Source organism: Phoenix dactylifera, chromosome 11, assembly GCF_009389715.1.
Source record: "Phoenix dactylifera cultivar Barhee BC4 chromosome 11, palm_55x_up_171113_PBpolish2nd_filt_p, whole genome shotgun sequence".
Taxonomy (NCBI): Eukaryota; Viridiplantae; Streptophyta; class Magnoliopsida; order Arecales; family Arecaceae; genus Phoenix; species Phoenix dactylifera.
In genome coordinates this window covers 20641513-20765547 of record NC_052402.1, presented here as the reverse complement: position 1 = coordinate 20765547, position 124035 = coordinate 20641513, and the positions used below count along the sequence as shown (strand labels likewise).

Below are 124035 nucleotides of genomic sequence, written 5' to 3'. Positions count from 1 at the left end.
CAATAGGACCCCAAGGGGTTCTCTGTTCTGAGCATAAGTCTTATCTTCCTCATAGTAATTTTTGCTATTCTTTATTTATGATCGCGTTTCTCGTAATAGGAAGTTTCGTGATTTTTAGACAACCTAATATGCGATCCTGCTAGGATGCTATAATTAATGTCAGACGACGCTAGACGCCTCGGCCAGAAGTCCGAGATGCAGCTATCGATCTCCATCAGCTAATCGAGCTCGGCTCGATCTCCATCGACCATCGAGCTCGGCTCGATCTCCATCGACCATCGATCTCCATCGACCACCGAGCTCGGCTCGATCTCCATCGACCACCGAGCTCGGCTCGATCTCCATCGACCACCAAGCTCGGCTCGATCTCCATCAATCGTCGAGCTCGGTCTCCATCGTCTATCGAGCTCGGCTCGATCTCCATCAACCACCGAGCTCGGCTCGATCTCCATCAACCACCGAGCTCAGTTCGATCCTCATCGATTATCGAAGCTTGGTTCCGATGTCAGATACCTCGATCGAGATCTGGGCGTCTTGAAGCCTGCGACAGCTTCATGTATGAGCTCAAAGGGTTACGACCCCATGCTTCGGATTAAGCTTGAGGTCGTCCTCTACGACGAGCTGAGGTACCACTAAGAACAATTCGCGGCACGGGGCATATAACCCCGAGAAGGTACATTCTGATCGGCGTCTGCCTTATTCGATATGCACATTCCATTCATTCTTATGTTGGATATGTAAATAAAAATCCCGGCCAATATCGGGGTCCTCCGCCGAGCCGATTACGAGCTGAAATCTCATCGAACCCGCCCACACGAACCCTAGTTCGGTTTTCCTGCAGCTCGGCAAAATTTAATCCAGAGCTCGGGGGATTCCCCGCAGTTGGCGCCCCGCAGTTGGGGCTCCGAGCTTCTATGACCGCGAATCTGCGGCTCAAGCTTAAGAGCTTGGCAAGCTCGGGCATTTTTTCGATCTAGAGTGCCTTAGCAGCTCAGAAACCCGAGCAGCAGAGCCTCGGAGACGTTAGCTAAAAAGTGAACTATAAAAGAATTGAACAAAGCTGAAAAGGAGTATTTTCATTCAAAAGCCCGGAGGCCAAGTACAAAATTAAGGTTCGGCCGTGCAATAGATAAGAACCGACCACTTGTTACAAAAAAGAAAAGAGGAAATACAAAAAGCCTTAAGAGGCAGGTGCCGTGGCACCTTCAGCCGAAATCTCTCCGGGCTCAACTTCGACGACCTCGATGGCTTCAACCGTCGGATCTCCTTTGGTAGTGGCCCCGACCTCGCTGCCTTCGGTGCTTTCGGGAGTGACCTCGGGGATAGCCGTGACACCCTCAGGAGCGGTTCCCCGAGCAGCTTCTTCCGGGGCAGGCTCCGGAGCTGCCTCTCTGGCCGATTCGCCCGACCCTGCCCCGAGGCCTTCGACTCCAGCTCCGGGCTGAAGTAGATTGGGATCGAAATCGGGGCAGAGCTGGCGCAGTTGATTGCGGAAGTCGTTGAACCCTTGGATAAGGTCGTTCACGGCTTCCTCCTCGAGCAGCTCTTGAAACTCTTCCGATTCTCGGAAGAGCCAGACGACATCCTGAGCCCGTTCTTGAGCCTCTTTTTCCCGAGCTTCGAGCTGTTCGACCCTCCGCTCTACTTCTTTTACTCTCTGCTCACGGATTGCGAGCAGAGATTGCGCCTTCGCCAGGCGAGCCCTAGTGGACCGCAGCTCTGACCTGGTCAGGGCATGGGCGGCCTTCTCCTCATCGAGCGCCATGGATAGGAGCTTGACTTCGTCCTCGGTGGCCCCCACTCTAAGCAAAAGCTCCTTCTTGTGGAGCTCGAGCTCCACCAGCCTTCTGTCGGCCTCTTCTAGTGCCCGTGAACTCCGACAAGCTCGTTCTTTGTAATCTGCCCCGAGTGCGATCAGTGTCTCGATTTCGTGGAGGTGCTACAACCAAGACAGAAATTAGGCCGATGATAAAATTATGATATAAAACCTAAAAGCATAAGGAATAAATAAATAACGAAGACCTACCCGAATAGCAGAGAGGCGAGTTGACTCCAAAAAATTATTCAGGCTCATGGCCTGAATTATTGCCCTGTCGGCTGGAAGGAGCGCAACGCGGTAGATCTGCCGCGCCGTCTCAACATTCTCGAGGGCTGAGTCGCCCTCGCACACCGTCCATTCCGGAGCGTAGGGCTGCCTCTCTTGTTGGCCCTTGTCCTTCGGTGGGTCGGAGAGGCTGGGCCTTGTCGCCTTCGGCGAGGGCGGCCTCACAGCCCCTCGGCTGCTGCCCGGCTCGGATGCCGGGCATTCGAGTCGGACGGGCGGCCGAGGGGGGACTTGCGAGATTGGCGCCGGGCATGCAAGCGCCGTAGTGGCTCCAGCCGAGCTCCCGGGCTCGGAACTCGAGCCTCCCCTCCGAGCAGCTTCGGAGGACCCAATCCGGAGAGCGCTTCTCTCGGCGGCCCGTCAGCCAAGACCTTTGCCTTCTTCTTGGGCTCGAGCGGTTCTCCTCCGAGCTCGGCAGCACTCTTTCGGAACCGAGCGTACAAAGCTTCACTCTTGGTTACCATCTTCGTAATATCTGCAAGGACGAGCAAGATAACTTCGCAAAATGTTGAGAAAAAAAAAAGAAGGAAACCTTTCTATTACTGCCCTTACCCTGAGGACGCGCCGAGCTCAGACCGACATTGACTAGAGCGTCCTCACTCACGAGGCCGCTCAGAAGGATGCCATCCTCGAGGCCGCGAACGACGTTAAGAATTCCCTGCTCGCGCGAGGAAAGCCTGGGGAGTTTGTTGGCGGTTCTGAGCCGGCTCTGCCTCCACCTAGGGTCGAACCCCCACGTCCGCTCGGAACCCAAAAAGAAAAACTTTTTCTTCCAATCATGAATGGACGACGGAGCGCCCTGGAAGAGCGGCCGACCCGCCCGAAGGGCGATATAGAGCCACTCCCCATCTCCCGGATTGGACTTCAATATGAAGAGCCGCCGAAAGACGTTCACGGAAGACGGGATCTCGTATGCCATGCACAGGGACAAGAACCCGATAATCGTCCTCCATGCATTCGGAGCGACTTGCGCCGGGACAAGTTGGTACTCCCCGAGCAACTCATTCACGAACCCATGGAGGGAAAACCGTAGGCTGGCCCAGAGTGCCTCTAAGTACACTCCGATCCGGCCTACCGGGGGGTTCGTTACCCGATCCCCCAACCCAGCGGGTTCCAAACGGAACCCTCACCGAGGAAAAAACCACTCCTCGGCCATCTCAACCTCTAACTCACTCATCGTGGATCCGATTTCAGCCGGACCAAGACCCATTAGCAAAAAGAAAGAAGAAGAGGGGAGAAAAGAAGGGTTCCGAGCAATAAAAAGGGGGGACACCTGTGGGAGTTCGCCGGAAGTAATGGAAGATCGGCTGCTTCGGACTGGAAAGGAGATAGGAAGAGGATGAAGACAATGAGAGAAATCAGAGACGACCAAGAAGGGATTTATATATAGACCCCTCTGACGGCCCAGATCTGCGAAGCGGAGCGCTGCTCCCCGCACAGATCATGACATGTGTCAACCCCGAGAATTAATGCGCTGCATTCTATTCGGGCTGACGCTTCGAATATGGAAGCGCCTCGTCGGATCGTGTGGTCTCATCATGAGCCCACGATGCGAGGACGCTTTGGAAAACGAAAGGGTACTCCTCTGATGAAACGTTTCCGAAAAAGGAGACGCTGCCCATTAAAGGCGCCTTAAAACGCGCGATAATTCAAAATCCCCCTAATCCACATTAACGCAACCAAAACTACTTTCCGCACTCGAATCTGCGAGCAGCTCGAGCTCGGAAGTCGGTGGGTAGTGTTGGGGGAAAAACATGTCGCATGCTTGCCCGAGCAGACCCGCCGAGCAGGGGCTGGTCGAGCAGGTCCCCTCCGAGCGGAGGCCGACCAAGCAGACCCGCCGAGCAGGGGCCGGTCGAGCAGATCCCCTCCGAGCGGGGGCCGACCGAGCAGATCCCCTCCGACTGTAGACGGTCGAGCAGACCCCCTTCGACCTGGAAGCACCCGAACAGCTCTACCAACCCAAAAACGCCCAACTTGCCCGCTGAGGTCACATTCCCCCGCAGCGCGACCGAAAGACTACGTGTTGCTTTCGTCAATAATTAATGTGTATGGGTCTTGCAGGTATCCTGTTCACTCAACCATCAAAGCGCATGGCACTTGCAGGCCCTCAGCCTACTCAACAATTAAAGCGTATGGCTCCCGTTGCCTACGGACATCAAGCCTCTTATGGCAAACCTGCTTGATTATGAATGATGGCACGACTCCACGACGACTCAAGAGCTTTGGCCTAATCTCCAATAGTAACAACATTGATTCACACAATCGAGCATTAATTTCTACTGCATGCCCAATTGTACGACAGACCGTTTGCCCCGTCACATCACAGGTAACCCAGCCCCCTCTATAAAAGGGAAATTTCTCCATTTTAGGAGGGGGCGGGAGATTGAGATTCTGACTATTAATTTCTACCTCCGCTCATACACTTGCCCCCTCTGACTTAAGCATCGGAGGGCCGGCGCCGGAAAAGTCCGGCCACCGGCTTCTTGCAGGTCCCCCGGAGGATGCCGCACATCGCCGGATCGCCGTCGTTCGCCAAGCCCTTCCGGAGCTCCTCCTCCTCAGCCGACGGCCGCCCCCGGGTCCAATTTCCAGCAACAGGCATCAATCGAGAGCTCTTTCAAAGAGAGAGAGAGAGAGAGAGAGAGATCCGTGAGAAGCTTGGATTGTTCGCCGTCGGGCCGGCCGGAGGAGTTCGCCGGAGGTTAGGTAAGGTCCCCCTCCTCCTTCTCTTCGTCTTTAGGCCACTGTTTTTCTTGGGAATCCGGCCGGCAAGCCGCTGGATCGATGTGAACCGAACTCCCCTGTTTTGGTTTGCTTTTCCTCTTCTGTTCCGGCCGGCCGTCGCCGGCCGTGGCACACCGCCGGCACCGCCATGGACCGACGACCATGGGGTGTCGCCGGCTATGGCCACCTGCTGCCAAGCACTCTCCCCCTTCCCATTAGGAAGAAGGAAGGAAGAGAGGGAGAGAGAGAGAGAACCAACGCTCTCTCTTCCCTGTTATTTTATCCCCTCTTTCTAGTCTCTCTCTTATTGCTATGTTCCCTCTCTCTAAACTTAGATATGGAGAGGTCATTATTTTTTAGGACCTTAGGTAGTCCTAAGATGCTAGATTTTAGAGGATCCTTTAGAGGATCAAACAGGGGTCTTGGATTGTCATATATCTTGAGTAATTTTTTTTAATATTGACTTGGTTCTGTAGGGAAACAATTTATTGGACGAGAGGACACTGAGCAGAGTCCTGCGCATTCCGGTTCATAGATCGCCGGGAGGGTGGGTGAATAGTTTGTCTGAGTTTTTCAACAAAGGGTAAGAATCTTTATACGCCAATCCTACATGATATAAATATTTTTGCACTATATATGTTTGATATGCCATGATCCAGACAAAGCAAAATAGTTTTATATTTAATTATATTTTGATCGTGTTGGCTTATGATTGGTAGTATGATGGATGCATGTATGTGTATAACTTATACTTGCATAATTGAATTTATGGATGTGGTGGTATGGACTAACCATGTTATAGTGATTGCCCTGTCACAGGCCGGAAACGTGACCATGGTCAATCTAGGTCGGAAATAAAGTGGAAAAAAGGGATTGATGTGTGTTTGCGAATTAATTAAATGAACAGAAATTTTAGGCTTATCTCATTATTATTGATTGCCCCATCACGGCTGGAAATGTGATACTATCGATTGCCCCATCACAGGCTGGAAATGTGATACTAACGATTGCCCCATCACAGGCTGGAAATGTGATACTATCGATTGCCCCGTCACAGGCTGGAAATGTGATACTATCGATTGCCCCATCATGGGCCAGAAACGTAACTGGGATGTAGCCCAAAGTCGGAAAGATAATTGATCCGGATCAAGTTAATAGAGAATGGAAAGAAAAAGCATTGAAAACATTAATTGAAGATTTTGAGAATCGTATGACGTATCACACTTGAGTGGCTGGATTTTTGTTGACATTTGACTTGCATATTTATACTGATTATTCGAGCTTTTGATAGCCGGTATATGATTTTATGATATGTGCATTGATTTGTCGTGGTTTTCAAAATTCATATTATTATTGTGTTGGTATGGATGTGTAGGAATTCTTACTGGGCTGTAAGGCTCACCCCCTCTTCTTTTTTTTATCAGAGTTGCAGGATGCATAAACATGGATGGGTTGGGTGCGGAGCGCGAGTATCAAAGTCATTAGCTAGTTAATTAGTGTATCTTTCTTTAATGTTGATGAACATTCGAAGATCTTGTAATTGAACCAGATTGATTATTTGGACATGTTGGATTTCTCAATTTGAATTAATTAATTAGTTGTGGATTTATTGGATTTTTTTTGTTTATCTTAGGCCTTGCATGATCTTTAGGGCACTGCCCTAGGGCTCATGCGGCCGGTCACGTACCGGACCCGAATGCTGGGTTCGGGGCGTGATAGAGCCCACCATCCAAACAATTATTTGCTTCAACTGCTTGTATAAATCAATCAGTTGCTAAGTTTGATAGACCATGCTTAGAATAGAAAGTTCCAGATAACAAAATTTCATTACCAGGCACATCATCTAACCCCAAAAGTGTTTCATGCTCTTCATTGACACCTGCACCAGATTCACTTCCATCAGCCTGAATGGAAATTTTTTCCTGTTGATCTTGCCTGTTAACAAAAACTTCTGATATATATTATATAATAATATCACCATGCAAGAGAACAATCAAGAAAGATAGCTTCTTAAAACAAAATAACTTCTGGAACCTAAAGATTACATCAGACCGTCATTGAGGCAGATTCAACCAATAAATGAGGATAATAAAGAATAGGACCAACAGAATCAAAAAGAGAGTTGTTAATATGCATTGCAGGTTAAGGATACAATTACAAATAGCATAAGTTACATGATCACGCTTTTATAATGTAGCTAGTTACAATTTTTAATATGTTGAAGTCATATAATCTAAGACATTGTAAGCATGACGACCAGCTTCTTGATGGATATGTGATTTAGTCCATAAAAGATAGACCCACAACCAAGTTCTGGCCACAGCAGGCTTAGCCGAGCATATCTGGGTTTTGGGATAGCCGGATCGAATGTTCAGCCCAAAGTTTGCACAAAAAGAACAAAAAACAAAAAAGAGTAGACTTTAAGCTGGGCCAACTCACACTCCTAATGATATGAGGGACAGGAAAAAATGATATTCGTGCCATCAATTACTACTGAGAAATTGAAAGCCTTAAACAGCAATTCATGGATGCTGAAGTTATATATTGTGAAAAATTTACTGTTTGATACAAAACTAAAGCAGAAGTTAATAACATAATGCATCAATTGGCAGATACAAGAGGGAAATAAGATAATATTAGTTGATATCTCTGCCCTCAGTGTGAATCTTGCACTGACCAAACTCAACACTGTCTAATGTGTTTTGATTTATGGTTATGAGAATTTAGCAAGTACAATACATCTGTGGCAGAAAGGCCAGCGAAGAGACAACACTGGGTTTCGAGACATAACATAAACATATGACAAAAAGGTTACGGATCTAGATTTTAATTTTTATCATTAATTGTATGAAGCAATGAGGAATAAAAGAATAAATCATTTTTAGTATAAGTAATTTGGATAACTTGAGGGTTGAAGTACCATTACCAATACCTATATTGGTAAAGGTACCCACTTAAAAATGGTATGCCAAGTACCATTTCCAATACCTATCTATATTGGTAAAAATATGTACCTAAACATAGTATGCCGCTTGGCACGGACCCAGCAAAAATGAGATGATGTATCATATATCTGTACATCATCATGGAATGTATGGGTAGTGATCCCTTACAGGTACAATATGGTACAACTGATATTGACCAATAAGCACTAGTAATCAACGTATGTCGTCTCGACATAGGACCCATACCGATGCCATGCTATCACTATATCGGCACGGTACACCTCCCGTATCATAGACCGATATTGAACTAGCACGGTACGTTCTGTACCACCTGATATGGTATGGTACCGTACGGTACGGTTCAGACCGATACGGCGTACCATGCTCCAAAACAACAAACTTCAAGAAAAAGTGACAAACAAGCAGTGGTAGTAGCTGATAATCATCATCTTCTCTTTAACTAAACATCTCAAAAATTTTGAAAATGATGTTAAAAAAAAACATGAAACATTAATGTCGACAAATCTTCCTCCTTTTACAATAACAAATATGCAAGAAAATTTCTTAACATCCAAAAATAAAAAAGAAAACAGAAACCAAATGACACTAGACTAGTTGGGGGTGGCCTGCTTATGCATAGACAGGCCTGGGGGTGAGAGAAATCAATAAAATAGAGAGACGACAGTAGTGAAGAAACTAGAAAGGGAGTTGAGGGAGGGATGAGGAAAGAAACAACTTTCTTTTTTAACAACAAACTCACATACAATACATGATTGAAGGCTATCTTTTAGCTTACCTAAATTTCATATATATATATATATATATATATATATATATATATAGCCGACTTTGTTAACCAACTAATCAAATATATTTTAAGAAAACTTAGGGCTCAAGTAACTTGTAGGCAAAGTAACTTAGGGCTCAATTGGTGCTTGGTTCCGATGTTGACCCATAGACACATGTTAAGCTATGCGCAATACTTTTTTAACCTTTGTTAAACACTACACCGTGAAAGGAGGGTGCATTCATTCATAACTTACTCTTATCAAAGGATTTTATAAAAAACCCACGATGGAAGTTGTAACTGGAAGGCTAGAATGTGATTATGTGAGACTAAGTTTATGGGATACTATGCAAATAACACCTTGGACTCTAAAATATGGAAGTCTTACTTGATGAAATTATTATCCAGCTGGGAGCTTTTTGCAAATACCTTTACTGATAAGACAGGAAACTAAGGTGAAAACATGGATCAAATGTCTTAGGAGAACATGAGAATTTAGATTGTTATAGAATAGCTTTTTCGTCATAACAACAGTCATAATTCATTTGACTTCTTCATCCTGGCCAAATTGCAAAGCAAATAAATGCTGCAGACCTGTCAGCAAAACAGCACGCAATATGTCACACTGAGTGAGCATAAAACAGCTTGAACAAAGGACCTATGTACAAGCTCATCAGCGAAAAAAAAAAGAAGTCCAGATGATATACTATAATCTAAAAACTTGCAGGACAAGTTCCAGCAAGTTCTAATTAACATATCAAGTTGTCGGATATAGAATTCAAGGAATAGATCTTAGTCTAATTTATCTTCGTTGAAATTTCCGTATAAATGCCAATCTGTGTATGATTCCTAACATCTCCAAATTGACACATCAAGCTGGGGGGAATAGAAAGCACAGGGAAAATGTCAGGTCTAGATTGTCTTCGCAGAAACTTCTATGCAGGTGCACACTTGTATATGGCATCATTTTAGCCCCAGCAGCAAAGGTGTATGTGATACCTTAGATAAATGAATAAGATGGTTTGGTGGGGGCAACACAAACAGCAGATAAGGCACCCACATAGAAATATTCGTGGACCAGCTAAAATAGAGCTTTGCCTGCTCGGATAAGACACTGCCTAAACTGCATAAAATTAACATCACTAGGTTAATGGTATTTGTACTGCAGCATAAAGACAGTGAATGCATGTGCAATCCAGTACCTACCAAGGACTTAAAACAAAACAGCATGTATCACTGGGCCACTTCTTGGAGTCAAATTATAATGTCAAAGGACCTACAAAAGACTAGTCCAAGCAATGATCTGTCTACAATTTTTTCACTAACATAAAGGAAAACAGAAAGGTCCAACCACATTTACTTCTGTAATAGTAACTACCAATTCAAGCTGGAATTTATAAAGGGCCAAAAAGTTAATCATTTTTCCTTTTTATTCATAATAAGAACAATAGCAAAAAGAACTAACTTACACAGGAATGGTGAATAGTAACAAGATAAAATTTATGTAAATTGAAGATATTAAGCAAAATAACAAAACTAAACAATATATATCAATGCTCTCACAGTATTTGATGGGACTAAATCAATTTGCAAAAAAAGTGTTCAATTCCCAGTCAGTCAATCATCTCTATACATGCTCCCATCCTTCTACTTTCATTAATTGCTAAGCAACTCAAACAGAAAATCGAAAGCATGTTATAGGCTATAATGATGTTTCAATAGTCCTCCATTTTATAACCCAAAAAAGTAGTAACACGGGTGAATCAAATAGTTACAGTGAGATGCAAACTGCTAACAGCAGGCATTCACCATGTATGAATTCAGTTTTCCCCATGAATACATTTAATCCATCTCGCTGTGCTTATTTTTATCTTAACAACTAGTACACCATCTAAATCTCCATAACCTTTAATATATCCCGGTACAGTCACCTAATTTCCCTAAATTAGAATAATATGATGCATGATCATAGGCCCATCGATGCAATCTCCTAATGCCAATCGGGAAGCCTATATGGCCTTTACGGACCCGTTTGTTTCGCGGAAAAAAAATTTTCTCACTGGAATATTTTTTCTAGAAAGCTAATGCCTAGGTATATGATGCCTGAGAAAGTGGTTTTTGCATATTTGGTTGATTATTGAAAAGTGGAACATTCAAAATACAGTTCCAATACAATCAATTCAATGCACAATTTTCTTTGTTTATCACAAAATAAAGTGAAGCCTATTACATTGTGTATCATATTTACAGTCATATGACACACTGTATCCACACATGAACAAACTCATTTCTGCTTTCTTTGAACCAATATGCATTGAATTGTTCAATAGACAAAGAAATATTCAGATCTATACACGACACTAATCATTCAAGGAATCTATTCACAAGACATTAGAAGGAATAACATTATGTTCAGATCCATATATGGAAATGATAAAATTCACATTCACAAGACATTTAGATTATGTTCAGAACTTTCAGAACCTCTCAATCACAATCAGAACCATGTTCAGAACTCATTTGCATTCAAAAGATATTTAGAATCCCTAGCAATCTCTTAGACCATGTTCAGAACCCCTAGCAAACTCTCAACAGTAACAATCACTGTCTTCTTTCAGAACCATGTGCAGTGAAGTCTTGAGTTGGTACAGTGTTGTCTTGACTTGATAGGATGTCTGGGTGACCCCCTGGTGCTGACTTGGTGCAATACTATTTCTCATGTGACCGCCTCTTCCAACACTAAGCTTGGATCTCCTTTCTATCTCAAGTTCCTACAAAACAAAGTGAAAGCTTGTTTGTGATAGTTTAATAATTAACAAGCTGATACATAATGTTTAGGTCCCACCTGATACACAATGCCAAACCAACTACTATTTTCAACATACATGGGACCAGAATTGTTAGTACTTCCACCTATAACCTGCCACATGACACACTTGCATAAATAACAAATAAATAACAGGATACATAACAAATAAGCATCTTATAAATCACAAATAAAGAACATAACCTCTGACATACATCTACATCCCTGTCTTCTCTCTTCTTGCTCTTCCAATTTTTTAGGTCAAGTCTTCTTCGCTTCTTTTAGGTCTTATAGTTTTGCCTAGACTGCATACGGTTTGAGCACCTCATAGAATGATACCTCAGTCTAACCCCAGCCTATTTTTTAGGCTCTCTCGGACCTCTCTTTCTACCCTTTTTAGGCCTTCCAGGTTGCTTCTTTACTGCAGGACGATCAAGAGGTTCAAAATTTGTTTTCACCTATTATTCCTCACTACGAACAGGATATATCATAGGCTCATAAGCCTTTATATAGTCCTCCTTCCTATAATAATAGCTGATGTACATCTTAATTCTCAGGCTGCTGCTTTGATGCATATATTGCAGCAATTGCATGCTTACAACGGATTCCAGTGAGTTCCCACATGTAGCAACCACAAGACCAATAGTTTAAGTCGACGCAAAAAAAAAACCTATTGCCACAACTCACTTGGGACACCAAATTTTCAGTATATGTAGGCAAACATATAATTTAGGCTGTTTTCTCCTCTTCAAGCCTCTTCTGTGCACTTGGAGTGATTTTCCATTAAATGTTCTTACTCCCATCTCTTTTCATTTGAAACCTCTGCATGAGGACGTTTTTAATCTACTTTACCATTGTGAGGATTGGCTTTTCCCTTGCCTCCAATATACAAGAATTAAAATACTCTCATAGGTTGTTCACTAATAGATCTACTTTGCTCCTTAGGCTGAATGTGTATCTTGCTCAAGTCTCCTTGTGTCAGCCACATAATCATAAGCTGACTCAGATTTCATTTGCAGCTTCTCTATAACCTTGTTAAAATCAAATTCTATGTATGCGTATGCTGCCTCCTACAGGTCATCTTCTCTGTATTGAACCGGAGGCTCTTCATTGGCAGATCCCTCCTACAGGTCATCTTCTCTGTATAAGATATTTATTTTTGACTACTTCAGCTTGATGCCCGCCACATTGTCATGGATTTTTTTTAACATCCTATATAGACAACCTGTACGATTGATTAAACTAGTCACTTCCTTGCTTAATCTATTTTACTTCGGCTGAATGAGTGGATGACAATAAGAGGGAGAAAAAAAGTTGATTGGTCCTGTTGAACATTATCTGATGTCCTGTCTTTCTAAAATAGAGATTATTCTGTCATCGAAATAAACTACAAACAAGTAGGACAACAGGACCAAAAAAATGCACAAATCGTCAAAAGGGATCTACCCATTGTCAAACCTACCGGAAGCTCTCCACTAACTTCTCAATAATTGAGGCGAAGCACACCAGCCATCAACTTCCCAATAATTGAGGCCAAGCACACCAACCATCTCTCTCTCTCTCTCTCTCTCTCTCTCTCTCTCTCTCTCTCTCTCTCTCTCTCTTCTGTAGGAGGTGCTCTTGTCCACCGATCGATATGGAGGCACTGCGATCAGTTGGAGGATCCATCGCTTCCGCTGTACTGGACAACTTGGCCGGCCTGGTGATCTCCGATGCCATCCAGCAGTTCGGGCGGCACTCGGGGCTTCAGGATGACCTCGTGAGGCTGCAAGCTACCCTTTCACGGACACGCTGGATCCTTGGCATCGCGGAGAAGAAGTGCATCAAAGATAACAACCTTTCCCAAATCCTCCAAATACTCAAAGACGCTGCCTACGATGCCGAAGACTTACTGGACGAATTCGAATACCAAGTCCTGCAGCAAAAGGTTGAAAGCCAAGAAAATCAGAGAGGTACCTTCTTATTTCCTTCTCCTACACTTGCCAGAAATGTGTTCAATCGTGACGGTGATGCTGTGGCTAAAGTGAGGGAGGTTATGGGGAGGTTAGATAGCATTGCTGATGATATGGAAAAAGTCATCAGACTCCTGGATTTAGATGATGAAGGAAAAAAATATCATAGATCGGCGAGACGAGAGACAAGCTCATTCTTAACTGAACCCAAAGTGTTTGGGCGAGAAAAAGAAAAAGAAAAGGTGATAAAACTGCTGTTAAATTCGCCAGATGCAACTGAATCCGGTGATGATCCTATCCGTGTTTGTTCAAAGAGACAAAAGAAAGATAGTATTTCTATTGTGCCAGTGGCCGGTATCGGAGGGATCGGAAAAACTACTCTTGCCCAACACATTTACAATGATCCGAAGCTAAATGATTATTTTGATTTAAAGATTTGGGTTTGCGTGTTTGATAATTTTGATGTGAAAAGGCTAACTAAAGAGATAATAGAGTCTGTTACCCGGGGGAGACTCTCTGATCACCAAAATTTGAATTGTCTCCAAGAGATCCTTAAGGAGAAGATAATGTCAAAGAGATTCCTGCTCGTCCTTGATGACATCTGGAATGATGACCGCAACGAATGGGATCGTCTGTGTGCTCCATTAAGGTCCGGGCTGCAGGGAAGCAAGATCTTGGTAACAACTAGATCTCAAAAGGTAGCAAAGATGATGGGCACAATGGAGGCAGTCTTCTTAGAGGGTTTACCAAATGATGCCTATTGGGAATTTTTCAGTAGACTTGCATTTGGTTCTCAGAACCCCAAAGAACATCTTGAGTTGGAAGCTATTGGTAGGAAGATTGCTGACAGGCTGAAGGGATCTCCACTTGCAGCAAAGACGCTAGGAGGCCTATTGAATTTAGACTTGGATGAGAGGCACTGGAGAACCATCATGAACAGTGAAATATGGGAACTAAAACAATGTGAAGATGGCATTATGCCGGTCCTACAGTTGAGCTATCAGTACTTGCCTGGATATCTGAAGCAGTGTGTTGCATATTGTTCTATATTTCCTAAAGGTTATTTCTACAGAAAAGACGAGCTAGTCCAAGTCTGGATGGCACAAGGCTTTATTGTACCTCAAGGAAATGTGCGGATTGAAGAGGTAGGGAGTGAGTATTTCGATGATTTACTTGGCAGATCTTTCTTTCAGCATAAATGGAATGATGCATATGGGATACATGATTTGATACATGATCTGGTACAGTCTGTCTCAGTCGGCGAATATCTAAGAATAGAAGATGGCAAGTGGCAGAAAATCCCCAGCAGGCTTCGACACCTATCAATAAATACTCTGAATCTGGAGTTGAGTAACTTTGCCAATTGTAAGAATCTACGCACCCTTGTCTTCAAGAATTTGTATGATACAAACTTTTGGTCTGTGCTTGATTGCTTGTTCACAGCGTCAACAAAGATCCGTGTGTTGAAATTCAGGAATTGTCGGATCAAAGAGTTGCCTGAAAGTATTGGCAATTTAAAACATCTTCGATACCTTGATATCTCTTTCACCATAATTCGAAGGTTGCCTGAATCACTGTGTAACCTTTACAATCTTCAGGTGTTAAATATATCTGGCTGCCCAATTGAAAATTTTCCTACACGCATGGCCAACCTAGTTAAATTGAGGCAGCTTAAAATAGATGAGGAGACAAAATGCGAGTTGGCTGATATCAGGAAGTTAACGTCTCTCCAAGAGTTGTCAGTATTCGAAGTTGTAAAGCAGAGAGGGCACAAGATTGAAGAATTAAAGGACATGATACAGCTTCGTGGAAGAATTTGCATTAAAAATCTTGAGAGCATCGAAAGTGAGGAAGAGGCCAGTCAAGCTAAGCTGAATAATAAACAGTACCTTGATGAATTGGCCTTGATATGGAATATTGATAGAGGCACCAGCTTAGGGAACGCTGATGAGGTACTTGAAGGCCTCAAACCGCATTCCAATCTCCGAAGGTTGGAAATCAGAAACTATGGTGGTGTCCGATTTCCAAGTTGGCTGGAGCCACAATCGCTCAAATATTTGAAAGCTATTTGCCTAGAAAATATCCAAAGCTGCGGGCAACTTCCATCTCTTGGACAGCTGCCATCCCTCGAGATTCTGCGCATCAAAAATATGCATGCGGTGAAGCAAGTTGGTCATGAATTCTATGGCTCTCCAGAGGTCCAAGGATTCCTGTTGCTGAAAGAGCTGGAGATTTTAGACATGCTGGCATGGGAAGAATGGTTCAGCGCAGAAGGTATCCAAGTATTTCCTCGACTGCTTAAGCTCCATATCCGGAACTGTCCCAAGCTAAGGGGTTTACCATGCCACCCTCCCTCGCTCAAAGAATTGTCCCTAGAGAATGTGGGAATAAATATGCTCCCAGAATCATGGGACGCAGACCACGGTTTTAGTGATGGGAGCAGTATGACACAGTGCAGCAGCAGCAGCAGCAAGACCTCTTCAATTTCTCTCATGCTTATATACCAGTGTCCAAACCTGGTAAATCTGGAACAATGGCTGTTGTCACACCACCTGCCGGCTATTAGGGTCTTGAGTATTTTTGACTGTCAGAAGGTTGTGCGGTTGCCAATGGAAAGGTTTAAAGATTTTCTCTCCCTCGAGAATTTGAGAATCGAGGACTGTCCCTTGCTCCCGTCCCCAGTGCAACTGATCCTTCCCTCTTCTCTCAAACAACTTACATTGGATTCATGTGGTCATCTGGATGGGCCACTACCTGGCTGCCTGCACAACCTCACCTTTCTCACCTGGTTGGAGTTGGTCCGCTGCCCACACATAACTTCTCTTCCAGGAGAAGTGCTCGGTCACATGATTGCTCTCACAGTTTTGAATATTCGGGACTGCGGAGAACTGAGGTCCCTAGGGGACTTACGAGCTCTCAGATCTCTTAAATTTTTGGATATAGTAAGATGTCCTCGGCTCACGGTATTGGCAAATGAGGAAGAGCAGGGCGAGGGTCCGGCACGTCTTCGCTTCTTGCACATCGACAACACTGTCCTGGTCAAAGTGCTATTCTCCACAATCACCCAGCCCTCACTTGAAATGCTCGAAATCATTGACTCAACTGAACGCATATTGTTCGCTGGAGAGGAGCAAAAATTATGGTTGCAAGGACTCAAATCTCTTAGATACCTACGCCTTGTAAATTGCAACAATCTTGAGTCCCTGCCAACAGAGTTGCATAGCCTTTCCACCCTCCGACAATTGCAGATAAAAAATTGCCCTGAGATCCGCTCGCTGCCAGAAAAGGGCCTGCCTTCATCCCTACAAGTTTTAAATTTCCATCGTTGTCATCCGGTGTTGACAGAGCAATTGCGAAGGCACAGGGAAATGATGAAAAAGTCGCATAATGTGATTTCGTAGCCTACTGAGACAGGTACAGCCCATCACACCATCCTCTTTACCGACTTTCTGTTTCCTATTTTGTAGGAAAAACTGCATTATTTAGAGCAAAGAAGAATGTTTCTATTTACTGGATTTTTTTTTGAAAAAGTATTTACTGAAAAATGTTTCAGGGTCTCCGTCCATTGCTGCCGCACCAGCTCTCCATGTTACTCTTTTTGTGCAAACAGATGGCCGTTACTCTTTTGTACTTAGCCAGCAATAGCAAATGGATTGCTCCTTAAAAAGCAAAAAATGGATTGTTTGTATTTATGATAAATTGCAGTGCTTGTAAATATATGTAGACTGATGATTTACAGCGGAAAGTGCGAGAGAATAAGTACGCATTTTTCAAAAAGTATTTACTGGAAAATGTTTCCAGGTCTCCGTCCACTGCTGCCGCACCAACTCTCCACGTTACACCGATTCTGTCGCGACATGTGCCTGGAATATATTTTTGTGCAAACAAATAGCCGTTACTCTTTTGTACTTGGCCAGCGATAGCAAATGGATTGCTTCTTAAAAAGCAAAAAATGAATTGTTTGTATTTATGATAAACTACAGTGCTTGTAAATATATGTAGACTGATGATTTACAGCAGAAAGTGCGTGAGAATAAGTACGCATTTTTATTGATGAAAGTGAGCCCTTTTTGAAACTGAGACTTATCTTGTACTGTATCTATTATATGGTTTATATTAATAAACATAATGGCCACGGTAGGCTTAGCCCTGCTTTCTCCCAAAAACAACAACAATAACGGTTCGAGTAGCCCCCCTGGTTTAGCCTCTTGGTGGACATACCTGCAAACTGTTTAAATATTAATTTCATCAAGATTGGTCAGAGGTCAGGCTATGAAGGAGGACTGCCTCTATTTCATAAGCCAATCTTGCACACTGGCCTCATTTGCACACTATTATATGCAAACAAAAGGTGCAAGGAGGAGGAGGAGAAGAAGAAAAACAAAAGAAGCACCACTAGGACTTCTAGTGCCCAACATATGCTGTTTGGTCAAAGACAACATTTGCATCAACAACATAACCAGGCTCCAAATTTGTGATCAACCTCATAGGCAACGATGCCGCAAAAGGGGCAAACAAGTATCAGATAAAGTAGCTGGGAACAATTTTGGCAGTGGCCACATCAAGAACTGTGCAAACGAAATCATGCTCACATTCTTTCAGCAAATCTAGGCATCACAGGAGGCTGCTCACATTATTGCATCGCTCGGGAGCAAGAATTATACAGACCACAAATTGAAGACGGTCATAGGCCAGATTGAACAACTAAATTGGGAGATTTGTTCAGCATATTGCATGCAAATATTGGTGGAAAGTTGCACGGTGCTCTTTCAGAAACTACATTAAAAGAAAAGAGCAAAATATAAATATTGGTGGAAGGTTGTATGGTGCTCTTTCAGAAAGTAAATAAAAAAAGACAAAATATTGGGAGATACAGGTTTTGTTCGAACATATAAGCCTCAACTATGTATTATGCAAGAGCTTGGATGAGGTTGCACTACCTATAATTCTCCTATAAATACCTCATTCTAGTAAAAATTATCATAAATTATGAAAAAATTTGCATGATTACATTCATGCAAGGCCGACACTTTTTAAAGTATTATTTTTGTTTGCATCCATTGTACGTAATTTTGGAAACCTTTACCCCTCCAATAATTGGCCTGATTGGATCAAGACGAACTCATTTAATTTGTGGAAAGAAGTTCTCCTCACTGAAATATTTTTTCAATAAAACTAATGCTTAGTTATATGATACTTGAAAAAGTAGCTTTTGCATGTTTAGTTGACCAACAATAAAATGACATATTCTAGAGTGACTTATGTTTGGTTAAACATGTACTTTCTTGAGAAAGCTGTGCAAAGTACTTGTAGTTGTGTAAAATACTTGTTATACCTTTAATAATAATAATAATAAAAAACATACCCTATTCTTTCTAAAAAGCTTAAGGGTAGTTTTGCAAAAAAAAAAAAAATCCTAATTCTCAGCTGGTGGGAATTGGACTTTCCCGTAGCCCTCATAGTTTTTTCTTTCTAATAAAATGTGGAAATCTTATTCCCATGGGAGAAGCTATTTTCTCATCTCTTTTGTTTAAAAACTCCAACCAAACATAAAGTATTTCTCCATTTTTCTATTGACCATAGTTTTTCCCTCCTATCCTAGGAACTAAATGAGTCCAACATGGCCTCTCCTGTGGACTCCATAATTAAAGTGGTCGTGCATTTGATGTTCCTCTGATTTCCTCTTGGCAGGTCTATACATACCCCTCTTCCCCACCACAAAGCCTTCGTTTCCCACCCAATGATGGCCTCACCCAAATTAGCTCAATAATTAAGAATTCTTAACGTTGGTGGATGGTCAAAAATCCTGAAAGATGAATTGCTTTTCACCTCAAATGAAAACAAAGTGGATTCGTTATAACTTGTCCATGCTCCTTCACCTCGTCCATCATGACATATTTCGCAGCCCAACCTTCGGTGATAACCTTCTTCCCTCGAGGAGACGAGATATCGCTCGTTGTTCGCTCAGTTTCAACCCATGCACTGCATCACTATCACATTTCCTGCTTGGTTTCGACTCCTTTCTCCTACTCTCCACCCTGGCCTTACCCACCTCCACATAAAGAAGGGAGATATCGTTCATATCTTCTCCACCAACCCCAACTCTAGAGCCAATGTGAACGAAGAGGCCACGGACATCAGACACGACATAAAGGGCTTCGACACCTTGCTCAACTCATGGAGCTAAAATCAAGCGATTTATGAACCCCACGCAAGAGATATCATGCATCGATCCAGTTGAATGATAAAACACGATGTAAAAGCATCCAGAAACATGTACAAAAAACATGGAGAAAAATGGCACTCCAAAAATGGCATCTTGTACGAATTTTTCCATAATTTATTGCAAAAGTAATGTTAATCTCATTCTTCAATTTATGCATCAAGAGACAAAATAATAGACTATAGGTATCAACCGATACTTTGCAAATACAAAACAAGAAGGGGAGAAAATTCCACTCACTCATCTTCTATGTTGAAGAAATCAAGGAGATCTATAAATTACACCTTGGTCTATTATAAACACTAGAAGTTACAGAAAAAAGAAAAAAGTAAACATTTTATCTATCCACACTAGTAAATCATATAGATAATGAAATAAAATGCAAAAAAGAACTCACCTAGAAACAAACATCTGGCCTTGTCCAGAAGTTTTGTTTGCAGCTGAAAATGTTCATCTTAGACACTATCTCAAATGAGATTGAAACAGACAACTTTAACAAAAAAAAAAAAAAAAATAGATTTATTAAAAGGGCATTGCTGCTATTACATATAAACAAGGATGGACAACTGAAATATATTGATTAATGAATAACCATACAGGAATTACAGAAATTTTTAACATATATACCTGCCTAGTCCTAAGCCATAAATTAAAGTGTTGTCACCTACCTACTTGTTAGAGGGAACTGATATGCGAGTTACATGAGTATGGTACTGACATATGATTCCAGACCATTCAACAGCCATTTTACATCATCCTCAAATTAAAAAAGAAAAAGTTGATTTATGTCAACCAGAAGACTGCAAATCAAATGGATCTATAAACCAAGTAGACCTCCATCTTCTCTTGCCCTCAGGAGTACACCTGATAACACTGCCCTTCCCAAGCTTAGGAGAGAACCTGCCATAAAGGTGAGGTGGCTTCTGAGGTGGAAGAACTTGCTTTTATGCACCCTTTCCTCAAAGGGAAATCAACTCTTTTCCTTGTTGAACAGTTCCCCATTTCTTCTCTTCTGGCACGGCGAAGGAGCTTCACATAGAAGGGATTTGCAGCAGTGTGACACACAAACTCATCACTTGCTGGAGCTCTTTGTAGATCAACATTCCCATTGTTCACCTGAAATCAAGAGTTTGTGTTAAATACATAGAGTTTCTCAATTTTTGATCACAAGAACAAGTATGTCATATGAATTCACCTAATACGTTCACACTATAAACACCGAAGCCACCGCCACAAGTAGAAGTTTCCTTAACAATCCTTCATTTGATGCACAGATCATCATCTGCCTAACCAATTCCCGGCCAGAGGAAATTCAAGAGCTCCTTAATAGTTGATAAACCCTGCTGAAAGGCAACATAATACAAGGCAATCCATGTCATCCTCAAACCTGAGAACTGGCATCTAGAAGCCAGAGTTTAACTCATCTTCAATAAGCAATGGACTGATGTAGCTCCATCCATGGCCATTCCCACAAAGCACCATAACTTTATATCAGGAAAATTGGGTGAGAGACCCTTTTACCGTTGCAGTCATGCAGTGACATCATGGTTTGACTTTAACCTATTATCAAAGCTTAACGCCGAGTTCATTCATGCATAAGTTACCCTATAAAAATTAGATATGCAACAGTCTCTCGAAGAAAAGAAAAGACGCATAAAAGGTTCAAAGGATATGGATAAATGAAATGCATGCCAGATGGAGCAACATGCAAAAAATGCACAATAGAGGAGAGAGAAAGGAGAGGGAAGAAAACCATGGACGATGACCTGACTTATGAGGCTATGCACTCCTTTATTTCCTTGAATGGTGTCCTTCAGTTACCCATTATACCATGATTGGCCTGATTTGATAAGGTCCCAAGTAGTGGTTAAAGTGTAATCTACATAAATTATGGTAAAACCAACTAATAACAAATAAAGATTAATAGTCCCTCCAAGCTTTGAATAGCTTTCAACTGGTTCCCTTCATTCTGATTTCTTATGTGGGCACATCGATCAACTATGTTTTAGCAAATATAAGCCTGGAAGATTCGTTAACCATACAAATTGTGGGTTATCATCACAATATACCTTCCAAAGACCACTAATTGTTTTTGAGGAGACCAAGGACCATTAATTCAAAGCTTCATTTCTTTCATATGAGCCATCAACAATGTAACTTCAGAAGTTGCATGAACAATTGCTCCGTACTCAAACTTTCAGGTCATTAGGTCCTCCCTTTGAAGGCACAATAACCTCTAGTTGATATTCTATCTATTCAAGTTTTCTCTCGCGGTTTCCCGCACAGAGATCCTACATAAATCATCCATAAAAAAAGGCATTGTTCACATCTAAAATGGAGCCCATAGAAGGATGATAACTCTAACAAAGTAGAGCTTTTTCAGCAAAGAAAAGTAGTAAAAATACTTCATGCCATGTATTTACATAGAATCTTCTGCTTCTAGGCAAGTTTTCAGACTTCCCACAAAATTCTAAGATAAATCTAGCAATGCATATCCAAACCAACAGCTTGCTTTTCTTGTTTCATTGAAATGGAGGGTTTAATAACTCTTCTTGCATCATTGTCTTCTACCCTTCCAACGAAAAGGCATCAAGAAAAGATTTTGGGGTAAAAGAGTACAATGCAAGAACAAATTGACACCAGTTAGTTGATTTATGGAATGAAACAAATGAGGCATGCAAGTTTATTTGCCTTTATGCTGAGCATTAGGAACATAAAAATCTTTGGACCGATTGAACCAGATGTCAATTATGGAGTTAATTAGCAAGAAAATTTTCAATACCACAGAGTTTCCTTCCAAAACAATAAGGGAACATTTGTTTAATGATTTTTGGATATTAGAGAAACAGATGATCTACCAGCCATATGTCAACCCTTGAATCCACTATTCATATTGCATATGGGAATAAGGTCAGCCTGGTTGGAATAATCAATATATTCCAAGAAGATTAAGTAGGGGGAAGTCTTATTAAACTAGCTCAGATTGGACCAGTAGAGAACAAATCAAAGTTTGTTGAACCATGCCAAACCGCTTAGTTCGTGGCATATCAAACCGGACCGGTCAATTGCCGGCATGGTCATTACCTTGGTTCAAATCAGAGGGAGTGGAAGGGGAGAGAGAGAGAGAGAGAGAGAGAGAGAGAGAGGAGGACAAGAGATAGAAAGAAGGGGGGAGGGGTAGAGAGAGGTTGAGAGAGAGAAGGAAGCCCGCGAGAGGAAAAGACCAACGAGGGCTCCCCTGTTTCAAAACGAAATAAAGGAGCCCTTTGTTGATTTGCCAGTTTCGAAATGAAGTCGGCAACTGGTTGGAGCCGACAAACCAATTGCCGATTTTATTTCAAACCAGCAAATTAAAATGGGCCCCGTTGTTTTGTTTCAAAATAGGGGAGACCTCATCAGCCTCTCTCTGCACCTCCCTCTCTCTCTCTCTCTCCCTCCCTTCCTCCCTCTCCCTCCCTCTCTCTCTTCTCTATTTTCCTCTCTCTCCTTCTCCCTCCCCCCTTCCCTCTCTAGCTCTCCTTTGTTGGTACATCCTATAACAACACGATATGAACGCATACTGTACCGTGCCAATCGCTAACCAATACAGGTCCGGGTACCGTGCCAAATCATCTTATTCATCAACAAATGCAATCAATAAACGCATTTTGCAAATGCTTATTAGCAAGGTTTGCCATATTGATTGTACCAACGTGCCGATGGGCGTCGGTACCAGTATGATTCCGGTACAGTACCGAACCGATACTATACCGGCAAAGACCAAAAGAAAAAAAAATCCCGCGCAGATGCATGCGCATCCGTGTTAAATGCCACTCGGTGGCGTTGAATATCCCGCACAGGGCAGCTTGCCCATGCGGGGTGCCTGCGCTTGGGCCGGTGCGAACCGGCACCGGTACGGAAGAGGTTGGAACCGAAATCAAATGTCGTACCAGACCGGGGCCTGTCGGCACCGGTTCGGTACAGGCGGAACCGACCGGAACTTCAGCATACCATGGTTATTAGAATGTAAAGCTACAATAGCACTTGCTATCACATATATATTGTGATGCACCTTTAGAATCAATTATGGTCAAGAAATGAAGATTGGATGACATATTAGAAATTATAATGCAACTCATGTCCACGGTACAGCATGCACAAGCAGATAGAAAGATAGATAACTAGATAGATATTTTTGTCTTTTACTAAATGTGAGTGGCACAAATCTTCAAGGATTGCATGAGAATCTAGATCATCCTGTGATAGACCTTCAACACGATCAAATGTCACAGCATCATCATTTTGCTGCATATGATTATCACATACATCATATAAAGCATAAGCTTAATAATTGATAAAGCATCAAGCAGAAAGCGGAGCTGCTATATGCAAACCTTCCCATGGCAAAATTGTACTTCAGTGTCCATATTGCACATAGTATTTAGCAGATCATGTTCTGCTTGATCAGAATCGATAGGGTGATTTTCTCCTCCATTATCATCATTTTCATACTCAAAACCACCAAAGCTGTCATATGTTTCTTGTTCTCCAAAAGTAAGTGATCTTCTTAGCTGCAATATGAAACTCGATCATAACTTAATGAAGAGTGAAGATAGGAAAGGATCAGTTAAAATGAAAAATTTAAGAAACTTCCTGCAAAAACCTTTTCAAATAGGGGTGGTGACTGAGGCGCATGTAGCCTTTCCTGCAGACGAGATTTTACTTCAAATGCATCTGCAAACTCTCGGCTGATAACACCATCCAAGTTTACAATCGGAAACTGAGAAGTTAAAGTATTTCTCTTGACATTACGAATCACCTGCCTTCTAAAACCCTTAACTATTCAAGTCAGGAGAAAAGGAATATCATTATATAACAGAAAAATAAAAAGGAAAGATATCTTGGCGGGGAAAAAAAAGAAATGAACATACCTTTTCTGAATGGTTTTATTTTCTAGTTCCCAGGCTCATGAGGATTTAGAGGCTTCCATGGATCATTATTATCATCATCAGAATCATCCATTTCATTTGAACATCCCAAACTTGGCTCCTCTACAGGGCACACATCGCCATCAGGATGATCAGGGTCAACATGCAGTCCAGACCAATGATTATCATTGTTAACTTCAAATGCATAGTTGTTCGCTGTATTTTGATTTAGGTTGATGCCTTGGTTCTTCCCAATACTTGATCTATAAGCAGTTGCCCGAGAACTCCCCAATGGAGAAGTTAGAATACTGTGGCGAGATTTAGACCTGATCAAGCTGCCTCTATGGGGTGCAATGTTTTCTTTACCAGCAGCATTTGTTTTTAAAGAATCATAGACAGCTCCCGCATCACAGGGGTCCAGCAGAAGAAAATCTCCATAAAAATCACAGGTTGCTAACTATGGGAAAACATGATCAAACAACAGCATCAGAAAATAAGACAAAATTGTTCAAGTAATGGCTAACATAATATTACCAGATATGATTCTAATTCGCTAGCATCACAAGTGGTATCTAAACAATCTCCTTCTAGTACAAGCAAATTGGCAGGAGGCTTCAGAAAATACTTTGAACTGTCACCTCCGCGCAATTTGAACTACAAAGTCAAAAATTTCATACTTATTGAAATTATTTTCAATTATTGAACCCACCATCCAAACAATTATTTTCTTCAACTGCTTGTGTAAATCAATCAGTTGCTAAGTAAGTTTGATGGACCATACTTAGAAAAGAAAGTTCCAGATAACAAAATTTCATTACTAGGCACATCATCTAACCCCCAAAATATTTCATTCTCTTCATTGACACCTGCACCAGATTCACTTCCATCAGGCTGAATGGAAGCTTTTTCCTGTTCATCTAGCCTGTTAACAAAAACTTCTGATATAGATTATACAATAAAATCACTATGCAAGAGAACAATCAAGAAAGATAGCTTCTTAAAACAAAATAACTTCTGGAACCTAAAGATCACATCAGACTGTCATTGAGGCAGATTCAACCAATAAATGAGAATAATAAAGAATAGGACCAACAGAAGCAAAAAAGAGAGTAGTTAATATGCATTGCAGGTTAAGGATACAAATAGCAAAAGATACATGATCACGCTTTTATAATGTAGGTAATTACAATTTTTAATATGTTGAAGTCATATAACCTAAGACATTGTAAGCATGGCGACCAGCTACTTGATGGATATGTGATTTAGTCCATAAAAGATAGACCCACAACCAATTTTTGGCCACAGCAGTCTACAATTAGCCTAGCATATCTGGGTTTTGGGATAAGCCGGATCGAATGATCAGCCCAAAATTTGCACAAAAAAAACAAAAAACAAAAAAGAGTAGACTTTAAGCTGGACCGACTCACACTCCTAATGATATGAAGGACAGGAAAAAATGATATCCATGCCATCAATTGCTGCTGAGAAATTGAAAGCCTTAAACAGCAACTGATGGATGTTGAGGTTATGTATGTGAAAAATTTACTGTTTGATACAAAACTAAAGATGAAGTTAATAACATAATACATCAACTGGCAGATACAAGAGTGAAATCAGATAATATAAGTTGATATCTCTGCCCCTAGTGTGAATCTTGCACTGACCAAACTCAACACTGTCTAATGTGTTTTGATTTATGGTTATGAGAATTTAGAAAGTACAACACATCAGTGGCAGAAAGGCTAGTGGAGAGACAACACAGGTTTCGAGACATAACATAAACATATAACAAAAAGGTTACGGATCAAAATTTTAATTTTTATCATTAATTGTATGAAGTGGAAGAACCAGATATTTGCGCAATGAGAAATAAAAGAATATACCATTTTTAATATAAGTAATTTGGATAACTTGAGGGTTGAAGTACCATTACCAATACCTATATTGGTAAAAGTATGCACCTAAAAATGGTATGCCATGTACCATTACCAATACCTATCTATATTGGTAAAATTATGTACCTAAACATGGTATGCCGCTTGGCATGGACCCAGCAAAACTGAGATGATGTATCATATAAATGTACAGCATCATGGAATGTATGCGTGGTGATCCCTTACAAGTACAGTATGGTAATACAGCTGATATTGACCAATAAGCACTAGTAATCAAGATACGTCGTCTCGACACCGGGCTCTATACCAATGCCACATTATCACTATATCGGTATGGTACGCCCCCCATATCATATACCGATATTGAACTAGTACGGTACGCTCTGTACCGCTTGATATGGTACGGTACGGTACGGCGTACCATGCTAGTAATTAAATCCTTGAATAACTAGCATGATATCTTGGGCTAAAGGCATCTTTAAGTTTTTGCAGAAGGCATGATGAGTGTACCTACTAAATATTTTAACATTTCGAAACATTCAAAAAAGAGCATGCATAGGAAATAAAAAAGATATGTATTCTCCAAAACAAGGTTTGCGGTCTCGATACCAGACCCGTACCAGTGCCACACTAGCACAGTGTCGGTACGATATGATACAGAATTTTTTTTACGTGACGAGAGTCGATACGCCACTCATATCAGATACCAGTACCGAATTGGTACGGTACGGTACGCTCCGTACCGTCCGGTTCAGGCCAGTATGGCGTACTATGCTCCAAAACAACAATCTTCAAGAAAAAGTGACAAACTAGCAGTGGTGGTAGCAGATAATCATCGTCCTCTCTTTAACTAAACATCTCAAAAATTTGCAAATGAAGTTAAAAAAAACATGAAACATGAATGTTGACAACTCTTCCTCCTTTTACAATAACAAATATGCAAGAAAATTTCTTAAGATCCAAAAATAAAAAAGAAAATAGAAACCAAATGACACTAGATTAGTTGGGGGGATGGCCTGCTTATGCATAGACATGCCTAAAGGGTGAGAGAAATCAATAAAATAGAGAACAGAGAGTAGTGAAGAAACTAGGAAGGGAGTTGAAGGAGGGATAAGGAAAGAGACAACTTTCTTTTTTAACAACAAACTCACATATAATACGTGATTGAAGACTATCTTTAGCTTACCTATCTTTCATATATATATATATATATATATATATATATATATATATATAGCCAACTTTGTTAACCAACTAATCATATATATTTTACGAAAACTTAGGGCTCAAGTAACTTGTAGGTAAAGTGACTTCATGGCCAAGTCAATAAAGGTCCAAGTTCCTTAAGGACTAAGTAAATTATGGGACGCTAAAAAAAATACTAAATAAATTCACACCTAATACACAAACAAATTTGGACTATATGATAGTTTTGATGTTTTAGTATGCTCCATTAACACTCCAAGTAATTGAATGAGGACTTGAATCATCTGATAAAATTGTGCCACGTGACCCGAGCCCTTAACTTCACCACCAGATTATACATGTAGTTTTTGCTTCTCTTCTGTCCCTTCTCTGTCATTTTAGTTCCTCCAAACCCAAACATGACCAGCTGCAACAATATTAAACAGATTTTATTGGCATTTATTCTTTAAAAGAAATTCTGATCTGCAGATTGAACTTTAAATCCCAATACGATGCAATCCAAGTGATTATGGCTTGACTATTTTGAAATAAACAGATACCCAAATGCAACAGGTTCGATCAGTAATCAATTGGTGCTTGGTTCCAATGTTGATGCATAGACACATGTTAAGCTATACACAATATTTTTTTAACCTTTGTTAAACACTACACTGTGAAAGGAGGGTGCATTCATAATTTATTCTTATCAAAGGTTTTTGTATAAAACCTACGATGGATGTTGTAACTGAAAGGCTAGTATGTAAGACTAAGTTTTTTTTTTTGGGTACAATGGTCGCTCACATTAATCTGGCGTGAGTGCAACCGAGCCAAGAAGCATAACGTGGCATAAAGGTGGGGCTACAGTATCAGCCCATGTCCATGAGACCTCTCCTGAATGATAGACAGCAAAGGAGGCAACCCAATCTACCACCATGTTCGCCTTCCGATACACATAAGTAGCCTGAAAGAAGTCAGTCTCTCGCCATCTGCTAATATTCTTGAGATGATCTTCGTCACCATGTCGCTCATCATGGATACAATCGATCACCGTAGCAGAGTCTCCTTCCAAAGTGATATCACCAACCCCTAGAACACTCCTCGCATAAGTGATGCCCTCCCATGCCGCCTCAAGCTTCGCTCCTATGACTATCGCGTCACAAGTGTGCCGCCCACCTGCGGCAATCAATCTGAAGTTGTGATCACGGAGCACAAACCCCGTCCCTCCTCTGTCTCCTCCTGCTAGCACACAACCGTCGAATTTCATCTTGAGGTGACCAGAGGATGGGGGTTCCCAAGCAACAAAGGTGACTCTGGGCGCTGTGACAGCGGTGTGGGAACTCTAGATGTCCCTAGCCCTTCCAGGTGAAATCGTCCTAGTAGGATTGATGATCTCGGCCGCATGACGAATAGCTTTGTCCACCACAACTCTCGAGAATGCCCTCCTACCCTCAAAGGTACAAGCATTTTGTCTAACCAAATATGGTAATCCAAGTAGGCATAGGTGATGCCCCACTCCACCGTCCCTAGTCTCCTCATAAATACCCTCAGATGATGTAATAAGTCCTCCACCGACCCCCATCCTTGCGGCAAAGGAAGTGCTACACTCCACGCCTGCATCACCCGAGGGCAGCTAAGAAGAACATGGCTAATAGTCTCCTCCGTGTCAGGGCAGGAAACACCTTAGATACTAAAATCTGAAAGTCTTACTTAATAAAATTATTATCTAGCCGGGAGCTTTATGCAAAAACCTTCACTGAGAAGACAGGAAACTAAGGTGAAAACATGGATCAAATGTCTTAGGAGTACATGAGAATTTAGATTATTATAGAATAGCTTTTTCGTCATAACTACAGTCATAATTCATTTGACTTCTTCATCCTGGCCAAATTGAAAAGCAAATAAATGCTGCAGACCAGTCAGCAAAAGAGCACGTAATATGTCTCACTGAGGGAGCATAAAACAGATTGAACAAAGGATCTACAAGCTCATCATTCTAAAAACTTGCAGGACAACTTCCAGCAAGTTCTAATTAACATATCAAGTTGTCGGATATAGAATTCAAGGTATAAATCTTAGTCTAATTTATCTTCATTGAAGTTTCTATATAAATGCCAATCTTTGTATGATTCCTAACATCTCCAAATTGACACATCAAGCTGGGGGGTATAGAAAGCGCAGGGCAAATGTCAGGTCAAGATTGTCTTCACAGAAATTTCTATGCAGATGCACACTTATATATGGCATCATTTTAGCCCCAGCAGCAAAGGTGTATGTGATACCTTAGGTAAATGAATAAGATGGTTTGGTGGGGGCAACACAAACAGCAGATAGGGCACCCACATAGAAATATTCGTGGACCAGCTAAAATAGAGCTTTGCCTGCTCGGATAAGACACTGCCTAAAATGCATAAAAACATCATTAGGTTAATGGTATTTGTGCTGCAGCATAAAGACAGTGAATGCATGTGCAATCCAGTACCTACCAAGGACTTAAAACAAAACAGCATGTATCACTGGGCCACTTCTTGGAGGCAAATTATAATGTCAAAGGACCTACAAAAGACTAGTTCAAGCAATGATCTGTCTACAATTTTTTCACTAACATAAGGAAAACAGAAAGGTCCAACCACATTTACTCCTGTAATAGTAACTACCAATTCAAACTGGAATTTATAAAGGGCAAAAAAGTTAATCATTTTTCCTTTTTATTCATAATAAGAACAATAGCAAAAAAGAACTAACTTAGACAGGAATGGTGAATAGTAACAAGATAAAATTTATGTAAATTGAAGATATTAAGAAAAATAACAAAACTAAACAATATCAATGCTCTCACAGTATTTGATGGGACTAAATCAATTTGCAAAAAAAGTGTTCAATTCCCAGTCCTTAGTCAATCATCTCTCTACATGCTCCCATCCTTCTACTTTCATTAATTGCTAAGCAACTCAAACAGAGAATCAAAAGCATGCTACAGGCCATAATGATGTTTCAATAGTCCTCCATTGGGTTACAAAAAAGTAGTTAGGACACCATTAGGAGATTGTGTCGATAGGAAAATCAAAAAAGTAGTAACATGGGTGATTCAAATAGTTACAGTGAGATGCAAACTGCTAACAGCAGGCATTCACCATGCATGAATTCAGTTTTCCCCGTGAATCCATTTAAACCATCTCGCTGTGCTTATCTTTATCTTAACAACTAGTACACCATCTAAATCTCCATAACCTTTAATATATCCCAGTAGTCACTCAATTTCCCTAAATTAGATTAACATGATGCATGATCAAAGGCCCATCGACACAATCTCCTAATGCCAATCGGGAAGCCTATATGGCCTTTAAGGACCCGTTTGTTTCGTGGAAAAAAAATTTTTCTCACTAGAATGTTTTTTCTAGGAAGCTAATGCCTAGGTATATGATGCCTGAAAAAGTGGTTTTTGCATATTTGGTTGATTATGGAAAAGTGGAACATTCAGAAGTAGCTTATGTTTGGTTGAACATCTACTTTTCTGGCAAAATTGTGTAAAATACCTATAATGTCCTTAATAAAGGAAAAGACCTTACCCCATAAAAGCTTAAGAAAACTTTTAGAAAAAAATTCCCCCAATTCCCTGTGAGTGCCCGATCCTTTTGGCCTTTTGATCGGGCAGGACCAGGCTGTGGTCCCGTGGACCATCACGTGCTTTTTCCCCAGGTGTATATTGGTTGGGCAAACGAGGCCAGGCAGCATCGCAAAAAGAAGGAAAAAAAAAAAAGAAAGTGCGAGAGAAAGGAAGAAACGCTAAACAAATATTTTGGACGTGGAATGCCCGTGCGTACAGGATGGCAAGTGCTGAGTTGCCATCTTGGCTGCCCACCGTAATCCCCAAAATCTTGAGCACGTGCAAGAACCATGGTGGTTGTGCGTGATTACCGAAAACAACCAAATTTCTTTCCCTCCCTTGAGCTAAACCATCACCTATCAGGCTTCTCTTCTTCTCCTTCTCTCTCCCTCTCCTTGCCTTCACTGTCGCTGGCACCCGTGACCAGGCCTCACCAGCACCTATGATCGAGTCGCTAACCAAAGACCTTCCACCTCTTTTGTTTCAAAGGTGAGTCACCGGATTCCATCCCTTCTCCAACCTATTTTGTTCATATCTCACCAAATATAAGCTAAGATTCATTTTTAGAAAAAGCTACTCAATGAACTCTACTCTTCCAACATGATCTGATATGTCCTTTATTCTGAAACTGGAACACTTGTAGCCTCTCATTTCTATGATTTTTGGGGTTCAGATTTTGGGCAACATGAGGTTTAGTAGGCTCTTTTCATGGGGATCATTTTATTGCTGACCAAATGTTTGATAGAATGCCTCAACCGGATGTTGTCTCAAAATTCAATAATAGTTGTTTTGTTATTCAAAAAAATAAATAAATCCCATCCCTTTCTTGATTCCTTCTCTTTCTATCTCTTTAGGGATGTTGATCTGCCAACGTTGGTCGGATCCTATTTCTAGATCAGCAGCCCAAACCCATCAAATCCCCCTATTTCACCTTCTCTGATTTTTGGTCCATCATGATCTTGACCTGTTTCCTTGAACCACCAGAGTTCTGGTGGCATCACCACAACTGACCACCCAAGATAAACAGCCTTGACATTTTGATCTATGTTTATTTCTCTAATATGGACACTAGACTCATTTTTCAAAGTGTAGATCAATATTGGGTCACCTGATTATAATAGCTATACAAATATTTGCCTATTTGTCTAATTATAATCTAGTTTGTTTCATAAAGCTGATTTTTGCATGTTTAAGTATATGGCTCAGGTAATTGGCTTGTTTTTGCCTTCGATCATGTGATATCTTATAGTTACATTGAAAAGCCGTTGTCTCTCACTTTCCCTTTTGATCTTGCCTAGTCATTTTTGATTATGTTGGATTGCATGTTAGATTCAATTGATGCTAAACATCAAACTACTTTGATTGTTGTGGGTCTGTGACTTGCCTTTATTTGACTATCTCTTCGTTGCTTTTGGTGCATGTGTTTTCCTTGAGTTTGATAGCGATGACATTCTAAATTCGATATATGCAGTAAAGTCATCTGTAGCCAGTAGAAATAGATGTTTCTTTCTCTAGTCCATGTTGTATATCCCACACAACTCATTTAAGCATGTTCAAAAATTCATGGTTCTGTCAAGGCACATATGATCTTAGAAAGAATATGGCTACATAAGTATCATCATCTAGCCCCAACTGATCGAGATCAACAACAATGATCATGTTGTCTCTACCAAGATCTGATCAAATTTGGGATGCCGAGCACCACCACCTGGCCAATCCTTCCTTCCTCCCCCTTCCGGTTTGGATATGAAGCTCAATCAAGTCCATTTCGATCCTCAAGTTTCTTTTAAATTTTAAATAGTTGAATATGAATTAATTTATATTCTTAAATGGTTTCTAATAGGTGTTGTCGATTTGTTGAATCGAACATAGCAATCTTTGGGCACACCAAGGTAAGTGACCTGGCACAAACTTTACTAATTTTCAAATTATTGGTCAATTTTAATTTATATGGACTATGAAAATATAAATCATATTGATATGATTGGCTTTGCAATTTGAGATCAAGCATATGAATGTTTTACGATCCATGTTTTTATAGCATTATCTCATAGATATTTATGTACGAATGATTTCCAAAATTATGAAAAAGTGTATTTTCTATAAAGGGGATACACATAGGGTCTAATTATGAATTATGAACTTTTATGAGAAAAGTTGATTTACGAAAAATAATTTCTGATAGTTTTATCATTAAAGATTATTTATGGATCACGAACTCTATAAAGCCATTTAGTATCTTATTCATGTATATTTAAGAAAATATAAAATATCTTATGAGCTCTCAGATTGCTATGACCGTCCTAGAAATGGGGGCTAATCAACACCCTAGAGCTAGCATCCAACGAAAACGGCCCTCTGGCAACGGGTTAAAATTGGTAACGAACACGAACTATGATATCTTGTCAATTACAAAAATAACCCTATCACAGGTTATAGTAACTGTAGCGCAAAAAATCTGAAAGCAAAATTTTAATTGATAGTATGAATAAATGGCAAATATTTGACAATTATGAAAAATTTAAATTGCATTTTTAGCTTTACGAACTTGCATGATTTGTGCGTACATGATTGGATTGCTACGATATAGTTTGTTATTATGCATACAAAATGTTTTATTTTACAGTAAAAGTTTACTTTCCAAATGATGCATTGAAACATATAAAATTTAGGCTTGATCCGGTAAGGTAGTGCATGATTACTTACTGACCTATGAAGCCACTCTTCTCGTTTTTCTTCTTTTACAGCCTGCTGGGAGCACAAAGGGATAATTGAGGTTTGGAGGTTGAAATAAGAAGCTCGGAAATATTTTAGTAGAAATCAAGTTGGTTAATATTTTTGATGAATTATGAATTTATTTGATATTGAATTTAGAAGCTTTGTACCTATATCTTCGTTATTTAATGGAGAAATTTTTGGACCTCTCCTATTATGTACTTTTTGATTGTGAATTTTTATGCAAATCATCTTTTGGGCTTTGTGTTATTGTGAGTGTTACCCCGCGGTAGCACGGCCACATCATATTCCGGATTTGGGGCATGACATTCCTAGCTAGTGAGAATTGAATTTTTCCATATCCCACATGAGTTTTTCTTTTTCATGAAATGTATGAATCTTATTCCTCTGAAAAAAGCTACTTTTTCATCTCTCTCCTTTGAAAATTCCATCCAAACATAAGGCATTTCTACATTTTTTCGTTGACCACACCTTCGTCCCTCCTCTTCCCGCAATCCAAACGAGTCCTAAATTCAAAAACTAATCATGAAATGTCATTCTTTCATCTTCATACATACATTTGCTGCCTTGTTTCCAAGCATTTAGATGTTTCTCTTCTCAAAACCTCAAAGGCGTGTTGAATATTAAATTCCAAAAATATAACAGAATTATAGCAGCTTTATGGACATGCTTGCTACTTTCTCTCAAGATATTCAATGATTTCACTTTACAAAACCCAGCAAGCCAATCAGACAAGTCATTCAACAAATAGTCACTAGGAAGCCATAGGTCAACCAGGTTAAAGTTCAACATAATGAAATAAATTAGAGTTTCAAAAATTTCAGAGTTTTTCAGTCTACATGGAAGATATCTCCAACTCATATTTAGTAAGATGGAATAAACTTTGAAAATAGGCCTCGGAATATCTAAGTAAACATTATCGCGCATTCATAAATGAGAAAGGGAAAAGAGCAATTAAAGAAAATCATAGCTATCACAGAGGTACTTGTCCACCCTAAGACATGAAAAACACATACTCCTAATATGCACCCACTGCATGACAATCATCTTGGCGGCAATCCTACCAAGAACACTAGTAGATATGTCCTCTTTTCCCCTTGTCATCAACATATCATGAAACAGTTTTATGAACATGGTGACATAAGCAAGCTTCTGACTTAAGCATCACGTTGCAGCTACTTCATTCTTTTCGATGCATGCCTAATTCAGCTTAATATCTGTAAATATGGTTGAAAGGGGTCATCCAGCACTTCTATAATAACTGAATGGATGTTTAGAATAAAGGTAAAGCTCAAGTACATCGGTAATAATTGAAAAAAGGTTTAAGCTTCCAAGGCAAAGATAACAATGGGGAAAGACTCAAAAGAAACAACCGTTTAGGATAATAGAAAGACTGGCAGATATCCACAATTACAATCTGAGACTGCAGATCTACTGGAAGGTGGTAGAACTACTATTTATGTTCTTAAGAGCATGAACAAGATGGAGGATAAGATTTGTGAAGGAAGAACTGGGTGATATCTTGTCATGAACAAAATTAAGCTTCCAAATTCTACATATATTGAATGGCTTGATAAGTTCCATCTGCAACATCCAAATTCCACCATTTTTAATTTGACAACCCTTAGCCACAATCCTACCATCCCCTCAAAAAAAGGATTTATTTTTTTTTAAAAAAACACCAGTATCCATGTTGTTATCACTACATTCCAAACACAAATTTCTGGCTCACTTGCATTGTTAAATGTAAATAGTTGAACTTGATGCAATGCAAACCTAATTCAGATATCTCAGTGCAAAAACTAGTAATGCACATACATCCAGGTAAAGATCACTCTCCATACATATTCATTTCCTTGTACAGCATGTTTGTGTACCTCTAGATACCAGAATAATTTTCAACTACAATTTATATATCGCCAAGCGGACTAAAGGGGGAAGGCATGGTAAAGAGGGAATGCCCAAGTACAACAAAGAAGACTACCCGGCCTCTGAATTTTTTTCTCTCTGTAGGGCACCATTCCCCTTTTGCTTCCCGGAAAGAGTTCTTGTTATTTTTGATACAAGATTTTCCGAGATGGAAAAAAGAAGCACAAGTTAAAATCTGAAGAAATTGCATTTTTCCAATGCAAATTTTCTAGCCACATAAATAACAAATAGCAAGGTGAAATTTTCTAATGGGGCATGCATGAAGCACCATTCCTTTCCGGGGTGATCTCGTGGTATATCCTTCCTTAGCATTGTTACAGGCCCTTAATATCATTATCTCAAACATATTCTTAATCACTGAAATTCACCACCCTACCACTAATGCCATGCTAACACACTTTAACCTAATGCAGTCCAAAATTCTAATTTTAGTTTCCTCACTTCGCCTAATAACCTTTTATACGCTACAATTTCTCTCCAAACTAACTGCACCTAATGCGAGTCAATATCTAAATTTCTTTCTCTGTCAGATCTAGTAACCTTCTCTTAAACCAACCTGTCATGAGAACATTTTACAATAAAAGAACACTCTTTCCACCAAAAGCAAGACAAGAGAGAAATTGCACACAATAGTTAGTCATGTTTTAAGGGGGAAAAACAAATTCCAAATTATCAGAGCACAAGGTACTCAGCATCAAGCAATGCAAAGGGAAAGCATCACAATCCGCACCTCTTCTGTCAAAGAAACTCCAAGGCATGCAAAACCAGAGAATACAAATACTCTACTTTCCGGCTATACACGTGAACCGAACCTTGAAGCGGCAGTGCAGCTACACCCAAGAATCCCCATTCAAAAAAAGAAAAAAATAAAGAAAAAAAATCACAACATAAACTAAAAAATGGAGAAATAACAACAAAAAAAGATAATTTTTGCTAGGGTTTCTGGACCGAACCTTCAGCAAAGTTCACGGAGTGGAGCACATGGTCCTGGTCGGACGAGATCTCGCCAGAACAAATCTTGAGCAAATACTCTTCAAGATTCTTGGCAAGATCGACTTCCCAATTGGACTGGAGGTCGCGACTGGGCTGAAGGATGTGGAATCTGGCTCCCCCGGCCTCGCTGGTCCCCTTAAACTCCTCTCTATCCATCTTCGAGGGGCGGAGGCCAGATATCCACCGGCCGCCCTAGCTCCTCCACCCCGTCCCAAAAACCCTAGACCCCCGAACGGAATCCGAGCAAGAACCGGCGGAGAGCTTCTTGGGACCAGAGATTAGGGTTTCGAAGGGCTTCGAGGTGAAACTCTAATGGAGGCGGGGGGGGGGGGGGGGGGAGAGAGAGAGAGAGAGAGAGAGAGAGAGAGAGTGCAAGACGAAATCCTGGGGGGAGAGAACGCGAGACGAGTTCTTCGGGAAAGGAGGAGAGAGTTTTGGTTTGGAGAATTCCCGCTCGAACATCTGAGAGCGAGAGCTGCACCACGCGGCGTAGGGCGCCTTACACGCTTTGTCGGGTGTGCCGCGGTGGCCAGGACCGTGGGATGGAAATCCCAAGTGTGCGCTGGAAGGGATCATCTTTTGTTGGATGGATGTTGGGTCTGTTTTCTGAACGTTGAACTAACGGGCGGGCCGGGCCAGGTTCAGGTCGATATCAGCCCGTTATTATATCATTTTATCAACCCCCGAGCCCTAGCCTGCTATTTATCACGCCTCCGGCTTTCGGGCATTTCAAAAGTTGTTTATCATCTGGGCTTTGTTGGCTTCACTACCTAAAGCACTGTTTTTCAGCGGTCCCGTCCAGGGCCCAACAAAGCATTAGTAGCCAATTTTCTAAATTGCTAAATCAAATAAGTGCATTTAAATAGGAAAACAAAGGCAGCACAAGAAAAAGGCACCATTACTTGGAGCAATCGCCAGAAAGGGTAGCGATGATTGGTTGGTGGACTCCTTTCGCCGGTGGTCGGACTGGTGAGGAGACGAGACGAGACGAGAGGAGGCAATGGGGGCGGACTTCTTTTGCCACATGATGGAAAGATGAAAGAAGGCCCTCGCGAGGAGCTGATAGCCGGTAGGAGATTATCGAGTTGAGGGGTGGGGCCCTCATTGGTGGGCGATAGCTTGGCGGGGTTCGGGGGTTGTCAGGTTGAGGGAAGGAAGCAAGGAGGATGCACAAACCCATGACACTGTCGTCTCCTTTCCTTAGTCAAGCAATGAAATGAACCAAGCTCTAAGCCTCCAATGGGTTAGGGATGTAAATATTAGGGTTGTAAATCCATGAGGATACTTAAAAATTATTACATATATATAATATATATTTTGATTAAAATAATCAGGCTCAGATCGAGTTAATGTAAATCCGAATAAGTATCGATCTAGGGATGGGCTCAAATTTCAGGCCCTGTTTGTACCATTGGGTTAACAAATGAAGCCCAAGCCCATCCAAAACATGTCGAGCTCAGGCAGGTCGACGGGCCACTCGGTATTTGAGCAAATCTACTCCAACTGTTAGCAGCACTTTAAGAAGCGATTTTTTCAGAATTTAACCCCATATTTTGGTATAATTATCGAGAGATTATACTCTTAGAACTCATTTAGTTCGTGAAAAGAATTTTTCCTCACTGTATTTTTTTTTCTTAGGAGGCTGATGTCTGGGTATATGATGCCTAGAAAAATGATTTTTGCATAATTGGTTAATCATAGGAAAGTTGCACATTTTAAAGTAATTATATTTGGTTGAGCATCTATTTTCTTGAGAAAGTTATGTAAAATACCTGTTATACTTTTAATAAAAAAAAAGATTTTACCTCATTCTATCTAAAAGCTTAAAGATATTTTTGGAAAAAAATTATCCCAATTTTTAGCCGGTGGAAATTGAATTTTTTCATATCCTATATAAGTTTTTTTCCCCATGAAATGTAGTAATCTTATTGTTATAGAAAAGCTATTTTTTCATCTCTACCCTTTGAAAACTCTAATTAAATATAAAATATTTTTCTATTTTTTCGTAGACTATATTTTTCCTCTTCTCTTCCCACAAATCAAACGAGTCTTAAATTAATTAGCATCTTATCCCTACTTAAGAGAATGCTCGTTTTTCTTTTCCGGTGATGATTTTTTTTTTTATAAGTGACAATGGAGGGAAGACCCCTAATTAGCATTAATGAATTAGCATCGTGAAGCATGCTAAGGATGAAGCAAAGTAAATAGTGCAAAACTATTGAGTGATTTTTCTGAGTTTTTTTTAGTTATCATCTCTTCTTTTTTTTCTTTCATGTTTGGTGTAATATTAATGTCCTGATGGTTCACTTTTTGCTTTTCCCATTGACATAATCAGTTCCGTTGACCAGTGAAAATCTGCTTAAAGAAAAAAAAAAAGAGAGAGAGAGAGTCAAGATAAAATTCAAAAAAAAAAAAAAAGAATTGTATATCACAGGTGGAGCTCAAACTGCTTGGAGTCTTTAAAATATATCAGCTAGATTTTCAACAATTAGTGCAGAAAGTGCTTGCATGCATTTTAGTATAGTTTGGATGATATGCCCACACATTGTACGCATACCTTCTTGCACGTATTGAAGTGTCCATCCATACCACCAAGGTAGCATTCCATCCAAAAGGTAAATATGTTAGATTTGAGTCCAAATTGAGCCAATTCAGATTGGACCACGTCAAGATGGACTTGAATATGAGATGACCTAATTGCATCGCACCCACCTTTACCTGAGCCAATGATGATCTGGCCTTAATTTGCTTTTGGACCATTTGAATGAACAGGAAAAGAAAAGCTGGAGGTACAGCCACGTTCAAACATTCACATCATGCATTTAAGCTCGACCTGCCATTTAGGTTGTGATTTGGCAACTCGTTAGGCTTGATTCTTTGGAACCATTGCATCTTAAGATGAGAGAAATTAGACACAAACAAACTAATTATCCTTTTCCAAGCTTAACCCCTCCATATTTTCTTACATTTCTGATTTCCCTTACCTACTGATGGGGATATCTAACCTTTCTTAACCACTAATGAAGTTCTGTAAACAAAGAAAGGACAAGTGATTGGCCACCTAATCCTTCCATGGTCCGCACAATTATATGCAGAATTCTGTGTTGGAGCACAAATAAGTGAATAACCCTTTCATCGTCCAAACAAGTCATTGTGTCCCATTGTTTTGTTACCTTAGCTCAATGATCTTTGGATGTCTGTGTCTCAAGATTACTATCACAATAAGCCAGCGTCATACCTAAAGCTCGACCAACTGGACCAATTACTTAAAGTAATCTCGATTTTGATTCGGATAGAATTGAAATTCAAGTCTAAAGAATAGAGAATTAAGCAGTAATAATGTTACATCACCTTTGGTAAAACCAAAAATTGAATGGAAATACATGAGAAGGTCAAGCCTGCATGATGATCTTATGACGGAATTATAAGTCGTTAAAGCCTGTTTCAACGAAACTTGATAAAAGTAAGGCCTTTCAGAATGATGCTTCTTATATGATTGGTCTGTTGTATCTCATTTGGGACTAACTCGCTAAATGGAGTTAGAAACACTAATTTGTCGATCACGAAAGTGATCCGTTATCATTCTAGTTGTCCTATTGAGAGAGCACCATATCAAGCATCATGCTACCGAACAGGGTGAAAGGTTAGATCCTTGTGATGTCAAGAGGAAGGAAATGATCTGCACAAAAACTGACGCAAGGGATCAAGATAATTACCGAGACTCATGGGGGCATGACTGATATCAGACAAACATTCAGATCAGAAGCTCATGCTTCCATTTTTTCTTTTCAATGAACAAAGATAAGCCAGAAAGAATTAATTTCGAGTTAATCAAGCAGAACCATTGTTGTTTCGAATCACCGATGAATTGGCCTTTGGATTCGAACAGCCTATCATTCTACATATAATTTAAGAACATGTTGCTCTTGGCTCCTAAATGCTATAAAATTGTGAAGTATACACTAAACTAATACTAGACCCATCAAACATATTGCAAGTAACATGCTCAAATGAGGGGACCATGAATGTTCTCCATCGCCATCTATTAAGAAACTCGCAAACCTCGCTGTCAAATGCCAACCACTGGTTTGCTAACAAAATAAATAGTGACACCAAATCACAGCTATGATAAGTCTTTCAGAAGATGGGGTGCAACCACCGAACTCTACTGGAGTCCGGAAAGCTTGCGGAAGGCGCTGCCAAGTTTTAGCACTTGTTGGTCTTTGTCATGTCCTCCAATGTACTCTGTTTTTTTTCTTCTTGAGTTCTACCAACCTATCTTCTTTTGGAGCTGGTCAACATCTTCTCTTGGCCTTTACTTGGCATGATCATGTGAAGAGTTTGAAAATTGCCATTTGTTTAGCTCACGGGAAGCCTATTTGTATGGCTTGACCTAGGGGCAAAATGATTTAGATATATGGTCATGTCCACTTATCTTCCATTTGCTGAAATTACAGATGGACAGCCAGAAAAAGCAGCTATTTTCAACTATCAGGGAAAAACACCTCATATCTTCGTAGCATTAAAATATTTTCAAATAGTTTTAGCAATATTGATTGTGCCATAGTAGATGCGTCAAATGGGTGAACGTATGCAATCGACAGATGCCTTGATAGATGCGTCGCATGATTGAACATAAAGTTTTTGAAATGAAAGTTACATGATTCAAGACTTCACATGAAATTTATTTTCTTGATTCTATGACATTCATCGATTGCACATATTGTATGGTATATGTTGCACACAAGAATCAAATCGATTGGGATAGCATTACTCGGTTAATTGTAAGGGCGCCTTTGCTAGAACAGATGTCTTCCAATTTGATACATGCGTGCAACATATGAAAGAAGATGGAGTGATTAGGAGCTATTTCTCAAATGAGGTTCTAGGAAAGAGCCTGATAGTGGTTCAGCCACATGATTTATTTTCAAAAGTAGTTGTAACAACCCAGGACATCACCCAAAATGGCTAGCCGGAAGGGCTAGCCGGAAGGTATTATTTGAGTTCCTTGATCTTGTATAAGTACCCAAGATCTATCCAGCGAATAACCGATGTGGGACTAAACACACGCCCGCACGGGTCCTCCCATACTATCCCCGTTCAAGCCCTGACGTCCTCGTCAGGCTAAGGGTTCAAATCTAATCCAAATACCACAATTGGCCTGTGGTCAGCCCCAATGAATCCGTACTGCAGTGTCCCCTAGTCCACATAGGTTATGGGACGGGTCCGCTCTGATACCATTTGTAACAACCCAAGACCTCACCCAAAATGGCTAGCCGGAAGGTATTATTTAGGTTCCTTGATCTTGTATAAGTACCCAAGATCTACCAAGCGAATAACCGATGTGGGATTAAACACATGCCCGTATGGATCCTCACATACTCCCCTCGTTCAAGCCCCGACGTCCTCGTCAGGCTAAGGGTTCATATCTATTCAAATCTAATCACAAACACCATGATTGGCCCGTGGTCAGCCCCAATGGATCCATGCTGCAGTGTCCCCTAGTCCACATAGGTTATAGGCCGGGTCCGCTCTGATACCATTTGTAACAATCCAGGACCTCATCCAAAATGGCTAGCCGGAAGGTATTATTTGGGTTCCTTGATCTCGTATAACTACCCAAGATCTATCCAGCGAATAACCGATGTGGGACTAAACACACGCCCACACGGATCCTCACATACTCTCCTTGTTCAAGCCCTGACGTCCTCGTCGGGCTAAGGGTTCAAATCCATTCAAATCTAATCACAAACACCACGATTGGTCCGTGGTCAACCCCAATGGATCCGTGCTGCAGTATCCCCTAGTCCACATAAGTTATGGGTTGGGTCCACTCTGATACCATTTGTAACAACTCAGGACCTCACCTAAAATGGCTAGCCGGAAGGTATTATTTGAATTCCTTGATCTTGTATAAGTACCCAAGATCTACCCAGCGAATAACCGATGTGGGACTAAACACACGCCCGCACAGGTCCTCACATACTCCCCCGTTCAAGCCCTGACATCTTTGTCAGGCTAAGGGTTCAAATCTAATCACAAACACCACGATTAGCCCATAGTCAGCCCCAATAGATCCGTGCTGCAGCGTTCCCTAGTTCACATAGGTTATGGGCCGGGTCCGCTCTGATACCTTTTGTAACAACCCAAGATCTCATCCAAAATAGCTAGCCGGAAGGTATTATTTGGGTTCCTTGATCCTATATAAGTACCCAAGATCTATCCAGCGAATAACCGATGTGGGACTAAACATACGCCCGCACGGGTCCTCACATACTCCCCTCGTTCAAGCTCTGACGTCCTCGTCTGGCTAAGAGTTCATATCTATTCAAATCTAATCACAAACACCACAATTGGCCCGTGGTCAACCCCAATGGATCCATGCTGCAGTGTCCCCTAGTCCATATAGGTTATGGGTCGGGTCCGCTCTGATACCATTTGTAACAACCCAGGACCTCACCCAAAATGGCTAGCCGGAAGGTATTATTTGAGTTCTTTGATCTTGTATAAGTACCCAAGATCTACCCAGCGGATAACCGATATGGGACTAAACACACGTCCGCATGGATCCTCACAGTAGTTTAGACACATTATTTACTTTTTGGAAGAAGTTTGAGACTATTTTGTGGCCTTGACATCAGCTAATTTGCTATGTGATTAGAGTAGCCTTGGAAGCACTAGTGGTATGTGCCAAAATATATTAAAGGGATATAATTGGAGTTATATGAATCTTCCTTCATTAGTTGATACTTTAAAGGGGTTTCTTGGAATGAAAGAACAAAAGATGATTGGTGAAGTTTTAAGTGTTGAATCACTTCTCAACGGTATGTTCTACGTCTAAAGATCTAATTCTAGATTAAACATTCATTTCGTGGAGACAAAATTTAAAGTATGCATCTATGTATGTATCTACATATATATATACATACATAAATACATGTGTTAGAATAATTTTAGAGATCATGTAACAACCTCCATCATCAATAATATTTTTTTATTAGCATGATTCTATATCATCCTATATTATTTTTTTGTATAAAGGTTGTACACGAATATATATAACTCCTGAGATGTACCGAATATAATGGAACAAAGAAATAAAATTACTTTTCTCTCTCTATCGTTTCTCTTTTTTTGCAAATATTTTAACACGGTATCAAAGCCACCGATCACGTAACCTGCTGCCATCACCTCTTATGTCTTTGTTGTAGTTGTGGAGTGATTGGTTATACCCCTATTTGATTTTGATGAGCTCAAAGCATTTGAGTATATTTCATGTCATACTAATGAATTCAATCTAGTATCTCAAGCAAATATATGTGAATTTATATTTAAGAGCATCGAGCTTTTGTTCAAGGTCATTTGGCTAAGTACTGAACTCAATTAAGCCAAAGTCTGAAGCTCGAGTCGACTCCGGAAGATTACGAGTCGACTCCAAGTGTTTCAGAGGTTCCGACACAAGCCCGAGTCGACTCCGGTACACTACGAGTCGACTCCGACTGCGAACAGACAAAAAGACAGAAAGATGAATTTCAGACCCTGTCACCGAGTCGACTCCGACGATTACGAGTCGACTCCGAAGCTTACCGAGTTGACTCTCGACGGTTCCGAGTCGACTCCAAGGAGTAACAGACAGAAAGACAGAGAAGTGTTTTCTGGACCCTGTTACCGAGTCGACTCCAGAAGAATTCGAGTCGACTCCAACGTTTGGCGAGTCGACTCCTAAACAAGCAAGAGTCGACTCTCAGAGGAAAGCAGACTGAAAGGCAGAAAATCAAACAAAGTGACTCTGTGAACGAGTCGACTCCGAGAATATGAGAGTCGACCCCAAGTCAGCCGAGTCGACTCCAAGATGATCCGAGTCGACTCTAAGGCAGTTCAACTCCAAAGATAGAGGATCAGTTTTTGAGCTCTGAGAGCCGAGTCGACTCCAAGATGATCCGAGTCGACTCCAAGGCAGTTCAACTCCAAAGACAGAGGATCAGTTTTCGGGCTCTAAGAGCCGAGTCGACTCCGTCTCCAAAAGTGCCGAGTCATCTCCGGATATTGGCGAGTCGACTCGAGGTTTGGCCGAGTCGACTCCAGAACGGGACAGCACTTTAATTCAAATTCTGTACAGTGGGCGAGTCGTCTCTAGTAAAGCAAGAGTCGACTCCAGCAACAGCTGAGTCGACTCCAGATCGAGCGAGTCGACTCCGACCCCAACGAATACATTGTCAGGAGGTGCAGACTGTGCAGAATGGCCACAAATCAGTGTCTAACGGCTAGTTTTCAAATGTGACTGCTTAAATAGCCTAAGGAAACAGTAGTAGACACTAAAAGAGTTACTCTATTTGTGCATTAAGTGTTTTCCATCTACCAAGAGTCTATTGAGAGAAAAGACAAGTAAAAGAAGAAAGAAACGCATTCAATACATTCCTAGAAGTTTTCTTTTCTTTTCTTCTCTTCTTCTCCCAAAGCTTCCTCTCATTTCTTTCTTTTTTTCTTCTTCTTCTCTTCTCCTCTCTTTTCTTTGGCGGAACAGGGGACCCATACCCCCGCTCCCTTCCTTCTCCATCGGACTCAGGGGAGGCCGCGGTGGCCAGCCCCGTCGGCGGCAAGGGGTGGCGAAGCAAGTGCGACCACCCCCAACGGCTGGCGGCGACGCACAAGGCCGGCGGCGAGAGGACATGCCCAAACAGGGCTCTTCTGTTTTTGAGTAAAAATTCCGACGATAGCCGGCTCAAAGCCATGACAACTTGCATCACGGAAGGAAGAGATGAAAGTTAGAAGCCCTTACCTTAGCCTCCGACGAAGACCGGCGATTCTCTTCCTCTCCGGCGGCAATGGAAGAAACCCGTGTCGTGGCTTCTCTCTCTCTCTCTCTCTCTCTCTCTCTCTCTCCCCCTCTCCCCCTTGGGCGGTTGCACGAGGAAGAAGAGGGGACTCGGGGGGTTTGCGGCTCCTCTTCTGGTGGACTCAAAGGAGAAAGAGGAGAAGCCCTAAAACAGGGGCTCCTCCTTCTTCTTCGGGATGGAAAGAATCCATCCCGCTGACTCACGTGAACGCACATGAGGCCAAGTCTTGGGACTGGGCCGGTCAAGTGGACCGGGCCCAGTTCCAGGGTCTCACACCTCCAACATACAAGAATTAAAATAATCTCACGGGTTGTTCACTAATGGATCTACTTTGCTCCTTAGGCTGAATGTGTATCTTGCTCAAGTCTCCTTATGTCAGCAACATAATCACAAGCTGACTCAGATTTCATTTTCAGCTTCTCTACAACTTTGTTAGAATCAAATTCTATGCATGCATATGCTGCCCCCTACAGGTCATCTTCTCTGTATTGAACCGGAGGCTCTCCATTGGCAGATCCCTCCGTTCGTTTTGACTACTTCAGCTTGATGCCCGCCACAGTGTCATGGATTTTTTTTAACATCCTATGTGACAACCTGTACGATTGATTAAACTAGTCACTTCCTTGCTTAATCTATTTTACTTCGGCTGAATGTGTGGATGACAATAAGAGAGAGAGAAAAAGTTGATTGGTCCTGTTGAACATTATCTGATCTCCTGCCTTTCTAAAATAGAGATTATTTTGTCATCCACACGTCCCAGGAAAGCAATCTATTCCCTGGAGAAAAAATCTCTCTCTCTCTCCCTCTCCCTCTCCCTCTCCCTCCCCCACCGATCGATATGGAGGCACTGCTATCGGTTGGAGGATACATCGCTTCCGCCGTGCTGGACAACTTGGTCGGCCAGGTGAGCTCTGATGCCATCCAGCAGTTCGGGCGGGACTCGGGGCTTCAGGACGACCTCAGGAGGCTGCGAACTACCCTGCTACGGACACGCTTCATCCTTACGAGCGCCGAAAAGAGGCGCACCAAAGATGACAACCTTGCCCAAATCCTCCAAGAACTCAAAGACGCCGCCTACGATGCCGAAGACTTGCTGGACGAATTTGAATACCAAGTCCTGCAGCAAAAGGCTGAAAGCAAAGAGAATCAGAGAGGTAATTTCTTATCTTCTTCTCTTACACTTGCTAGAAATGTGTTCAATCGAGACGGCGATGCTGTGGCTAAAGTGAGGGAGGTTATGGGGAGGTTAGATAGCATTGCTGATGATATGGAAAAAATCATCAGGCTCCTGGCTTTAGATGATGAAGGGAAAGAATATCAGAGATCGGCGAGACGAGAGACGAGCTCGTTCTTAACTGAACCCGAAGTGTTTGGGCGAGAAAAAGAAAAATCAAAGCTGATAAAACTACTGTTAAATTCGGGAGATGCAACTGAACCTGATGATGATCTTGTCCGTGTTTGTTCAATGAGACAAAAGAAAGATAGTATTCCTGTTTTGCCAGTGGTCGGTATTGGAGGGATCGGAAAAACTACTCTTGCTCAGCACATTTACGATGATCCGGAGGTGAATGATTATTTTAAGCTAAAGATTTGGGTTTGCGTGTCTGATAATTTTGATGTGAAAAGGCTAACTAAAGAGATAATAGAGTCTGTTACCCGGGAGAGACTCTCTGATCACCAAAATTTGAATTGTCTCCAAGAGATCCTTAAGGAGAAGATAATGTCAAAGAGATTCCTACTCGTCCTTGATGACATCTGGAATGATGACCGCAATGAATGGGATCGTCTGTGTGCTCCATTAAGGTTCGGACTGCAGGGAAGCAAGATCTTGGTAACAACTAGATCTCAAAAGATAGCAAAGATGATGGGCACAAAGGAGGCGGTCTTCTTAAAGGGTTTAGCAATTGATGCCTATTGGGAATTTTTCAGTAGGCAAGCATTTGGTTCTCATAGCCCCAAAGAACATCCTGAGTTGGAAGCTATTGGCAGGAAGATTGCTGACAGGCTGAAGGGATCTCCACTTGCAGCAAAGACGCTAGGAGGCCTATTGAATTTAGAAATGGATGAGAGGTGCTGGAGAACCATCATTGACAGTAAAATATGGCAACTAAAACAAGGTGAAGATGACATTATGCCGGTCCTACAGTTGAGCTATCAGTACCTGCCTGGATATCTGAAGCAGTGTGTTGCATATTGTTCTATATTTCCTAAAGATTACGCTTACACAAAAGACCAGCTAGTCCAAGTCTGGATGGCACAAGGCTTCATTGTACCTCAAGGAAATGTGCGGATGGAAGAGGTAGGGAGTGAGTACTTCTATGATTTACTTGGCAGATCTTTCTTTCAGCATTCATGGAATGATGTATATGTGATGCATGATTTGATACACGATCTGGTACAATCTGTCTCAGTCGACGAATATCTAAGAATAGATGGCAAGTGGCAGAAAATCCCCAGCAGGCTTCGACACCTATCAATATATACTCTGAATCTGGTGCCAAGTAAGCTAATGGACTTTGGCAATTATAAGAATCTACGCACCCTTGTCTTCTTCAAGGGTTTGTATGATACAAACTTTTGTTCTGTGCTTGATTGCTTGTTCACAGTGTCAACAAAGATCCGTGTGTTGAAATTAAGGATTTGTGGGATCAAAGAGTTGCCTGAAAGTATTGGCAATTTAAAACATCTTCGATACCTTGATATCTCTTCAACCAGAATTCGAAGGTTGCCTGAATCACTGTGTAACCTTTACAATCTTCAGGTGTTAAATATATCTGGCTGCCCAATTGAAAATTTTCCTACACGCATGACCAACCTAGTTAAATTGAGGCAGCTTAAAGTAGCTGAGAAGACAAAATGCGAGTTGGCTGATATCAGGAAGTTAACGTCTCTCCAAGAGTTGTCAGTATTCGAAGTTGTAAAGCAGAGAGGGCACAAGATTGAAGAATTAAAGGACATGATACAGCTTCGTGGAAGAATTTGCATTAAAAATCTTGAGAGCATCGAAAGTGAGGAAGAGGCCAGTCAGGCTAGGCTGAATCATAAACAGTACCTTGATGAATTGGCCTTGATATGGAATATTGATAGAGGCACCAGCTCAGGAAACGATGATGAGGTACTTGGAGGCCTCAAACCGCATTCCAATCTCCGAAGGCTGGAAATCAGAAACTATGGTGGTGTCCGATTTCCAACTTGGCTGGAGCCACAATCGCTCAAATATTTGAAAGCTATTTGCCTAGAAAATATCCAAAGTTGCGGGCAACTTCCATCTGTTGGACAGCTGCCATCCCTCGAGATTCTGCGCATCAAAAATATGCATGCGGTGAAGCAAGTTGGTCATGAATTCTATGGCTCTCCAGAGGTCAAAGGATTCCTATTGCTGAAAGAGCTGAAGATTTCAGACATGCCGGAATGGGAAGAATGGTTCAGAATCGAAGGTATCCAGATGTTTCCTCAACTGCTTCAGCTCCGTATCGTGAACTGTCCCAAGCTGAGGGGTTTACCCTGCCTCCCTCCCTTGCTCACAGAATTGTCCCTAGAGAATGTGGGAATAAATATGCTCCCAGAATCATGGAACGGAGACCATGGTTTTACTGATGAGAGCAGTATGACACAGTGCAGCAGAAGCAGCAGCAGGACCTCTTCAATTTCTGACATGCGTATCCGCCGGTGTCCAAACCTGGTAAATCTGGAACAATGGCTGCTGTCACACCACCTGCCGGCTATCACGGACTTGAATATTATTGACTGTCAAAAAGTTGCGAGGTTGCCAATGGAAAGGTTTAAAGACCCTTTCTCCCTCGAGCGTTTGATAATCAAGGACTGTCCCTTGCTCCCGTCCCCAGTGCAACTGATCCTTCCCTCTTCTCTCCAATGGCTTATATTGGATTCATGTGGTCATCTGGATGAGTCGCTACCCAGCTGCCTGCACAACCTCACCTCTCTCACCCGATTGGAGTTGGTCCGCTGCCCACACATAACTTCTCTTCCAGGAGAAGTGCTCGGTCACATGATTGCTCTCAGACATTTGACTATTCTGGACTGCGGAGAACTGAGGTCACTAGGGGACTTACGAGCTCTCAGATCTCTTGAAATTTTTCATATAGAAAGATGTCCTCAGCTCACGGTATTGGCAAATGAGGAAGAGCAAGGCGAGGGTTCGGCACGTCTTCGCGTCGTGACCATCGACGACACTGCCCTGGTCAAAGTGCTGTTCTCCACAATCACCCCGCCCTCACTTGAAACACTCCAAATCTGCGGCTCAACTGAACTCATATTGTTCGCTGGAGAGGAGCAATTGTGGTTGCAAGGACTCAAATTTCTCAGAGACCTAGGTCTTGCAAGTTGCAACAATCTTCAGTCCCTACCACCACAGTTGCATAGCCTTTCCACCCTCCGATATTTGTCGATAAGAAATTGCCCTGAGATCCGCTCGCTGCCAGAGAAGGGCCTGCCTTCATCCCTAGAAGACTTATATTTCCATAGTTGTCATCCGGTGTTGACAGAGCAATTGCAAAGGCACAGGACAACGATGAAAAAGTTGCGTAATGCGATTCCGTAGCCTACTTAGACAGGTACAGCCCATCACCCCGCCCTCTTACCGACTTTTTGTTTCCTTTTTTTTAGGAAAAACTGCATTATTTAGAGCACCGAAGAATGTTTCTACTTACTGGATTTTTTTTTTTTTGAAAAAGTATTTACTGGAAAAGTTCCACAGTATCACATTTACAGTCATATGACACAGTGTATCCACACATGAACAAACTCATTTCTGCTTTCTTTGAACCAATATGTATTGAATTGCTCAATAGACAAAGAAATATTCAGATCTATACACAACACTAATCGTTCAAGACATCTATTCACAAGACATTAGAAGGAATAACATTATGTTCAGATCCATATATGGAAATGATAAAATTCACATTCACAAGACATTTAGATTATGTTCAGAACTTTCAGAACCTCTCAATCACAATCAGAACCATGTTCAGAACTCATTTGCATTCAAAATATATTTAGAATCCCTAGCAATCTCTTAGACCATGTTCAGAACCCCTAGCAACCTATCAACAGTAACAATCACTGTCTTCTTTCAGAACCATGTGCAGTGAAGTCTTGAGTTGGTACAGTGTTGTCTTGACTTGATAGGATGTCTGGGTGACCCCCTGGTGCTGACTTGTGGCAATACTATTTCTCATGTGACCACCTCTTCCAACACTAGGCTTGGATCTCCTTTCTATCTCAAGTTCCTACAAAACAAAGTGAAAGCTTGTTTGTGATAGTTTAATAATTAACAAGCTGATACATAATGTTTAGGTCCCACCTGATACACAATGACAAACCAACTGCTATTTTCAACATACATGGGACCAGAATTGTTAGTACTTCCACCTATAACCTGCCACATGACACACTTGCATAAATAACAAATAAATAACAGGATACATAACAAATAAGCATCTTATAAATCACAAATAAAGAACATAACCTCTGACATACATCTACATCCCTGTCTTCTCTCTTCTTGCTCTTTCAATTTTTTAGGTCTAAGTCTTCTTCGCTTCTTTCAGGTCTTGTAGTTTTGCCTAGACTGCATACGGTTTGAGCACCTCATAGAATGATACCTCAGTCTAACCCCAGCCTATTTTTTAGGCTCTCTCGTGCCTCTCTTGCTACTCTTTTTAGGCCTTCCAGGTTGCTTCTTTACTGCAGGACGATCAAGAGGTTCAAAATTTGTTTTCACCTATTATTCCTCACTAGGAACAGGATATATCATAGGCTCATAAGCCTTTATATAGTCCTCCTTCCTATAATAATAACTAATGTACATCTCAAGCTGCTGCTTTGATGCATATATTGCAGCAATTGCATGCTTACAACGGATTCCAGTGAGTTCCCACATGTAACAACCACAAGACCAATTGTTTAAGTGGACGCAAAAAAAAAAAACCTATTGCCACAACTCACTTGGTACACCAAATTTTCAGTATATGTAGGCAAACATATAATTTAGGCCGTTTTCTCCTCTTCAAGCCTCTTCTGTGCACTTGGAGTGATTTTCCATTAAATGTTCTTACTCCCATCTCTTTTCATTTGAAACCTCTGCATAAGGACGGTTTTAATCTACTTTACCATTGTGAGGATTGGCTTTTCCCTTGCCTCCAATATGTGAGGACCCGTGCAGGCGTGTGTTTAGTCCCACATCGGTTATTCGCTGGGTAGATCTTAGGTATTTATACAGGATCAAGGAACCCAAATAATTACTTCCAACTAGCCATTTTGGGTGAGATCCTGGGTTGTTTACAAATGATATCAGAGCGGACCTGGCCCATAATCTATGTGGACTAGGGGACACTGCAGCACGGATCCATTGGAACTAACCATGAGCCGATCGTGGTGTTTGTGATTAGATTTGAATGGATTTGAACCCTTAGCCTGATGAGAACGTCAGGGCTTAAATGGGGGGAGTATGTGAGGATCCGTGCGGGCGTGTGTTTAGTCTCACATCGGTTATTCGCTGGATAGATCTTGGGTATTTATACAAGATCAAGGAACCCAAATAGTAACTTCCGGCTAGCCATTTTGGGTAAGATCCTGGGTTGTTACATAATATACAAGAATTAAAATGCTCTCATAAGTTGTTCACTAATAGATCTACTTTGCTCCTTAGGCTGAATGTGTATCTTGCTCAAGTCTCCTTATGTCAGCCACATAATCATAAGCTGACTCAGATTTCATTTGCAGCTTCTCTATATGTGAGGACCAGCCCACACACAGTGGACTAATGGGCCAAGCCCAACGTGGCTGGCCCATCTGAAAATCCAAGTAGCCTTTCAGGAAGAAGATGGAGGCGGTAATCGCCAGCTGTCCGGCGGTTACAACCGCCTGACAGCCACGATCACCACCACTCTTCTCCCTCCCCATCGAGTGCCATAAGAACCAGGGGCTCTTCTCATGGATGTTTCATTCCTCACCTCTCACTGCCCCTCACTCCTTTTTTCTCCTGCTACAAGGAACGGAAGAGTAGGGATCTAAGCCACCGGAGGGAACATCATAGAGTTGTCCCGGAGCTAGGTAAGTCCCTGACTTCTTCTTCCCTGGTATTATGCAAGTAGATCTAGCTTAATCATGAAACAACAAGACAGAGAGAAAAAGAAATAGAAGAGATCAAGACAAGAAAAGGAAAGAATGAAAACAAAAGAAAAAGAATAAGAAGAATAAAAATAAGAAGAAGAAGAAGAAGAGGGAAGGAAGGGGAAGAGTTTACCTGGCATACTCAGCTGCAGCCGTCGACAGCCAGAGGCTCTTCCTCCCCTCCTTTGGTCGCAGCGAGCTTGGCCGCTGCCATGGCTGCATCGATGGCCACGGCCGTGGGTTACTTCCCCTACCCCAATGGGAACGAGGGAGGAGCCCCCTGCTCCAACTGCAGGCTCCATCGGCCCTCGGTCGGAACTGCGGCGGGCCGGAGGCCCCTTCCTTTCGAGAGGGTGGTCTCGACACCCCTTTTCCACCAAGGAACAGAAGGGGGCCGGCCGCCGCGGGCGCGGCCACGGGTTCGACCGCGGGCGCCGCCGGTCGCGGTTGACCTCTTCCATGAGGGGGAGCTGCCCTCCTCCCTTCTCAAGAGAAGAAGGATGATGAAGAAGGGGGGGATCGGCCGCTACAGGCCGAGCAGCGGGCGATGTTGGCCGGCCGCCGGCACCATCGACCTCGGACTCGGCTCTTTCCGAGTACTCCATGAGCTGCCTCGCTTCAAGTGAGGAGGAGAAGAGGAGGGGGAGGAGATCGGGACGGAAAGAAGAAGAAGAAAAGAAAAAGAAAGAAAAAGGAAAAGAAAAGAAAAAGAAGAGAAGAAAAGAAAAGAAAAGAAAAGAAAAGAAGAAAGAAAAATAAATAAAAAATGGCTGTGGGCCGAAATGGGCCTGATTTCGGAGTGGGCTTCAAATAAATTTGGCTTTAGAAGCCTGAGGCCAGGCTGGGCTCTGGTCCGAGCCCAGTGTTCTTAAAACCAAAACTAACTGGGCCTGAAGAGCTCAAATTTTAATATAGGGACTATATTGAATATAGTTTGAGGCTAGGTTCTCTTTAAATTAATTAGAATTGATAAGGTATAATTATAAATTGACCAATAGTGTTTTTGGGCCTGAATATAAGTGGGCCCAGTAATTAAATCAGGCCAAGAGCCTTATTCAGAACCCAATTAAACATCGGGCCTGAATGCAAATTGGCCCAGACCTGAACTAGAGGGTAATTTGGTCTAAACCAGAAGTGGAATTGGCTCAGACCTGAACCAGAAGCTGGATCAAACCTGAACCAGAAGTTGGATCAGACCTGAACCAAAAGCTGGATCGGACCTGAATCAGAGGTTGAATCAGATCTGAACCAGAAGCTGAATTAGACCTGAGCCAGAAATTAAATCAAATCCGAACTAGGAAGTAAATTAGACTAGAACCAGAAATTTAATTGGGCCATGGGCCTGAACCAAAAATTGAATTAAGCTATGGACCCGAAAATGAAATTGACTCCTATAAATGGATTGTAAACGGGTTAATTAAGAAAGAATGTAAATAAATGAAGTCGAACATGCAATTAACAAGTAATTTGATAATGTTATTAGGTAATTGAAGAATCGGCACCCAAACCTAAGGTTGATGGGCAAATTAAGGTAAGTAATCTGTCTTAATCTTATTATGGATCACGTATCACATTTTATAAGATGAAAAAGTATTATTTATGCAATTGGAAATGTGTATATGAATTGTGAAAAAAGTAACCCTGATATAATCTTATGTTTTATCAAATACTTGTGACTACTCGATTATGAAATTGTATATGATTATTTATGTTTTCATAAAATTAGGATCAAGCATGTGTTAGCAAATGATTACATGATTTTGGGTCATAATTATTATTATATTGTATACACATGATTATGATGATGTAGAAAGATGCATAGAAAAATAAAGTTTTTAGCATAATTATGAGTTTGATTTAGCATGATGCCATTATTCACTTTCCAAAGTATCTATGAGAAAAGATTTATAAAAAGCATAATATGTTTTAAAGACTCTCAGATCGCTATGCACGACCCCCGCCAGTAGGTAACAGTAACTAGGCATATGACCCCCGCCAGTGGGTAAAAGTAACTTGGCTTTACGACCCCCGCCAGTGGGTAATAGTAACTCGAAGATAACCCTACAGTGGTAAAGGCCTTGCCGTGGGAATAAGAGCAGCCATAGCTACACTACCATCTGAGAGTATGAATTTCAAAGTACGGAATAATGGTAAAAGTTTTATGATGTATAAATGGCAAAAGTTTTATGATGCATAAATGGCAAAAGCTTTATGATGCATAAATGACAAAAGTTTTATGATGCATAAATGGCAAAAGTTTTACGATGCATAAATGGCAAAGGTTTTATGATGCATAATCATATTTATGAAGTTGCATGAATGGACAGGCATAGTTTTATAACTAGTTTGATTATGGCAAAGGTTTGATTATATGAAATGTTTACTTTATTACAAGCACAGATTTCAAAGCATGAATAATAATAGTACATATTTCAAAGCATGAATAATGATAAGTATGGATTTCAAAGCAAGAATAATGATGAGTACGGATTTTAAAGCAGGGAATAAAGACAAAAGGTTTACGTCTGGTTTGATTTGGAAAATGCTTTCTTTATTACAACTGTTTGTTCTTCAAATAGTGCATTAGCATACAAAAATACTATGCTTGATCTGATAAGATTATGCATTGTTACTTACTGAGCTTTATAGCTCACACCCATTTATTTATGTTCTTACAGATGAATAGTAGATGCTAGGAACAAGGAGCGTGACATGCCTCAGGGTTATGGGAATAATAAAATATTAAATGATGATATTGTTTTTAGAAGCTTTGTATGGATTTTAATACCAGAACATTTAATGACTTTCATGAATATAGTTGTTTACAATTTGAAGTTTTTTTAAAGAGGCTGCGTGCTATTGTATGCTTAACTTGTCAATAGCACGGCCGTGTCATGATCCGAATTCGGGGCATGACATTAAGTGGTATCAGAGCAATAGGTTTAACCATGATTTAAAAACTTTAAGACTAATCATGGGAATGGGTAGTTAAGTTAGCTTTCACATAATTGGAATAACAATAATAATAATGGTGACAATAAGCAATAAAAAGAAGAAATGTAGGGCTAATACAAGCCATTCTAGAGACGTGATTGTGACAGAAAAAGTATCAAAGCCTAGGTTAAGATTATTGTGAATTGTGATTGAAAAACTACCAGAGCTTAAGTTATGATCACATGGGATTGTGACAAAATTAGAATCAGAGAATAAGCTTAAGATCACTAGGGTTTGCAACAGAAATGTATTATAGCTTAAGGTTATGATTACCTGGAACATGACAAAAGTAGTAGAATTACATTCAGTGCTTAGGTGAAAGGTCGCTAAGCATTGTGATAAAATGTAAGTACTAGGTTTTGGTATTCAATGAGTACGGAAGGACTGGATAAGATGTTTTGATCATGATGAGAGAGTTTGACCTAAGATAAGTGTAGAAAGGTTAAATATGGCATAGCGGTTATACTATGTTCGGATATTGTATAAATGACTCGAAAGTTTAAAATTGATATAGATTTGGATGTGATTATTAGAGTGTGATTTGTACATGAATTGGTCATAGAATTGGAATGAGTCAAGAAGGATTTTATTTTATATAGTATTATAAAGGATTGTTCTTCAAGGTTAAATCCGTATGTGGATTATAATTGGTATTGGCATACTTGGATATTGCAAATAGTTGTATTCTATTGGTGGATTAAATTCTTAAGTGCATATTGATTGGGGAATTCTAGTTATTTGAATTTCCATGTTGGATTGGGCTATTAGATATTTCTCATAATTATTGGATACTATTTGATGTGTTAGTCTAACCTCAAGTTTAAGTTTATGATTTGACAAGGGATCTTTGTTATTGAGTAGAGACTTTGATTTTGGAGATAGATATTGAAATTGGAATGCTTGCTAACTGGGCTCGTAGCCAAAGTGTGGATCAGCTATGTTGGGCGTCCTCTCGGTGGATATTTCAGGTTATGATTAATTGGATTTTGACCAAAATTTAATGAAAGAGGATTGATCATGGAATATTATCATACAATGTAATTATTTGTTTATTAGTCAATTTGGAAGTTCATTTTAATATAGGGGTATATTGTAATATTACTTCTAGCTTGAAGTTAATCATTTTGTGGCAAGTTTGGATCTCTTCATAAGAAATTGTTTAAGATTTAAGCTATAAAAAATTTTTATGCTACCTAATTAGAATCCTCTTCGAGGTTTGAACATGTTTGGGGAGTATGAATGAAACTCTTATATTGAAGAAAAATATATTGTGAGTTATTGCAAATAGGTCTATTTTCTTATTTAAGAATTGATTTTATTGTATTCATCTTGATGGAATTACTAATAATTTTAATTATCGTCTTTGGATCCAAATAATAGATCTTATTCATGTTTATCGGGGACTGTATGATGTATATGGAATTTCAATTCAAAGTTTGGAATTATAAGTTAATCTAGGGTCTTTTGTCAATATTGTTGAGGATATTGTTGAAACCTAAATTTGCATGAAGAATTTAAATTTTAGAGACTTAGATGGTTATGATGGAAGATCTTTGAGGTTTGACTCATTTGTGTTGAATTAAAGTCTTGTAATTTGGTGGAGCATTAAAAAAAAAAATCTAGTTATAAGAATTTGACTTGGAATCTTCCAGTTGAATTGATAAAAGAATTAAGATTCAATACATTTTGGAATTATAGTAACGAGCCCATATGATGATTTTGAATGGAACAATCGACTTGAGAGTTAATCTATATTAGATGTATTCGAGGTAAATTAGGGGACAAGAATCAAATTTTTTTTTTTAGGCTTTACTTGGAAAATTGAAAATATGGATCTCTTTAGTTCATAATACAAGTAATATTTTGATCAAAAGTTATTAGTGAATCCAAGGATTTTAGTGTTTTAAATCAGAGAGCGCAGCGGAAACATGGTAGAATGTTAGATAAAAGACTAAGTAACTTCGTTTGTTTAAGAATTAAGGTATGTAAATTTCGAGGACGAAATTATTTTAAGGAGGGAAGAATGTGAGGACCAGCCCACACACAGTGGACTAATGGGCCAAGCCCAACGTGGCTGGCCCATCTGAAAATCCAAGTAGCCTTTCGGGAAGAAGATGGAGGCGGTAATCGCCAGCTGTCCGGCGGTTACAACCGCCTGACAGCCACGATCACCACCACTCTTCTCCCTCCCCACCGAGTGCCATAAGAACCAGGGGCTCTTCTCACGGATGTTTCATTCCTCACCTCTCACTGCCCCTCACTCCCTTTTTCTCCTGCTACAAGAAACGGAAGAGTGGGGATCTGAGCCGCTGGAGGGAACATCATAGAGTTGTCCTAGAGCTAGGTAAGTCCCTGACTTCTTCTTCCCTGGTATTCTGCAAGTAGATCTAGCTTAATCATGAAACAACAAGACAGAGAGAAAAAGAAATAGAAGAGATCAAGACAAGAAAAGGAAAGAATGAAAACAAAAGAAAAAGAATAGGAAGAATAAAAAGAAGAAGAAGAAGAAGAAGAGGGAAGGAAGGGGAAGAGTTTACCTAGCATACTCAACCGCAGCCGTCGACGGCCAGAGGCTCTTCCTCCGCTCCTTTGGTCGCAGCGAGCTCAGCCGCTGCTATGGCTGCATCGATGGCCACGGCCGTGGGTTACTTCCCCTACCCCAATGGGAACGAGGGAGGAGCCTCCGGCTCCAACTGCAAACTCCATCGGCCCTCGGTCGGAACTGCGGCGGGCCGGAGGCCCCTTCCTTTTGAAAGGGTGGTCTCGACACCCCTTTTCCACCAAGGAACAGAAGGGGGCCGGTCGCCGCGGGCGCGGCCTCGGGTTCGACCGCGGGCGCCGCCGGTCGCGGTCGACCTCTTCCGTGAGGGGGAGCCGCCCTCCTCCCTTCTCAAGAGAAGAAGGATGATGAAGAAGGGGGGATCGGCCGCTACAGGCCGAGCAGCGGGCGATGTTGGCCGGCCGCTGGCACCGTCGACCTCGGACCCGGCTCCTCCCGAGTACTCCATGAGCCGCCTCGCATCAAGTGAGGAGGAGAAGAGGAGGGGGAGGAGATCAGGACGAAAAGAAGAAGAAGGAAGGAGAAGAAGGTTCGAGAAGGGAGAAGAGAAGAAAAAGAAAGAAAAAGAAGAAAAGAAAAGAAGAAAAGAAAGAAAAGAAAAGAAGAAAGAAAAATAAATAAAAAATGGCTGTGGGCCGAAATGGGCCTGATTCCGGAGTGGGCTTCAAATAAATTTGGCTTTAGAAGCCTGAGTCCAGGTTGGGCCCTGATCCGAGCCCAGTGTTCTTAAAACCAAAACTAACTGAGCCTGAAGAGCTCAAATTTTAATATAGGGACTATATTGAATATAGTTTGAGGCTAGGTTTTCTTTAAATTTATTAGAACTGATAAGGTATAATTATAAATTAACCAATAGTGTTTTTGGGCCCGAATATAAGTGGGCCCAGTAATTAAATCAGGCTAAGGGCCTTATTCAGAACCCAATTAAACATCGGGCCTGAATGCAAATGGGCCCAGACCTGAACCAGAGGGCAATTTGGTCTAAACCAGAAGTGGAACTGGCTCAGACTTGAACCAGAAGCTGGATCAGACCTGAACCAGAAGCTGGATCAGACCTGAATCAGAGGTTGAATCAGATCTGAACTAGAAGCTGAATTAGACCTGAGCCAGAAATTAAATCAAATCCGAACTAGGAAGTAAATTAGACTAGAACCAGAAATTTAATTGGGCCATGGGCCTGAACCAAAAATTGAATTAGGCTATGGATCCGAAAATGAAATTGAGTCCTATAAATGGATTGTAAACGGGTTAATTAAGAAAGAATGTAAATAAATAAAGTTGAACATGCAATTAACAAGTAATTTGATAATGTTATTAGGTAATTGAAGAATCGGCACCCAAAGCTAAGGTTGATGGGCAAATTAAGGTAAGTAACCTATCTTAATCTTATTATGGATCATGTATCACGTTTTATAAGATGAAAAAGTATTATTTATGCAATTGGAAATGTGTATATGAATTGTGGAAATGTTTTATGATGCATAATTATATTTATGAAGTTGCATGAATGGACAGGCATAGTTTTATAACTAGTTTGATTATGACAAAGGTTTGATTATATGAAATGTTTACTTTATTACAAGCATAGATTTCAAAGCATGAATAATAATAGTACATATTTCAAAGCATGAATAATGATAAGTATGGATTTCAAAGCAAGAATAATGATGAGTACGGATTTTAAAGCATGGAATAAAGACAAAAGGTTTACGTCTGGTTTGATTTGGAAAATGCTTTCTTTATTACAACTGTTTGTTCTCCAAATAGTGCATTGGCATACAAAAATATTATGCTTGATCTGATAAGATTATACATTGTTACTTACTAAGCTTTATAGCTCACACCCATTTATTTATGTTCTTACAGATGAATAGGAGATGCTAGGAACAAGGAGCGTGACATGCCTCAGGGTTATGGGAATAATAAAATATTAAATGATGATATTGTTTTTAGAAGCTTTGTATAGATTTTAATACCTGAACATTTAATGACTTTCATGAATATAGTTGTTTACAATTTGAAGTTTTTTTAAAGAGGCTGTGTGTTATTGTATGCTTAACTCGGCAATAGCACGGCCGTGTCATGATCCGAATTCGGGGCGTGACACTATAATTTTGTTAAAATCAAATTCTATGCATGCATATGCTGCCTCCTACAGGTCATCTTCTCCGTATTGAACCGGAGGCTCTCCATTGGCAGATCCCTCCGTTTGTTTTGACAAAAAAAATGCACAAATCGCCAAGAACGATTACGCTCTTGCAAGATTGACACTTTTTAAAATATTATTTTTATTTGCATCCACTGTACATAATTTTGGAAACTTTTACCCCCTCCATTTAATTGCCCGACCTGATCAATATGTACTAATTTAGTTCTCGAGAAGAATTTCTCGTTACTAGAATATATTTTTTATGAAACTGGTGCTTAGTTATATGATACTGGGAAAGTGGCTTTTGCATGTTTGGTTGACAATAAAAAATTGACACATTCTAGCATTACTTAGATTTGGTTAGGCAAAGTATATGTAGCCGTGCAAAATACCATATTATACCTTTTATAAAAAGAAAAAAAGCTTAAGCTATTCTCACTAAAAACTTAAAGACATTTTTGGAAAAAAAATATCCTAATTCTCAACAAGTGAAAATTGGACTTTTCCATAGCCCATGTTAATTTTTCTTTCTAATGAAATGTGGAAATTTTATTTTCAGGATGGAAGCTATTTTTTTATCTTTTTCCCTTAAAAATTCTAATCAAATATAAAGCATTTTTAGAAAAAACTGCATTATTTAGAGCACCGAAGAATCTATTTACTGGATTTTTTTTTGAAAAAGTATTTACTGGAAAAGTTCTACAGTATTCAACTCTCCACGTTACACCGATTCTCTCGTAACATGTGTCTGGAATATATTTTTGTGCAAACAGATGGCCGTTACTTTTTTGTACTTAGCCAGCGATAGCAAATGGGCTTCCTAGAAAGCGAAAAATTGCCACCAAGGTGGTAGCCTAGTGGTACTGGGCAGAAATTCTAACCTTAAGATCCCAAGTTCAAATCGTTGCGGCGACGATTAAATTGTGGACCGGAGCTCACTACTTGGGCCACTGCTTGGACTTGAGGTATAGGACCGCTCTTGAACCGCTAGTAGCCGGGGTGGTGCCGGGTGTGACGTACTCACACTTGGGACTCGAGCCAGAGCCTAGAGGGGTAGCTGAGCCGGGCCCATGGGTGGGGAGGGTATGAGTAAAACCGGTCGGGGTGCCCAGCACACGGCCATTTCTGCCCGCATCGAACATTTTTCTGGCGGGGCGGGGGCCCAGTGGGGGCTGCTACGCGGGGTTGGGCTTGTCCCTTCCTCCCCCTACCCCTTTTTTATTAGCAAAAAAAAAAAAAAAAAAAAGCGAAAAATAGATTGTTTGCATTTATGATGAACTGCCGTGCTTGTAAATGCATGTAGACTGATGATTTACAGCAGAAGTGAGTGAGAATGTACCATCTATGCAAGTACGCGCATTTTTATTGTTGAAAAGGGAGTCTTTTTTGAGACTGAAACTTGTCTTGAACTGCATCCATCATATGAATATATTAATAAAAATTGCTTGCCTTCGACCCCTTTCTCCTACTCTCCACCCTGGCCTTTAATGACCAAGTCTACAACCCCAACGGCATCTATCACTCTGTCCATCCCACTCATCAACTTCCTTGTCAACCCAAACCTCTCCATGATCCTCATCCTATTCCACATCATTGTCCACCCCGACCGCCTCGCCATCACCGACTTCATTTGCTCTCTCACCTTATACCAATTCGCCTTACCCGCCTAGACCTGAAGAAGGGTGATATCGTCCACATCTTTGAACTGTTGAATTCAGGCTTCATATGAATTTTCCCATCCGGTAGCACAAGGAAGATGATATTTTCGCCAATTGGTCGCTACTGGCGGAACGGGATGTTCCGGCAACAAGAACACCTTCAAAATTAGAAATAAGAAAATATTAATAGCTACAAAATTATAAATAAGCAAAATTAAATAAGCAAAATTAAATATTCGCAAGTGTTGTGAACGTAGTACCTCAACAAAATGATTTCCATTTACGAATCCGATAGCGATATCTTTGCGGGATAGAAGAGGTACTGGCACAGAACGGAGAGGTAGGAAGGTCAGACATTGTTGCAACGAGAGATGGTATAGGACAACATTATAGCAGGATGATATAAGATGACCCATGTCCGGCATAGTCATCCATCTGTCATATGGTGGACAATCATCATAATATGATAATGCATGAGTGATCTCAGCAATCGTCCCTTCCACACCATATAATGTGCGATAGTGGTCCGAATGACATTGCAACTCTTGCAATAAATCCTTCCTAACACGCACCCAGTCATCTTCTCCAAATCCCAGTAAGTCAGCTATTGCCCTAAATCCGCAATTCCCATCAGCTTTTACATCCTTGATATGCTGGATGTATGGTCTCAAGGCAGAAGGAATAGCATCAATATAGATAATGGGCGTATGTGACTGGGCTCTAGTACGAAAAACCTGCAAATAATATCAAATGATAGAAAATATGTAACAATGGCAGAAATATCCAAATAGTTATCCGTCTCAGCACATCCCGTACCGGCACGGCACGGCACGTCCCGACATGTCCCGTATCGGCACATCTCGGCACGGCACGTACCGACATGTCCCGTATCGGCACATCTCGGCACGGCACATCCCGTATCGGCACATCTCGGCACGGCACATTCCGTATCGGCACATCTCGGCACGGCACGTCCCGACATGTCCCGTATCGACACATCTCGGCACGGCACGTCCCGACATGTCCCGTATCGGCACATCTCGGCACGGCACGTCCCGACATGTTCCGTATCGGCACATCTCGGCACGGCACGGCACGGACCGTCCCGTAGACGTTGTGATACCTATTGTAAGGAAATAAATATTTGGTACTTACCTTTTGCTTGGGCCGCCTCTTTTGAATCTGAGTAGATGGATTGCGGATGGTAACTTTCTCAACACCAGGTGAATAACTATCCTGTCCAGATAGAACCAACTCAAACGCAGACGGGTCACGTCGAGTAGACGTATCAACCTTCATTGAAGCGCGCCCACGTGAACCGGTCTTCCGTTTTGCAGGCTCTAAAAGAGGTGTACTATCTGGACTTGCAATCTCTCGTAACTTCTTGATCATCTGCAATTGAGAAGCCCCATCTAACTTCTTGAATCGTAGCGCAATCAAATCTAACTCTGCATCACAACTCAACTGAATTGGCTGCACGGGGGGGGTAGGCACAATATCAAGTTTCCTCCAATGAGGATCTATGCAGTCGAGAGGAATGGGCCGACCTTCCACCCTGTACCGCGCAATCTGGTGAGCACATGGTATACCATGTGTGCGTCGAATAGCGCACCCACAATTTGAATCATCAAACCCAACTGAATTGGCTCGTTTCGATTGGGCGAGGACATGATTTAACGCACTTATAGATATGAAACCTCGCAACTCTTTGAATTCAGCTGACTTGAAGTTGTGCTGCACTACCAATAAACTCTTCTCCAATGAGGCTTTAACGGAGCTGTGCTGCAACTCAATCAATCCATGTATTCTAGTCCAAGATGACTCGAAACTTCCTTGGCTTGATCCAAGCTGCTTTTTGAGCTTTGCATGTGCACTCTCGACCCTAGTAAACAAATGAAAGTTAGATATAACAATTGAGGCAAATTAAAATTAAATGAGTCTTTATTTGTGATACCTATTTGTCGTCACATTTCCGTAGTGCCTGCATGTATCCGTCCACGCCGCAACAAATCTTTCCTTGTATTTGCTCAGCCAAGTATCTGACACATACTGTAGTGCATCTGGATAGGTACCGAACTCTCTCTGCAGTGCACTCCAGCGATCATTATACTCGTCTTCCGTGGAGGACAGCACTAGTACATTCCAATTTCTTTCCTCTTAATGCAAAAGGGCATCCACACTTCTTTGTCCCACAGGCAGTCTTTATTCGCTTTTCTTTTTTGGTTCGGTACGTCCCACCCCTCTCACAACCTAACGTAATTCTGGGTTTCTTAGAAATGGTACCTGCATCGGATGATTTGATTACAACAACAAAACCATTTCGCCTCCCAGCTTCACGACACCAATTACACAAGTCCTCTCTACTCTTGAAGATCTATACATTAAATAATTTATGTAAGTACACAGTTGTAAAAATAGCTCGCTAAACTAATACAAAATTGCACAATACATTATAATACCTCGTAAGTTGTAAATTCGCTTGTGTAATCCAGTACAAATTCTGATCCAATTATACTCGATTCGGTTGTAGCATAGCCCTACATATAAAATAATTTATCACCAAGAATTAATGAATCAGAGGATCTGTTCGGCACAAAATTCAGCACGGCACGCGATTTGGCACCAGAAGCCTTCTGTTCGGCTGCACAGTGCCGAACAGAAGGCTTCTGTTCGGCTGCACAGAGCCGGACAGAACCCTTCTGTTCGGCTGCACAGTGCCGGACAGAAGCCTTCTGTTCGGCACTGTGCAGCCGAACAGAAGGCTTCTGTTCGGTTGAGGGTTGCCGAACAGAAGGCTTCTGTTCGGCACTGTTCAGCCGAACAGAAGCCTTTTGTTCGGCGATCCAGTGCCGAACGGAGCACGAACCGTGAAAAAAAAAAAATTTCGAAACAAGGTGGAATACGTACCTTTGCGGCCGATTCTTCGTCCCAAATCACTAGTTGCTTGTCCATGCTTCGAATGGGGCTTAAATCTCCTTCAAAGATCGCCTAAACGATGTAAATGGATCGAGGGGTTTAAGGGGGGTTTGAGGGGTGTTTTTTTTTTTTCTTTTCAAAACGAAACGGAGGAGGAGGAAGGGGGGTGTACTGAGAAAATTTCAAGGGCAATATGGTAATTATACTAAAGGTTAGTTTGGGTATTTTTTTTTTGGTTTTTGGGGGGTGTCCTTAGCAATAAGGGGGGTGTATATAGAACCCCCCCAACTCTAGAGCCAACGTGAACAAAGAGGACATGGACATCAGACGCGACATGAAGGGCTTCAACAACACCTTGCTCAACTCATGGAGCTAAAATCAAGCAATTTATGGAACCCATGCAAGAGAAGCCATGTATCGATCCAGTCGAATGATAAAACATGGAGTAAAAGCATCCAAAAGCATGTATAAAAAACATGGACGAAAATGACACTCCTAACGTTTCTGTGAAAATGGTATCTTGTATGAATTTTCTCATAATTTATTGCAAAAATAATGTTAATCTCATCCTTCATTTTATGCATCAAGAGACAAAATAATAGACTATCGGTATCAACCGATACTTTGCAAATACAAAACAAAAAGGGGAGAAAATTCCACTCACTCATCTTCTAGGTTGAAGAAATCAAGGAGATCTATAAATTACTCCTTGCTCTATAATAAACATTAAAAGTTACAGAAAAAAAAAAGTAAACATTTTATTTATCAAACACTAGTAAATCATATAGATAATGAAATGAAATGCAAAAGAGAACTCGCCTAGAAACAGACATTTGGCCTTGTCCAGAACTTCTGTTTGCAGCTAAAAATGTTTCATCTTAGACACTATCTCAATTGAGATTGAAACAGAACTTTAACCAAAAAAAAAAAAGTTTAAATTTATTAATGGGGCATTGCTACTTTTACATATAAACAAGGATGGACAACTGAAATATATTGATTAATGAATAAACCTACAGGAATTACAGAATTTTTTAACATATATACCTGCCTAGTCCTAAGCCATGAATTGAAGTGTTGTCACCTACCTACTTGTTAGAGGGAACTGATATGCCGAGTTACATGAGTATGGTACTGATATATGATCTCCAGACCACTCAACAGCATTTTACGTCATCCTCAATTTTTTTTTAAAAAAAAAGTTGTTTTATGTCAACCAGCAGATAGCAAATCAAATGGCTCTATAAACCGAGAAGAACGGTCTCTCTTCTTCTCAGGAGTACACCGGATAACACTGCCCTTCCCAAGCTTAGGAGAGAACCTGCCATTCTGATGCAATGATTTTAATGGTGAGGTGGCTTCTGAGGTGGAAGAATTTGCTTTTATGCACCCTTTCCTCAAAGGGAAATTAACTCTTTTCCTTGTCGAACAGTTCCCCTTTTCTGCTCTTCTGGCATGGCGAAGGAGCTTCACATAGAAGGGATTTGCAGCAGTGTGACACACAAACTCATCACTTGCTGGAGCTCTTTGTAGATCAGCATTCCCATTGTTCACCTGAAATCAAAAGTTTGTGGTAAATACATAAAGTTTATCAATTTTTGATCACAAGAACAAGTATGCCATATATGCTTGCAAGCAGAAAAAAGCAAATACCAGCTGCAGAAGTGCAGAAAATGTCCTTGCAACATCATGCATGGGTTGGCCCATCACAACATCGGTGAAGGACATGCTTCCTCCACTGTCCACTTCGAAGGAAAGCTTGTCCAAGATTCTCTCGCCATATAAGTGAATGTCAAAAGGAGGGTGTGTATCCTGGCAAAACAATTCCCAATCAATGAAAAAAATAAGGAAATCACAAATCTCACATAACCAGAAGAATTCTTTGGCTAATATAGATCAGGATTGGAAGAGAATGGAAGCAATCTCCTGCTACCCACTTGCTCTTCCAAGGTGTGTTCAATCCATTCTTTCCATGTTGAAACTCGTATGGCCAACTCTGTTTGCTTCTCTGTTTCAGCTATGCTAGCAAGAAGGGCATCCTGAATGAAGAGAGGATAGATTACAAAACCAGCATGAAGAAAGTGGATAGGTAATATAAAATTTCAAACAAACAATATAGTTCCCACAAGATGCAATATAAAACAGGACTTGAGGGAGCCAAGTGAAGTAGAACTGACATCTGGTCTGATACTCTTGGGAACCATACCTGAAACCTTAGGTCCTTAACATCTGACCAGATCCTCATGAAAACCAACTCATTGCCTAACAAATTGAATGATCATTAAAAGCAATAGGAATTCACCTAATACATTCACACCATAAACACTGAAGCCACCGCCACGAGTAGAAGTTTCCTTAACAATCCTTAATTTGATGCACAGATCATCATCTGCCTAACCAGTTCCTGGCCAGGGGAAATTCAAGAGCTCCTTAATAGTTGATAAACCCTGCTGAAAGGCAACATAATACAAGGCAATCCATGTCATCCTCAAACCTAAGAACTGGCATCTAGAGGCCAGAGTTTAGCTCATCTGCAATAAGCAATGGACTGATGTAGCTCCGTCCATGGCCATTCCCATAAAGCACCATAACTTTATATCAGGAAAATTGGGTGAGAGACCCTTTTATCAGGAAATTGCATTTTTCCAATGCAAATTTTCTAGCTACATAAACAACAAATACCAAGGTGAAATTTTCTAATGGGACATGCATGAAGCACCATTCCTTTCCTGGGTGATCTGATGGTATATCCTTCCTTAGCATTGTTACAGGCCCTTAATGTCATTATTTAAGGAGTTCTCAAACATATTCTTAATCACTGAAATTCACCACCTTACCACTAATGCCATGCTAACACACTTTAACATAATTCAGTCCAAAAATCTAATTTTAGTTTCCTCACTTTGCCTAATAACCTTTTATTAGGGGTGGCAAAATATGATCCGACCCGCCAACCCGACCCGTGTTCGACCCGCCATAAACAAGTTTGGGTTTGGCCCCCCGGATTCACTGATTCAAGGGTTTTAGATGGGATGGACAGAAGAGTTCGAAGCAGTACGGAAGAGTTTGAACGGGCGAAGAAGAGAGCTTAAAGAGGGCTGAAGTTGAATGTCCCATACCATCCCAAGTCGTAAGCGACAACATGCCCAATCTGTCATAGCCAACTCGTTTGCTTCTACCAAGCCCACAAGCTTGAGTCTTCGAAATACCGGAAGCAGAATGGAAAAGCAAGGGGCAGGTTTGAGCAACTAAATCTGATAGCAGAACAGAGGATGAAGGCCTGATTGCGACAGCTTATCGAGACTTGTTACTAGACCAAGCAAATTCCCTAGAAGAGAGCTTAAAGAGGGCTGAAGTTTAAGGAAAAGCGCTGGAAGGTTCTGTTCTTCTTCGGGGAACCCAAGGTCTTCTTTTGAAGAAGGGGCGCGCTAGCGCGCGTACTCTTCTTCTGCGAGACTCCATCCAAATCCGCCACTCACTCGTTGGTTGGTGTTCCATTCTGTTATGTTAGACTATGCCTTCAAAAAAAGTCAGTGATTAGGGAATAAGTATAAGTAGTTCATTACGGACATCCGGCCGGCCCTGTTTCGTCTTTCGATCTTGGCAAAGCAGTTTCTAACCAGCACCAACTTAGATGCTCGCTTTTGGTACTCCGGAAAAACAAATCTTAACAGGTTCGGGTCGTAAACAGGTCGATCCGTTTAACCTGTTTATTAATTGAGTCAGATACGGATTTTAGATGTCTAACCCATTTAACCTATTTAACCCGTTTATAATTTGATGCCCACAGATTTTTTTTCCGCTTGCTGGGAGTCTGGGACTGGAGTCTGACCCCTTTTTTTTTTTTTTTTTTGGTAAACAGAGTCACAGTGGCACAGAATCTCTCGTTTAACCCTTTTTTTCAGCTCCATCTCCAGCGGAAGATCTCCACGACTCCATCCCCTCCGGCTCCGAGCCCCACCTCCGCCGCAAGCAGTGGAAGTTCTCCTCCTCCTTAGTCAGCGATCACCCCCGCCACCTCCGGCCGTCCACGGACCCCTGAAAGCCCCCCTCCTCGGCCCCGATGACCCCCGCGACGCCCCCGGACGCCGCCAACTGGAAATCGAGCGGCGGGAAGAAAGTACCGGGAGAACTCAAAACCTCCGGGAGGGCGGAATCCGAGAGCACGAGGGCGGCGGCGGGGGCTAGGGTTAGGGTTTCGGGCCCTCCCCTCTCTCTATTCTCCTTCTTCGGCCCTCAAGACCCCGAGCCCACCCTAGCGGCTTACGGTTAGGGTTCGGACGTCGACGGCGGCGGCGATGAGAAGGTATGAGTTCTGCAGCTCCTCAAGGTTAGGGTCGGGCCCTCCGCCGAAGTCGTTGTCGTCGAGCTCGAGGTACTGCTGCCGGGCAAAATTTTGAATGGGAGGAAGAGAGTAGGGTGACCCACCAATGGCCGACTCCTTGGAATCCTCGATCATCGGCGGAAGAGAGAGGAGTCGGTCGTTGGCGGGTCGGCGGAAGGAAGGGAAGGCGGAGCCGCGGAAGTGGGTTGCGGTAGTGTGAAGAAACTAGGGCTGGCTGCCCCAAATTTTTTTTTTATTAAACGGGTTAAACGGGTCAGATCGGATTACCCATTTAATAAACAGGTCAGGTTCAGGTTGTAATTTCCTGACCTGTTTAATAAACAAATCGGGTTCAGGTTTACAATTTTCTGACCCGACCTACATCTGACCCGACCCGTTTATGTATAACCCGACCCGATTGCCACCCCTACCTTTTATAGGTTACCGATGGCACCTGATGCAAGTCAAATCGCTACATTTTCTCTCCAAACTAACTGCACCTAATGCGAGCCAATATCTAAATTTCTTTCTCTGTCTGATCTAGCAACCTTCTCTTAAACCAACCTATCATGAGAACATTTTACAATAAAAGAACACTCTTTCCAATGAAAGAACACTCTTTCCACCAAAAGCAATATATCACAAGAGAGAAACTGCACGCAATAGTTAGTCATGTTTTAAGGGGGAAATACAAATTCCGAATTAATCAGAGCGCAAGGTACTCAGCATCAAGCAATGCAAAGGGCAAGCATCAGAATCCGCACCTCTTCTGTGAAAGAAACTCCAAGGCATGCAAAACCAGAGAATACAAATACTCTACTTTCTGGCTATACACCTGAACCGAACCTTGAAGCAGCAGTGCAGCTACACCCAAGAATCCCCATTCAAAAAAGAAAAAACAAGAAAAAGAAAAAAAATCACAAAATAAACCAAAAAATGGAGAAATAACAACAAAAAAAGATAATTTAAAGTGCTGAATCAAATAAGCATTTAAATAGGAAAACAAAGCCAGCACAAGAAAAAGGAAACAAAGCAATGGACTGCTCTAATGCACAAATTTCGCCAGGGTGATTATTAGAGAAAGAAAGGACTCGGATGCTTAACTTTGGTGATAACTCATTTAAAGGACAAAGGAGGGCAAAGAGGAAGGATGAGAGGCGAAGGGCTGAATTCCCCCATCATTACTTAGAGCAGTCGCCAGAAAGGGTAGCAATGATTGGTCGGTGGACACTTATCGCCGGTGGTCAGACTGATGAGGAGACGAGACGAGAGGCGGTGAGGGGGGCGGACTCTTTTTTGTCGGATGATGGAAAGACAAGAGAAGGCAAGGAGCTAATGACTGGTAGGGGATTATCGAGTTGAGGGGTGGGGGCCTCATTGGTGGGCGATGGCTTGGTAGGGTTCAAGAGTTGTCAGGTTGAGGCCCTGAGGGAAGGAGGCAAGGAGGATGCACTAACCCAAGACACTGTCCTCTCCTTTCCTTAGTCAAGCGATGAAATGAACCAAGCTCTAAGCCTCCAATGGGTTAGGGATGTAAAGATTAGGGTTGTAAACCCATGAGGATACTTAAAAATTATTACACATATATATAATACATTTATTGATTAAAATAATTGGGCTCAGATTGAGTTAATGTAAATCCGAATCAGTATCGTTTAAGGGGTGGTCTCAAATTTCAGGCCTGGTCTGTCCCATTGGGCTAACAAATGAAGCCCAAGCCCGACCAAAACATGTCGAGCTCGAGCAAATCTGACGGGCCACCCGGTATTTGAGCAGATTTACTCAAACTATTAACAACACTTTAAGAAGCCAATTTTTCAGGATTTAACCTCATATTTTGGTACAATTATGAAGAGATTATATCCTTAGAACTCATTTAGTTTGTGAAAAGAAATTTCTCTCACTGGAATATTTTTCTTAGGAGGCCGATGCCTGGGTATATAATACCTAGAGAAATGATTTTTTAATAATTAGTTAACCATAAGAAAGTAGCACATTCTAGAGTGCTTATATTTGGTTGGGCATCTACTTTCTTGAAAAAATTATATAAAATACTTGCTATGCTTTTAATAAAAAAAGACTTTATCTCATTCTATCTAAAAGCTTAAAGACATTTTTAGAAAAAGAAATTATCCCAATTTTCAACCAGTGAAAATTGAATTTTTTTCATATCCTACATAGGGTTTTTTTTCCATGAAATGTAGTAATCTTATTGTTATAAAAAAGCTATTTTCTCATCTCTCCCTTTTAAAAACTATAATTAAATATAAAGTATTTTTTTATTTTTTCGTGGGCTATATTTTTCCTCTTCTCTTCTCACAAATCAAACAAGTTTTAAAGTAATTGGTATCTTAGCTCTACTTAATAAAATGCTCGTTTTTCTTTTCCTGGCGGAAAGTTCTCTCTCTCTCTCTCTCTCTCTCTCTCTCTCTCTATCTCTCTCTCTCTCTCTCTCGTTGCTACTTGATGGTAACTCAAAAAGAAACTTGGCTACCAGTGATGATTTTTTTTTATAAGTGACAATGAAGGGAAGACCCCTAATTAGCATTAATGAATTAGCATCGTGAAGCATGCCAAGGATGAAGCAAAGTAAATAGTGCAAAACTATTGAGTCATTTATCTGAGTTTTTTTTAGTTATCATCTCTTTTTTTTCTTTCATGTTTGGTGTAATATTAATGTTCTGATGGTTCACTTTATGCTTTTCCCGTTGACATAATCAGTTCCATTGTCCAGTGAAAATCTGCTTACAGAAAAAAAAAAAGAGAGTCAAGATAAAATTCAAAAAAAAAAAAAAAAAGAATTGTATATCACAGGTGGAGCTCAAGCTGCTTGGAGTCTTTAAAATATATCAGCTAGATTTTCAACAATTAGTGCACAAAGTGCTTGCATGCATTTTAGTATAGTATGGATGATATGCCCACACATTGTAAGCATACCTTCTTGCACGTATTGAAGTGTCCATCCATACCACCAAGGTAGCATTCCATCCAAAAGGTAAATAGGTTAGATTTGAGTCCAAATTGTACTTACGGAGCCAATTCAGATTGGACCACGTCAAGATGGACTTGAATATGAGATGACCTAATTGCATCGCACCCACCCTTACCTTACCTGAGCCAATGATGATCTGGCCTTAATTTGCTTTTGGACCATTTGAATGAACAGGAAAAGAAAAGCTGGAGGTACAGCCACGTTCAAACATTCACATCATGCATTTAAGCTCGACCTGCCATTTAGGTTGTGATTTGGCAACTCGTTAGGCTTGATTCTTTGGAACCATTGCATCTTAAGATGAGAGAAATTAGACACAAACAAACTAATTATCCTTTTCCAAGCTTAACCCCTCCATATTTTCTTACATTTCTGATTTCCCTTACCTACTGATGGGGATATCTAACCTTTCTTAACCACTAATGAAGTTCTGTAAACAAAGAAAGGACAAGTGATTGGCCACCTAATCCTTCCATGGTCCGCACAATTATATGCAGAATTCTGTGTTGGAGCACAAATAAGTGAATAACCCTTTCATCGTCCAAACAAGTCATTGTGTCCCATTGTTTTGTTACCTTAGCTCAATGATCTTTGGATGTCTGTGTCTCAAGATTACTATCACAATAAGCCAGCGTCATACCTAAAGCTCGACCAACTGGACCAATTACTTAAAGTAATCTCGATTTTGATTCGGATAGAATTGAAATTCAAGTCTAAAGAATAGAGAATTAAGCAGTAATAATGTTACATCACCTTTGGTAAAACCAAAAATTGAATGGAAATACATGAGAAGGTCAAGCCTGCATGATGATCTTATGACGGAATTATAAGTCGTTAAAGCCTGTTTCAACGAAACTTGATAAAAGTAAGGCCTTTCAGAATGATGCTTCTTATATGATTGGTCTGTTGTATCTCATTTGGGACTAACTCGCTAAATGGAGTTAGAAACACTAATTTGTCGATCACGAAAGTGATCCGTTATCATTCTAGTTGTCCTATTGAGAGAGCACCATATCAAGCATCATGCTGCCGAACAGGGTGAAAGGTTAGATCCTTGTGATGTCAAGAGGAAGGAAATGATATGCACAAAAACTGACGCAAGGGATCAAGATAATTTCCGAGACTCATGGGGGCATGACTGATATCAGACAAACATTCAGATCAGAAGCTCATGCTTCCATTTTTTTTTTCAATGAACAAAGATAAGCCAGAAAGAATTAATTTCGAGTTAATCAAGCAGAGCCATTGTTGTTTCGAATCACTGATGAATTGGCCTTTGGATTCGAACAGCCTATCATTCTCCATATAATTTAAGAACATGTTGCTCTTGGCTCCTAAATGCTATAAAATTGTGAAGTATACACTAAACTAATACTAGACCCATCAAACATATTGCAAGTAACATGCTCAAATGAGGGGACCATGAATGTTCTCCATCGCCATCTATTAAGAAACTCGCAAACCTCGCTGTCAAATGTCAACCACTGGTTTGCTAACAAAATAAATAGTGACACCAAATCACAGCTATGATAAGTCTTTCAGAAGATGGGGTGCAACCACCGAACTCTGCTGGAGTCTGGAAAGCTTGTGGAAGCCGCTGCCAAGTTTTAGCACTTGTTGGTCTTTGTCATGTCCTCCAATGTACTCTGTTTTTTTTCTTCTTGAGTTCTACCAACCTATCTTCTTTTGGAGCTGGTCAACATCTTCTCTTGGCCTTCTCTTGGCATGATCATGTGAAGAGTTTGAAAATTGCCATTTGTTTAGCTCATGGGAAGCCTAGTTGTATGGCTTGATCTAGGGGCAAAATCATTTAGATATATGGTCATGTCCACTTATCGTCCATTTGCTGAAATTATAGACGGACAGCCAGAAAAAGCAGCTATTTTCAACTATTAGGGAAAAACACCTCATATCTTCGTAGCATTAAAATATTTTCAAATAGTTTTTGAATTCAACAATGAGCAATATTGGTTGTGCCATAGTTGATGCGTCAAATGGGTGAACATTTGAATCGGCAGATGCCTTGATAGATGCATCGCATGATTGAACATAAAGTTTTTGAAATGAAAGTTACATGATTCAAGACTTCACATGAAATTTATTTTCTTGATTCTATGACATTCATCAATTGCACATATTGTATGGTATATGTTGCACACAAGAATCAAATTGATTGGGATAACATTACTCGGTTAATTCTAAGGGCGCCTTTGCTAGAAAAGATGTCTTCCAATTTGATACATGCGTGCAACATATGAAAGAAGATGGAGTGATTAGGAGCAGGTTCTAGGAAAGAGCCTGATGGTGGTTCAGCCACATTATTTACTTTCAAAAGTAGTTCAGACACATGATTTACTTTTTGGAAGAAGTTTGAGACTATTTTGTGGCCTTGACATCAGCTAATTTGCTATGTGATTAGAGTAGCCTTGGAAGCACTAGTGGAATGTGCCAAAAGATGTTAAAGGGATATAATTGGAGTTATATGACTCTTCCTTCATTAGTTGATACTTTAAGGGGGTTTTCTGGAATGAAAGAACAAATAATGATTGCTGAAGTTTTTAGTGTTGAATGCACTTCTCAACGGTATGTTCTAGGTCTAAAGACCTAATTCTAGATTAAACATTCCTTTCGTGGAGACAAAATTTAAAGTATGCATCTATGTATGTATCTACATATATATACATATATAAATATATTTGTTAGATTAATTTGATGGATCACATAACAACCTCCATTGCCAATAATATTTTTCTTTATTAGCGTGATTTTGTATCACTCTATATTATTTTTCTTATATGAAGGTTGTACATGAGTATATATAATTCCTGAGATGTATTGAATATAACGGAACAAAAAAATAAAATTACATTTCTCTCTCTATCCTTTCTCTTCTTCTGCAAATATTTTAACATGATATCAGAGCCACTGGTCACGTAACCTGCTGCCATCACCTCTTCCGCCTTTGTTGTGGTAGTCATCGTTATGTCTAGAAACTTTGAAGACTTCCATTGCCAATCTATCGATCTCTGTTTTCGGATGAATCAACACCCTAAAATCCTCTATTTTTTTGTAGTCTGCAAATCCTCTATTTTCTAATGAATCAATATTGATCTCATTAGTATATCTGCATATCCTCTATTTTTGGTAAATTACTACTCAAAAATCCTTTACTTTCTATAGATTCTTTTTCTCTCCCCACCGTCACTCGGCTCCATTCTCTCCATCTTCGATTTTATTTGCTGCCTTCGGCTCCTTCACCCTTCAGTTCAAAGCTAAATGCTCTTCTTCAATGGTGCCTCCGTCTACGAGAATCGTCGACCTTTGATTTTCTTCTCTTCGAACTCTGTCCTCGCTGCAACTGTCATCTTCTATGTATCTTTTTGCTGCCACATCATCGGATAAGTCAATTAGCTATATCGACAGACATGTCAATATGTCACGTCAGTCAGACAAATCAGTTTGCCATATCGGTTTCTAAGTTGTTATATCAAGTTCTAATTTGCTACATCAGCTTCTAAGCTGCTATAATAGCTCATATTTTACTACATCAGGCTCTATCCTGCTACGTCAGCTTTTGATGCCCACCAGGTTAGTCTCTGAGCTGCTATGTCAGCTCCTAGTCTATCACGTCAGTTTTGAGCTGCTACTCTAGGTCTTTATCTAGTACGTAATTTTTCGGTACATTCGTGATTCAGTTTTCAAACTCAAGTTGGCACCTATAGTACCATCTTGAGTTTGAGGGAGGAGGTGTTAGAATAATTTTAGAAATTATGTAACAACCTCCGTCGCCAGTAATATTTTTCTTTATTAGTGTGATTCTGTATCATCCTATATTACTTTTAATTTATTAGCATGATCTTGTTAGAGTGATTTTAGAGATCATATAACAGCTCGTATAAGTTAGTAAAATTTTTCATTGTTAGTATGATCCTATATCAGCTTATATTATTTTTCTTATATAGAGTATGTATACTAGTATATATAACTTCTGAGATGTACCGAATTTAATGTAACAGAGAAATAAAATTACCTTTTTCTCTCTCTTTTCTCTTGTTTTTCTTTTCTTCTGCAAAAATTTTAACAGATATATATATATATATATATATATGCATGTATATATGTGTGTATTCAAGAAACTTATTTTCTTCATACTTATATCCATGTGGGGAGGGAAAAAAAGCCTCTACTCGGCTACGAGTTTATTGTGTACATAGTAGGGGTTCTATTTCCCTCTTCATAGGAGTTCTAGGTATAGATTTTTATGGTTCCAATGAACCAACATTAGATTTTAAAAGATCAGCTACTCAATCATAAACTTGCATAACAATTTTAATAAGTGCTTAGTCCATCATCCATGTTTTAAGGAAGCTATCCTCTTACTTATTTCCCACATTGATTTCCTTTTGTGATAAAGTGGGTTCTCCTATAAAAAATGAGTTCCTGATTCACCGTGCACGAATAGGTGGAAGGCGGCGTAGGTGATATGTTATAGATTAACATGTAACACTCTAGGGAACTCTGACTAACCTAGCAAACTAGGGGTAACCTTCTCACTTTGCATTGAGTTGCTAAAGCATTCCTTATGCTACAATTTTCATTCGTCATGTTGATAAATATCTAATGTAAAAGGGGTTTGGTGATGTGAAGGAATATCCAATGCCGCTATATCCTTCATATTCAGAGCATGAATTACTTTAAGTTTTGTACATAACTTTTTTGTGAAACTAGAGACGACTAATTCAAGCTATCAAGATATTCATTGAAAATTAGCTACCAAGCAGAATGTACATGACCATAAAGGTAAAATGGTGATGATGGATGCTAACTTAGAAGCGTATGGTCACGACAAAGTCTTTATCAAGCATAAATATTTTTCATGTCCAGAAAAAAAAAGGCTAAATTTGATAATAATTAGATTATTGTTACCTTATTTATTTGTTAATCTATCTTAATATTTTAATTCATAAATCATAATCCACAATGCATCCCTTATATTTAATAAAACATTTTACACATCAAGGTAGTGTAACCGTATCTGGACCATGTTACAGCTTCTGATTAATCAATAACTTCTAAATAATATATCAATAAATTTATTTTTATAAATACAAATATTTTTAGCTAGTCAGGGTGCATGCATCAATATGTCTTTTTGAGGAAAATGGATAAAATTCAATCTAAATAGCACGGTAAAATGTTGCTACCTTTTTGCAAATATTGTCATCCATATATGCATCGTTGTTGATAGTTAATACATGTCCATTAAGTTTTAGGAAATATATTAGTTAGCTGTAGTTTATGGAACATATGCATCAAAGACATCCATTTCAGCAATACATAAGGGATAATATCAAGATATTTGTACATAAGTGGTATCTAAATCTTACATTTTTTTGATAAATTTAGAAAGGAGATCTTGAGAGTATGATTTGAGCTTGATTAAGTTTTCATTTTGAATCAGAAGATCTTGAGATTTAGAAGGTGCCATGGAAAGTACCTATCAAAGTCCCAACATGATCTCATTCGTAAACATGCAAGGTGATTAACAGCATTTTACTTTTCTTTAATCCAATTACTAAAACAGAGTTGGCAGAGAACGCAAAGCCCCTACCAATCACGGATTTTAAATTCAGTGTCAGGAATGCAAATTTGTGGCATTTACGGGGACATTCTAGTCCAAATAATCCTGTGAGGGGAGGACAGTCCCCGGCCCTCGTTTCCTGCTCTGTACGGTGTGGTCCGTGGGAGGAGAAAAAGGGAGAGATGGTTCCTTGCCTTTCCTTCCCCTTTGTCCCTTCCCATCCTGCCCCAAAACCTAGGGTGTACATCCGTCTCTACTGATTTGATCTGGAAGCTCTCCGATCCGAGATCGTTCCTCCCGGGTCTCTTTAGGTGAGTTCGATCCCCAAATTCATGCGCTAGATTTCAATTTTTTTCCAGAAAGAATGTTAATATCTGTTCCTGTAGCTTTGATTCGGACCGATTTCTTGTTTTTTTTCTCTTTTTTTTGTGAATTGGAGTTTGGTTTGTTCGGTTAGAAATATTGGTGTTTTCTGCGGATTTGATGCTTAGGGTTGTGTTTTGTTGCTCTTTTCGTTGTCAAAGTTCTATCTTTTTGATGTCGAGATAACACAATACAGCTGGATCGCCTACGCATGTTTTTATTTCTTGCTGTTCTTTTAACTTTTGATGTCAACGGTATGGGCAATATGGGTATATTTCTTCCAGTGGCTTTTTGGTGCATGTCTTAATGGTTTTGGACTGGAAATGGTGTTTAAGAATGACCGTATTTCAGGGATTGCCCAACGAGATTTGACTTTGATTTGATGCTGTTGAAATTTTGCTGATATGATCTGGTTTTCTTTAATTGCAATGAATATTTTATTTCTGGTTAACCTCATGGATGGTGTCTGAACTCATTTTTTGTAAAAGTTCATCTTTTTCTTTGTAAATTTGGCGAACAATCCTGAACTTAAAATGTGTTCAGATCTTGAAACTTAAGGAAATATTTGGTTTTCTGATGTTGGGATTTGCTAAATTAAGCTTCATTGCTTTCTGTTGTGGTTAAGAATATGAAAAATTGAGCTGATATTTTGGAGCTACTACAAAATTTTGAAGAAAATACCATTCAGTTTTGGTCCACCCCTTTGTGGATAGTAATTTTTTTTTTTTTTTGTTTTTCCTGATTTTGTGATGGTAATATACATTTGCTACTTGTATGATGAAGTTATCATGAAAATGAATTTTTCCTCACTGTTCTGACAGTTAAGCTTTTGCAAAGATGGACAATCTCTGGCAATTAGGGAATGAGTTCCGAGGCCAATCGAAGGTCTTGGAGGACCATCAGTGGTCCATTATCACTTCAAAACTGGCTGAGCTGACAAGGTCAAAGCCTGAGCGCATGAACAACCCTGATTATACAAGGAACCCTGTTGAAACAAAACCATGGGACAAATTGGGCTTTCAGGAGGATAACAAATTTGAGAATCTCAATCCTAGTCTTATGAATCTGAATCTCAAGATGAATGAGGCAACAGTGAAGAGTCCCTTCCGTAATAATGTTTATAACATGAACCCATTGTACCAGAAAAGCAACACTAACAGTGTCAACAGTTTCAAGATGAACGCTGGGATCAACAAGTATGCTAGTAACATTAGTGGCAAAGAGGTCAACAATCATAACAGCAGCAACAGCAACAATAATAGCAGCAATAGCGGCAGCAGCAACAACAATAATAACAATAATGCTGCTGTTGACAAGCGATTCAAGACATTACCTTCAACGGAGATGCTACCAAGAAATGAAGTTCTTGGTGGTTATATCTTTGTGTGCAACAATGACACCATGCAAGAAGATCTCAAGCGACAGCTGTTTGGTATGTTCATCTTTCACCTTTAGTCAATTTGCCAATTTTGTGGAATGTTTTCCGATCTGCGTTAATTGGTAAATGACATTTGAAGAAAAATTTGACTTGTAGTGTGTCTGTTGAAGTCTTATTCTATAGCTTCATACAACAGATTTGACCTGAGTTAATGATTGGATGGAACGGTGAATGTACCAGAAATTTTATGATGATTTTATCCCTTTAATACTTTCTTGTAATTTGTCAAGGCAAAAGCTATTTTTGCTATATATAAAATTTCGTACTTGGGTCTCATCTTTTTTAGGTGTTAGCCTAAGGATTTTCGAATTTGGTTACTGCTATTGGTGGCTACTTAGATATTTCACAGTTTGTATACAGCTAGTTATCAGACTTTAGTTATGGAGCTTATTTCACTTCACCAGGTTTGTTTTAATCAAGCCAGTCATGTGGCTGGGATTGGCTGCATTTGGATGATATCAGCCGTTTTCTGGAGAATTTGGGTTCAGTTTTAGGTTAAATCAATGTTTTAACGTACAAAGCTGTGTCCGAGATTGTGTGATTCCTGCTTCAGCATCCTGGTGGAGATTTTGAACCCTGGGAAATGGTAAATTGTAAATAAACAATATTTCGTCACTCTCTTGATAATTGCATATTGAGCTTCGAGTAATACATATCTTTGTTACCAACATCAAGAATATTGTGTCATGCTGTTGCCTTTACTTGCATATTGCTGTTGACAAAAAAATATTATTTACTCAGTGAAATGGTCCTAGTATATATAAAGCTTTCACGCATCTTCCTTTCTCCTGTCTTCCTTCTATCTTTTTCACATCTCTAATTGGTGGACATATTAAAATTTCCATTACATTAATATCCTAAGAAATTTAGCTACACAGAGTCATGGGGCGTTCAAGTGCTTCATCAGAAGGCATAGATATCAATATTTAGTTAATACTATTTCAGAGATTGGTACCCTGTTATTCTGGTCTGAGGAAACTGCAAAGTCCTCCTGTAGTTAGTTTTGATGGATGCTTTCTTTTGCTCGAACTATGAGTAACCTGTGCGTAGAATGTTGGTTGTTGATAGGGTGACTTTCATTCTAGTACACCTAAGTTAATTGTACCTACACATGTCCTATCATTTGTGGCATTCTATATGGATTTTGGATGGTATTGCCTTTGTACCAACTATTTGGACAGCAGTCTGCTCCTTAGGATTGTATTTGTCATGTTTGATTGCAGTTATTGTTGTTAGCAGCTCGATATGTGATCTATTATGTTTCTCTTTGCTCATTGCTCTTGTAGTTCCCTTTTGCTACCTTTTCACCAAGTTGTGTGATTCAGTTTCATGAATATTACTACTAGTTATCTGCTTCATGTTGCAAATTTTTCACCTGCTGCTAATTTTCATTTGCAGGCTTGCCTCCAAGGTACCGTGATTCTGTCCGGGCAATTACTCCTGGGTTACCTCTTTTCCTGTATAATTATACAACTCATCAACTTCATGGGATATTTGAGGTTTGTATATTTGTTTAATATTTCATTTTTCACATAGATTTTGGTGTGATTATGTGTGTTTTTAGGTGGATGTTAGGCATATTTTAGCTGTACATGACAGGAACTGAAAACTTGATGGGTGAAAGTGAAACCCTTGTTTTTTATTAAAAAAAGAAAAAACAGAGACTACTATAGAACCTCCTTGATGTTTATTGTGAGGTTTGGGATGAGAAAATTGTAGCTTGACATATCAGAGCGGAGATGTTTTTGGTTTTTATTATGCTTCCAATTTCATATGTAACATTTCTCTTTCAAGGGTAAATTTGCCAGTTGAAAATTAAATACTAATGCTTGTAAGTTTCACAAACTGTGCTTACACTTCAGAGCATCATGGCATCAAAAGTGCAGGTTGAATATTATGCTTACCACCTGTAACAACTTATACCATATGCTTGCCTTACCCCTACTATGCAATGATTATGTTCAGTCATGCCAGAATCTAAAAATACTTAAGTGTGTGCACAATGCTAAGCGTATTAACAGCTTATCTTGCCCTCTTCACTGAACCTAATTTTTTTCTTGCAGGCTGCTAGTTTTGGGGGTTCAAACATTGATCCAACAGCTTGGGAAGACAAGAAGTGTAAAGGAGAGTCTAGGTTTCCTGCTCAGGTGAAGGGAATTAAAACTTGAAAGTTATATTTTGTAACAATTACTTCATTTTTTCTATATCGAATGCTCTTATTGGGCAATATAGGTGAGGATCCGTGTTAGAAAACTCTGCAAGCCTTTAGAAGAGGATGCTTTTAGGCCAGTTTTGCATCATTATGACGGTCCAAAGTTTCGACTTGAACTCTCCATGACGGAGGTAATATGTGTTTCCATATCTTTTTTATGATCACACTTTTGCTTAAAACAACTATGTTACTTATTCTTTTCAATCTGTCTTTGTCCATAAATAACAAGAAACGGTTGCCTTTATGCTGTTTCTTTATGCATGGATCTCTAGACAATCAGCTTAAATAGCTGATCTTTTCGCTATATTTATTCTGATTATATTCCTAGCTGTATGTCAATGTAAATTAATTTAGATTAGAAGTCATAATTTATTTTGTTGAAATTATAGTTTCTTGTATAAATGCTTATCAAATGTTGCTGCAATATGCATTTGATTTTCAAATTTGAAACTCCTTTTCATAAATTCCAGCAACTATTCTCCAGTCTTAAACTTTTTGAAGATCTTTGATTAAAGGGAAAATAATCTGATTTTCTTTGGGTTCAAGTTGCTCTACATAGTTGTGCAACATTACTGATCTTCAAAGTTTCTTATAAACTGGTTGACATCTTGCTGCCATGTAACCACACGACACCTTGAAGTTGTATATCTATTTTCTTTGCCTCCTTTATGCAGTTTAGGCGCTATCACATCCTTAACTAACCCACTATCTAACTTTTTGATCTTGCTTTTAAATTAATGCACCCAAATCCAGTTCTTGGTCCGGTTTTGGATCTTACAGAGCTGCCCCTTTTGAAGAACTAATTAATACTTACGTGCCAGACCTTTTCGATGCCAACACTTTGTCCCCTCAAAATCTGAAGGAATTTAAAAGTATGAAAGCATAATGTTGTGATGTAGTTCCCATTTCGTCCAACTTGCATGCTGTTCTATATATGTCTCTTAAGCTTGTCATCCAAGTTTCTGAGAGGTAAATGCTTGCTGACCAGAAGATTGCATATTGGCCTTTTCATTTCTTTTTTTCCACTACTTTTGGCTTATCTGTTGAAATATTAATTCATCAAGTTATGCTTACTGCTTGCAATTTTGCATGGGAAAAATTTTTGATATCAAGTGAACTAAGTTTAAATGTCACACTGCTTTTTTTATTTAAAAAAATAATTATATGTTCTGTGATAGTAATGTGGCTTGGCTGGTCGACTTGCCTTCGATTTCTTTCTTGCATTCAAGCCAATCCATCATTAGTGTGTTTATTTCTTTCTTCTATTTCATCAGTCTTGTATGCTTGCTGAATTCACTTTTAGCAAACCAAGTCCTTTAGATTCTTATGATATTGGTTCAGTATGTTTATGGGTTTTATGATTTATGTCCTCTGTGTGCTTTGGATATGTTTCTGGAGCCTTTCTTGCCTCTCAAAATTATTTTGTGATGTAGTTTTTTTTATAAAAAAAATTAGAGACTGATTATCTATTTTTACATGTGTATAGACTTTGTCGCTACTGGACTTGTGCGAAAAAGAAGGCATCTGAGTCTATATAGGGGGAGATGATCTGTTTGAGGCTTCTGGCGATGTAGTAGATATATGCATATGCATGTTTTTGGGGTGTAGGTCAGCTTTGCCTTCTCATAAGGTTTTCAGTGAAGCCCAAGCTTGAAAGGTCTGCGACTTGGGTTGTATTTCCAAGCAGAAGGATCTGGTGCTTTGAGGGCCACGAAGGTAAGAGCCAGTCAGTCCAGTTTCTGATACCTTGGAAATGCAAGTGTTACATATGTAAGTAGGATTCCTGAGTGAAAGGAATAGAACCCTGTAATCTCTCTGTCATGATACTCCAAAATGAGGCTAGTGCATGGGAACTGTATTGCCGCTGCTGGTCGTTTAGTGTGTGTCTTTCTTTCTGGACATATGGTATTTCTGGATGCAACTGCTGCAGATATGTTGTCTCTTTTTTGTTTTTTGGTTTGCTTCTTGAGCTCTCCCTCCAGGAACATGTTTTTGGTAGTTTATTCTGGGATGTGGCAGGACCCAGCAGCTTAAAATGACTCTAATGCTTCCTCCCTGGATAAGATGGTGACTGATGCATGATCAGTTTCGGCATAAAAATGTGAGACGAAGTGGTCGTCATTTGCTCGTGTGAAAGATGTGGTATTCCCCGTGCAACGATGTGCTGGAGCCTTGATTTGGAGGCAAATTTTGGGGACATGATGTGATGGTCTTATTGTGAAGCGGAATTACGGGTCCGCTATATGCATCCTGCATCCGTCCAATCAGTTATGACTGGTTTCAGATTATCCTTCGGGCCGTTCTTGGGTGGCTAAATAGTGGGAAATTTATTTTTTTTTCATCGATCAAGTTATCTATATTCTTATACTTTTTTAGGTAGGTAAGTAATTTTCCTATGGATAGCACTTATAAAATGGGAGGAAGGTTTTATCTCTATCTGGAAGAGGAGTAAGTTATTTTTTCATCAGGTGGTAAAATAATTTTTCCTATTTTTATGTCTACAGTATCTGTAACTCTAATATTATATTATATGTATTATACGTATTCTATAAGATATATAAGATATATCTCTAGCTTATTTGGATTTCAAGCTGAGCTTTGGTCTACCTCGTTTTTTTTTCCTTCTCAGTTTAAAAAATACAAAAAAGATTCATCGATTCGGTCGTTCTTCATCGCCACAAGCTCGTCAACCAGGTCGCAGGGATCATGGTGGAGCTCTGCACGACGAACGCGCCCCGTTGATCGGCCCAGTCCTTCCCTGCCACTGTGCGTGGTGCATCATGGCACACAACCGCACCCGTGTCGGGACCGGCGGACTTCGTGCTTTTCGGCCCAAAATTAGCGAAGAAAGACGTCACGCCGCAGCGTGTAGCAAACAGCATGCGGTTCTTGTCCTTGAGGTAGTCATGCTTGATCCCCATTGTCCCCATGAACACCGACATCAGGAAGAATCCGATTAGCTAAATTAGATATCATCCCATCTTCTGGACGAATAGCACCGTGGCTCAGTAGCTGGGGAAGGTCTCGCAGAGCGCGATTATGAACATGGCTTTCGACGCCTGGGACACTCGAGCGCATTCACGTCCTCCACCTTGCTTGAGTTTTACATATTTTATATTTTTTTTTCGTTATTTTTTTATTATTTAAAATTTTAAACTTGAAAACTTATGTTTGGCCAAACTATTTCCAAATATCGAACTTTTGACGGTGATTAGAACTCGACCAAAGGAGTATATTTATTAAGACCAAGATATTTGTATATAATTTATCATATTTGAGCTTTGAGAATTGAGATAGGGCATTGCTCGCTTCCAGCTATACATTCGAATAGCCATAGATAGCCATGTATCGTAGTTGGATTTTTAAAGCCCAAACCTGAGAAATTATATATAGATATCTAGAATTTTAATATGCATTCTCCTGTGGCTGAATTGTAACCACCATCGCAAGTTCGGTAGTTAGAAATAATTTGGCCAAACATAAAAATTTGAAGTTTGAAAAAAAAATCAAATAACAGAAGGAATAAAAATACAAAATAAAAATAAAGAATATGAGATGTTGTAAGATTCAAATGGATCAGATAGTAATGACGTCAGCATGGTATTTACTTATTTAAAATAAAGATAATGGTAGGATGTTATATTTTATGCACATGGCAAAAATCAAGTAGTGAAATATATATTTCTGAAATGTTTGGTGGGACTGTATAATTACCTCAGACATGGGGAGAGTTAGTGTAATTTTTTCTAATAAATTTCAGTCAAGAATTTTCTTTTCCCTATTTAAAAATATATAAAAAAGAAAAGAGCGTATTCACTCAAATTTGATTTTTAAAAAAATATTCATGCAAAAAAAACTCAAATTTTAGATGTCCATTTGACAACATCCAGTAGAATCTGAAAGGATACGTACCCTCAACAGTTGTGTAGGAGCTTCAATAATATATATTAAGCTGCAAAGGAAAGTGATTTAATCAACAATTCCTCCACCGCCTACAGAATTTTGGATCTGTAAGTTCGATGTTGATGACAGTTCAATACGGCCGACATCAGACATCAGACATCAGAAAACCAGATTTCTCTGGATCATGATCCAAACTTTATGTTCAGTCAAAATTAACTAGTTTTCATGATGCAGCACTCAAAGCTGACCATGACAAATTTTAACATAATAGAATCAACATCAAGAAGCGGCGGTCACTGATTGATCACCAGAAAGGAAAACAAAATGTTCTAACATTATGTAAATAGGTTCATGATATCGCAATATCAATTATCAACAGCACAAAATCTTAGTAGTCCACAACCTCACTAAAGTTGGACGCATGCTATGAAAGCATAAAGAAAAGTTTGGCGCCTTGGCTCTCCAACTTCAAACTCCCTGGGATTAAGGTTCAAACAAGCAGACAAATCAGGTGAATTATGAAGACACCCTGTAGAAACCTTCTCGTGCCATGGGCTGCTTTTCACGTATTCACCCCAAAAACAAAACCATTGCTGAATGAGGGTACATTACTGGAAGGTATCTGATCTTGCAGCGGCGAACGAAAAGGGTTCGGCGTCACAGGATGAGCGACATGCAGCCCAGCTCCTCGAAGCACCTGCTTAGCATTTGCACACGAGATTTCAGACCTTTCTGTGAAGAAAGCTGGCACATTCATCGACTTAATCAACTCAAGAGCACCACCCCAGCTCCCATAGCTCTCCAACCCACAGTTCAGAGCAATGACAGCATGAGGCGACGAAAGGTACGAGGCCTGTTCCTGATAGATGCCTCTCACCAAGTTCACTCTCAATCTACCACTGATCCCTGACACCGTCCCTGATAGATTACTTGGAACCTCTGGCCCAATCATGACTATCTGCATGTTACCTGATCCATTCAGCAAATGGGTGATCTCTAAGAAAGCAGGCATCCAGTCTAGCTCCCCTGCAGGGCCAAGGTAATGCACAATCACTTCTTTTCCCTTTATAAGTCTGTTCTTGGAGCTCATAACAAGGGCAGTTAGTATGTGATAAACTGTCAGAGGATGGGATAATATGGCAGCAACCGGGCTTGTCATCGGGAGGGCGCGGAGACTGTAGTACTCGGACCAGCCTGATAGCAGGATAGGATTGGAAGCTCCATTCAAACAGTTTGGGAATGCCGAATCAGGAGGGTACTCCCCATCACTCAAACCTCCCCATGACTCAAAGATTCCACTGGCCTTCAAAGGGAGAAGACCAAATGGGCAATGAGAATAGCAGCTGCACTTCCTTCTCCACATCCCTTTCTGATGGAGACCCATCGACTCGAGCCATTTACAGGGGTGATCGACGAAGCAAGGGAAAATAAATATCTTCAGAGCCAACTCTTCCTCCCTTTCCATCATTGCTTGGTAGAGTCCACATATACTTTTGTGAGTTTCCTTCCAGTGCTGCTTCTGGCATACCGGGCCACAATAAACTACTGCACGACACCGGCCGCAGAACAAAGACTGATCTCCATGGACTTCCTTCTCACACATTGCACACTTTCTTAGAGCAGTCCAATTAGCCGATGCTTCCACTGGTGGAAGCTCTTCCTTCGGCGGTGGCTCGGCGTACTTTGGTGGAGTTGAAACAAGCTTCTTCTCCACATAAACCTGACCAGGTGGATGCGAGATGGTGACTGCTACGAGGTCTCCAACCTTGGCAACTTCAGGAGGCCACTGCACGTCAACTGTCTCAATAAAGGGCTCGAAGCTCATCAGCCTTCCTCTTCTTGCAGCTCCATCATTTGCCCACTCGAGCAGAGGATGCACTAGGGCAACAGCCTTCGTGAACGCAAAGACATAGCGGAGCTCCTCAAGCGTGGGGTTGCGAAACCGCAACCCACCTGTTGAAGTGCAGCGAGCGACATCTACGACGGGAAACCGACCAGGTCCGGAGGCCTCCAACGATAAGGACCGAACCATCCTCTTGTTTGAGGGGAACAAGAGGGATTCTGGTTGAAAGATGACCCTCAGGAGCTCCACATTAGGGACCCGAATCGTCTCCCTTACGCCTGTCATCTTCTGAGCATCCTGCTCGGATTTGAACAAGTGGAAGCCGAGGTCTCCTCCATCGCCACCAATAAACTGGGCGCAAGGGAATAGTTGCTTCTTGTTGGACCAGTCGGCGTCCTTGCCAATTCGGATACCGAAGAGATGGCCAGGTCGCAGCCTCTTCCATGGGTCAGTACGGTAGAGAGCGGCGGAGGCGCGGAAGAGGGATATGATAAAGGCTGGGGCAATTCCTTCTACATTTAGGAGGCAGGTCCCGGAGCTCGGGCCGAGGCCCGGGCCAGAGCCAAACTGCTCTTGGAAACGGGCAAAGAGGTCTTTGAGATGCATCTCCATGGAAGAAGCTACGGATCTCCAACTTGTTAACAGCAAAATCAGCGAATCGCTCACCAAGTGAAGATCTTTCGGCTTAGATTGATAGCTCTCGGATTTCTTTTGGAAAACCCTAAAAAATCTGCAAAAATCCGTTGAAAACCTCAATTTACAGAAGACGAAAAAGAAAAACCCAGGCTCCAAAAAATTCTCCAAAATCCAGAACACTCTTAAGGGACCTCTAGGGTTCGATTCACCCAGTAAATTATCACTAAATATGTATCAATCAAATCCGGTTACTTTTCCCCCTCTCCAATTACAGAAACCAACAGTCTCCAGACTAAAATTTGCATACGTCGATGGATTCCTAGAATCCCGAATCAATGCAGATAATTCAACAATGGTACAACGATACAATCAAATTTCATGAAACGAGGAGAAAGAAGGGGAAAATCTACCAGATATCGCTAAAAAGGATACACAGGAAGAAAAGAGAGGTCGCGAAATAGATCCAGAGAAGTACTCACATCAAATAGATCTAGATCTGCTGATGAACCAGTTGTGGCGGTTTCAGAAACGAGAATCCTCTCTATTCTACACTTAGTCCTTCGAACGGCTCTGTTTCTAATGCTTAAGCAGAGTACGGAGGTCGATGGGGTGAACGCTCCAAGAGGAGAAACAGGGGTGTGGCTCTTCAAATTTCACTAGCATTTCCAATAGAGTGAATGCGTCAATCGAGTTTCTACATTAAGTGGATAATTAAGACGGGATGAGCTTGGCTTGTATACTTACCTAATCAAAACATTTCCTTATTTTCTTGTAGTTTACTTAAGGAATTTATATACAACAAAATGACATGGTACACTTTCAGGAATTTACAGTACCTCTAGGTTTTAGGATGGTCTCCTTTTAGACCTTTCTAAGGACCTAGGTTACAAGCTAAATTCACTAGTTAGATAAGCTGCAAGATGACAAACGACGGGCAGCAACCTGCATTTTATATGTTGGATATAAGGTCCACATTGAATTTTAATAAACCTGTAATTTAACACACATCAACCACCTGGCAGCTTCACTTTTCCGAGTGTGCTTCCCTCAGGCTTGGAGGAATATAACATAAGTCAACAAGGTACAAATATGACAGGCCTAGAGGAAAAGAGAATCAAATTTGATGTTCAAGTCGTAACTCATCGGAGAACAGTAACACTGATGGGATGGGCCTTGCAATTAATTTTTTTATACTTTCCAGGAATTACATTCACAGAATTTCTAAGCATGGTTAGGAATAAGAATTGAAACACCATTATCGAGTTTTCTCTATAAACTTTTAATAAAACAATCCAGCATTAAGCATTAGTCATGCTTCTTTCGGCAGCCCTCGTGATTTTTCGAATGATTCTACCACACATTTCAAATCCGCTTCCGAAATTTATTCTGTTGCTCATATCACAATATTCCAGGTTCCCTTGCATCCCTCTAACAAACATTATTATGATACACCTTTGCTTCCAAGTCCCCTGACAAAACCACGGAACCAAAGAGGTGGAGAGCAAAAAACAATTGCTGTTAAAAAAAAAATCTATTCCATGAACCACGGAAGCAAAGATGTCTGTTTATCACAGTAAAGTGAAATAAAAAAAAAAATAGTTGTGCTGTGGAAACAAAATAAGGATAAACCACCACTCAGTAAGACACAGGCAGTTGAACGAGAACGTAAAACCTTTTCACAAGCCTGAAAATGTCAAAATACATAAGCCACTTGAACCCTCAATAGGTAAAAGTAGAAACAATCATCCCGACACCAATTGCTGAAACCAACAATTTAAACCCTATATTTGAAAAAATTAACTCGCATAAAAACTGCTGCTACTTCAGCTGGCATCAACACCATTCTCCAATTATAACCAGCATTTTGAAGAGTGCTGCAACAGACCAGTATCTCTCCTTTCTTTCTCTGACCATATAAAAAATATCAGAGAAAGAAAACTGGGTCTTCTCCAATCCACTCGATGGAGAATTTGGAAAAATTATTTAAAGCACCATACAGAGATTGAAGAAACTGCAGAAATATCACAGCCATGTATGTATCAACACTATGAATCCACCATCTCGTCTTGCAACTCGCTAGGGGCAATGAGCCCTGGAATGGTGAGCATACGTTGCCGTTCCCTTTCTCTTTGGGCAGCTGCTTCTTCTGCATAAAGATCTTTATTGTCCTGCATGTAAAGGTAGAAAGCATTAGACACAGCTACAAGGTCAAAGCTGATATTTAATTTGTCCCAAGCTTGGAGAATTCCAAACCAGCTATGAAAATATATTATTATATGCGGATGTGATTGGAGAATTCCAACTTAATAACCATATCACGAGGGGAAAAACAAACTGCACCGGTACCCCACTATCCTCCCCAACGGTTTGCATCCGCCATGCATGCCATACAAAGTGGATTAAGCATTCAAGACCATGAAAAAAAAGCACTAATCACAAAGAAGCTTTCATGCATCTCAAAGCCCCATTTAACAGGAAATGAGCTGCAAAACTTTGTTTTCTGCTGACCTGCAGAGCTAATCAGCATCATCCTCAAGAATATCAAAGCAAAAAATCCACAACCCCAGAGTCAAATTTTAACCAGCCTAAGTTGTCAATAAGCAAAGTTCTATTCAACTCTTGAGGAGATAAGCTAAATCTAAAGAAAAAATGGGCAGTTAGCCCAAGTTTGAGTAGTCAAATAACAATTTTATGTACAATTATCAAGTTATATATATATATATATATATATATATATATATATAGATAGATAGCAAGGTGACTTGGATATGGGTGTAGGACATGGCAAGGTCCAATAATCATCAAAGCAAAAAATCCACAACCCAAAAGTCAAATTTTAACCGGCCTAAGTTGTCAATAAGCAAAGTTCTATTTAACTCTTGAGGAGACAATCTAAATCTAAAGAAAAAATGTGTAGTTAGCCCAAGTTTGAGTAGTCAAATAACAATTTTATGTACAATTATCAAGTGTTACAATATATATATATATAGCAAGGTGACTTGGATATGGGTGTAGGACATGGCAAGGTCCAATAATCATCAAAGCAAAAAATCCACAACCCTAAAGTCAAATTTTAACCGGCCTAAGTTGTCAATAAGCAAAGTTCTATTTAACTCTTGAGGAGACAATCTAAATCTAAAGAAAAAATGTGTAGTTAGCCCAAGTTTGAGTAGTCAAATAACAATTTTATGTACAATTATCAAGTGTTACAATATATATATATATATAGCAAGGTGACTTGGATATGGGTGTAGGACATGGCAAGGTCCAATAATCAAAATACAGAAAACATGGATAGACATCTATCGAGCACATGAATGTATACATATTTTAAATAGTCAAAGGTTTGTTATGCATATGTATGAAAGTGATAGGTGACCAAAAAGAAGCATGGAATTCTAATAGTTTTGCATACCACATTACAGGAAAGCATTAAACTGCCCATAAATTAAAGTCATTTATAGTGTTGTAATCATTACAAGGCATCAAAACCATAAGTTCAGATGCTAATTATTGAGAGAAATTTGAAGCCATTGAGAAAATCAAAATATGCTCCCATGAGTAAAATATCTCAATGAGTAGATGTCATTTTGTAAACGTCAGTTCTTGATAAGAAACCAAGATTACTTATTGCAGTGCATACTTAAACAGGAAGGAACATAGATATACATTAGACAACCGCATAACCACCAAATTATAGGTTCTGGAGGACCGAACATGCAGGGGGTGGGGTGTTTGTGGGGAGGCCCCGCCCAATAAACTTCGAATATTTGGTATCCAAGGGGAAGTGATTTCCCTCCTATTGCACACCACCAATCCCTCCCTCCCAAGCCCTCCATGCCTCCCCACACATTGACATAACAGAACAAAAAAAAAGAGCACCTCACTTCCCCCACCCACACCCCTCTTAAATGTGGACCTTGACTGGTCAATTATCTCAAATGCCCCTTGCTTCTGAGAGAGAGAGAGAGAGAGATCCAGCAACAATAGCTGGTTTCCCATAACAGATCCATAACAAATCATAAAATAAATTTAATTGCCTTAAATTCTATCATAAAAGGAACTTTTAATCCCTCCATATCACACTGGCTGTGCATAGAGACTTTTAATGCTCCCTCTCAATCTCAACCATCGTCCCACACCTATTTTGCTTTCAATCTCAGCTGTTCTCTTGCACGTTCTCTTTTCAATCTAAATCTCCATGCCCTGCCTGGCACTGCACACTGCTCCTTATTTCTTTCAATCTCTTACATTTGTCCTGTAGTGCAAACAAACGCTATTCATAGTCCATCCAGGCAAACTAGGCTAGGTATGAGGAAGGCAGATGGGGAGATACAGTGTCTTCTCCAATCTACTTTCTAGTTTTTGACTACATCAATTAGTTGCTTGTATCTTTAATTCATTCTTAGTTTTTTCTATATATGTGTGTTTCTGTGTCTGTGCATGTTTATGTGCAAGCACGTGCATGCGTGCACACATGAAGCATGCATACAGATACACATGCAGACAAAATGAACAGTTAGAGAGTAATCTGTCTATAAATTTGGCAAGGCCAAAAAGCAAAACAACTTTTGTGTTAGCATTATTCCTCCTTAATAAAAGCACAAAGCATTTTTTTTTCAGATGTTATCTGATTATTTTCTTAGCATTTAATACAATAGGCTCAACTAAACATGCAAATGATAAATCCCAATTATCTTATCAGATGGTGGAATAAATAAGAACGGAATAAACAATCATTGATTAAATTGAAATCAGTAATCATATGCGCTAGCAACCTTGTGTGCATGTGCACACACATAAAAGAGCATTAAACACATCTCAATTAAGCCCTTGTTGTCTTATTGTAAGCATTGCATTTTTTAAGTAGGCTTTAAACAGTTCTAGTAATATGCTCCTAGGAAAACCCAAAGAAAAACTCCTGAATTCACACCTGCAAATATGTATACACTCCTATTAGGATCTAGTAATACTTCACCAGTTTTGAACTAAGGACAGGATAAGATATTGGTAAAACATTTATAGTCCAAAACAAGTTGCAGTTTTCTAAATCTGCATTTTAACTTAAGTATAAAAATAATGACATGTTTTTGGAAGGTCAAAACAGAAGGCGCCTCATAAATTTTTTGAAGAGATACCGTCAAATTTCAAACAGTGGATGCAGATGGAAGGTTATCTGTATTACAAACAATCTTAGTAGCTCTCTTTTACTGCTTTGAATAATACTTTAGATTATTCCTCATTTAACAAATTAGTCACCACCCATTACTTGCAAATTTATCTACTCAATATAATGATACTTAATATTCTAAATCTGAGAATCTACACAACCAAAATAGATAACTAAATTTCAGTACATTTTTAATCATCACAAAAAAACCAGCAAACAAAACATTAAAACACCAAAAGTATAATGCTAAATACATATCTGATTTTATTCACAATGTTTAGTAAATAGTTTGATAAAGGCCTCCATGTTTTTCTCTGATCAGGTTTGGCATGGTTAAGCCCTGGGAGAAGCTACTACCTGAACAGACATGCGAACAGCACACTTACTGCTCACTTGAGCAGTGCAAGAAAAGCATATAGCATCATTAGTCATCACATTACCTGAGCTGAGAATTCTTTTGATTGTATAAGAAAGTCTCGGGTGTGGTTTTTAAATATATGGAGATCATTTCTTGACTCAAACAGCCCATCAACAAACCGAGTTACCTGCAGAAAACTTAATACTCAGATAACTAAAAGAGAACAGAATAATGAAAACTAGAACATGGATCTCTTACCTCTGCCAGCGTCAAATTTGGAAAAGATGTCCCTAGTAGTTTTATGGTGTAATCACGGATAAATACTGTGTTACTAGGGCATGGAATAGGAACTGCCGAGGCATCCCACAAGGGCTCTGTTAATGAACCAGAATCTAACTGAAATGGCAACAATAGATTAAGTTAATACAAAGGAACAGCAAGATCAGAAGCTGCAAAGCATTAGTTTGCTAATTACCAGGCAAAACAGATGTTGAAGTATTAAAACATGCAGCTTGAAACCAGGTTTATGAAATGTGTCTGTCAAGACAGCAAATATTTCTTGCTCAATTGTTAAGAAGTAAGTCCTATGAAATTGATTGCAAAATTCTGAAACCTGTCAATACACCATATACACACGGTGAGTTAACTTCATTCAGCCAAATGATGGACAGCCAAAATGGGTGGAAATGAATCCAACCTGAAAGTTTTTTAGCATTTCCAGCAAGAGATTAAGGCCAGTCTCAGCAATATTCCTTTCAGTATGTCGGAAAGCCCAGATGATAGAATCCATGACAAGCTTCAGTTGCTGCATCAAGCAAGAGTGGCGGACAAGACGGGCAACTAATAAGAATTGTATCCAAAACATGGCACTTGCATTGATTAAGCAATGTGGAAGCTACTTAAGAAAATATGGACACCAACCTGACTTGATAACTGGATTAAAGCATGAAAACAGTGTGTAGCAATTGCACGTAATAAAGAAAAGAACTTGAGACGATGCTCGGGATAATCTTCAAAGTTCTTTGTAATCATCTGCAGAAAATACAGAAAGTGGTAACATTATTTGTCAGAAACCTAAACAACAAAAAGACATTTCTATCTTAATATGCTAACTCTCACCTCAAGAGTGCATTGAAAAACTGCTTCAAATATTCGGGGGACATCTTCCATCATTAGGCTTTTATATCTATCAACAAAGAGTGAGACACATAAATGACTATTACGGCATACATTGTGTTACTACCAAATTTTAAACAAAAAAGGCAATTAGAGAATGACACACAAATCAAACAAATGCATAAATTCATCCTTTATCATGCAATTTATGGTGATACCCCTTCAAGAATGATGATACAAAACTTACATAAACATGGAAGTGATGCAACCTAAAAAAATTATATTTTAGGAATTATTTATTTTTATATTCTCTATGCCAAATTTGTTATAAGGGTTGAGTTAGGAAGGTCAATATATATATGTGTGTGTGTGTGTGTGTATGGCTGATAGTGAGCTACAACTAGGTTGAGTTAATCCAAGAACTACAAAATCCTAGCCGGAAGCATAACCCAATGTGTGGACTGGCCTGTAAATAGCTTCACTAATAGAGTCATGATAGGAGAGAAGTTTGAGAAACAAGGACTCCATTTTTAGTTAATTATAAAATTATTTTTTGTATGAAAGTAGTATAAATTGCTCCAGTTCATACCATTCAACACCCTCAACACTGCCAAGGCATGCTCCCCAAATTCACTGGAGGAAGGCTGGCACTAGAGCTCCCGATTAGCCTCTTCCCCTCTTGCCGCCAACTCGCTATCCGGCTCACTATCATTGGTTGGCACCATAGCTGACTCCTCCATCCCTGAGCACCTATTCTCGCTGTCGGAAGGGGCGAAGACCACCCTAGCTCGCTCCTTCCGTTCAGACGAACCACCTCCCAGCGCCACAGGACAGAGAGGACGTTGCCGCAGCTGATCGCCGAACACTATATCCTTCCTCGGCGCCCGAGATGAAGGAGAAATTGCCCCAAGGCCCTCCGTCAAGCCCTCACCAGTGCTCAGCCCAATAGACCCAAAAGATTCAGTACCCTTCGTCGCTCCCAATTTGATCAACCACTGAGCTCGAGCCCACTACAAGCAGGCCCTTGTTCGTGCCCCCTGACGCTGGAGACTAGGACAGCACAAGCCTGCTTCCACTATGACAATCTCTAGGCCGCACACCTCTTCCACCAACCCGGCCCCTCCGGTCTCCTTGGTCGAACCCAAATCCCTCAAGAGGTCAAAACCATACATATCTAATTCTGGTCTAGGTCAGGCTCGACCCTTGCTACCCGCTTCCTTTGATCGTGTGGTCATTCGGAGGAGATCAACGGCATGCAACTTTTGCTGGCTTTTGCCACTAGTATGAGTTCGGTGCTGAGCCGATTGAGCTCTACCGATTTTGCGGTGAGTTCGGCCAAGATGACGAGAAGCCCAATCTAGATGACTCTGGAGTTGACTCTACCATCTTCTCCCTCGGTGTCCCCTTGGCCGCCCTCGGCGGCCGGATCCTTGCCGTCGCAAGCCAGGGGCCCAAAACAAATTGCTGATCTTGCTCTTTCGTGTTGGTATCATGGCCGCCTCTATCCCCCCGAGTTATCAGCCACCTTCAACACCATTGGCGTCGGGGAGCTTTTCCAATCCAAGGGGTCACCCACCTCCATCTGCGGCTCCAGCACCAAAAACTTGCACTCATCATCGTTGTGTCCAATTTGCCCGCATCAATAGAAGAATACAACACTTTCATAGACAAAGGGCTGCCAGAAAACCCTAGCTCTCCCCTTGATTTGGATTCCAGACTCCAAAGGTTCAGTGGCATCAATAGCCACTTTCACCCTTATGTAACCCAGTTTCTTCAGTTGGTCAGCGAAGCTATCCATGGCCAGTGGTCGGCCGACAGCTGTAGCTATCTGTAGCTATTTGCAAGATAGAAGCCTTCTCCCGATACTCCAGACGAAGCTTCGGCAGCCTCAGCCACACCACCGATTTGACGACATCTGTTCTCAAAACAAAGTTTGGAACCTAAGGCTCCATTGTCATCAGCTAGCCTGCCACCACCGAAGGGCCGCCTAAAAGCACCATCCCAATCCTCCTCTGATCTAAACCTGATGACAATATGGTCTTTGGCCGGAGGGAAAGCTTCCACCTCGTATTGAAGTTCCCCCTGCACCATCACCTCCTGGGCCACCAAATCAGCCGGAACTCGCTAGCCTAAGCTCCGAGCAGTCACTGCAACCTTCTCCCACGACTGCCTTATCGCCTCGATCCGCTCCAACAACTCGAGAGCCTCTGCGAAGTGTCTCCAGAGGTTCTCCACCACCTCCTCCGAGATTCGGTGGGATGTCCACCCCACCATCCTCAATCGACTCGGCCTCTTCTCGACATGAAGTGGCGGACTCCGGCTCTCACCGGCGAAGGAGCCCCCCGATGCTTTCCTTCTTTGGGCACCCATTCACCACGCATACCAGCGGTTAATCGAAGCTTTGAGAGCGCACGAAGTTTGATGCAATCGCTCACCCAGAGCACACCCTACCTTTACTTTGCTGAATTTGATTTGTTAATATGGGACTTGAGCTTCAAATATGTAATTGAGTGACTATCTCCCCCTCTCTTTTGTCTTTCCACTACTCCCTCTTCTTATCCTTCTCCTTCTAATTCCTCCATCTTCTCCACAAGATAAAAATTTGACGTTTTTGAATATGTTCATTGAACTTACAATTTTTTATTGTCAATTGTTTCTGAAGTTGCAGACAACTGAAATTAATTGTTTCATTAGGAATTTCATTGACCATATGATTTATTTTTTGTTAATTGTTTCTGAAATCATATATACAAATAAATACATTAAAATACCTCAAGTTAAATTACAAGATCTATTTTTCAGTAAAATTACCATCAGAAAGCCATAGTTTGGATATCCTAAGATTATGAGACTCCTATAATCAATCGCATTGGTATTTATGCTAGTTTGGGAGTTTGTCTGAAGAACTCAATAGATCTCTGAATTTGTGAATTTAGAGAGATATGAAGTCTGGAAGCTGAAATTAATTCAACTAATTCCTCCAATGAAAATTGAAACTATTTTTTAATATAAAATACAAAAGCTTTAAGTACAAAAAAATAACCTCAAGTAACCTCTGGCTTGGTTAAAAGAAAAGTAACCTCTCTTAACACAATCAAATGCGTAAATGTGGACGTATAAATTGAACACTAAGCCAAACTGTCCTAATAATGAAATGAGAAAACAACTCTTCCAATTTTTTGAATCATTCAATAGTTAAAAGTAAGAGACTGGAGTTTTAGGTTAAGATAAGAGGAAATCAGTTTTCTTTCTGATTTACATTCTTTCACAACTCACTCCTGAGTCAACTCTATGTAAACAGGGTAGCCAAGATAAGAATAAAAATTAATATTACATATTTCTTATACCAGAGTAAGCAGCAAATAAAAGAAAAATGCACTGTAAAGCATACTTGTTTATAATTGTGGCGAATAATGACAACACTTCAGATTCCCTAGCATCAGGCAAATTTCTTGCATAGTCACCAAGTATAGGATCCATCATTGGTGGCACAAACTGCTTTCCAATTTGTGGTTGGTCTTCAGCCTTGTCCAAAAATGTCTCGATCAGCTTGAGAGTCTCTCGCTTAACAGATCTGATATTATCACAATAAATTAGTAATGGTAAAATTATTCCTAGAAGTCTTAATAATGAGAAAATTGTGAAATGCAACATGATGAAGCATAGTTGCCACTTTGATGCCTCACCGAAGAAGCTTTACATAGGATGTTCTTGAAGCGAAGGGCCCCCCTTCAGCTATACTATTAGATATAAGCTCACTGTACATTCTGTTAAGGAAAAAATAAAAATAAACAAAGAACAAGTTAATAAAATATTAAGAAATGAACTATTTCTCGGCCAAAAAGTCTGAAGTCACTGAAAGATGTGAACTAAATACCATACCTGTATACACTTAGCATGTCCAAGAATATCAAGGATATTTGTGAAAAGAAAAATGACCCAAGAGAACTAGCAGCACTAGTGTTTGTCTGTCAAGCATCAAAAGGTTGTGTTACTCTCATTTAATTTGCGAAAGCTTCGTTAAAGAAAGTTAAAAATGTGCAATGCAAACTAGAAATACTTTCAAAACAAGATTTCAACATTATATATCTTGGATATTGAATGTATTAAAACTTCAGATTTAAAACATAAGTGTTACTCCATCAGTTTCAATTTCATCAGATACTTAAATATACTGGTACGGTCAACAGTCTGATTTACAGCATTTAGAATCTTCAATGTAATATATACAATCAAGCAACAGTAGACGCATCATGCATTTTCAAAGAACATGTTGAGGTGTATTACACAAGTTTAGACAAAGTGCCCTAATCAAAGCAAAACAGATATACCTGTAATATATTAAGAACAGTTCTGATAACATCTTGATCCTTCAGAACATCAACACTTTGGCTTGCTTGTCCAATAATTTCTGCCCATTTCTGGAACATAATTTTGCATACCCATCATAGAACATCAGAAGGTCAAAAGTTGAAATCATCAATAAAAGAAAGAGCCTAGACAAGATATACAGTTTTTAAAGAAACTAGACTATCATGGTCAAAACTCAAAGTCAGGTCTATGTGTTAAGCTAAATCACTTGCCTGATTTGGAAGGTCCATTAACCTTCTCAAATACTCATCCCTCTTTGCAGGATCAGATTCTGCATGTATCATATGGCTAACCTACAGGTAGACAAAGTAATAACAAACAATGCATTTTACAATCAGACATATGGTGAAAAGTAAAGAAAATAAATATATAATTTGCTACGATAGTGGATTTTGCTTAATCCTACCGATTCATAGAATGAATGAATTTGATGAGGCTCAAGATCTGCAATTGTATTTGGAAGGCCAGATAGAAGTTCAGAAACAAAAGGCTCATTCTCCCCTACCTGAGGTAAAATAGCCACATAATTACAACAGATACTGATCAAATGAAAGTAGGTTCCTGCAGAATTACTTACCAAGAAAAAAAAATGATAAGTCCAATACAGCAAGGCAAGACAAAAAGGTAGAAAGTACAAGATTAGGGATTGCCATCAACTACATTATGTAACTATTGATGTGCAGGTGTGTGTGTGCACGTACATGTGTGTATGTGGAAACAAACATGAACACATACACACATATATAAAACACATAGTTACATAATGTATTTATGAAAACATGTATTATGAATAATAATTTTCCTTCTATAAACAAAAGCATGTATTATAAATAATAATTTTCCTTCTATAAACAAAAGCATGTATTATAAATAATAATTTTCCTTCTATAAAAAAAAAAGGGATGTTGATATAATGACGAGAGATATGTCAGATTGGACAAGGAACAGTCAAATATATTGCTAAACTTGTAATAACTTAGGCTTACATGTTAAACAAACATCCATAGAAAGTATTTTCATTCAAGACCCTGAACCGGAGATACCCACACAGGAACAACTAACACAGCTCGGAAACAGGCAATCTCTACCACTTGAGCTAAGACAACAATATGTTATTATGTTTACGAATATTCATTTGGAGTCAAGTGTAAATTTTACAAATTACAAGACATCTTGGTAAAATAAACAGTTTCCTTGACTGATAATTTCATGTACATGGCATGAATTATTATGAAATCCATACACTACCCGAAACATTAAATAATTGATGAATAGTTTATTTTTGATTTTATATCACAGGCTTATTCAGTGAATGAGAACTAGGTCAACTAATCAAAACTTTTAAATCTTTGAAATATGGCCCGGCATATAACTATAAATATTCCCATGTTTTATCACTCCCAGACAATCCCAATCAATGTCATTTAATAAGAGAAAGATGGTCATGAAAAATGATTATCAATGTCATTGCATTGATTATTCCCATTAGTTCTAGTGCATCATTTGGAACATAGGTTCAACTATGATAAGTAGTTTAGCAATCTACTTCTCATCAATAATAGATAATTAGTTTTATATAAATATCAAACTTCAAGTAAGGCTGTATGCAATACCTGTGTGATTACAAATTTACGCTTGCATTTCTGAACAATTTTCAAGAAAGTATCACATGCCATATCCTGAAATGAAAATAATGATATTGATATTGAAATGAAGTATGAACAAGTACACAACACAATAATGGCCCCATGCCAAACTCAAAATCAAAGAAGGCAGTCTACACATAAACTCTCAACTATCTCTGCATAGACATAAAATAATACATGTAAAACAATAGAATAGATGAGTAAAACATGGACGACTGCCTAGAAAATTAGATTATCACCCAAAAAAGCAATCTAAAGGTATGATAAACCACAATAAGCAAATGAAAAAAAAGATGCATAAAAAATGCAAAAAGAAAGCAGCGCACAATCATAACATGCACAGGGTATGCATTTTTTTAAAAAAGGATTTTGGGCAGTTATCAAAAGCTTTTTAGAAAAATGTGTATACTTTCTGAAATTAAATAAGCCTTCCAATGCTGCTGTAAAGAATAAAAAAGAATTCGTAAACTAAAACTTAATGTCAATTAACTATTACTTGAGTATTATTAACATCAGAGAAATAATGTTGTCATACAAACATTAAATTAATTGGTGCATACTCTTTTCCATATTTAGGCAAAAAAAGGTCTTAGTAGGTAAAAGCTAGCGAGAAAACATACTTGATTTTGATGGTGATTGAAACTAAATGGCTGTTAGATCATGTTTGGAGAGCTTGGGGACAATTTTCACCATGGAGCGTCTTCAACGGTAGGAATCCCATCCACAAAAAAGATTCCTTCTTCCTCTATAATTTCACCGCAAAGTCCATCTAGAATTTCCTTCACCAAAAAGGCATCCTACTCCAAAGCATTCTATTTAGTCATTTTATCTTTCTTTTTCTCTCCGATAGGACTTGGCTAGCTATAAAATTTCACTCAAGGATAGGAAAACATGCTGAAAGGCTACGAAATTCTGCTGCTCATGCCAGCAAACTGGATATCCTCAGGCAAAATGCATCCAACATCATCATGGTGATGTGTCATCATGGGACCAAAATAAGACCTTATAAAGGAATATAGGGGGAAACTCCAAGGGTAAAATCCATGTCAGGACCTAAATACAACTCCCAGGTGCAGGTAATTGTTAGTGTCAGGACCTTCTAATCTATAAGAAATCTTACCTGTGGACCCATGACCAAGTATCACACAGACTCATTTTCAAGTGTTCACTACAGGTGTTTTTTTCCAGGCAAACCAAAGAGACAGGACAACACAAGTTAATTGATGGATGACCAATTAGAGAAGGCCTACAATGCGCTCGTGAACCAATGGCAAATAAATTAGAGTTTAAGTCAAGAAATCTCCATGCTGTCCTATTGCAGAGAAATTGCAAATTCAAGGCAGCCAAAAAATTCTGTTTTAGGTTTTTGCACGGGATATGGGTCCTAATAACAGGTCCGTAATGGTATATGCTGATTGATGATTATCCATAATATTTTCTAACAGAAATTCAGATCAAAATAAAAGGAAAAGTAAGGTTTAGAAGACTGCAAGAATAATATAAGTTGGAGAAACAATAGAGAAGAGTAGAGATCAAGAGAAGAGAGAGAGACGCGCACACACACACACACACACAGAGAGACAGAAGTTCCCAACCCAATATGCACTTAAAACACCTGAAAATCAAAATTTTAATGTTTTATAAGTTGCCCAACCCAATATGCAACTCAAATAGAACTCCTCAACACCAATTCCACGTGAAATAGGTCTCTGAAACCCACACCAAAAATTATCTAAATAGAAGCTCAGAAAATGCAAGAAAATCTGAATTTAATTAACTGAACTTTTTTATTCAGCATCGGTAATACTATTCAAAGGTCCCAGTACTGAACAGATGGAAATTAAAAGCAGGTGAGAAAAGTTCAAACATCAGAAAATCAAAAAGATGAGTGAACTGACATCTGAAAAGCTCACAATGTATGGAATGCTGAAAAGTGAAGACAAACTGCAAAATGAACAAAAAGTGTCCAGAACCTTAAAACAACAAACAAAAGGAGATATCTAAAAAATAAATTCAAACAAATTTTAATGGTCATCTTCACCATTCACACCCTTTCTTGCTAAATACTTGCAGCATATGTGGTACACTCCAGTGATTAGCCATACCTAATTTGAAATGATGTGTCCTTCTAAGATTTGGGCATGAATAAACTGTCTGTAGATTTTCGCTAAAGAATGGTGCTCTTTCTCCAACTTAGTCCCTACTAGTAAATACCAATTATTGGCTCCATCATCACCTTGTCATTAACCGACGAAATCATTAGACAGTAGAATGTTGAATTCCAGAACCATCAAAGATTTAGTTTGCAATGTATTTTTTGTGGTACTTTTCTTCATATAAGGATAAGAGGGGTCAAACTCATAGCATGTAGGACTGGAAGATTGCATGATGTTTGTGAATATGCAAATTACTGTGTCATAAGACCATGACCCTCATCTCCTTCTGCTACCTCATTCACCACCATGACAATAAATCCACCAGCATGCAAGCCACGTAGGACCATCAAATTGGACTCCACATTTTGTTTAGTCAATTGATTATTAACTAATATGGGAGTATCGAGTACTGAACCTAAGCATACTGAGTAAATAGCATGACAAATTTAAATCCAAAAGGCAGAAAAATGCCTAATCGATATACTAAAAAAGAACAACTTTCTGAAAGGAATCCAAGTAAACATTTCATCAGACATAAATCGGATGCAACATCAACTAAGCAAATCTAACTACCTTCCTGAATCTTCATGCAACTATATCTCATTGGTAAACTAGAGTCGAATACAACAACCAGTTTTCTAAAAATAAATAAATAATAAACATAGGCTTCCATAAATGTAGTCACCATGGTAGTTTATCCAGAGAATCATCATACTAGTCAGAGAGCCAAACATTATTTTCCAGTAACATCCTATATGATTGGTGACCACCAGCATTATATCAGAGGTCCAAAAAATCAGAGAGACAGAGAGACAGGATATAGACCTGAACCCCTGGATGTGTTTCATGCATAAACTCAAACAACTTGTTAACAACTGTTTTCAGAAACTTCCAGTGAGCTCTTAGAAACCTCGGATACTGTCCAACAACATACCTGATAATTTAAAATAAAGTTAGAGAGAAGAAAGTAGAATTGTGAAAGATGCATGGTCCATAATGTTGATGATTCTTACATGATGTTACTAGCTATAACAGCTTTATTATCCTTTCCCTTAGTGATTTCGCAGAGATTCAGTAAATCACGAATGACCAGAACTAGAAACCTATTTTCCTGTCAAACATGAATCAAAAGATCAAGAACGAATTACTTGAAAAATTGGTAAAAGATGGACAATATGAAATATCACATGCAAGGAATAAAAACACTCAGTACACTATATAAAGAAAAATTACTAGTTAAACTACAGATGAAAGTGAAGGCAAGCAAATTTACAAGAAAATGAGAAATGAATTACTAGAAATAAAAGTATAGCAACTAGCTAGCATGTGAAAGGTACACAAGAAACCTAAGCTGTCGGAACTAATTTTCAAGGAAATTCATTAAAAACTTCAGCCTACACTACCATACTACGATATTAGATCCTTATAAGAAATCATACTCTACACTTGTTCCCAGATGAGCAGAAAGTAATTACTAAACATCACCAATGAACAGATACACAACACCACATTAACGAATCTGAACTACAGTTTAACATCACCAATGTTCCCAATATAGATTACCAGGCACCATAGAATACCAACCATTTTGCTAGACATCCAAAATTACAATAAAAAACAATGGGTTCTGGGGACCCCCCCCCCCCAATTAATACCAAAATGGAGTTTTTGCTGTTCCCAACAACTCAAAAAGCCAGGACTTATCATGCCAAACGCTTTCAAATGCATCAGTACTTAAAATTACCCCCATGATAAAGCAACTTTTCTGTTTCCTGCGAGCGAATAAAAAATCCTATGTACATATTTTTAAAAGCTACCTCCTATACTCTTGTAACAGGTGAAAATGTATTAAGAAACGAGAAATTGGAAATGGCAAAGTGAACTAATGTATATGACAACTGTTCCAAATATGAAAATCCTTAACTAGAACTTAGAATTTACTGCCCGAAAATTTATATGTTAGTTTTGATTTGTGGAGCGAGAAGCTTCCACAAATATCTATTAGCTACCATCTCCATTATCTCTTAGAATGTGGTCTTCTAAGTTGTTGCACAATATTACCTGGTATTCATCACAAGATATTATGCCAAGCATCAGAACATGTACTAGACACAATGTTGCTGTCTAGTCAACTAAAAGATTAAAAATACATGGTTAAGAATAATAAGACTACAAAGTACAACATCTATAATGAAAAAAACATCAGATCGATCTTACTTCTAGTAATAGCTCCTTGTGGAGCAGATGAATGCTTAATATGTTAGCGGTGTTAGAAGTGGGATATGCCCTACAAGCCATCTGCATATTTGACACTAAGAATATTTGAGAAATCATGGCTATAATAAACCAAGAAGGACTGTATACTCCTATGTACTCGAAACTTATTCATAACTATAGGCGAGGTTGGGCATCGCACCTACAAGGCTGCCAAGGTGGACAGTCATGGCAGAGTTCTTCCTTCATCTAGATCAGAACTTGTATTAATATCTAGATGTCCCATCATAATGAACGGTCAAAATCAGCAATCTATCTCACAAATCACTGTCAAGGTAGAGGTGTGAACCAAGTGCACAAGCTTGCAAGTGATCCGTTGAACTAAAAGATAAAAGATATTGTTGTATTTAGAGACCAGTAAATTTGTGGTCAAACCCATGTATTGGCCATGACACCTTGAATTGCCCTTGATAGGAAGCATAGTAGTTTAATGGATTTGGATTTGAGTAAGGGTCAGGGTGTCCAACATGGAAACCATCATATTGGGCATAGTGTTCACATGAGAATAGAGATAGTCAGATATATCAAACCCGATAGGATAGTAACTTGAACGATTTTGAAAATAACCATTTTGCAAAGTTATTATAGTTAATAATTAATTAATTCCATAAGAGATACCCATGAACAGTTTTCATAAAGGGTCTCTAATACGATCCAGGATTCTAATGAATCATGAAGAGTATGACTAAGAGTCTGATAGTGTTATACTCAATGACCATACAGGGATAATGGAATGACAGGGGATTAAATTACAAGATGTAGCTTGTGCAAGAATAGAGAAACCAACTGATTTCATCCTATTCACCCAAAAGTTCAATAATGTGATATAGGATTCATATCCCCATGTTGGACCATGGGGCTGACGTGACTAAGAACCTAAAGGGCAGGTCATTTAGGAGCGAGAACCTGGGTTGACCTATACCCATAATGTATCTAGCATCTATCATTTGTCTTTAGGTCAATTGGAATGAGATTCCAGCTGATTATTCTCTCGCAAATTGGATTAAGAAAGATCTAGATTTAATTGAAGAAGAAATTGGGCCAGGCAAATAGTCCTGATATAGGGATTGAGCTAGGTTGTGTCAAGTAAGACTAGACCTGGGTCAACTTTAGGCCACTTGGATTAGATCCAAGTAGGGGTGGCCGACCAAGGTAGGTGACTGCTGCCCCTGCTAGCTATAGCACTTTACAGGGTGCAGCTAGGAGATGAGGGAGCAGCCCTAGGGCCAGCACCCCTACTTTCTAACGCATCCCCAGGGGCCGCATATTGTGCAACCTCATAAGAAGAGGGCAGCCTCTAGGGCCGACACCCCTTCCCTCTTCCCCTTTGACTCAAAATCTATCCAAGACTCTGGATGCCGAGCGTCCAAGATAGGACGCTACCTTTCCTTGGTCGAGTCCTCTTAGGACCCATAGGAGGAGGCATCCTCTCCTCTATAAATAAGGAGCAGCTCCAATATGAGGAGTTTGAATCTGACTCAAGCCTCCACATATTTGCCAAAGGGAAGAGAGGAGCACTCAAAGATTAGGGTTCTTCCTTTTCCTAGGTGCAGTGTGACAGAGAGTCTAGCTTGTGAGGAAAATTTATCTTGCAAAACATCCACTTGGCCTGTGGTACTGAAGATTTAGAGCTAGGCAAAGCTCTAGATAGGCATATGGACAGAAACACCTGGCATAGTATTTCTCAAAGGGTCGTGCTTTCACAACCTCAGCATCTCCAGGCAGATATATTTCTCTCACATTATGCATGTCATCTATGCTATCATAGTGATTTATCAAAGAGCGATCATTTTCCCCACTTTGTATTGTTATACGCGCTGCATAATATCACGACAAAGGGCCTATTGCATCCTTCAAGCCATACATCTGCTCACCAATTTTCAAACTTCACAGTGCACTTAATGTATCCCTACGGAGAATATTAACAAGGCAGCTAAAACTTTTTAGTCCTCTAATTAAGTTTTCAATCCCTAAAGGCCTTCATGGATTTGTAAACCTTCTGACATGACAGAATTTATCTCACTATTAAACCTTATTCCACAAAGTATAATTATTTGTGCGACCTTCCAGACTAAAAGGTAAAACAGTAACAGATGTAAACTCCTCGGATTAGAAATTAAATCAATATTTATAATGAAAATAGTAAAATTTGCAAGGATATAAAATATTAGAAAGGACAGTTCTACATGGATATTTTATTAGCTAGTTAATACCAAATTAAAAGCAAAAAGTACAAGGTTAGGATAACCAACAAGAAGAAATGGGAAAAGTCAAAAATGGCACACTTGTAACCATGGATTCAAAGCTCAACTTTTGAATAAAAATGAACTCTACTTTTTTTTCAAGCTGAATGTGTGTATTGTCTAGCCTTTCAACCAACAGACATCTAGCTACAAAACAGTCAGCTAATTATTACTGTGTCAAATTACAGAATAATTCAGCATCAGTATAATACAAAAGTGCAACAAGATCAATTGAACAGTCAATAACGACTCAAAATTTTCCTCTCATTCATATGATGAAACATTAAAAGGAAAAAGAAAACAACCATGCCTAATAAGAAACCAGCTAAGAAACAATGTAGAATAATGAGCTTGTCAGCATCATTTCTAACATATTGAATGATATTGATCAAAATACAAAATACATGTCTACATGAATTAATGGTTCAAACTGGAACCACACACCTGCTCCTCCATCATAGATCCAGATATTGATCCAATTGCCCAGCATAAAGTGTTCAAATTGTTCCAACTCCAATCCTCACCATTTAACTGTTTATTTAATTTCTTCAACATCTGAAAATACCAATCAAAGAATGTATGACCAAAGTAATTTGTAATATAGATCGATAAAAATGAGTTCCAAAGCATAACAATTGTCAACAATATCTGCGTTCCACAGATTTGAGAGAGTAATTGCAGAACAGAAACAACATAACAAAAATACTAATATGATAAACCAATCAGATAAGAGATAGTCACAGTGCATGCTCTCTTATAACCTCAAAATTTGCAACTAGTTTTTCAACACACCAAAAAAGCAGGAGGAACATAAGAGAAACAAAAACAAGAACAATAAACAGCAAAATTCTACAATTACTAATGGGCTTGCAATAACATTTTTGGCACGTACAATACTCATAAAGGTCTTCTACCTTCACTATGGAATACATTTTAATTACATATTTGTCGTGTACATTACTTATAAAGGTCTTCTCCCTTCACTAGTAATATACCTTTTAATTTTAAATTCTATGATAAACTTAAGCCATTGCAGAGCTTCAGTGTAAACAGATTTTGGTGCAGTGAAGACCATAAGATTCATAAGGCAGGTTGGATTCATATATCAACCACTTAAGTTAGAATAGGGAGATAACAACCAGAATGAAATTCAACTACGTCATGATCAGTTTCATGTAATTGCCTAATCACAGAATTTTTCATAAGAGTGCATCTATCATAGTTTGATGAAATTATTTTAACATATTTTATCAATAGTTCAGTAGAGATTGTTATTTGTTAACACAATGAATACAATTACTGAACCTCTGAGCCTACAGCATGTTCCTTAAATCCCTATCTACAGATTTTCTCTAATATTCAGATTCTACAATTTCCCCTGTGTTTCTCCTGTTGCACATGTTTACCTTGCTGACTTAATCATCATTCCCAAATTTGTAAAAGTGCTTCTATTTTCATGTATAATTTAATTTCCGATCCACTATCTTTCATGCATAGGCTAACAAGCTAGAGTAAACAACCTGATGCAGCCCTGAAAGCACAAATTTGGGCAAGCATTAGCACTTGTCTAGAAGGCTTGCAAGCAGGACTTTAACATGGAGATGACGATGGTGCGAAAGACATACAAACTGTGTTCCGTAACAAACAACTAGACTAACGTCATTTCTTTCTCCTGTCTTGTTATGACATTGAAATCTCACAATAAAAAATTAATGAAAAAAGAGAACAAATTCCTGTTTATCATGTCAACATGTGATGCTATTTATTAGTAGACAGGGATTACATAAGGGAATCACAAGAGGCAATTCTCTTGGTAATTATACCTAAAGAGAGTTGTTGTACATTAGAAGAATGAAGTTTCAGCAACCAATCCATACCTGTTGTTCAGTATCCACTTGGTCAAGGTGGCACAAGTAAATTAATGTTTCCCTCATGATCTGTAAAGACAATTTACAGCTGAGCATAAGTAGGGTCAATCATAAAAAAATAGGAATAGAAACACATAATAAAATATTTGCACTCGTATCAGAATTATCCAAGCACTTCTTCAGTAGTTTAGCAGTTAAATATAACATTTTCCCACATTGAAAAGCTCAGAGCCGATTCTCCCAGACGGTAAGCTGAATATTATCCAAATAAAGATAAAAGCAATCAACAACTGATATTCTATTAATGCCAAGCATATACAACTACGTGATATCGTTCAGATTTTACAAGCATCTTGTCAACCCATATTTGTGATACCCAAGCAAAAGGTGAGTTGATGTTTTTTTTTCTCTAGCACAAAAACAAATCGCCACATGTCCATTAAACAGGCTATCCAGAATTAAAATGAAATGATATCCCTCCAAAAAAAGCCAAAATCAAATGCATAATTCTAAATGATGATCATGCAGGGAATTAACAAAAGTTGGAAAGCTTATATGGCTCTTTTATCCAACAGACCTTGTACTGAACAAGGACATCATTATCTTTCATAGTTTCACGAACTATATTGCCATTTTCATCTTCAACAATCAGAACTTCCTCTGGTTTTGCCATCCGACATATCATGAGCATTCTTAATTTTGACAATGTACCAGAATAAAGCTGACGTCGTTGCAAAAACTGTGAGCCAAGCCCTTCGACCATCCCAGGGAGTAGTGAAGCCTGCAGAATTGGTAGGTAGCATGAGTATATTAAAAATGCTTTGTCAAGCCAACAGTTCATGTGTGCGCATGCAGGCGCAGAGATATAGTAGCACAGAAAATGTTGAAAAATGGGACTATACGTGCAAGAGCAACTATACAGAGAATACCAAATTTTAAGATGAAGTTTCACAAAAGAAATATAAATTAGTGAGTATGATCTAGAAGGTCTAAAACATCTAGAAACAAAACGTCTATTTGTTTTGCAGAGTTTTGCAGACTCTTTGCTTGTGTATCAAGTTCTCCCAAATTAATATTTTATAGCATTACACTGTGCTTTAATTTTGGGATGACTTTCTGAACAGGAAAAGCATCTCAGTATCATATATTTTTTGTTTATGGGCAGCTTAGAGCCTCCTTAGACCTTGTAGATCATAACCAACAGCTCAGAATTCCATTAATCCATTTACATCTTCAAATTTGTAAGTGTATGTAAACTCCCCTATCCATTTTATGTGTACTGTACTACTACATACATACAGAGAAAACTCACTGAAATCCATACCCTCATTAATCCTCTCAATATGGTCCTGATTCTTCTTATCCTTTATAAACTTTTATATTATATCACTTTAATTCAAAAAGGAACATGCTAAACAAATTTCCAAGTAATTAACATTCTAAAGAAAAGAAAATCAAATATGCACATGCTTAAACCATCAACTTTCTTTTCCTGATAAACAATCTACTAAAAATCTTCTGTGCAATGATGATGGTACACAGGAGGGGAACTCTTCTTCTTGAGCCCCTAAAGCTTGAAACCTATTCACTGGCATGGTCGTTATTTTGCATGGAACAATGTGAGGAACATTGAGTGTGTGGTTAGGCCTACCACTACACCCTGCAAACCCGGTACACAACCCGGACCTGATCCGACCCTTACTTGGACCCAATGATAAATGGGTCAATCTTAGACCTGTTGAAACTTTTAGGTAGGTTCTTGGTTTGATGTTTTTAGACCCGACCTACTCAACCCAAACCTGAATAATTACACGATTTACTACATACATACATACACACACATATAGATAGATAGATAGATACATGCATACATACATACATATATTCACACAAATGTATACCTATCCATACACATAGATACATATATATACAAATAAAATATTAGTTTTATTGATATATTCTTCAATTTCTAAACTCTTAGCAATATGACACTTCTATAATTTAGAGAGACAGAATGAACAAAAAGTAATGACATATTAGAACATGTATGGGTGTTTATACTTAAGACTTCAAGTGTATCTTTTCAATTTTAGTCAATCATTTTCATATAGTTAAACTTTGAGTGCTTGTTGTTAATGATTTAATTTTTGTAGCATGTATTGGATGTTTCATTTATAAACTTCTCAGAGTATAGATTATCTTAGTTTGATTAACTCTTCAAGATATAGTTTTGATACCCGATGGGTACCTAAAACCTATCCCCACCTGACCCGACCCCAATACATATTTTTATTATCCGAACCCAAATAGAACCCAATTGGATATGGAACAAAAGTTAAGACCCAAAACCCCAATTCTTATGAGTTTGGGTTTAGTGAAACCTGCACTAGACCTGACAGTAGGTCCGCCGGACCGACTGTACCGGCATACCGGTAGGCACCAGTAGTTAGCCAACAAAGCAGACACAGGCGCAAACGGAGGAAAAAAAAACAACGCGCATGGATGCGAAAAAAAACGCGTGATTCCCTACTAGGAACCCCGCCGCAGGCACGGTTCCCTGCGCGAGGAAGCGCGCGATTCCCCCCTCGCGCCCGCGCACTGCCCCACGTGGGCGCGGTTCCCAGCGTGGGAACCGTGCACGGATGCTTCCCAGCGTAAGGGAACCCCGCGCGGGCGCACTTCCCAGCTCGCGCCCGCGCGGGGAAGCCGTGCTTGGGCCGGTGGGAACTGGCCCGGTTCGCACGGGTTCAAATACGGAACCAATCGGTTCCGACCTAGTTTGGGTCGGAACCGATTTTATATGTTGTACCGTACCGGTGCTTGTCGGCACCAGTTCGGTACGCGCTGTTCCGGTTGGTTCAGCATACCTTGCCTGACATGATAACACCCCTAAGTGTGGTGGTTCGCCTTCATCACTTAAATTGAAATTCATTTTTCCAGGCATATACTCCTTATATGATAGAAACCATATTTCACCATATATAAAGGTCCTGATTGGTACTAAAAAAATTCTTACAGTTGTACATAAAGTCTCATTCCTTTGTCTTTAAGTTTTCAAAACATTTGCTGGTACTTGTTTAGGATCTGCTTGAAATTCTCCATACTCCCTCTAAGTTAACCAATGGAGAATAACATAGAGCCATCACATACCATATTGAAAAGGACCACTACAAAAATCACCTTAACTTTGATTCAATAACCAGTGGATCTTATTATTGCCTGGAAATGTAACAGTATGCAGTGGAATTTGCTGTGAACTGAAAGATAACCATGTGACAAAGAAATAACAACAAATGCAACTAGGCAATCCATAATGCCAGTGATTAGTATGAAACAAATATACCTGGAAACCTATCATGCTTGCAGCAACTGCAGGGTTTTCCAAATTGTGGTGACTCTCAAACAAGTCCAGGACAAATGAGTTCCAATAATCTAAGCAAACCTGTTGATGCTCATCTGGTAAATCATTAGCACAGGAACTCACCAATCTGTGCATTCGGTCAGTATAGACAGAACAGCAGATGATACTTTCATACCTTGAAAACCTCAGTGTCATCAACATATGATATACCAATCAGATATTCAAGACCCAAAAGCAAAGCAGCCCGGTTATCAGCAGTAGATTCCAATATTCGAATATGAGCCTGCAGCAAAAATTTGCCTCCACTCAATCAACAATACAATGTGCCAACATGGTCAAGTCACACATGTAAATGTCCCAAATAACACTTTGCTAACCAATGACATAGGATATAAAGTAAACTCATAATCAGTGCTGATAAATAAACTAAATGCAACTCAAAAGTCAAACCAAGAACAGAATTTGGCTAGGCTGTGTTTGATTGAGAACAAGAAAAAGTGGGATAGGAATAGTAATGCCTAATGGAATAGTACCGGCCGGTTCTGCCCGTCCCGAACCGTACCAGTGGCTTACCGGTATGGTTCCGCCTTACAAACCAGTTCGGCCGGAGCCAGAGAAGAAGAAGAGAAGGACAGAGCGAGCGGGGGAGGGAGGGAGAAGAAGAGGCCTCCGCTGCCCGTGAAGGGTTGTAGGGGGCCGGCGAAGGCCCGGGGGGGGGGATGCCTCTCCTTCTCCCTCCCTCTCCCACTCGCTATCTCCTTCTCTTCTTCTTCCCCGGCTCCGGCTGGGTTCTCTCGGTACGGGCCCGGTACCGAACACGCTAAACCAATACCTACCAATCCGGTAGACGACCGATACACCTAGCGATACCGGTACAACATACTTTGGTTAGGCCACAAGTTATTCATATTTGTATTATGCATCAATTTCTGGAATAACATGTGCTTGAGGGTGTTTCTGTCCATTAAAGAAATGGAGGTATGCCAGGAAATTTATGATGTTTCCAATAAAGTTGTGCCTAGCACAATCAAGACTGGCAGAACTAACCCTTGGTTATGCTTGTTTTCTGAAAGCTGTTTGGAAGGCATAAGGCTTATTTCAGACCTTATTTACTGCTTTAATCCTGAACAAAAAGCTGCCTCAGAGAACAACATAGACCAATACTTCCAAAGGTGTATATGATAATTATCAACATTATTCTAGCCAAAGATACAGCTCAAGTCCCGTCTATACCTATTAGTGCATCATAATATATTCTCTTACAAATTACAGCTTCTCAATTGAGGACATTCATCTACTCATGAGCACATTAATTTCCTAAAGTTTCAAACATTTAACAGAAGAAAAAGAAGTTACCTTGTAAAAAGAAGCGAAAAACAGTGCAAGATTTTGAATAAAAGCCTGTTTAAAAGGGATGGAAAAGGAAAATGTATAAGTAGGTATCAAAAAGCACACTAGAAAAGAAGAACCTAAGAACTTATTCACAACAAAATATGAATCTGCAATAAACAAAAGTCTGACAAAGACCATCTAATTAACAAAGGTGTACCTGCTCTTCATTAGAACCATTTGCATAAGCATCCGGTATATTTGTTCCAGGTGGGAGGATAGACTGACAAACATAGGAGATGGTCTCAGCATTCCGCACAAAAGCAAATAAAAGGCATATTCAGCAAGAATAAAAGCAATGCATATCACAAAAACATCTTAGGTAAATTCCAAATTTTATTCAATAATACAGTAAAAATCGTGCCTGTAGTTGCACCATAAATATGGTATACATGTTGACGTACTGCATGTCGTAGAAGTCACCAAACTGAAGTGCTGCAATCTGTGAATACCAAGATGTAACCACATATGCACAATGGCACAATTAGATTATTTTGTAACAAGCAGAAAAGCATATGAACAACGATCCATGTACCATGTGCACTACAATGTACAAAATCTTAACAGTCACAGATCTCAAGGCTTTCTCAAAAAGGGAATGTTTTTGATTCTGTAACATGTCCCTGCAACTATGTGGCAACAGATGCTCATGAAACGATGGGTGCTATCTGACTCCAATGTATAGCACAATGTGTGCAGAATGGGCAAAGAAAGATACTGTACTCTTAAAGGAAAGATGTAGAAAAGACATACCTCTGTTAAACATTGAAGTGTAAGATTCCTATATGATGCGACAGGGAAGAATTTCAGGAGTGTCTCCAGCTATCACAGATTGAACAAAAAGGGATGTATCAGTTTTGGACTGAACTCGGAACAAAAACAGTGCATTGACCGCACACTTGTTGATCAAAAAACAAAAGATTCCTATGACAAACCAGCGGAGACTCAAACACGTAACGCAAAGGAATCCATGACAAGAAGGCATGCAGTGTTGCTAATGTAGCCCGTATAAGTTCAGTCCTCTGAGATGCTGATAGTACATATAAGCATAACTCATGAATGAGTTGAAACTCACTGTTTAACAAATCAAATAAATATTGGGTAAGCTATCCGATTAAAGAACAAAAAATAAGACAAACATTATCAGGATGATTAAATGTACAGGCTCAAAGATTAACATGAAGATGGCAAGAGAAGCAACATTGGTCTCAAAAGACAAGTAAATTTTATTCTTCAAAAAAAAACTGTAGAAGTTGATATAGAAGCCAGCTGAACGAATAAGGCAAGCAAAGAAACTCATTGAGCTAAGGGTGCAACTGATATCGCACTAAAGTCAAATTTCAGATATCTCCTGCCATGAAAGAACAATGCACTCATGCTACAGGCCTACAGCTTCCATCAGGTGCAATTACCCTAAAAATATTATGAATGTTAACACTACAGCAAAATGATAGCAAAGTTTCAGCATAGAAACAGATAAATGCTTATAGAAAACAAGCACCCCAACTATTTTGAGTCAGCATCACAAATCCTCACCCACCAACCATTTCTATTTAAGCCTATCTCTGATGTTACTGCAAGCTTTTCCAAATCCTTTCTCACAGCTTCTAGCTGAGCTACTTTAAATGATATCCACTTTCTAAATCCTTCCCCAAAAATTAGAGTCCATCTTTTTACCAGAACCACCTTGGATCTTTGTTATATGCCTGTATCTTTTCAATCAGCTCTCCATCACCATAACCTAAGTTTACACTCATTCCTCATTGTAATCTTCCAAGATTTTTCACTTGTCAGTCTCAGTATTTTCGTTTCTACTACAATTAATGGGTTTTCTTGGACCCTCTTTATTGCCCAACTTTCTGAACCATACAACATTGCCGACCTTCCTGTTGTATGATTAAGTCCACCCACATCAATATGTCTTGTCACTTGCAATCCACCTTCAAGAATATGCTTATCAACTGAGTCAGTGTTTCCTCATGCTCACAACTTTCAGACCTTTGGGCATTTGTTATCAAGAATTTTCCAATCTCATCATATGGGTCACAACCATAACTCCTGATCTAGTTCTAGACATGCCACTGTTAACTGTTAACTTTTCTTTGCTGCTGATTTTCATGAATTGACCTTAAATCTACTTTTAGATGCATGATTTAGAGTAATAGAAGGTGTTTGAAATATTATAGGGGCTTATTATATTGTATGCAGATTGATTCACATTTATACTACAGTGTACCATAACTGTTTGCTATTTTTTGATTGTTTGTAAATTGTATGTGAATTATAAACACATATGGTTAAATGCACGCCTAAACATGATTTACCAGACACAGGGTGCAGTATATGTGAATTATTATACAAGACAGAATTATATTGCGCATGAGCAAAAGGCAGCTAAAGATGTCTTTTTGGTGCAGAAGCAGAATAAGAATTCATCTAAAGAGATTGTTTCATTGTTTATCTCATGCTGGACCATGTGAAAAGACAATTTCAGTTGGCTCACTCCTGGCTGGAATGATTGCCTTATATATAGTACAAATTGGACTTAACACCCAACATTTGCTGATTTTCAAAGCGTTTTAGCCTTGTTTGATCAATGAAATAGAGAGCATTCTATAAGCAATTCAAGTGATAAGGTTAGTAAAATTCGCTTGCAATGCAACAAAGTTGGATCATACTTTACAAGCAAAGCAGAAAAATAAGTGCTTATGGTCACCATAATGTATTACCTGTTTAACGACTGCTTAAGTTCTTTGATTTTCTGCTGAGTCATTTCTCCTCTTGAAAAGTCAAAAACTTCTTCACTAAGAAGCTGCATGCTTAACAATCGATATTGATTCATATTTTAAAATAGAAAAAGTGTGCTTCTACAACAAAGGTTTGGGGATAAGGGTGGATACCTTTAATATAGCCATGCAATTTTCACAGATCGTTGCACTACTCTTTGCTGCTGATACAAGATCAGGAATAAAAGTTTGCCACCTGGTGGGCCACTCATGCTTTAAAACCTGTATTTCCGGAGATTCCACATGGTAAAATAAAGAAGTCCAGGAATATTTAAACCGAAGGTGGAAAGGTATAAGCAAAATTATTAGAATTGAAGCGATTGCTGTAATATCATTGGTTTGAATGAGTATAAACAATTAATATAAAATAATACAACAGCGAAAGAAAACTTTTCAACGCCTTACTGCCCAACTTATAATACCATGATTATCTATAATGAATAAATAGCATGTCTAAAACCAGAAGTTTACAAGCCAGCAATTTACCTGCACTAATATGACATTCAACTTGTTGACATATAGCCTCTCCTGCCGAAAGGAGTCTTCATTACTTGAAATCTGGTGAGAAGACAAGAATTAACAAGGGCAAGCATAGATTGGCAATACATAAAAGAGATATTATGTTTTATAGGAGCAAACTTGTACTGGCTGAGAGTAAGGAAGATAAGCTTATACCTTCACAATAACTTCTGAGATGTAGTTTTTAATTCCATCTCGTTGTTCAACTGGCAAAGCATTCCAACGATACTTAATGACACTTTCTAGTACCTATAAAGAGGCAAAGGTTATAGGAGAAGAATGAAGTTGGAGCATGGTTCCTCATATTGTGATGTAGGTGTAGGATGAAATAACCAACCGGAACCATCAAAAGAATATAATCTTAAAAAAACACATTAGATGGTATAGAAAGTGGTGCAACTTTTGGTCAATTAAGGTGGCCCTCAAACTGTAAGATTGAATACATACAAAATTTGTTCGGAAACCTTCATAAGTTTTCTGTCAAATGCTTTTTCTGTTGTTTTCACTATTTTTGTTCTTCACCTTTTTCTTATCAGCTTGCAAAAGTAAAAAAAAAAAATGGAAGCTTTTCCTACCATCTCTTTTTGCACTCAACCTTAAATTGGCTTGGAGGAAAATAAAATTCCCAATCAACAATTACAAGAAACTTATCTCAGTCAAAGATAATACTTCTTTAAAACAAGCAAACCTACAGGACAATAAACATAGGATTTCTAGAATCATTTGACAAAACAAATTACAAAAATCAGACATGTTTCTATTTATCACATATATTGAAAAAATAAACCATCTTTTGTTGAATAAGGAAATTAAAAACATCAAAATTTCAACCAATAAACTGGACAAGGCATCTACTCTTACACCTATCCAACTCCTTCAAATGCTACTTCATAAACCTAAAATTTCTTGGTCCATAGGAAGAAATGACAACAACCTGAAACCTTTTATAGACACTTCAAATACCATATAAATAAGGATTTAAACCATAGATCCAATTTGACCTAGAACAATAAAAAGCCAAATGCAAAAGCCACACATAGAAAGAACTGTTTGGAAACTGTAAGAACATTGCAGTATAAATTAAACTATGACCTCTATTCAAATCCAGTGGTTAATTTAACCATGTGATATACTTGTATCAATTACTAATCGACCATGATGAAGTGCAGCACTAACCTGAAGAGCAAAAAATTTCGTGTTCAAGTTTTGTGTGTTCTGTAAAATGTGAACCACTTGCAGCCATGTGTCTGGGTTGTTCTGCAACTCCCTCAGTATCTGATCCGCAGCTGTCCTCTGCCAACAAATCAAAAGGCAGTGTCAGTCAATACGAGATCTATACAGCTTCGGACAAATCTAAAGATCAGAGAAGAATTCATAAGCAAAAAGGAAAGAAACCAAAAAAAAAGGGCCGAGGGTGAAAAGAATCTATAATATGCTTGACTGTACTTCAGCAGCCACATATACTGAAATAAAATATGATGCAAATCAATGCCAGAAAAGACAAGTTGTAGTACCGTTTACATGTTATTCTTCAGGAAGCTCCAAAAAAACTACCCAGCAATGCTGAACAGAAAAAAATGCAGAGCTAAAAAAAGTTCATATAGTAGGTTCAAGGTGACCGAAAGATGATTTTTCAGGTATATAGGCCCACTAGCTAACTTCTCGACTAGCGTTTATTAAGAACAAAACATCCAAAAATTGAAACCCGAATCAGTATGAACCCTAAAACTAAACATCCATTCATAGTTAAAGTAGAAAAGGGAGTCCAGAATTTCGAAAAAGCAGCCTTCTATCATTTGAAATCCAACAAGGGTGGGGGAAAAAAGCCTTTTCTTTTCTAACCAAAATAGTCACCGAATCACTATCAACCCTAACACAAAACATGAACATCTAGTTAAAGAAAAAGTGCAAAACAGTATCATAAATTTCGAGAAAGCTGCTCTCTCTCTCATCTGAAACCCAAATAGAGTCCCGATAGAAGGTTTCTTTTCCAGAAAGACCCATGAATCAGTAACAATTCTAAAACAAAATACCCATAGTTAAACGGGATTTAGATAAAAGAATAAAAGAACCACGAATTTGAAGAAAAGTGTCGTCTTTCATCTCAAACTAAGCGATCAAAACTCGAATAATCAGAGAAAACGTATATGCATCGTATTCATACGACTTTCCCAAGAAACAACCAAGACGAGCAACCGAACTCCATCCGGGCCGACCAGAGGACGAAAAAAAAACCAAAAGATATCACCCAAGAAGAAGGAAATGGAGAGGGATAAAAAACGAACGCTCACCTCCTCCTTCGATCCCGTCCCGTAGAAGGCGGCAACGGTGGCATCGAGCAGAGCAACGTCGATCGGCTGGCTCAAATCCCTCAGTTTCTCCGCCATGGCAGCAGAGAGCCCGAAAAAGATCACGCGCAAAACCCTACCAATGCCAAGGCCGCGCTCTCTCGATCCAGAGACGAATCAAATAGCACGGAAGGAGCAGGAAGCGGGGAAGGAATACAAATAACCCTAGCTTTGGTGCGCTTTGGCTCGAGAGCGGGCGAGGTTTTAGAGAAAGAGGGGAAAAAATAAAAGAAAGGAGAAGCTTCGAACCGGTTTTGCCTCCTTTCCCTTTTTCGCCCTTTCTCCTTATTTTTTTCTCTCTCTTTACCACCACTCTCCTCTCTCCTTGGGGGCTCGCGATTCCTCGACAAGATTGTAGGGTGGGGAAAGGACTTGGGGTTTTAAAGAGGATGGAAATAATACCCCTAGCGTTCTAGAGATATTTGGAAGCGACACCGCGGCGCATCTCTTTTCCGTAAGTGGGAATTACGAAGACGCCGATTGGGCCAAGGTCGAGTGACTCTTTGACCGTTGACTTGGATTTCCAGAGGTGCGTTGCGCGCCTGCCAGCCAGCTCGGCGGAGAGTTCGGGAAATATGACGCAAAAATTCAGAATTTCTTTTGACGAGTTTAGAAAGACAAGTCATTAATTATGAATCAAAAATAGAAAAATCTTAGGTTATTGGTGTGCGCTCTTTGGCAAACTCTTTATTTTTTTTTTTTTCGATACATCGGCATCTCACACTAAATATAGATGAGTATAACTAAAAAAATCAAAAAAAAAAAGCTAACCTAATGGTTGAGGGACATCCTCATGGTTCCTCCAAATAAAATTTCCGGCATGCTGTACAGCGTGAGATACCATCCAGTTAGCAACTGAATTGATCTTCCGATATATATGCATGGCCCTGAAGGATCTGCAGTTCCCTGCCATCCGCCTAATATCGCAGAGTAGGGAGTGTCTACCCAATTTGGAGGGTCACCCATAAATTCCTCCTACTGCTGCAGTCGAGTAGCAAACAAACTATTAGTATTCTTTTCGAGCAAAAGGAAATGAAGGTTGTGACTTAAAAAATACAACATTTTTCACAACCAAATACTAAAGAACTAATTTTTTACTAATAATTTTGTATTAAGATATTATTAGTGTGGAGGCTTGTCAATGATGTTTGCTAGGATGACATGGATAGATGTGTGGTGGCTTGGACATGGGCCATGAAGAAGGGGTGCAGGGAAATGGAGAGTAGGAGGTAGTCATCATTGCTGAAGGGAAGGCGGTGGATCAACATTTAGATGACAAAGGTAGGCATGAGAGGGGGCATGACGATGATGGCCATCATTGAGATCAATGTCAAATTTGGAGAGGGTTTGCAATGAATTGGGGGTGGGACAAGCTTAAGCTCCATGTTAGGGACCAACGACATGATCATGATAGTTGTTTAGTTACTATTTTTTTATTATATTTTTCTTTTAAATTTGACTAAGGTCTTATTTTCTGTCCAATTCTTCTTTCGTGATAGTTGGTGGGTCTCATGTCTATATAGCCTAGTTTGTTTCTATTCGAGTGAAAATAGTTGAAAACGCTAATCACATGACGTGCTTGGAAAATATAGGAGAGAGAGAAGGAGATTGACCAATGGGGTCTCTCTTGTTTTACTTTTGTCTATTTTTCATATGTTTCCTTTTTAAGCTGTTATCAAGGTATTATTTCCTCTTGTTTCCTCTGCATGGAGGATGAACTTGTGACTTATCATTAGGGAAACATATGGGCAGTATTTTTTTTAATTAAATCTGAGAAGTGTTAAAATTTTATATGATTTCTATTAAATTATTCCTCATAATAGGATTTTGTTTTTATCATTAGTTGCTTCAATAGCTACTGGGATGAGGATGACAGCAAATTAGAAAGCTAAAGCTGAGAACATACTGCAATTCAAGCAGTCTAAATGTGATGTAGAATCCAAGTACTGAGCAAGGCTGGGGATAGTTTATACGAATTTGTAGTAGCTAATTTGTTCCATTATTTCCCTCAAAAATATATTCTATTAATTTAGCAATTCAATGATTTGTGTTGGGTGTATCCTAGGCTAACAACTACAAAAAATTAAATTTGTAACGTTCAAAAAAAATGATGCAAGTGGACAATGTTACGCCCCCGCTTCCGCGGAGCACGTGCGGCACCCAGTGCCCACATGAGGGGGGAACACGGGGCTCCCCTGCCAGATATTGTCCGGTTCCGGAGCTTTACGCAAGCGCGCGGTCTCTTCTGCCAGATATTGTCCGGTTCCGGGGCTTCACGCAAGCGTCCTTCACTCCTCTCCGATTTTGTTTTCCTCCAAAAATACGTCTGCAGGATTAGGAGACACCTGCCTCATATGCTCAGGCTTTGAAATGAGTCTTTCCGATGTGGGACTATTGGGCCTCACAGACAAAAAGAAAATTAAATGACTACAACTGAAAGTGGAACTAACCCAAACTTTATCATCAACCGTTGACTCCACCTTAAGACCGACAAGACTACAAGGACACCATTCATGCACCTCATTCTTTTTTGTCATATTATGGATAAGGTGATAGACCTGCGGTCCTCAATTTTCTCAATAACATTGATCCCTTCGATGACCCAGAATAAGATTCTATAAACTACCGATCTCCTACAGCAATTCCTCTTTAGATCAGAAACAAAAAACAGAACAAAAACCCCTAGAACAAGTATACCTCATCAAAAATGCGATTCCTAGTCAGATCAACACCTCTATGACAAAATCCTTTTCAACCCAAGAATAATTGGTCAAAAACCCCTGGGACAAGCAAAAAAATTGATTTCAAATCTAGGATTAACATATCTAAGCAAATTTCATGAAAAAAGGAGATGATGCTTCCTCTTTATCTTCATCTCCTCTCCCTCAGTCTCTCTACTACCAAAAAAGAAGATGGATTGCAAATCTTCCTCTCCTCTTGCTAATCGATGAAGAGGATGGCAATTATGAAGGAGGCATAAAGACTCTCCTCCTCCGTTCATGCAGAGACTCCGTTGCATGGAGTTTTCTAAAGGACATTTTGATCGTTATATATCAATCTAAAATCATGATGCTGGAGTGATCTAGGACACCCATCCTCAAAAAGGGATTTCTTATCACCAGGTTGGGCAGTGACTTAAGAAGTAGAGATAATCTAAGATTAATGCTACATAGGATCACCAAGATGCAACCAAACATGATGATCTCATCACTTCTATCTATATCATTCTTAATCATGGGTGAATCACCCAATACCAAACATCCCCTAAAGTATTTATTGGCATCGATCCAATATTTCTGGCGGCACACAACTTGCCATCTAATTCTGTTCAATATACTTTACATAATAGAAAATGTTGGCCGAGTGCTGTGGCGCTATGGAGGAAAGCTAAACATTTTGCTATTTAATTCTGTTAAGTAGCTTTTGGATCTCAATAAATTTCCATTGTGTCCTCGGTGGTAGTTGTGTCACTCTCTTGCATATAAGGTGTGTTTCTTGTGAAGCAGAATTTTGTCATCTAATCCCATTCAATGCCAATGTAAAGGAAATGTCGGCCATATTGTCATTAGGAAATTTTTCTCTGCTAGTGAGGATCTGGAAGCTATGGAGGGCTCCATTAATGGTGTTCGTGTTTCAAAGAAGGAGGCCTAGGAAGGGAGCTATGGTAGGCGAGAAGGGGATTTTGACTTTCTCTTCATCGACGAGGACCAGGAGCACCAGGCATAGCAGAGTTTGGTATTAGTGTTTGCATCCCGTATCAAGAACGAGGACGCATACTTGTGTTGCTTTCTCTTGCTTGCTTGGTAAATATATTCAACTACAACAACTGAGTTCGGAGCCATTAGAACCAACATCATGTTATGTTAATCTATGGGAAGGAGGAAAATTAAAAAAAAAACCCATGAGGTGGTAGAAAAGCCTGGAATGTACATGTCGACTGTTTGCGCAGAATACCTTTGCATGGTTAATAAACGAAAGTAACCTACTTCCCATTAGAATGGATGACAAGAACCGGGGCAAGAATATTCTACGAGAGCATGACCATGAAGTAATTGGGAACAACAGCAATTGGCACCTTACAAATCCAAAATGAG

At 39.7% G+C, this 124035-nt stretch overlaps 5 protein-coding genes, 5 long non-coding RNA genes and 1 pseudogene across 11 annotated transcripts; 5 read left to right on the top strand and 6 right to left on the bottom strand.

Moving 5' to 3' along the window:
* Nucleotides 1-5313: 5313 nt before the first annotated feature.
* On the top strand, nt 5314-6442 carry LOC120112433. The gene is made up of 2 exons (XR_005514063.1): nt 5314-5414; nt 6256-6442. It is a non-coding gene; the product is annotated as an uncharacterized LOC120112433 (long non-coding RNA).
* Nucleotides 6443-10947: 4505 nt separating this feature from the next.
* Nucleotides 10948-12459, bottom strand: LOC113461465. Its single transcript, XR_005514058.1, has 2 exons — nt 12064-12459; nt 10948-11748 (listed from the first exon to the last, which is right to left on the bottom strand). It is a non-coding gene; the product is annotated as an uncharacterized LOC113461465 (long non-coding RNA).
* A 370-nt stretch (nt 12460-12829) lies between these two features.
* LOC103699892 (putative disease resistance protein RGA1) lies at nt 12830-17375 on the top strand. Its single transcript, XM_039131860.1, has 2 exons — nt 12830-16735; nt 16875-17375. The coding sequence occupies exon 1, from the start codon at nt 13006-13008 to the stop codon at nt 16720-16722; it is 3717 nt and encodes a 1238-aa protein (XP_038987788.1). The 5' UTR covers nt 12830-13005; the 3' UTR covers nt 16723-16735; nt 16875-17375.
* Nucleotides 17376-20091: 2716 nt separating this feature from the next.
* On the bottom strand, nt 20092-68923 carry LOC113461416 (annotated as a pseudogene).
* On the bottom strand, nt 27568-37121 carry LOC120112431. Its single transcript, XR_005514061.1, has 3 exons — nt 36754-37121; nt 36531-36630; nt 27568-27958 (listed from the first exon to the last, which is right to left on the bottom strand). It is a non-coding gene; the product is annotated as an uncharacterized LOC120112431 (long non-coding RNA).
* LOC120112430 lies at nt 31099-36534 on the top strand. Its single transcript, XR_005514060.1, has 3 exons — nt 31099-31624; nt 32979-33027; nt 33883-36534. It is a non-coding gene; the product is annotated as an uncharacterized LOC120112430 (long non-coding RNA).
* Nucleotides 45577-60356, top strand: LOC103698248 (putative disease resistance protein RGA1). Of its 2 annotated transcripts, none has more exons than XM_039131858.1 (2): nt 45577-50204; nt 60188-60356. In XM_039131858.1, exon 1 carries the CDS (start codon nt 46469-46471, stop codon nt 50189-50191), a length of 3723 nt encoding a protein of 1240 aa, XP_038987786.1. In that variant the 5' UTR covers nt 45577-46468; the 3' UTR covers nt 50192-50204; nt 60188-60356. The 2 variants fall into 2 exon arrangements, with proteins under 2 accessions (XP_038987786.1, XP_038987787.1); XM_039131859.1 differs by lacking the exon at nt 60188-60356 and adding an exon at nt 55446-57379.
* Nucleotides 50387-51896, bottom strand: LOC120112429. The gene is made up of 2 exons (XR_005514059.1): nt 50957-51896; nt 50387-50882 (listed from the first exon to the last, which is right to left on the bottom strand). It is a non-coding gene; the product is annotated as an uncharacterized LOC120112429 (long non-coding RNA).
* A 9084-nt stretch (nt 68924-78007) lies between the features above and the next one.
* Nucleotides 78008-83905, top strand: LOC103709199 (B2 protein-like). The gene is made up of 6 exons (XM_008794427.3): nt 78008-78252; nt 79126-79736; nt 81141-81241; nt 81806-81889; nt 81975-82085; nt 83441-83905. The coding sequence occupies exons 2-6, from the start codon at nt 79142-79144 to the stop codon at nt 83480-83482; spliced, it is 933 nt and encodes a 310-aa protein (XP_008792649.1). The 5' UTR covers nt 78008-78252; nt 79126-79141; the 3' UTR covers nt 83483-83905.
* A 2231-nt stretch (nt 83906-86136) lies between these two features.
* Nucleotides 86137-89511, bottom strand: LOC103709197 (zinc finger MYND domain-containing protein 15). Its single transcript, XM_017843363.3, has 2 exons — nt 88816-89511; nt 86137-88430 (listed from the first exon to the last, which is right to left on the bottom strand). The coding sequence occupies exon 2, from the start codon at nt 88310-88312 to the stop codon at nt 86420-86422; it is 1893 nt and encodes a 630-aa protein (XP_017698852.1). The 5' UTR covers nt 88313-88430; nt 88816-89511; the 3' UTR covers nt 86137-86419.
* Nucleotides 89512-89989: 478 nt separating this feature from the next.
* Nucleotides 89990-120277, bottom strand: LOC103709198 (protein EXPORTIN 1A-like). Its single transcript, XM_008794425.4, has 32 exons — nt 119885-120277; nt 118770-118886; nt 117750-117842; nt 117561-117632; nt 117189-117296; nt 117018-117100; nt 115224-115362; nt 115042-115110; nt 114653-114730; nt 114449-114511; nt 114256-114300; nt 113075-113182; nt 112882-112980; nt 110116-110319; nt 109548-109607; nt 108115-108225; nt 104167-104264; nt 103979-104087; nt 100965-101030; nt 99758-99856; nt 99564-99644; nt 99312-99401; nt 98863-98948; nt 98667-98747; nt 98372-98554; nt 94984-95050; nt 94786-94896; nt 94562-94669; nt 94340-94477; nt 94123-94260; nt 93947-94051; nt 89990-90504 (listed from the first exon to the last, which is right to left on the bottom strand). The coding sequence occupies exons 1-32, from the start codon at nt 119978-119980 to the stop codon at nt 90382-90384; spliced, it is 3228 nt and encodes a 1075-aa protein (XP_008792647.1). The 5' UTR covers nt 119981-120277; the 3' UTR covers nt 89990-90381.
* Nucleotides 120278-124035: the final 3758 nt, after the last annotated feature.

Excerpts from the sequence above, each read along its gene's own strand:
- LOC103699892 (XM_039131860.1), top strand. The coding sequence starts at position 13,006 with ATGGAGGCACTGCGATCAGTTGGAGGATCCATCGCTTCCGCTGTACTG.
- LOC103698248 (XM_039131858.1), top strand. The coding sequence starts at position 46,469 with ATGGAGGCACTGCTATCGGTTGGAGGATACATCGCTTCCGCCGTGCTG.
- LOC103709199 (XM_008794427.3), top strand. The coding sequence starts at position 79,142 with ATGGACAATCTCTGGCAATTAGGGAATGAGTTCCGAGGCCAATCGAAG. Across the intron at positions 79,737-81,140 it reads TCTCAAGCGACAGCTGTTTG|GCTTGCCTCCAAGGTACCGT; the intron begins GTATGTTCATCT and ends TTTCATTTGCAG. Across the intron at positions 82,086-83,440 it reads TTGAACTCTCCATGACGGAG|ACTTTGTCGCTACTGGACTT; the intron begins GTAATATGTGTT and ends ACATGTGTATAG.
- LOC103709197 (XM_017843363.3), bottom strand. The coding sequence starts at position 88,312 with ATGGAGATGCATCTCAAAGACCTCTTTGCCCGTTTCCAAGAGCAGTTT.
- LOC103709198 (XM_008794425.4), bottom strand. The coding sequence starts at position 119,980 with ATGGCGGAGAAACTGAGGGATTTGAGCCAGCCGATCGACGTTGCTCTG. Across the intron at positions 113,183-114,255 it reads TTTTCGCTTCTTTTTACAAG|GCTCATATTCGAATATTGGA; the intron begins GTAACTTCTTTT and ends TTTTTGCTGCAG. Across the intron at positions 94,052-94,122 it reads CAAATTTGACGCTGGCAGAG|GTAACTCGGTTTGTTGATGG; the intron begins GTAAGAGATCCA and ends AGTTTTCTGCAG.